At 34.3% G+C, this 139,051-nt stretch overlaps 10 protein-coding genes and 1 non-coding gene across 20 annotated transcripts; 6 read left to right on the forward strand and 5 right to left on the reverse strand.

Moving 5' to 3' along the window:
- Window positions 1-4,438: 4,438 nt before the first annotated feature.
- LOC122304578 lies at window positions 4,439-5,401 on the reverse strand. Its single transcript, XM_043116840.1, has one exon. It carries the CDS (start codon window positions 5,399-5,401, stop codon window positions 4,439-4,441), a length of 963 nt encoding a protein of 320 aa, XP_042972774.1.
- Window positions 5,402-8,655: 3,254 nt separating this feature from the next.
- On the forward strand, window positions 8,656-9,273 carry LOC122304579. The gene has a single exon (XM_043116841.1). It carries the CDS (start codon window positions 8,656-8,658, stop codon window positions 9,271-9,273), a length of 618 nt encoding a protein of 205 aa, XP_042972775.1.
- A 2,274-nt stretch (window positions 9,274-11,547) lies between these two features.
- LOC122303617 (annexin D2-like) lies at window positions 11,548-15,157 on the reverse strand. Its single transcript, XM_043115463.1, has 5 exons — window positions 14,887-15,157; window positions 14,185-14,330; window positions 13,781-13,999; window positions 12,663-12,875; window positions 11,548-12,108 (listed from the first exon to the last, which is right to left on the reverse strand). Exons 1-5 carry the CDS (start codon window positions 14,960-14,962, stop codon window positions 11,812-11,814), a joined length of 951 nt encoding a protein of 316 aa, XP_042971397.1. The 5' UTR covers window positions 14,963-15,157; the 3' UTR covers window positions 11,548-11,811.
- A 20,389-nt stretch (window positions 15,158-35,546) lies between these two features.
- On the forward strand, window positions 35,547-40,108 carry LOC122303618 (oxidation resistance protein 1-like). Of its 5 annotated transcripts, none has more exons than XM_043115464.1 (9): window positions 35,547-35,763; window positions 36,083-36,214; window positions 36,981-37,501; window positions 37,613-37,685; window positions 38,064-38,144; window positions 38,219-38,282; window positions 39,274-39,361; window positions 39,456-39,540; window positions 39,683-40,108. In XM_043115464.1, exons 1-9 carry the CDS (start codon window positions 35,662-35,664, stop codon window positions 39,764-39,766), a joined length of 1,230 nt encoding a protein of 409 aa, XP_042971398.1. In that variant the 5' UTR covers window positions 35,547-35,661; the 3' UTR covers window positions 39,767-40,108. The 5 variants fall into 5 exon arrangements, with proteins under 5 accessions (XP_042971398.1, XP_042971402.1, XP_042971399.1 ...); XM_043115468.1 differs by having other exon boundaries at window positions 39,482-39,540; XM_043115465.1 differs by having other exon boundaries at window positions 36,089-36,214.
- A 1,168-nt stretch (window positions 40,109-41,276) lies between these two features.
- Window positions 41,277-49,877, reverse strand: LOC122303619 (asparagine synthetase [glutamine-hydrolyzing] 3-like). Its single transcript, XM_043115469.1, has 14 exons — window positions 49,603-49,877; window positions 49,185-49,323; window positions 48,889-48,984; window positions 48,667-48,808; window positions 47,552-47,647; window positions 46,811-46,905; window positions 45,860-46,021; window positions 43,686-43,766; window positions 43,372-43,593; window positions 43,115-43,249; window positions 42,465-42,545; window positions 42,178-42,264; window positions 41,888-41,995; window positions 41,277-41,723 (listed from the first exon to the last, which is right to left on the reverse strand). Exons 1-14 carry the CDS (start codon window positions 49,680-49,682, stop codon window positions 41,493-41,495), a joined length of 1,755 nt encoding a protein of 584 aa, XP_042971403.1. The 5' UTR covers window positions 49,683-49,877; the 3' UTR covers window positions 41,277-41,492.
- A 9,911-nt stretch (window positions 49,878-59,788) lies between these two features.
- Window positions 59,789-59,894, forward strand: LOC122305870. Its single transcript, XR_006241297.1, has one exon. It is a non-coding gene; the product is annotated as a small nucleolar RNA R71 (small nucleolar RNA).
- Window positions 59,895-80,128: 20,234 nt separating this feature from the next.
- On the forward strand, window positions 80,129-80,990 carry LOC122303622. Its single transcript, XM_043115472.1, has one exon. It carries the CDS (start codon window positions 80,258-80,260, stop codon window positions 80,768-80,770), a length of 513 nt encoding a protein of 170 aa, XP_042971406.1. The 5' UTR covers window positions 80,129-80,257; the 3' UTR covers window positions 80,771-80,990.
- Window positions 80,991-81,137: 147 nt separating this feature from the next.
- On the reverse strand, window positions 81,138-85,251 carry LOC122303621 (BTB/POZ domain-containing protein DOT3-like). 2 transcript variants are annotated; one of them, XM_043115470.1, is made up of 6 exons: window positions 85,047-85,250; window positions 84,781-84,850; window positions 83,102-83,988; window positions 82,597-82,855; window positions 82,356-82,484; window positions 81,138-81,824 (listed from the first exon to the last, which is right to left on the reverse strand). In XM_043115470.1, exons 1-6 carry the CDS (start codon window positions 85,187-85,189, stop codon window positions 81,474-81,476), a joined length of 1,839 nt encoding a protein of 612 aa, XP_042971404.1. In that variant the 5' UTR covers window positions 85,190-85,250; the 3' UTR covers window positions 81,138-81,473. The 2 variants fall into 2 exon arrangements, with proteins under 2 accessions (XP_042971404.1, XP_042971405.1); XM_043115471.1 differs by having other exon boundaries at window positions 81,656-81,832; window positions 85,047-85,251.
- An 11,139-nt stretch (window positions 85,252-96,390) lies between these two features.
- LOC122303624 (ras-related protein RABH1e) lies at window positions 96,391-99,604 on the forward strand. The gene is made up of 6 exons (XM_043115480.1): window positions 96,391-96,679; window positions 97,393-97,463; window positions 97,912-98,000; window positions 98,365-98,476; window positions 98,860-98,950; window positions 99,158-99,604. The coding sequence occupies exons 1-6, from the start codon at window positions 96,563-96,565 to the stop codon at window positions 99,299-99,301; spliced, it is 624 nt and encodes a 207-aa protein (XP_042971414.1). The 5' UTR covers window positions 96,391-96,562; the 3' UTR covers window positions 99,302-99,604.
- A 195-nt stretch (window positions 99,605-99,799) lies between these two features.
- Window positions 99,800-105,896, reverse strand: LOC122303623. Of its 5 annotated transcripts, none has more exons than XM_043115476.1 (7): window positions 105,715-105,895; window positions 104,213-104,318; window positions 104,033-104,103; window positions 102,812-103,096; window positions 102,529-102,610; window positions 101,515-101,623; window positions 99,800-100,097 (listed from the first exon to the last, which is right to left on the reverse strand). In XM_043115476.1, the coding sequence occupies exons 1-7, from the start codon at window positions 105,784-105,786 to the stop codon at window positions 100,019-100,021; spliced, it is 804 nt and encodes a 267-aa protein (XP_042971410.1). In that variant the 5' UTR covers window positions 105,787-105,895; the 3' UTR covers window positions 99,800-100,018. The 5 variants fall into 5 exon arrangements, with proteins under 5 accessions (XP_042971410.1, XP_042971409.1, XP_042971408.1 ...); XM_043115475.1 differs by having other exon boundaries at window positions 102,529-102,601; window positions 104,213-104,327; XM_043115474.1 differs by having other exon boundaries at window positions 104,213-104,327; window positions 105,715-105,892.
- Window positions 105,897-130,994: 25,098 nt separating this feature from the next.
- On the forward strand, window positions 130,995-136,451 carry LOC122303625 (probable mitochondrial adenine nucleotide transporter BTL3). Its single transcript, XM_043115481.1, has 4 exons — window positions 130,995-131,821; window positions 132,278-132,581; window positions 134,021-134,488; window positions 136,135-136,451. Exons 1-4 carry the CDS (start codon window positions 131,355-131,357, stop codon window positions 136,207-136,209), a joined length of 1,314 nt encoding a protein of 437 aa, XP_042971415.1. The 5' UTR covers window positions 130,995-131,354; the 3' UTR covers window positions 136,210-136,451.
- The last annotated feature ends 2,600 nt before the right edge of the window (window positions 136,452-139,051 follow it).

Below are 139,051 nucleotides of genomic sequence, written 5' to 3' on the forward strand. Positions count from 1 at the left end.
TATTCGTAAATGTAGTTGGTAAATACATTTCTCTTGTTTTAAACTTAATTACTTTACATTTCTCTTGTTTTATATAAAAAATGAATAGAAATTTTAAATCACATGTATAAATTTATAATATGAAGTAGGTTTATCAATATTATAATGTTATATTATAATTTGCATGTTATATAATTTATTAATGAAGTAGTGCAAAGTTGCAAACCTTGATTGTGGAGAGGGTTTCCAAGACCAATATAGAGGATGGCTCGCCTACTTGATTGAAAGCTCCCTTAATTCTTTGAGATTTAAAGCAAGGTCCATAATAAAAATAAGGCCAGTTTAAAGTAAGTCCAGAAATTTAGCACATGTGAAAACACTATTCAAAACACACTTGGCAATACCTTGTATGCTAAAGGAAAAACTTGTAATGTCACTTAAAACTATGCCCTAGCAGTATGTTAAGAATTAAATAAACAGAAACAAAATGAGGAGGAATGGGAAGATGAGAGAAACTTTCTTTCTTATTGATTGAAAAAGTTCTTCCTTTACATATGCCTCTGCTTAGTCTTATATACACGACTCAATACAGCTTTAATAGCTGGAAAACAATGGAAAACTATTATCTGCTATCTATACAAAAATACAAAAACTAACTAACTCTGCTACACAGTCCTCATGAGGTACAACCAGCACACTCTATATCAGTCCTAGAGTGTCAGTCCTTAGTGTCCATTGCTGCCTGCAAGAGCAGTGTTGGTGGTGGCCTCTGACCCATGCATCTCCTTAGTACTTCAGTGTCTTGCAGGAGCAGTGTTGGTGGTGGCCTCTGACCCATGCATTTCTTTAGTGCTTTACTGTCCTTTTCTTCAGGGGAATCAGCGCATTCCTTTGATCCATTTGTGTGCAATTCTTGAGACTCCCCCTCAAGATGGGCACATATGTTAAGGATGCCCATCTTGGACAATAGTAGGTAGAAGGGTGGTGCTGTTAAGGCCTTAGTAAGTATGTCTGCTAGTTGAAATTTGGAAGACACATGAACTGGCTTAATCACACCTGCTAGTACCTTCTCTTGAATGAAATGACAGTCTAATTCCACATGTTTTGTTCTCTCATGGAATATGAGATTTTTGGTGAGGTGTATTGCAGATTGGTTGTCACAATACAATAGGGCAGGTTGTGGATGTTCAATGTTGAAATCCTCCAATAGAACTTTCAGCCAAATGATCTCACAGCTTGTTTGTGCCAAAGCCCTATATTCAGCTTCAGCAGATGACCTTGACACCACCATTTGTTTCTTTGATTTCCAACTAATCAAAGAGTCACCAATGAATATGCAAAAACCAATTATAGATCTTCTAGTTTCAGGACAAGCTGCCCAATCCGAGTCACTATACCCCTTAAGATGCAAGGAAGATTTTGAAGAGAAGAAGATTCCTTGACCAATCGAGCCTTTGAGATATTTAAGTATCCTGTGAGCTGTGAGAAGATGAGTTTGAGTTGGCTTGTCCATGAATTGACTAAGAATACCAACAGAGTATGTAATGTCAGGCCTTGTGGTGCTTAAATAGATCAATTTTCCTATCAAACTTCGATATCTAGTGACATCCGAGAGGCATTCACCTGAGGAATGTGTTAGCTTGTGATTTGGTTCCATTGGAGTGTTTACAACCTTACTTCCAAGCAGTCCAGCACTTTCAATGATCTCTAAAGCATATTTCCTTTGGCAAACATGTATACCATTCTTTGACCTTGCAACCTCTAATCCTAAGAAATACTTAAGTATTCCCAAGTCTCTGATCTTAAAATGATCATTCAGATAGGATTTCACAGAATTAATAGCAAGTAAGCTATTACTTCCCAAGATGATATCATCAACATAGACTAAGAGGGCAATGAAGCCATCCTTGTCACTTTTAGTAAATAAAGAGTAGTCTGATTTTGACTGATGAAAACCAGCAGCAAGGAGTGAGGCAGTGAACTTTCCATTCCATTGCCTTGATGCTTGTTTCAAACCATACAATGATTTGTGAAGCTTACATACCAATTTCTTCCCTTTAAATTTGGACTCCCCCTTAAGCTGAAACCCAGGTGGCAATTCCATGTAGATCTCTTCATCGAGATCACCATGTAGAAATGCATTATGAACATCTAATTGTTCTAAATGCCAATTATGAATTGAAGCAAGAGCAAGAAATAACCTGACAGTTGACATCTTTGCCACAGGGCTGAAAGTTTCTTGATAATCAAAGCCCTCTCGTTGAGTATATCCTTTTGCCACTAGTCTTGCCTTGTGTTTATCCACAGTGCCATCTGGCTTTAATTTCACTTTGAACACATATTTGCAGCCTATGGCCTTCTTGCCAACAGGAAGAGGAGTGACTGACCAAGTGCCATTTTCTTCCAGGGCAGCAAGTTCTTCATTGATGGCATTATGCCAATGATCATGCACAACAGCTTCCTCATAATTTGTTGGTTCAGAAATGAGAGCAAGAGATAAGGCATATTTTTGGTGAGATGGAGACAATTGGGAGTAGGAAAGTGAGTTTTGTAAGGGGTGTGCAGTGGAAAAATTAGAGAGGGAAGGACTTGAGGTGGAGGAGACCAGTTGGCAATGATAGTCATGTAGGTATGAGGGTTGATGTTTAACCCTTTCTGATCTTCTAAGCTGTTGAGGTGAGGTAGGAGACAAATGAGGTGGAGATTCAGGGCTGTTTGAGTCAGGAAGTGAAGTTTGAGAGGTAGGGGTTGATGGTGGTGTGGTGATGTTGGAAGGTGTAGGAGATGTGGAAGGAGAGGATTGAGGTTCAGTCCCATTTGAAGGAGAGGGTGAGGGGTAGGTAATGAGGTCAGGAAAGGCTGGTGGTAAGGTGAGATTTGAGTGGAGTGAAGAGGAAGGTTCAGAATTTGTTTTTGCAAATGGAAATTCAGATTCTATGAAGATGACATCTCGAGATATAAGGCTGGTATGTGTGGTGAGATCATAAAGTTTGTATCCTTTGATCCCAACAGGGTATCCAATGAAGATACACTTTTTGGACCTTGGATCAAGTTTTGTTCTATCCCTTTTGAGTGTGGATACAAAGCAAAGACAGTCAAAGATTCTGAGGTGTGTGTAGGATGGTTTGGAAGAGAAGAGCACTTCGTATGGTGATTTGTTTTCAAGAAGTGGGGAAGGAATTCGATTTATTAAATGTGCTGCTGTCAAAACAGCATCACCCCAGAATTTTGTTGGAAGATTTGCTTGAAGAAGAAGTGCTCTAGCTACATTTAGGATGTGTTGTTGCTTTGTTTCTACCACTCCATTTTGTTGGGGTGTGTAGACACAAGATGTTTGGTGGATTATTCCATGAGACTTGTAAAATTCAGACATATTGAATTCAAGGCCATTATCAGTTCTCACTTGCTTTACCTTTGATTCAAATTGTGTATTGATCATGAGAATGAAGGCTTGTAAAATTGATTTTGTTTCAGATTTGAATTTCATTAAGTATGTCCATGTGGCACGGCTATAGTCATCAACTATTGTTAAAAAATAGTGATGTCCATTTAATGAAGGCTGAGAATATGGGCCCCAAATATCAACATGAATGAGATCAAAAATAGAAGTTGTAGAAGTGACACTTGTATGGAATTTCAATCTCTTCTGTTTAGCCATGTAACAAACAGTACAATGAGTGTGGCTTGATGAAGGACCAATTACATCTGGGCAAGAAGAATGAATTAGGTTCATTCTTTGACTAGATAAATGACCAAGCCTAAGGTGCCACACATCAAGGTCTTGCCTATTCAAGGCATTACAAATATGATCTTTGGAGGAAAGGGAAAAATCTTGAGGAAGCTTGAGAAGATTGTTAGAAGTGATGGAGCTGGTGAGCAGATGGTATAGACCACGATGGACTTTAGCTAGCCCAATCGTCATCCATGAAGCAAGGTCCTGTATAAAACAGAAATTTTCCATGAAAATGAGGCAAAGAAGAGGGTTAAGGATGAGTTTGCTCACTGATAACAGATTGAAAGTGAATGAGGGAACACATAATACCCCTGTGAGTGTAATAGACTTAGAGAGTTGAACTGTTCCAATATGTGTGACTGCAACCCGAAATCCATTTGGCAATTGAACATATGCATGAGTGTTTGAAGTGATTGAGGTTAGAATAGTTGGGGAACAGACTATGTGGTCTGTAGCCCCTGTATCAATTATCCATTGTGTATGTGTTAGGCTGTGTGACTTGTGATGTAATAGAGAAGAGAGATGGTGTTGATGGGGCTGTGAAAAAATTGAAGTGTTGGAAATAGCAGATTTTGAGCATGTACCTGCCATATTCAACTGAGGAGCTGAGATGGATTCTGTGGAGGTATGAGCTGACTGTTGTGCTTGATCATTGACTAATTCCAGCAACTTTTGAACTTGGGACTGGGTGAGAGACAGTTGAGGCATTGTGACAGATCCCTTTTCCTAGTTTGTGGAGAACACTTGGTTGGCTGAGTGAGGAGGGTGGTTGTGAAACTGTCCCTGCTTGAGTTTGGTGAATTTGAAGTTGGGAGGAAATCCAATCAACCTATAACACTTGTCTCGAAGATGGCCAGATTTCCCACAATGACTGCATGTAAGATCTGGTTTGTCTTTCTTCTTGAAAGATGTGTTTTGAAACACTGCTAAGGCTGAGGATTCAGCAGAGGGAAGCAGCATGATTCGAGCTTGTCTTTGTCTTTCCTCTTGCAATATTAGAGAGAAAGTTTTATCAAGTGAGGGAATGGGGCTCATCAGAATGATTTGTCCTCGAATGCTTTCATAGGACTCATTGAGACCCATGAGGAACTTGAAGACATAGTCAGCTTGCTGAGTTTCACCAACTGCAGTGAGAGCTTTACATGTACAGAGACCACATAAACAACATGGTGGTGGCCTATAGTTGTTGAGCTCTTCCCAAATACCATTGAGATGAGTGAAGTACTCACTCACAGATTGTGTACCTTGCACAAGAGTGCCTAGTTGTTGCTGGAGTTGGTAAATTCTCACTGAATCAGGTTGAGAAAACCGAGTGTTGAGTTTATCCCATACAGTTTTTGCTGAACTTATATAGAATATATTGGAGGCAATTTCCTTGGTGATAGAGTTGAGAATCCAAGATAGGATGATGTTGTTGCAGCGCATCCATGGGATGTATAAAGGGTCATCATGTGCTGGAGTTGGAATTTTGCCATCAAGAAACTCAAGTTTATTTTTGATTGAGATTGTAAGAGTGAATGATCTCTTCCATGACAAGTAATTAGGACCTGAAAGGGGTGGAGAAATGACTACAGTGTGGGAGTTGTCACTGTGGTGTATATAGAAAGGATTATTTGGGTTCTCTAAGGGTGATGGAAGAAAAGGATTGTTTTGAAGAGGAGTGTGTTCATGAGCTTCATCATCTGACATTGTTAAGAGCTGAGTTGAAGAACTGAGTTATAAGTGAAAGAAAAAGAAATTACAGCGGTGTTGATGAGCCTATATCTCTGATACCATGTTAAGAATTAAATAAACAGAAACAAAATGAGGAGGAATGAGAAGATGAGAGAAACTTTCTTTCTTATTGATTGAAAAAGTTCTTCCTTTACATATGCCTCTGCTTAGTCTTATATACACGACTCAATACAGCTTTAATAGCTGGAAAACAATGGAAAACTATTATCTGCTATCTATACAAAAATACAAAAAATAACTAACTCTGCTACACAGTCCTCATGAGGTACAACCAGCACACTCTATATCAGTCCTAGAGTGTCAGTCCTTAGTGTCCATTGCTGCCTGCAGGAGCAGTGTTGGTGGTGGCCTCTGACCCATGCATCTCCTTAGTGCTTCAGTGTCCTGCAGGAGCAGTGTTGGTGGTGGCCTCTGACCCATGCATTTCTTTAGTGTTTTACTGTCCTTTTCTTCAGGGGAATCAGCGCATTCCTTTGATCCATTTGTGTGCAATTCTTGAGACAATACACGTACGCGGATAAAATTCAAAGAAGCAAATTCTTCTTCTTGTAGCCGACATTCCTTGAGGGACAAAGTTTCAGGTGCTTACGAAACAGAGGTCAACGAAAAATGGAGGCTGGGCTGAATCACAGTATAGGGACTCCCAAAGAAGGAAAATCAGAGACAGTAACACCATGGGATAGGTGCAATAAGCTGGGCCTGGTGACGTGGGTCAACTTGCCAAGAAGTCGCTTAACAGAAACAAGAAAAAAAAAAAAAAACTACTCTGCTTTTGTAGACAAAAACAGAGATAGCTTCACTCTCTAAGCAGGTGATGACGGCATTTCTGTGCAGGCGGCTTATCACGGTGTGGAGATGCAGTAGGCTAGGAGATGCGGTTGCAGCACTACGTGAAGGGGATTTTACTAAAGAGGGTTGCGGCCAATTCTTTTTGCAGGAGAGAACGTATTTAACTGCTTTAATAATTTCCGTTAAAAACAACAACTTCTGTTTAACATTTCTGTCAAAACAAGATTTTCCGTTTGATAGGCTCTTTATATATATAAAGATATCAACGCATTAGTACTAGCGGGATAAAATAAGTATCAGACACCAGAACTATGACTTTCTTATCAACTTTTGGATCACAATCTCCAACTTTATTATTTTCTTATAACTAGTGTGGATCTCTCTCTCTCTCTCTCTCTCTCTCTCTCTCTCTCTCTCTCTCTCTCTCTCTCTCTCTCTCTCTCTCTCTCTCTCTCTCTCTCTCTCTATAGTGGACTTTAACACATTTTGGAAGTAAAAAACTAATATCAACTCATTAATGTATATTACAAAAACAGAACCAAAGTGACATGATCTTCTGAGGATCTTGGTAAGTTTGTTTGGGTTTGGAGCTCAAATCTACTTCCTTTAAGATGCGAAATCTCCTCAATTTATCATTTCCACTTGTAGTATAAGACTGATTTTCTTCACAACTTGAGGTACGGTGATGATGAAGGGTGATATTAAGGAGACTCTGTTTGCCTGCTCGACAAAATTTGTCCAAACACGTACTGGTGAAGTATTTTACTAAATGCATGATGGGCATTTCATAGTACATTCATATGTATAAAGAAAATCTAAAGAAGAGATCATTAATACTCGTTGGACTTTTGTGGGTTTGTGTACTATACATATTTATATATATATATATATATATATATATATATATATATTTATATATGTATAGTACACAAATCGATCCATGAACATTGCATAGGAATTAAAATTGCATAATTTGACCGATTTAATTAAATTTCATGCTTATAGGTTCACTAATATCACAGAGTGGATAGAATATATAGTTAACCATAATAAAAGGCTTTATACACACACATACACAAACATGTTTTTGCGGCCTTTTTTAGAAAAAAAAAAAAGATTTCCCACATAATTAAGGGTTCGTTTGGATATTTAATATATCTCAAAATAGTTGTGAATAATTATAAAATAATTTGAGTAATTAGGATTTTTTTATTGAGTTTTGAGAAATGAGAGAGAAAATGTTGAATAAAAATATTATAAAATCAAAAAAATATTTTAATTTTATTTTTTTAATATTATTTTTGTGTTTGATCAGTGATATTTGGAAATAAAATATCTAAGAATATTTAAAAATAGGTCCTGTATTCCTAAACCAGCCCTAAATAGTTTCATATACGTAACATACGGATAGCGCAGTACCATTAATTTAAGATCGAGTTTAATTGTATTAGGATAAGTTTGTCATGCTTATACACGAATTACTAAGATTTAATTTCTTCTAAGATCGATAAAGTATACAAAAAGCATCACTTCAAATTAACTTTCTGTATTGCATGTTGACGAATTAACAAAATGAAAATGAATTGTTAGAGAAGAAAAAATGGATGCACGTATGAGCTGTGTGTACGTAGGTCATGACCAAGATGTTTTGCTGGAATTTCTTGCCTTTTCTTCTTTTTTTTTTGGTCATAATATATGTATATATAGGAATGTTTGAATGTAAGGATAACTACCACTATGGCACTACGTAATGATTTTGTATTAATAATTTTGTATCAGATTAATTTGTTTTCCAATTCTACAATATTTATATCACATAATACCACTAATGTTTACTGCGCTAATTGCCAGATACATATTGTATTAGCAACATCAGGATGTCATTTCATTAAAATACTCCGAACTTTAAATTAAAAACATGACAAAAGAAAAATAAAAGCATTGAAACGAGATAGTTCAGGTGATCATCTCAATACGTAGGTGATGAGCTAATCATGATAATGACATGGAGGCAGTTTATAAGGCAGCGAGAGATGAGGGCGGGGCATGCATGCATGAGCAGCATGAGATTGTAGTCCAACCCTTCAAGTTTCTGAAGAGGCATATTTTAATGGGATTTCTCTATTTTAATTTGACAATCTTTGAGTCAATCTCATAGGATCCACTTCCATCTTTTTTTATAAAGTTATAAAGCATGAAGATCAAAGTGGTACAAAAACGATCTAGCTGGCCACCTGAGGCTGAGATTGACATACATATAAATCCTCAAAAAAAAAAAAACCAAGATTATGATCACCCAGCTCCTTCCAATGTGCAAACACTATATATATACATCCCCCAAAGGCCGAAGTCTCCAACTCACAACACATAACTAGTTTCTTCACCAACGTCAAACAATTCATTTTCTCTGATCTCATGAAATGGGTGCTCCTGATCTGCAGTTTTCTTCTCTTAGCTGTAAATTAAGTATCATTCAAGCAAAACACGTGGAATTCAAGTCCACGGGTACCCTCTTTGTTAGATGCTATCTTTCTGCAGGAAACAACAAAAGAATTCGGCTTAACAGCCGAGAAATATCCTGCAGGTCCTTCCTCTCTTGGAACGAGTCCTTATTGTTGGATTGCGTTGGTTCCCAAGACTCCATCGGAGACCTAATGCAAGAAAACTTGGTTTTCGAGCTCCGGTGGAGGAACAAAGTGCCTGTTATTGGGAGAATCGTTAGATCCAAACTCTTGGGGAGGGGAGAGATTCCATGGAAAGAAGTCTTCGAGTCACCAAAGATGGAAATGGAGAAGTACTACTGGGTCACGATGATTCCCACGAGTGGAGAAGTGCTTGTTGAAGATGTCGAGCTACCTAAGCTGCAAGTGGGGATGAAAGTTCAAGTTCCTGCAATGGCGGAAAAGGATAGAAGGAGAAATATCAATGGGAAGGCTAAGAAATGGGACGATTGTGGGTGTGGGTGCAAAGATGGTCGTGGTTGCAGTTATCGAGATTACGATGTTTTTGCACTAGCGGCTGCTTTGGAGGCGTTTTAGCCTATAATTTTAGGCGCAGTGGAAGTTGACATGCAATAACAAATGTAAGGGATTGGTGTCGACATTTGCTTGGAATTTTGTACATAGAGATATACAGTCCCTCTTCGGGCAGGATAGTCCGATACATAAGAGTCAAATGGACACCATCCCTTCAACGGAAAACAAGTCCCAACCGCCGCACGCCGATGGAGAAGATCCATCCTAAACCGGTTCATGGAGGAGGGAGGGAGATAGCAAACCCTTCTGTTTTTTAGTACAGAAGGAAATTAGTAATTTCTAAGGCTCGTATCTTGTTTAAATTTGGTGAATTATTGTAAGATATGAAAGTTTGGAAACTATATATGGCTATGTTCATGTGTTTCTACGCACAGAGGATGATAAAGTGGTGCGGGTTGTCTCCATTCAGACCAAACCGGCAACATGAACTTGTGTGAAAATAACTGTTTGGGAATTCAAAATTTCAAATCATCCTAGCTTATGTGGATAAAGAATAAAAAGAAAACCTTGTTGATGTAAATGGTATTCGTTTCCTTTCTTAATCATCTCGTTCGCTAATTTAGGTAATTGCACTCTGGGCATCGCATTGGGTGGATAAAAAAAGGATTTGGCTTCGGATTATGTAGCATTTGATCATTTTCGGCAAGGTTTTAGGCATTGATGTACAGAAAGGGGAGCAACTGGGAGCTTTGACCAACACTTTCGACTCTCTGAACAAAGGTGGCATTTTCCGCCCACCATCTTGCGTATCTTGCATGTTCTTGTTTATGGGTGTCGGTTTCATGGAGGAGAGAGAGAGAGAGAGAGAGGCATTGCACGCCGTATGCAGAGAATCGGTGGGCAGCGGCGTTCGGTGGCCTGAACTGGTCTCGGTGGATGGACTTCGAAGAGGAGAGACAGAGAGATGGAGGAGGGCTCGGGGGTGGGGGGAGAACTTTTCTTTTGTTTGGAGGAGGGAGAGAGGGAGAGAGGAAGAAGGGTAGAACAACTTTTCCCATGTTTTTCTGTATTAAAGTGTATCTCTTTGAGTTTGTGGGCTCACATGGCAATGAGTTATTGGAGTCTGTTAGGTGGGGTTTAATGGATAAGCTCTCAGGGAGAGCAACATTGCCTTGGCCTAAATGATATCCGTACATGGTGCTTTCTTCTTCGTATCCCTTGTGAGTTTTTGGTTGACGGATAAAGCTAGCTGCATGGATGCTTGTTAGGACTATTAATTGAAGGCTCTGGAATGAATGAATACTGACGTTATGTCAATACATTGTTAGGGTTTAACATCTAGATAAATATGGGATCGCCGGATAATTTCAGTTATCTATGTTGTTTCAACGATCTGTTTACTTATGATTTAGGAACCTTACTTTTCCCATCAGTGTTGAAACCAAAGCTCAAAAAATGGGAAATGGATTCGGAATAAGTAATGACCAATTTATTGAATCGGGCAATTTAACATGTTGAATCAGACAATTCATGACAATTTTGAATCAAAATTTTTGAATGTTTAGTAAATAAATGAGTTTAAAATATAACTTCTCTGTCTAGTTTCACTAAAAATATAATGTGAAGCCAAGGCATTAATAAGAAAGCAATTCACATGTGATCTCAATAGAACATATTTTTGGCTAAAATATCCTCATTTACACACAAAATAAGTACTTTAAAATTATAAGGTTATTGTAATACATAACCATAACTTTAATTCGAACTTCTCATTTCTTTCGTAACTTTTCTCTTCAAGCAAATTTTTATTTGAACTTTAATGTGTATGCCGTACTTTCACTCCTTTGCTTGCTAACTGCAATAATGAACAAGATTGTGCCATGTCTTAGCTAATTGTTAAGTAATTTCAAAGCATGAATGAGATAATCCTATCATGCACACGGTAGTATTGTTAAACCTGTATGCCAGATTGCCAGTTACTTATGAGCATTATCCACACGTCAGCTGCACCGGCTTGGGCCATGCGAGTGATTATGTGAGCCACTCGGAGTTACAAAAACTATGTCATTTTGTCCAAGCTTCCCGAGCACTGCCCAACTTGTCGCTAGGGAGCATATCATTTCTCGACAACATAGATCCCAAGATAAAGATCATTACCCAAAAACAGCAATAGTTGACAATCCATTCTGATGCCCCAGCAGGCTTCAGTACATAAGTAAGCATATTATGGTTCGTCAGTCAACGGCATACATATCCTCAAAACACGAGGAGAGACGAGGGAATATAAAACAGAAACATAATGAATAGATCAATATTTCATCATCGAAACATAATGGATTAAGAGAAAACAAACACCATCATATAAAACAGAAATCCCAGTTTGTTTTGTTCACACGAAAACTCCAGTAATTAGTAAGAGAACAAGAGATCGCTCGGGTCCGAAATTTCGTCACGCATCCAAATCAAAGACAACTTATTGCACGCAACACAAACTACATTCACAGGGAACATAACAAAACACAACTAAAAGCAAATACACTCTCATCGCAAGAAATGAAGCATCATTCATTTCAGGCTTTCACTCGAACCAGCAGCCATTCCTCATGCATCCACATGTCCAATCAATGCCAGAAGCATCTTCTCATAGTCACCAGAAGCGTCTTTGGCAATTGCACGATCCAGAGGAATGCTATTCCTCCTGTAGTATTCTTCTTTGATCCGTTCCATGTCAACCTCCACTCGCGTGGCGACCACTCTTGTAAGAGCCCATTCATCTGTTCCCATCTTGTTTATTCCCAGCCTTAGAACCTCCTCAAAATATTTTGCTGAGTAGGTTAAGCACTGAATTGCTGCTTTCAGTAATTTCAGGTACTCATCTTCAGGATCAGCCTCCAAATCCTGCAAAATAGATGCCCATCATCAGTTTGAATAGCAGCAGATTAGCATTTGGCATCTTCACCAGCCTGATCCTTCTGCTTTATTTAAATTATCCCGCAACTTTTACCTTACCTATAATAGTTATAGACGAAACCATCACCCAAAATTTTGAAAGTCAAAAAGTCAGACTCACTCAAAAGTTTAATAGTACGCTGACCTGAACGATCTCTAGAGTCTAGAGTCTTTCTGTAAGCTATCACAATTAGCGACTTAAGCTTGTTTTATTTATTATTTATGAATTATAATTTTCTGTTCCGTAGGGGACAAAATTTTTATTTATTATCACAAAATGTTCCGTAGGGGACAAGTTGTCTACAAGCACACATCTAGGTAGTCAGAACGGAAAAGTACAGTTCAAAATTTTATCTCCAAAGATGTACATCACTAGGATGTGTCAAGTTTAAATGCAGTATTCTGATTTTAGTCTCCAATTCTTTGGAGACTAAAATCAGAATACTGCATTTAAACTTGACACATCCTAGTGATAGCACATGTATATAATAGATGTTAAATACCTTGGTGATAACATTTCCAAACTCATTGTTGTAGTGATTCAGTGTTGCATTCAGCTGTGCCTTACTTCTTGTAGTCAGAATTCTGATGAGCTCCTCATGACTGTAAGATTTCTCAGAGATCTTCTCATGAAGTATCTTTGCCTCCGATTTTGCCAATATCATGTTCACTTCATCCCCCTCATATCGGAATGAACTCACAAGGGGAACCAAAAGCTGTGATGGAAGCAGAAGTAATCTATCAGCCAATGCATATATTGTATACTGGATTTTTTAGGTTGGAATGAAGAAATGATACCAACAAAGCGAAATAAAGGGGTATAAAAAAGTAACATAATCACAATTTTTAGCTCCTTGTGATAACTTGCAGCTATACCGTCTCCATGGTTGATAACAAAGTTTCTGCCAGCATGCTTATGTGCTCAACACATTACACACACACACACACACACACACACATATATATATATATATATATTTTTATAAGTAAGAGATAAATATTATTGATCTGAATGAAATAGGTATAACCCATGTACACAGGAAGTATACATAAGAACACCTAAATACATTCTTCTAATACCATATATTAACACATTATACATATATTAACATTATGTGAGAGATTTTGCATGAGTTCTAAGCCTTTTAAGGATTCCAGTTGTAACCTTGACTAATCCTTCTAGAGTATAAGCCCAGATGTGATTTGAGTTCCCATTGAGTCATTACAAATGGTATTGACCTTGGGAGCTGTGGGTTATAAGCCCACATTATACTCCCAGTATAGAATAAACGAGGGATGTGAATGAGATTGCACATTACTTGGAAGGGAAAAGTTGTACCCTTTTATAATAATTCCAAGGAGCTCAAATTGACTAGTACTTCTGACATACAAGTCCAAATGTAGTTTGAAATCTTTTGGGGTCATTACAAAAGATGCATTAGTCCAGTGAGATTTTTCTTGTGCAAGTTTTAAACTAGAAAACTGGTGCATAAAGACGCTATGCACATGATATACAGAGATAAGCCTACTATATTAGGGGAACAAAATGAATAATACATAATCTGATTCAATGTCCAGCAACTTGAATTAAATTACTGATGACTACGGTTTAAGGATGTACCTTGCGAAAATCTCCAGATGTATGATATGCAACATCTTCTTCAAGAGATTTCTTAAAACGAGCATGATATGCCTGCCTTACCATAAAGAGGTCATGAGAAGACCTAGTACAAGCAATTTCCATGAGAACCCAATTGTTAGAAGTCAGCCTCTTAGTTGCTTCATTAGCCAAAAAAGCATCACGCTCTGCAGGATCCAGAGTCCATAGCAGTACAATCCTCTGCTTGATGCAAAGAAAATGAGCAAGAGAATGCGTTAGCCTAACAATTCCCCTTCTACTCAACTCAAGGGTACAATAGAAACTAGGCCAAGCCTCTCTTGGTACGATCATTTATTCTGCTGTATAAAACGACTGCTTAAATAACATTATCATTTGAACAGATGAAAGACACATCAAAACCTGACCTCAAAGTCACTAGTAAGTTCTTTGTTTAGTGCTTTCAGAAGATCTTCCCCATAAGTTTCAGCATAGACCTGCCTAATTAACTTCCTCTGAGCTGCATTCCTATGAGCCAAGATGGAAATGATCAAGCCCTCATTGGTTCCCCATCCTGCAACATATTATCAGGACAGCTTATTATAAATCTATCCAAGATATGGAGGAATTGCTTTCATTAACTAAGTGAACAATTAAACAAGGAGAAATTTATCATCGGAAAGATTAGAATTATTGACTCAAAGATTTAGAGTGAACCAGAAAATATTCCCTAAGTTGACAAGGGCACGATCATACATCTTGTACAACTAACCGATGCAAACAATGCCGTATCCAAACTATGTAGAACAGATATAAAGAACGGTTCCTTCCTTAGACGCGTCTGTTTGATTTACTTTCTAGCTTCTTCGGACCAACAAAAATTTGATGATGACCAAAAAGAAACAATGCATCACGATCATTACCGGATCGGATTTAGAAAACTAAAAGCAATTATATAACAAGAACAGAATTCAGCAAAGAGGAAAGATTTGAAAGCAGATCAGATGTAGATGATCAAGACGATATGGTAATAGGAAAAACTGATCAACAGCGACAATCACAGAGATAATCACTATCAGAATCACTAGCAAACACATGGATTGGACATGAAGTCCGATTGAACTGAGAACCTTCAAAAGCCTTTCGTAGCTGCTCGGCGTCCTCGGATGGTGAAGGAACCACTTCTGGTACTCTAAGGGTCGCCATTTTCTTCCTCTCCCTCTTCCTCTCCCTCTCTAAAGTGATGTCTTTGGTTTTTGTGTGAGCTTCGCCTAGACAACTTTATAGTGTGCAATGAATAAATATTTGACAAAGGCCAACAAAAATGGATAACTTTTAAACGGAGAAATCATGAAAATGTCCGTTACTCAATGAATTCTTAGCCCGTTTTCGGCCATGGATTGAGGCGTGACATTTTCTACCGTGCGTAGTTGGTGATCTACTATAGACCTTATACCATATGGCCACGTACTAGTAGTACTCCCAGAGCAAGACAACTCATGATATTAGCTACGTCACTATTTGTTTTTAATTAGAATAATATTAAACAAAAAATATTTTAGTTATAGAGAAATTATATAAAAACTATCTAACATACTGACGTGATTTCATGTGATTTATTAGATTATAAAATTAATTTTATTATAAAATAAACTTGACGAATCAAATAAAATTACGTCAATTTATATTATTACTTTTATATAATTTTTTTATGACTATAACAGTTCTCTTTTTTCACGTCATTTTCAAAATAATACAAATTTCACAATAAAGTGGAACGCACTCACCTTTACTCAATTTAATTTGCTTAGAAAGATAACCATCAAGATAGCTTTTATTTTGTACAGAATAGTGCATATTCACCAATTTTTTAGGTAAAATTGTAGAGTATGTTTTCAATTTGTAGATGAGTGCATTTATTGCTTCCTTACCAGTCCGTCGGTGATATTGAAATACTTAATAAATATTGAATGACATAAATTATCTACGTGTTTTTATTTTATTTTAGAAATTAAGAAATAAGTTTTAGAAATATTGATCCCTTATAGCAATAAGTTTATTTGAAATCCAAACCATTCTTTTCAAATTTAGTATACAGAGATTTTGTGGCATTAACATCAATTACTTTTCACTTGTGCTAAAGATGATAAATATTAGAAAAAGTCTAGTTGCAAACATACTTATGCATTAATATATGTATTAATTTATTGTGATTAGTCAAAAAGTAGATTTTATTGAGAACAGTGCTAATTTAACTTTTAAGTATAAAAGAATCAGTATTGGTATGCAGATTAATACGCGACTTTACTTGTATGTAGCAAAACTCTAAATATTAATATGATAAATAATTGGTTATTATATACATAGCTTATTCATTATAAAAAGAAATGGGATATCTTTCCTTTGTAGTAGTAAAGGAAAATGTTAAGTTGTGAATTTTAAGAGGAAGTTTAAATTGAAAAATACTTTCAACCAATTTCATCTCATCTCATTATTATAATCTTTTTAAATTCTCATATAAAATATAATTAATAATTCAAATTTTTCAAATTTCAATTTAACTTTTTTAAATCTTAAAATAATAATATTATTATTAAAAATTAATATTCTAATAATATTTTATTCAATTTTTATATAAAACCATCTCATTCTATATCACTATACTGAGTCACAGACAACCTCTAATTCCTACATGTGCATCTTTTCTTAGTAATAACAAAAAAATAGAATAAATTTGGAATCTAGTCACCACGATTATAGTCTAAGAAAATGGATGTAATATGAAAAGATAAAAGTTTGTGAAAAAAAGATATGTTTACCATTGTTATACAAATATACTAAAAAAGATGAGATTTGCATATGTTGAAGACTTGTGGCAAATTAAAGGAAAACAAAAATACAGAGAAACAAACTATAGGAAGAAAGATCATAATAATAAATACCCTATTTCTTCCTCTAGAGAAAAAAAAATGATTACCTTCTCTTTGAGACCCCTAGATTTTATTATTATTCTATTTCTCTCTAGCTTTTAACTACATCGTTAGATATTATATAATACTTTGCATTATATTTTTATGGCTCTACGAAATTATCATGTAACCGCTATTCTAAGTTGAAGAATGTTTTAGTTATAAAGAAATTATGTAAAAATAAACATACACGTTGATGTGGTGGTACATTAAATTATAACATTTTATTATAAAGTAAATTTAACATATTATATGAAGATATGTCAATTTTTATGATCTCATTATGAATGTAACACTTCTCTTATATTTTTCAATAATCTATCATTATAGTTACCTATTATGACGCCTCCAGATTTTTGCTTAGAATTTAATAGATATCTAAAGCGTCGGGACATGCAACACAAGATTACCTGCCCTCATTCATGACATATAAGATACAATATTTCTAACATACATATAGCGTTATACAATATTCGCAGCGGATAATTTTTTTTTTTAACAATACTATGTACTAAACTTATAATATCCCAAATAATTAAATAGTAATCTAAGCATATTTAACAAAAATAAACATCCACAATTTCAGTATGAGTCTCAGAAGACTATAATCTGAAAAACAAAGGAGACCAGACTCCATATTTACATTATCAAAATACACTATTGAGAAAGTTCCTTAAATAACTCGTGTAACTCGACTAACGAGGCTAGAATATTATCCAAAAACTAACTATGGAAGCTATAATATCTGCGTCGTGTTTACGATATCTAGTCAACCTCATTCAGTCTACTAACGTCTGCTTCCTGCTCAGATCCTGATACATCGCCTACCATTTGGAGGAATGGTAGTTGGGACTACCACGACGAGATTTGATTACAAATCTCAGTAAGTTAACAAGAAACTCTCATACAGGTTAATGATGCATGCATAGCAGTAAAAGCATGAATGCATAATTAAAGTCGTAAGTAAGCATAACATAACTTGACATATAGCATGACATAACTGACATAACCTGAACTTAAACGTGAACTGAACTTGACATGAACTTGAATTTAAAACATAACATGCACTAGCAACATAACATGAACATGAACTTGAAATATAGTATGAACGTGAACATACATAACATAAATATGAACTTGAACTTAACATAAACCTGAGCATAACATTACATAAACGTGAACTTGAGACATAATGTGAACGTGAACATAACATAACATGAGCGTGAACTTGAAAATAACATGTACGTGAATATAATATGACAAAAACGTGAACTTGAAACATAACGTAAACATGAACATAACATAACATGAACGTGAGCTTGAACATAACATAAACGTGAGCATAACATGATATGAATATGAGCTTGAAACTTCACATGAACATAACATGTATGTGAGCATAATATAACATAACATGAACTTGATATGAAACTTGACTTAACGTGGACTTGATCTTAAACTTATTCTTATCTCATGGGGTCACTATGATTGCTTATTCTTAACTTCTTGACATAAACTTAGACTTTAATTCTAATAATCAAAATGATTCCGCCAGTTGTTTCGTTAGGAATAGCGAACAATCAGAATGACTCCGTCCAAAATATGCCATCAGAGATATTTAGACAATCAGAATGATTTCATCATAAGTATTTTAAAACATGTACCCTAGCAATCAGAATGATTACACCAGGAGTATCTAGTAATACTCTAGTAATCAGAATTATTCCATCACGAATATTTTAAAACACATACCTAGGCAATCAAAATGATTACACCAGGAGTACCTAGTAATACTCTGACAATCAGAATGATTCCATCATCAGTATTTTAAATAAGATACCCTAACAATCAAAATGATTACACTAGGAGTATCTGCATAACTGAACTTGAACGACATTATGACAATCAAAATGATTTCGCCAAAAGTACCTCGTGTGAATTACAACTGGAGATGCTCGGACAATCATAATGATTACATCACGAGTATGCTAGACATAACTGACTTAAACGTAACTCGAAAGACATGACTTACTTGAGAAACATCGAACATGTAACAAATATCATACTTGATATGACATACTTGCAACAGTGAATATTAAATGATATGATATACATGTAACATATGGCATACTTAACTTGGTATACTTATAACATACAACAATACATGACAGAATAGATTGTATAACAGATAAATATTCATGACAGAATAAATCTTGTATAACAGATAAACATATAATGGCATAGCATGGCATGACATATATGATAACATACATACATATATTGTAGTTCTCTTATCTATCATACATACACAATAAACCGATAGTAAGTTAGAAGCTAATTTACCTCGTTTGTCGCGTTCAATGAAAATAAAGTACGAAACTCAAAAAACTGTAAAAGGATATTCTAAAAGTTAGAAATTTAATTACTAACAATTAAAAACGTGTAAATGAGACAACTTAGAGTAAAATTACCATTTTACCATTTACATGTGGAAAAATGACAATTTTACCCCTAACTTAAGGATTTCACATCCTAACTCTAAAAATTTTTAAAATTTACATTCTTCATTTAAATTTTGTCCTGAATTCAAATATCAACTCAAAAAAGTTTAAACAAATCAGAACTATGGAAAACACACTATGACCGAAACATCCATAGGTCATTTCTCTTTATTTTTGTTGCAATTTCTTCCGATTTCAAAACTCATACTTAAACCAAAATTTTGCAATAATGATCTTCTTATCCTCAGTTTAAAATCATACTTAAAACATTCATTTAGAAAAACCTAATAATCAATACCCAAACTTTTTTGTAAAAAGATTCAAACACTTGAATCGCATGCTTTGACCCTAAATCAAAACATTTATAAGAATTCCAAGAATCAAATCTTACTTAACATATTCATAACATCATCCTAAGATCAACCATGCTTTAAATTATCAAACTAAAGTCACCAAAATCATAAAATAATACTTGGAATTTTTGATTTTACACTTAGTCCAAAAACAAGAACTTTTTCCTCAACTAGCTTTGATAAGTCTCTTGATCAATGGATTAAGAATGTGAGATCTTCGAAATAAATCATCACATGGTTTAAAAATGTGTCGAAAAGAATATCCAACCATCAAACTTAAAATCACATAGCTAAAAATCAATAAAAACATGGATCTAATCCAAGAACATCAAATTTTAGGCTTAACCGAAATCCTTTTGTATAGAAAAATCATATTTTTGAAACTAATACTAAATATTTTTAAAATAACAAATTAACATGAAAATTAGGATCATCATATAAAAATATCAAAGCCTTTAGAGTAAGATCAAACCTTGAAATATTCAAACTTTCTCCAAATAAAAACTGTTCTGGCACTTCCAGTTTTCAAGTTTCTATATCTACAAAACTCTATTATCAAAAGCTTTATTCATGCAACAAAACCTTAAAGAACACTCTTAAACACATGCTAACAACACTCCATAAAATTTTCGGACCAAGATATGTCCATTAGTTTGGTCAAAAACTCCAAAACATAATATACTCTCCAGTTTCACACACAGAATGACCTTTATATGGTTAAAAATTCTTTTGACTGACCAAATTACCATAGAATGATACGAATAATATATATACAAAAACTGTACTCAAAGAGGAAAAACTTTTATGAAAGAGTCATCGTGTGAAAATATTTAAAAATTATCATAAATCTCCTCGTAAAAATACCCAGAAATCTGCCTGAGAGAGCTCTTTTGGGTTTCTCTCTAAAAATGGGGTGAATAAGTGATTAAATGGATAGAAGTGTGTCTTGCACGACTCTATACTTCTGGAGGGGGAAGATATGGACTTGAATGACTATTGATTAGAGGTGGCTATGTGACATAAAGTGGAGAATAGTGAGAGAAAATGACTGCCTGCAGAAACTGTGAGGTATGGAGGTTGATGGGTGGGTTTCTCCATCTCATCAAGGCACTATTGGATGTAGCCAAAGGTAATGGATGGTCTGACATGTGGGGGAGAAAAATTCTTCAATAAGCTTTGCCAAGGTGGCCAAATTCGTGGGCCTTGGTGGGCCTCAACCAAGTGGGCTTCAATTTGGGGTTTAAAGGAGGTTTAGTTAGGGTTTGAAATGCTATCAAGTCTAAATCTAATTGTTCTTGGCCCAAAAAAATTCCAAGGTTTAAAATGTTGGATAATGATGTCATAACAAGAATTTGAGAAATTAATATCATGTGGAAGTGATTTAATCAAGTGATTAAGCAGAATGATAGAAATTAGATCAAAAAGGGTTTGAAGGCCAATTTAGGGTTTGGGGAAACGGTTTAGGGTTTCGGTTTCAACCAAACTTTTGGGTTTCAATTGGATTCCAACCATTTAGAGTTTCATTAGAGTTGAAACCCTCTTTGATCTACCTCAATTTGGTTGATCAGATGAAAAAGATTTTGTTTAAGTGGCATGATCTTACACTTTGATTTCCTTCACAAATCCATCTAATGGTTCCTTGTTATACCAAGTGTCTAATACTATTCACTATGTGTGACTAAAATCTTGCCAATTGTTGCCCAGATGACTAACACAAGAGGGGGGGTGAATTGAGTTGTATTAAAAAAAATAACAATTATAAATCAAATATATAATATAAAATATAAACAAAATATAAAATAGCAATAAATATAAAGAGTAAGGGTAAGAGAGAAGCAAACTCAGTATGTTAACGAGGTTTGGCCCCACTGCCTACGTCCTCGCCTCAAGCTACCCCTTGAGGATTCCCAAATTCACTATTCAACCTCCTTCAGGTGGAGATAGAAACCTATTACACCTTTAAACAACACCGCTACAAAGGATCCGTGTAGAACACCCTCTCCACTTGCAATCACCTTACACGTGGTGATTCAACTATTCCCCATGTAGAACACTTTCTACACATACAAGGGTTATACACACCCTTTTTCTGATACAAGAGCTGATAGAAACCTATTACACCTTTAAACAACACCGCTACAAAGGATCCGTGTAGAACACCCTCTCCACTTGCAATCACCTTACACGTGGTGATTCAACTATTCTCCATGTAGAACACTTTCTACACATACAAGGGTTATACACACCCTTTTTCTGATACAAGAGCTGATAGTGGGTAGGTTATCAGAAAACACTCCTTAATGAGTGAAATAGAACAATATAGCACAAATTATATCTCTCAAAATGAACAATGATTAAGGCTCAATACTTAGAGAAGAGAGAATGAAAGTTTTGAATGAATGTTGTATGCTCTTGATGTTGTAAATGTGAAACTTTCAAATGATCTATTTATAGGCATATGAGACCTCATATTCAAATTTAAAAAGATTCACATGTTAAATACAACATCATTCACTTTTTCCAAAAAAATCAAACTCAGTCTTTTACTTTTAGTATATGACAAAAGGAGCACATTTTCCTTTTAAAAAAAAATTCAAATCTAATCTTTTACTTTTTGCATATGACAAAAGGAGCACACTTTCCTTTTCAAAAAATTCAAACCTAATCTTTTACTTTTTGTATATGACAAAAGGAGCACACTTTACTTTTCAAATTTTTCAAACAAAATCATCTACCTTTTGTATAAGTCTAAAAAAGCATCAATCATTTTTGAAAACATTCAAATAAAACATGCACATATAAAAGATGACAATTAATCATTTTTAATATTTTCAAAGTTCAACCGTTTAATCAAGGTATGCACGTGTGAAAGATGATAATCAATCATCTTTCAAAATTTTCAAATTTACTTTTCAAAATATTCATGCACATGTAGAAAATGTATTTTAATGCTTTATGATAAAATATTAATTTTGAGACTTAATCCTAATTTCGAATTTTTAAGAGATTTACAACATTACTCTATAGTTTTAATGTGAACTTGTTCCCTTCTTGCTCATGCTTGTTTCCTTGATGTGCTTGACTCCATTGTGTAGACAACTTGAACTTGAGACTTCTTTATTTTTTGAATTCATTTGTTATCATCAAAATCCATGTGTAGATATATAAATACACAAAACTTGAAACCTTGGGTTCAACACCAAGTGTCCAAATAAAACTTCTCTAACCTAATTTGGACATTTCACATTGTGATTTTGATAACACTGCACTTAAGACGCTTATCAAGGTTACTATTCACTCCATAAACAAAATGCATAATAAACTTAGTACTGAAAAAATCTTAAATATTCATATTAACCTATAGTGAAAATCGTTTACCAAGACTTAACCCCAAAGTGCCCCTAAAAATAAATTCATAGTTTCAAACAGGCATTTCGTCCGAAATTATGAAAATGAGTTATTACGCCATAAAATCATAAATATTCAACTTGAGTCTAGTGGTACAAACCATAACATATTCTGACACTTCTAACTACCTTAAACAATTAAAATCGCATTTCTAGCATCATAGTGAGTGATGATACTGATTATGTTGACAGACTAAAACCTTTGCGATTAGTCGATTCGTCGAAGCTTTCACGAGATTCCTAAAGTTTATAGAAATTCTACCATTAAATTTTTAACGGGCCGTTACACCTATTATTGCATATGTTGATGACATGTGGCAAATTAAAGAAAAAGAAAATAAAGAGAAACAAACTATAGGAAAAACAATAATGTTGAACCCAATGTTTTAAATTTCATGTAATTATATATCTACACATAAATTTTAATAATAACAAATGGATTAAAAGAATAAAAAAGTTTCAAACCCAAGTTGTCTATACAATGTAGTCAAGCACATCAAGAAACCAAGTATTAACAAAAAGAGAGCAAGTTCACATTAAAGTTCATAGAGTACTTTTGTACATCTCTTAAAAAATTTGAAATTAGGATTAAGGTTCAAAATTAATATTTTATCATAAAGTATTAAAATACATTTTTCAAATGTGCATGAATATTTTGAAAATTAAATTTGAAAATTTAAAAGATGATTAATCATCTTTCACATGTGCATGACATGATTAAAAGTTTAAATTTTGAAAATATTAAAAATGATTGATTGTCATCTTTTCAAATGTGTATGTTTTATTTGAATATTTTCAAAAGTGATTGATACTCTTTTTGACTTATGCAAAAGGTAAATGATTTTATTTGAAAATTTTGAAAAGTAAATAATACTCCTTTTGTCATATACGAAAAGTAAAAATATTAGGTTTGAAACTTTTGAAAAGTGAATGATGTTGTCTTTGATAATTGAAAAAGAAAAAAATTTTATTTGAATTTTTTGAAAAAGTGAATGATGTTGTTTTTCACATGTGAAACTTTTTAAATTTGAATATAAAGTCTCATATGCCTATAAATAGATCATTTGAGAGCTTCAAATTTACAACACTAAAATCATACGTATATCATTGCAAGTTTTGCAAAATTCATTCAAAACTTTTAATCTATCTTTTGTAAACATTGAGCCTTAATCCTTATTCATTTTGAGAGAGATATAGTCTGTATTGTATTGTTCTTATTTCACCAGTTGAAAAGTATTCTCTGATAACCTACCCTCTATTAACTCTTATATCAGTAAAATGGTGTGTATAACCCTTGTGCGTGTAAAAAGTATCTTACACAAGAAATAATTGAATCACTACGTGTAAGACGATTGCAAGTATAGAGAGCGTTCTACACAGACCCTTTGTAGCAGTGTTGTTCAAAGCTGTAATAGATTTATCTTTCCACTTGAATGAGGTTGAATAGTGAATTTGGGGATCATCAAGGAATAGCTTTAGACGAGGACATAGGCAGTGAGGCCGAATCTCATTAACATACTGAGTTTGCTTCTCTTTTATCCTTACTCTTTATATTTATTACTATTTCGTATTTTGTTTATATTTTATATTGTGTATTTGATTTATAATTATTAATTTTTAAATGCAACTCAATTCACCTTCTTTTTGTGTTAGTCGTCTGGGCAACATTTGGTATCAGAGTAAGGGTTCTGTTATAAGATTAACTATCTTTTGAGTTAAGATCTTTTGGCTAATATTGCAATTTCATTTGGTGAAGATCAGTCTAGCAGTCGACCTCCACTTTTTTGTGGAGACAATTACTTATTCTGAAAAGTCAGAATGAGAATATTCCTTCAGAATCAAATTCGAGAAATCTAGAAATACATTATAAATTAACCTTATATTCCAACAAAAGTGATTGATGGAGTAAAGGTAAAAAAGAAATGAGAAGCGTTTGATCGTAAAGATGATAGACTTTATATATTGAATTTAACTGCAATGAATTTATTATATAATATTCTCAATGAAAATAAGTTTAATAAAATAATGACTTGCGTTACAACAAAGGAAATTTGAGATAACTTGGAAGTTACTTATGAAGGAACTTCACAAGTCAAGAAATCAAAAATTTATATTCTTATTTATGAATATGAAATGTTTAAGATGAATGATGATTAATTTATTTATAATATATACACTTGTTTTACTTACATCATAAATAGTTTAATAGCTCTCGATAAAATTTATTCCAAGGTGGAGATAGTAAGAAAAATTCTAACTTTCTACCAAAACGTTAGAAATCAAAAGTGATAGCGATTTTTGAAATTAGAGACCTCAAGAAATTCGAAATGAATGAACTCATCGGTTCACTTACCACTCATGAGTACACATTGAAAAGAGGAGAAGAAGAAGGAAAGCTAAAGAAGAGTTTGACACTTAAAACTGTTCCTTGTGAAAGTGAAAGTGATGAAGATGAAGAAAGTGACCACAAAAATGAAGAAGTTGCGATGGTAACAAGAATAATTAAGAGGTTCTTAAAGAAAAATAAAACTTCTCCAAAAAAATCTTTCAAAAAATTTTGCAAGAAAGATTCAGATAAAATAACTCTTTAATTTGTTATAAATGCAATAAGTCTGGACATATCAAACCAGATTGTCATCCGCTAAAGAAAGATCGAAACAATGGTAAGAAAGCAATAAAAGTTACATGGCATGATGATTCAAGTATCTCAGATAGTGAAATAAGCAATGAAGAATTAGCAAATATTTGTCTTATGACTAAAAAAGAACTTGAGGTAACAATCTTGATAATATTGAAAATTCTTCATATGAAGAATTGTAAAATATTTTAGAAGAGGTATATGAGGAACTTGAAAAACTGGGTATCAAGTATACTACTTTGAAAAAGAAAAACTCTTTTTTAACAAATGAAATTGATATCTTAAGAAAAGAAAACATCGTTTTGAAAGATGAAAATCTTGAGTTGAAGAAGAAAATAACTGATTTAAAAAATATTGTTGAAAACTTTACGATTGGAAAAAGAAATTTTGAAAAACTTTTAGGCAGTCAAAAATGTATTTTTGACAATGCAGGTTTTGAATATATAACAAAACAAAAATATAAATCTTATAAAAATGTGACGCCCCCAAATCCCCACGCCCGAACACGGGGAAATCGAGACGTCCGGATGGTGACAACCCGGGTCACCATCCCATCGACGGGTGCCAAGTGTGTGCAAAGGCAACAAATGTGCAAAAGGAAACGCAGCGGATAACGAAAGTCATATAACTAAGTACCAGAATTTTTTTCTTAATGTAATACAAGCTGTTTAAAACATACGTAAATAAAATATTACAAAAACCCAAATACAGTTTTAAACAAATATAAAACATATCATCAGCAACCCGGCGGAGCCGCATCCTCGGGCTCAGCCTCCTCCTCCTCATCCTCATCACCTGCACCAAAAGCTACGGAACCACAAATGGTTCCGCAGGTAAGTAAACCCAAACGCTACCAGATAAAAACACATAAGACTCAAACAGTATGCATGAAACATGCCCAATGCACAAAGCCCATAAAACATAATTTTTTTCCACACACGCCAAAAATCCCATTTGGCCCAAAAACATATCCTTTCCGAAAAACATGTCAAAAGTCACATTTGGCCGCCAAAAGTCCATTTGGTCCAATATCTCGCCAAAAGTCCATCCGGCCCAATATCTCGCCTGAAGTCCATCTGGCCCACGCCAAAAGTCCCATTTGGCCTCACAAACCATTATCCAATTTTAACCGTATACACCATGACCTCCCCTAGGGGTCATCCGCACACCCTGGCTCCAGTGTCACACCGTAGAGTACCACCACGCATGTGACACCTAACGAGCGATGCCCAGTTCCGCGCCCCGCGCGTTCGTAGCCAAGCATCCTCTAGCCCTCGCCAGCGAAGGGCCACGGAGTCGGTGAGTAGGGCGATGCCCGGTTCCGCGCCCGGCGCGTTGGTAGCCAAGCATCCCCTAGCCCCGCTCCCGTCATCGCTCTCGACAACTCAGGGGATGTCACTCAGTTTATTCCGTTCCCGAGTGACCAGAGGAGCTCCACCGAGATAATAACCCATCCCGGCTTGGGCTCGTGATACACACGCACCCGCAATACACTTACGCCAATACACAGGCTTTTCACATAAATCCACAAACACACGTGCATGCACCATGTAATGCCATAACAATGCATAATAAAATAATCCAACAATCATAAATCAAATAAACAGGCAACTCCGTCCTCCATCCATCCGACCCCCGAAACTCCTCGGACTCAGTCCGGAATCAACAACCAACAACAGTAAATAATTGAATGAGCAATATATATTAAAATCTGAAAATAGGGTTTGGAAAATACTTACAGCGCTATATGGAAATTTTAGAAAACAAGCGGCGTTGCAAACGGCGGAGGAAAAGCAACGTAACAGTGTAATTTACACTGTTGCCGTGGGTAATAAATTACCCACTTTCGAACGAGGACAAACCAAAGCTCGGGATTGATAGGGAAGGGTCTTGAGATATTTATGAAGTTAAAGGAAACGAGTTTTGGCCGTGGGTGGTGGTGGAAACGGCGGTCGAAGGCCAAAAAGGGGCTGAACGGAGATGAGCTCGTGGGAGCTACTCCGGCAACGGATCGGGGCCGAAATTAGGTGGGTTAGGTCGGCAAGAGGTAGGGGAAGAAGCTGTGAAGAGATGGTGGCCGGAGGTGGTGTGACGGCGCCGGAATCGGTGAAAAACCGTGTGGCTTCAAAGGGCTTTTCCGGCCAAACGGCCGGCCGGATGGGGGAGATATTTGGTGGGAAGGTGCGCCGGAGGGAGGGGGTTCGAACGAGACTAGCGGCGAGCCAAACGGTGGCTGGACGGCGGCGGTCTGGGCTGAAGAAGATTTCGGCGACAAGGGCAAAAACAGAGCAGGTGCAGCGACTTCCGGCGGCTCTCGAAAGCTAACGGCTGGTCCAATGGCTCTGAAAATTGGTGAGGATGATCTATGGTGGAAGGGGAAGAGAATGGTGGTGACGGTACATCAAACGGTGGCCGGACGGCTGAGAACCGGCCGGTCAAAGGGGCAGCGACGGGATGGATAAATGAGAGAAAAACGCACGGGGGGAGGGGTCGACGCACGGGAAGAAAAGTAGGAGAAGAAAAAGAAAAAAGAAAAAAAAGAAAGAAGAAGAAAAAGGAAAGAGAAAAAGGAAAAAGGAAAAAGATGTGAAAAGAAATGAGGTCCAATCCTCACTCCGGGAAAACAAAACAAACCGCCGAAAAGAGATTAAAAACCACAAAACAACTAAAAGAAATAAAACACAACATCAAGTAAATTAAAAACCAATTTTAAAACGCATGTAAATTAAAATAATAAACTAATATATTAATTAAAATAAAAACAACCATTTCAGCGAAAATACACTCAAAAGCGGGTCGTCACAAAAAACTTCTTCGATAATCCTTTTACATCAAAGTTCAGTATTCAAAATTTTTTCATAAAAATAATTTTATCAAAAAAAGATACTATTACAATCACTCAAGTTCTTCATATATATCACATATTATTTATAATTTTTATAATAGAAATGATCATAATTATTATGTTTGTCCTATTAAAAGAAAACATACAATGACTATTAGGGTCATATAGGTACCTAAAAATTTTATTTCTTCTAATACTAATAAATGAATGACTCAAAAAATTTGGATAAGAAAAATCATTTTAATTGTTTTTATAGGTATGCATGAAGTTCTCCATAAGCAAAAATAAAATAGTTTTTAGATAGTGGATGTTCAAGATACATGACAAGAGACAAGATTGAGTTCTTTGATCTTAGATCTGAATAAGAAAGACATGTGACATTTGAAGACAATTCAAAAGGGAAGATCGTGGGAATAGGTAAAATTGAAATTCGTTGATAAAAATACAAAATGTATAAATAACACGAAAAATCTTAATCTCAACAAATAGAATACAATAGAGGAAGTCCAACATGGAAACATCATGAAAAATCATCAAAATTTAATATATGATGCAATCAAATTGTAAAAATTTGTGAAAGATCATTCAGTGGAACAAATTCTTGGAGAACCTTCACGAGGTGTAAGTACTCGATCATCTCTTAGAAATATTTACAATCATACTGCTTTTCTATCTCAGATTGAATCCAAAAATATTGATGAAACACTCATTGATGAATCTTGGATTCTAACTATGCAAGAAGAGCTGAATCAATTTTAAAAAATGATATTTGGACATTTGTTCCTGTACTCAAAAATTATACTATTATTAAAACAAATGAGTTTTTAGCAACAAAAAAGATGAGTCCGTAGTCATTACTAAAAATAAGGCTTAACTTTTATTTCAAGATTTCGATCAAGAAGAATGAATTGATTATGATAAGACATATGCATCAGTCGCAAGATTAGAAGCTATTCTAATGCTACTTGCATATGCTCATTATAAAGATTTTTAAACTTTTTTAAATAGATGTTAAAAGTGTTTTCTTAAATGGTTTTATAAATGAAGAGGTATATGTTGAACAACTTCCAGGTTTTGAAAATCATAATTCTCCAAATCATGTTTTCAAATTTACAAAAGCAGTATATGGACTCAAACAGGCTCTTAGAGTTTGGTACGAGAGATTTAGTGGTTTCTTGATTGAAAAATATTTTTTAAGAAGAAAAATCGACACAACTTTTTTCATTATACATGAAAATAATGATATTCTTTTTATTCAAATTTATATTGATGATATAATATTTGGTACTACTAATAAAAATATGTGCTAAAGTTTTGCTAAGAGTATGTAGGAAGAATTTGAAATGAGCATGATGAGAGAACTTACATTTTTTCTCGGATTGCAAATCAAGTAAGAAAAAAGTGAAATATTCATCAATCAGTCAAAAATATATTAAAGAATTACTCAAAAAGTTTGGGATGAAATGTGCTAAGGAAATTGGAACACCAATGAACCCATCCACTAAACTTGATAAGGATTAAACGGGTAAGCCAGTTGACTCGAAAGTATATTGAGGTATGATTGGTAACCTATTATATTTGACAACTAGTATACCAGATATTATGTTCAGTGTGTGTTTATGTGCACGCTTTGAATCATCTCCAAAAGAATCTCATTTAATTGCAGTTAAGCACATTCTTAGATATCTTAGTGGTACAATTGACTTAGGATTATGGTATTCTAAGCATAAATTTTTCGATCTAATCAGCTACACAGATGCAGATTATGCTGGTTGTAAAATTGATCGAAAAAATACTAGTGAAACATGTCATTTCTTAGGTCATGCACTAATTTCATGGTTTAGTAAAAAGTAAAATTCTGTTATATTATCTACTACTGAGGCAGAATATATTATTGTGAGTAGTTATTGTACTCAAGTTCTTTACATGAAGCAACAACTTGAAAATTTTAAACTCATCTATAATCATATTCCAATCAAATGCGATAATACAAGTGTTATAAATCTTTCAAAGAATCAATACAACATTCTAGAATTAAGCATATTAAAATTATATATCATTTTCTTCGAAATCATGAGCAAAAAGGTGATATAGTACTAGAGTTCACAAACACACACGATGAGTTAGCAGACATTTTTACAAAATCTTTGCCAGAAGATAGACTATGTATGATTAGAAGAGAAATATGTATGATCCATGCTCTGAATATCTCTTAAAAGATAGATCAGAGTTAATAAAAATAGAGAGAAAATTTTTATAAATATTTTTACATAAACTTGAGGTTCTTAGCCTCATGTTTGAGACGCTCATTCTCTTCATACAATATCATGTCATCCTTATACATAGGAACTGGCAAGCAATATAAAGAATCTATAAGAATTTCAACTGTTTATTTTTCTGCTGAAAGATTCCTTCCATTGTGTGAGACTCTTAAACAATTCGCTGAAATACAACAACTTGTTATTTAAACTTTTCAACCTCATGGTTTCTGACTTGTAGCCGATAAGAAAAAGTAACTATAGGAGAGAAGTAGCGAGTCTAGAGACTCACCAAGTCATAGATAGTATCGAAATCTGACTTATTAGCCAAATTATTATTCTTTTGCTACAACATGACAGTAATGGCAGCTGCAGAAAGAATAGGAGATTGAGGTGTAGAATACTTCATGGATGGATCTAGAGGAATGTTAGAAGAATGAGCCATTGAAAAAATAATTGAAAGCTTAAAGCAAGAATGTTGAAATAATGCAGATGAGTTATAGAAATGAAAATAAGATTTGATGCGAATTGGATGAAATTTAATATTGATTTTATAGAGATTGCATAAAGAACAAGACAAGCTATCATCTCTTCAAATCTTATTTAGTCAAAAAATACAAGATATGCTATACACATATTGTCAAAATTTTTCTTGTTAAACCAACGAGATTAACAGCAGGCTGTCTCTATTTTTCTTGTAAACAATGAATCTTTGTTGTTATTTATTGTTGTTAACCTTGTATTTGAACTCTCTCTCGTTCCAGCTTCTTTATTTGTGGTTGCAAATCATGATCATACCAGCTTGTAAATTTTTTCAACTCTTTATTTTCTTGCTTTAGCATTTTATTCTCTCTATCCTTATTAGCAAGCTTCTGTCATAACTCAGATATTTGGATGTTAAGATGATCAATCTCACTCACCCTTGCCATTAACTTCCGAGACATGGTTGTAACAGATGCAGCATATTGACTACTGAGCATTCTTGATTTTGCAACAATCTCAGAATTAGCCCTACTAGAAAAATGGATCTCTGCTTCTATCATGGTATTGACTGTCTCAGGAGACAGGATTGGTGGTTGACGCATAAAGGGTTCCTGATTCAAGTCTGAAACATTAATGGAAGAGAATTGCTCAGCCATACTATCGTTATGAAAAAACAAAGCCCAAGTCAATGAGTAATGTGATTTTTTTTTTTTTTTTGTATTCGATGGATGAAAATGATCATTTTTTTTTATAGAAACTCAAAATCCTCAATCTTGTTTGTCAATAACATCAGTCAATTTTTTAAATTTTCAACCACACTAAATTCATAGATTTAGGCCTCAAGGCTTTGCAGCACTTGTCGGGTCACAGGCGATTTTAATTTTTTAACTATCTACATTTTTTTTTACTAACACACCATTTTTTTCTTCAAACTATTTACTTGTTTCGGATCCTTTTTAATGATGCCAAATGGGGTAGAAGTTTTAGATTAGAACATTAATTGTCTGAATTGCTAAACTTGTTATGTATGCTTTGAATTATATTTATATGTTTGCTTGAAAAATTAATGCACATTTTCAGGAGGAGCTTAAGTATTAATACAAGATTCAGATTCTATTAAATATTTGCCATCATCAAAAAAGGAGAAATTGTTGAACACAAAGTTTCAAGTTTCGTGTAATTATATATTTACACATGGATTTTGATAATAACAAATGAATTCAAAGAATAAGGAAGTTTCAAGTCGAGTCTCAAGTCCAAGTTGTCTACACAATGGAGTCAAGCACATAAAGAAACCAATCATGAGCAAGAATGGAATAAGTTCACATTAAAACTCATAGAATAATTTTGTACATCTCTTGAAAAATTTAAAATTAGTATTAAGGTTCAAAATTAATATTTTATCATAAAGCATTACAATACATTTTCTACATGTGCATGAATATTTTGAAAATGAAATTTAAAAATTTGAAAGATAATTGATTGTTATCTTTCACATTTGCATGACATGATTAAAAATTTAAATTTTGAAAATATTAAAGATGATTGATTGTCATCTTTCACATGTGCATGCTTTATTTAAATATTTTCAAAACTGATTGATACTCTTTTTGACTTATGTAAAAGGTAGATGATTTTGTTTAAAAAATTTGAAAAGTAAATATACTCATTTTGTCATATGTAAAAAGTGAAAAGATTAGGTTTGAAATTTTTGAAAAGTGAATGATGTTATCTTTGACATGTGAATCTTTTTAAATTTGAATATGAAGTCTCATATGTCTATAAATAGATCATTTGAGAACTTCAAATTTACAACACCAAGAGCATATGCAAATCATTGCAAGTTTTGCAACATTCATTCAAAATTTTCAATCTGTCTTCTATAAGCATTGAGCCTTAATCATTGTTTATTTTGAGAGAGATATAGTTTGTACTGTATTGTTTTTATTTCACTCATTGAGGAGTGTTCTCTGATAACCTACCTACTATCAGCTCTTCTATCAGTAAAAGGGTCTGTATAACCCTTGTGCGTGTAAAAAGTGTTCTACACATGAAATAGTTGAATCACCACGTATAAGGTGATTGAAAGTGTAGAGAGTGTTCTACACAAATAATTTTTGCAGTGTTATTCAAATGTGTAATAGGTTTCTATCTCTATCTGAAGGAGGTTGAATAGTAAATTTGGGAATCCTCAAGGAGTAGCTTGAGGCAATGACGTAGGTAGTGGGGCCGAACCTCATTAACATACTGAATTTCCTTCTCTCTTACCCTTACTCTTTATATTTATTGCTACTTCGTATTTTGTTTATATTTTATATTGTGTATTTTATTTATAATTGTTAATTTTGAAATACAACCCAATTCACCCCCTCTTATGTTAGTCATCTGAGCAACAGATAATAATAAAAACGAGTCTCGTGATGCCGATGCTTGCAGTAGGCGTGCCGTCTAGGTCCATGTCTGTGCTTGGGGTCATGTTGTTTTTGTTGTGTATTGTATTGTAATTTTTATTGTTTAGTTATTAATAAAGAATCAATAGGCTATTAGACTTAATGTCTATAACAGCAGTGCTCAGTTCTCCTCCTCCATGGGAGAACGGAGGGAACTATTCAATTCTATTTTTACAGAGCACTTTCTTTTTTATGAGAGAGTTATTGAGAAGTTAATATAATATTTACCACAATGTGTAAGAAGATGCCCCAAAGCAGATGCATAGTTTGGCTTATAGTTTAGATTTTTCTTATATTGATAAATCACAGTTATAATTTCGATTCATTGAATGAAATAAAGTCTATTTTCATTAAAAAAAAAAAAAATTATCTTCTCTTTGAGGCCTCTAGATTTTATTATTATTATTATTATTATTATTCTATTTCTCACATTTTAACTACATCGTCAAATATTAGTACTTTGCATTGTATTTTATGCTTCTACACAACTGTCATTAACTTTAGTTGACCGCTATTCTAAGTTGAAAAATGCATTAATTATAAAGAAATTTCATATAAATAAATTCATAAATTGATATAGTTTGATGTGATATATTAGATTATAAATATTATTACAGAGTAAATCTTACGTATTATATGAAGACATATCAATTTATAGAATCCACCTATGATTATAACACTTATATTCCAATTTTTAATATCCTATCATTGCAATAACCTGTCATTGCATATATTGATGACTTGTGGCAAATTAGAGGAAAAGAAAATAGGGAGAAACAAATTATAGGAAAATCGATAACAATAAATACCCTTTTCTTCTGTCCAAAAAATATATATATATATATATATATAATAATAATTATTATTATTATTATGCTATTTCTCTCTCGTTTTTAACTACATCTTTAGATAACAATACTTTGCATTGTATTTTTATGCTTCTACACAACTATCATTAAGTTTAGTTCACCACTATTCTAAGTTAAAAAATGCTTTACTCGTAACAAAGTTTCGCAAACCTAAATTCACAAATTAATATAACTTGACGTGGTATATTAAATTATAAAATTTTATTATAAAGTAAATCTAACCTATCATATTAAGAGATGTCAATGCGTAGGATTTCTTTGTGATTATAATACTTCTCTTCTAATTTTCAATAACCTATTATTAACCTATAATTGCAATCACTAGATATATATTATTCTAAGATTTATATTTTAAATTATTTTTCTAATATATATTTGTTTATTCTAAACGCTTATGACGGAAAATATAGTTTTAAAAATAAATTAATAATAACTGTACTTATGATTAATTGTGTCACAAACAAATTATATAAGTAACAACATTAACAATTAGAAATAATATGATAACAAAAACCATTACAAAAAGTTTTATTTATTATTTGGCCTTATTTAGTTACACAAATAATATAAGATAAAAATTAAAGAAAATATTATTATAATATAATTTTTATTTTAACATTTAAAAAAAAATAAATTAATTTTTATATTTTATTTAAAATTTTAAAAAACTATAATAATTAAATTAGATGAGATATATATAAAAAGATAGTCACCATCTTAGGTTTGGATAATAAGATAAGATAAGATGATTTTAAATTAAAGTTAAAAATTAAATAAATATTGTTAGAATATTATTTTTTTAATATTATTATTGTTTTAAAATTTTTAAAAAATAAATTATTTATTATATTTTATATAAAAATTAAGAATATTTTAATAATGAAATGAAGTGAAGTGAATTGAAACTGTTTTCAATTTAAATTAATATTATTTTTAATAATTTTTTTTTAATTAATTATATTAAATTAATGTATATATTAATAGTTAGTTGTGGTCGCAACTAAAATTTTAAATTACCTTTCTAGTTCTCATCAGCACAAAATTGTAGGTTGAACCACCCCGAGTCTTCGTGATCCGCACTCTGGTGCAGAGATTTTTATATTCAATTCTTATAGAAATGAAATGATGACTGATGAGAAAACTTGGAAGCAGTCTAGACCGCCAACAGAGAAAACCCGCCATTGACGTCCGTTACAAGACCTCCCTCCCGAGTCCATCACTCACCCACCGAGTTGTAAGTTATGCCAAAGTTGAGGTTTGGTGGCAACAAATTCAATCACTTTGAAAAGTACCCTCTGCTGAAAAGAAAAATGTTTCTTTGAGCATACTCTTTCTTCTCCGGTCATTTCCTCATCACGCATGGTAGGAAAGACTTTATGAGATAAAGAGGTTATAATGGCATCCTAGAGCTCGTGGCGAACTTCTAGTTTACAGAAGCGGAAGCCAAAAAGAAAGGGAAAAAAAGTGGGAATACAGATTCCCCGATTATATATAAACGTGTTGAAGATTGAGAGTAGAAATCCTAATCCTAATCCTTCTTCTTTTCTTTGAAGTATCAGAAGATGGGTAGACAACAGTACTCGCTGCGGAAAAAAGCAGTTCACTTTGTGACCGATGTCGCCACCGTCTTCCTCAACCCCATCTCTGATAAGCCCTCCAAACCTCAACCTCCTCCTCCAGCCGCTGTAAGTTTCTCTCCCTCTACTTTGCCTTGAAAAGGCTTGGTTCTTTTTTTATTTTTCTTCTTTTCTTGGTTATTTATTTTTTCACTTCTTCCCCTCTTTCTTTATTTGATGGAACACTGATAGCGTCTAAGAATTTATGGGTTTTCTGAGTATTCCTCGATAGGGGCCAGAGTTATGGCATTTTTACTTGCGATCAACAGAAAATGGGAGGAATTTTGTTATAAACAAAACAAATGGTTAGGGTCCATAATGGGAGTCTAGCCTACGATGGATTTATATGATTGACGAAAGTGATCTGTGCGTTGAAGCAAGCTGGATCGAATGGCTGGGAAGTGTGGCTTGAGCGTGGATTTGAAGCAATCTTGAAGATACGAACATAGTCAAATTGATAGTGGTCCGAAATCCAAGTATTGTGTATTCAATGGAGAAATTGAGCTAGGTCCCAGGCCTACTGAACTAGTAAATCTTTGACAGACCAAGCCCCAGGGAGCATTAGCCCTAATGTCCTTTGGCTCTGATTGGCATACAATGTGTCGGGCCTAAAGCCAGGGAGCATACTGACATAATGATTTCTCATGTAATAATAACTTGGTAATCCATGATTAGCTAAGAAATATTCAAGATTTTGATTTTTCAAGTTTTAAGTTATAACCAAAGATGCACGTACAAACAAAACCATTTATGCAGAAAAAAACATTAATTTTGTTTGCACGGTGAACTATAATAAGGTTAACTTCAGACTCATCATTAGTCTTTGTTTTGATAGGAAGATGCTAGCGAGACGGAAAGAAGTCAACAAGAGTCAACTAGTGAAGAGAGTTCTGGGGACATATTTGATGGGCCGGATACTTCGTCTTTTACAGCATTTCTTTACTCTCTGTTGTCATCCTCTGAGTCTGGAGATAATAAAAAGTCAGATGAACAGAATGACGAAGTAGAATCAGACGACATACAATCTGACACTGTAATGAAAGAAAGCAGTGGGAAGAGAAGCTTATTTTATAGGGGGAAACATTCGCTCAGTAGAGCTATTTACAAGGCTGTCAGGATCAGTGGCTACCGAAATCGAGATCACAAGGATGGCTCCAACGTGAATGTTGATGGGAATGATGCTGAATTTGCTGGAGTTGAGATGAGACATGTGGAAAATGAGAAAGAGTCTGTGGACTTGGTCAAAGTCCCAGACATCTCTGAACCTTCGTTGCTTTTTTCAGAGAAAAGTAGAAGTGTGCTTTATGCTTCGCTTCCAGCACTTGTTCAGGGGAGGCAATGGTTATTGCTCTATAGGTGTGAAATTTCATTTGCATGTATGAAATTGGATCTTGCTAAAGTTGTACAGTCTTGCTATCACTAAACAATTATGATACTTTTGTCTAATATATCTTTTGTCCTCGGTAGTACATGGAGGCATGGCAAATCACTTTCAACCCTATACAGAAGGAGTATGCTTTGGCCTGGACTCAGCTTGCTGGTAAGTAGATTTTTGCTTTCGTAGAGATTAACTTGAAAGTTAGACTTTTTTGTCTGCAATTTTGTAAATAAAAGAATCGGGAAGATTTCATTTAGAAGTTCAGAGCACTGGGGAGATGTTTTCCTTGTAATAGAATTCATAGGCAAAATCTAATTTTACTAAATCCAAAAGTTTTGACTCCTCAGGTACAGCTGTACATACCATTTTGCAAATAAGTAGAGGCTTGTAGTTTTGAAACAGCTATTCATTTGAAAAAGATGACCTCTTTATTAAGCTAAATCCATAATGTGTTTGTATAAATCTTTTGGGTGTCATTATACACATTTAAATTGAGGATAAAGCTTCTGCACTTATCACATGATCTTAATATTCTTAAAGGTGGTTGGGGACCGTAAAGGTGCAGTATTTGGTGGCTTGGTTGAGGCACCCCTAAGACCAACCAGTGAGAGAAAATATCAGGTTGCTGCAACACATAATTATTTTGATTTCATTAACTATCTTACTCTACACATGTTGACCCTGGACATGAACAGGGAAGCAATAGTACATTTGTTTTCACAACTAGATCCGGTGATCCTGTTATTTTCCGCCCCACAGGTACTTGCTACTGCATTTTAGCTTTTCCCAGCATCAATTCTCTGATTTCTTTTTCAGATAGTTATATTTTCCAATTTAAAATTTCTTAAATCCATGATAAGAATATGAATAGTTATTTTCAGAATTGAAGGAAAAGATTTCAAATTTGGTTTTTCTTGCTTGCTTTGTAAATGAAGTTAACATGTTATCGTAAAGAGTAATGTGTTGTATTAATTTCTTACTTACAAAAGAATAGAGTAATGTGTTGTACAAAATTTACGCTTTCTACCAACTTGGTTCTGAAATGAAAAGAGAAATCATCACAAGTGCATTGTTAAAAGGTATATATAACTATTCTTTTAATGGTTGGATGTAAGAAGTTACGGTACTTTTCTGCCTCTGCCTTGGTTAATTCTGCATGGCGGTATAAAGACACTGGATTTCAGTCACTGTTGATGGAAACCAAGCTTTTATCAACTATATGCAATTGGACCGATCCTCTTCATTTGATGACATGCTGGATGTTTATTTTCTTTATACTGCTCAAATATGTCATTTCTGTGTAGGTTCTTTTCTAATGCTTGCTTCGAAGTGTATTAATCTTATATTTTCAAAAAATGTGTGGTTGTCATATACAAAGTAAGGTCCATGTTGACGCAGAGGGTATCATTTATTTGTAATGATTTTCTGAAACATGTCAATTCCATATTGCTATTCAAAGTTTAAATTTGATGAGTTCATGGTGTACGAGATTTCTTGAAATTCTCCCAAGTTGGTAGCTGTAGAATCCATTATGATCATGTTCAATGTGTATAAATGTGGAAAACAATGGAAGATTCCAGAGAAAATGTTACATATATACATAGACATGCACTCAGCAATACAGTCCTTAACCTAAAGCCACCCTAAAAGCGACCGTGTCCTCATTAGGGTGTTGTCTTGTGATTCAACCTTTTGGTTTGGCTTGGTTTGCAAGACTAGATTGGCATAATAACATTTTGCCTATGAGCAGGTTTAAATCGCTATTTCACTCTTTGCTCCAATGAATTTCTGGCATTGGGTGGAGGTGGACACTTTGCACTGTATTTGGATGGTGATCTGTAAGAATTCTGCCCCATTTGTTCCTTTTTTTTTTTAAAGGAATCTGTGCGATCTATCAGTTTTGTAACAGTTTCAATTCCTTCTTTTTTGAAGATTAAATGGATCAAGTTCTGTTTCAGAAACATATGGTAATCCTTGTCTTGCACAGTCTGAAGACTTTGAAGTGAAGGAAGTTGAGGTATGCTGAAATGTACCATCTCTCTCTCTCTCTCTCTCTCTCTCTCTCTCTCTCTCTCCAAATAGGGTCCGTTTATAATTTTGACACAATGTCTCGTCTATAATGAAAGAAACAAAATCCATAATTTCTTTGTGTAATGCAGTTGTGGGGCTTTGTATATGCTTCAAAGCTTGAGGAAATACTTTCTTTAAGCCGAATGGAGGCTCCTGGGATTTGCCGATGGTAAATGCTCTGCAAGCTCTTTGTAATGGTTGTTAATCAGGTGGCGGCAGCCCGGTACTCTTGCAATAGCGCTTGTTATTTTCAAGTTTAACCGAGAGTAGGTCTTTTGTATATGCGATGATATGCTCCAAATTCTAGTTGTGCATACATGTCCACCCCTGTATAGACAAAGTGTCATACATTGAATTGCCAGTTTTTTTTCCCGGGTAAATGGCAGATTTTGATGGCATACTGATTGATAAGACAAGGATTTACAAGACTCAGACCGGTTGTTCTGGGTATGTCATTGTCAGGTGCTCATGTTTTTTTCTTCTTTAATACTATAAAGTCCTCGGCTTATAAGGAAGAGAGTTTAATGAGTGGGTAGAAACAGTAGGTTTGATTTCTCGTTATTCTCGCACGTTAACATCATTATCAAAGGAGGTTTTTTTTCCTTTCAAGTATCATCTATGTTCCATTTCTCTGTCAGTGACATCCTGGGGAATTTTCACGTGTTCCAAGCAAAATGTGGGGGGGGGGGGGGGGGGGGGGGGGGGGGGGGGGGGGGGGGGGGGGGGAGGGAGAGGGGTGGCGGCGCTGTACTAGCAACATGTTGTGTAGTTTATATGGACTGGACTGGAAACACGAACATGTAATCTAGAAAGCTGGCGTTTTCCAAAAGCTGATAGTATGTAGTATTATAACATCTATATTATATCTGTTAGGTCAACATTTACTTCCATGCTATGGATGATCTGTCAGTTTCTGAAGACAGGAATATAAGGTTTATCTGTGATTCTGTCTATGTCCTTCCCTCATTCTGGGCTGGGCTGCGTGAATGAAAAGAAGTGGTGAGTCTTCAAGCTCCAATATCCAGAAATGGAATTCTGTGGAGCGGTTGTCCATTGATTTCCTAGAGGTTGGAGAAGTGTCCTAATGGCTTCTTGAACGGTGTTTTTTGTTGAGGAGGAAAAAACTTTAGAAAAAAGGGTGAGCTGGTCCCCCAATTTTCTTTGAGTTCAACCTTTCAGAAAAAGAAAGAAAAAAGCAAATCCGAATCCAAAATGTTGCGAATGCTTCAATTGCAAAAGATAGAGATACAACGAGGGAGAAAAAGATAAAACAAAAAATAGAAAGGCTTTGAACATTACAATCAAAATGGTATTCGCCCTACAGGGATCACTTTTGAAGAATATTAAAGAACAAAGACCAAGAGTTTGTTTGGATCTCAAAGTCAACGCAATTGTAAGTGGACGAGGAACGAGAATATGTTTGTAGTAGTTTGGATCAGCCATGATCACTCACTGCTAGAATCATAAAAGTATCTCCACCAATCCTAGAAAATAAAAATCCATTCATAGTTTTCGAAGGTACAACAGGAAACTTGTTACCCTTAAAATGTTAGATGCTACAGGAAAAAGCAGGGAAGGATAAGCACAGGACTCTAGGCTAGCAACAAACCGCAGCGAAGCCAAGTTAACAAATAAACAAACAGTTCAGCGAGAACTGCACTGCTACAAGCCTCGGTTGGAAAATTTATCACAACACCAGAAAAGAGATGTGCTATTAACTAAATAATCTTAATGCAAAACTCTCCATTGGTACAATATACTGTATAGTTCTTAAACGGGGAAAAGAAAGCCAGGTTGATTTAGTGCATATTTCTATGAATCGAAGAGCAACCAAGAAATGGGGTACCTATCCCATCCAGAAAAAAATATTCATCCAGCGGTGTGCAAGTACGTCCTCAATTAAACAACTGTTGTAGCTTTGTCTACAAACCCTTCAAGTTTTTGTGGGGAGCCATTTATCGGATTGGCATTCTTGACATCTACTTCCTCCTCGTATGCAGCTGCATGAACACCAAGTGCTGCACGACCAGATGGATCAAGATGTTTTGACCATGAGGCATCCCATTCCACAGCTTTTGCAGTACTGCATGCTACACTTGGACCTCCAGGAACCGTTGACCTAGCAGCATTCTGTTCAGCAATTGCAGATAAAAAATGAAAAACATTTACCATCAAAATAGACGGACACTTAAAGCTAGCCAACTTCTGACAGATACTGTAAAATATTGATCAAAAGGGGCAAACATGTGAATCTACCCAACACTTGCATTCAATTAAAACATGAAAAGTCCCACCTTAGGAAAGAACTTCTCAAATATAGCTCGGTAGTAGTATGCTTCCTTTGTCACAGGAGTGTTTTCAGGGTAAATAAAGTTTGCATGCATCAACATTGCATCAGTTACCTGGCCAATACCATAGAAAAATGAGAAATAGCCATTTTAACCAACACAAAAGCATCTCTTATGTTTCATGAGCAGCACCACCAGACAGTTAAATACAGTTTTGGTTCCAAACTGAAACACAGAAACATGGCCTGATAAAGAAATGTCATATCACAAATCTCAGAAGTTCAAATAGCACATACTTGATTATTTGCATGATCCTTCAAGCCGTCAATCCAACTGTACCCAACACCATCACTAAACTGTTCCTTCTGCCTGTACAATATGTGCTATAACCAAAAAAAGAATAATTTTAACAATTCTTCCTTGGATACGCAATATAAGTATTTAGGGTACTCATGTCAAATGTGAGAAGCCATACCAAACGCTATATAGGGGAAAGGAAACAAACAAAACATGTAACAAGGTAGTCTGTGTTAGGCTTGACTGCACAATGGATACAAATGTAGAAAAAGCACAGTATCCAAACCTTTGGCAAATATGGGTTCTGTTCATCATCAAATGCATTGCGTAGGATCCACTTCTCAATTCTTCCAAGATCAGGTCTAACCTGTCATTACACATGTGGAGGTAACTAACATATCTATATTCAAAGAAGGTGAAAAATGTTCAAACCTAAAAAATTCAGAACAACATTTCATTTTGATATCATATAGGGACAATTAGTTCATAGCAACCAAAGTTCTATAAACACAATTAGATTTTCTAGAGACCTCTTATACTCTATTCAATGCATCAGATGCCAACACTGAATCAACCACCAATACGAGGATATTCTTAGATCTAGAAGTAAAGACCAAAACACATTAATGAAGGGAGCTACTGATGCATATCCAAACATGATGGCCCAGAATAATGACAAAAGAAGGCAAAGAAAGCACCCGGGTAAATCCAACATTGTACCAAGTTACCATACGCACTAAGGCTCAAGATATAATTTGCAATCGCAAAGGCCACTATCAGGTAGTAGGTTTCTATTTAGTGATGACGAGAAAATTCCATTTAACCTTGTTTTGTAGGTAGGAAGCCACTATCCTTAAAAAATAGACATTAGACTCTGATCAGTTAGTATCCTTAAACTGAGTTGAAAGCTGAGTGCAGAACCAGAAAGTTTTATACCATTTTCCACTCAGGATCAATGCTCATAGCAATGTTGATGAATTCTTTATCTAAAAAGGGTACTCGAGCTTCAACACCCCAAGCTGAAGTTGATTTATTGGCCCTCAGGCAGTCATAGAGATGAAGAGCTTTAATCTGTAGAAATATCATAAGCCATAAAAAAACTCAGCATAATGACATGATAGTTAACATAATCCAGCAATGTACACAAAATAATACGATACAAAAGGCTGAAAAAGATTCAGAGCATGAGATACCTTTTGACATGTTTCTCGGTGAAACTCCTCTTTGTTAGGTGCCTTGTGGAAGTACAAGTAACCACCAAAAATTTCATCTGATCCTTCTCCAGAAAGAACCATTTTCACTCCCAAAGACTTAATTTTCCGAGACATAAGAAACATTGGTGTGCTGGCTCTGACTGTGGTCACATCATATGTCTCAATATGGTAAATAACTTCCTCAAGTGCATCTATGCCTTCCTGATATGCCAAAGAGAAAAGGCACTTGAACTTTAAATACTCGAATGTTCTTGATAGATCTGTCTTCTACAGAGGAAAATATAAGGGATTACCTGAACAGTGAAGTAAAATTCATGATGACGAGTTCCAAGATAATCTGCCACCTCTCTGGCAGCTTTCAGGTCTGGAGAACCCTGAATTTTAGAATGTGGAAAACTAGCATTTAATTAAATAGGAGAATCCATAAATACAAACCTAATAAAAACTCAATTACAGTAACACAGACTATTGGCACATAACAAAAACACTCATAAACCAGCAACTTTGTGCATCAGACACGAAAATTTTCATGACAAACAAACAATTAAGGCACCAATAACCAGGTCAGTTCACTCTGTCATACATAGGCCACACACCAAATACAAATCACACTCTCTTCAGAGGTATAGCTATAGATAGCACTAGAAGCACCTAGACACCAGTTTTTTGGTCAAAACATTTTGGAAGCCATAAGGCATGAGCCAGAAAATAACCACCTTTATCAAAATTCATTAACAAGCTTATGAACATTCAAATGTGAAACCCATAATGCTCGTAAGTACACAACTCGACACAGAACAATTAGCCAGAGGGATGAATTTGGGTGACTTACAATTTAAGCAGTGTAAACAAATCAGTTTTTTTTTTTTTTAAATAATTAATAAGAGTTTTATTACCAAGAATAAGCAAAGCCTAAGTACACAGGAAGTATACAAGAGGAAATACCTACATTCACACTAGAAACAGAAAAAGACTAAAGCAAAACAAGAAAATTATCTCCATTCAATACCAGAGCCTTAGCCCAACAACTCAAGGTACTAAAGAAAATCTCCCTAAGTTCTCCCATTGAGCATTCTCTATCTTCAATGCACCTACCATTCCTCTCCAACCATAAGCGCCACATCAAGCACAAAGGAATCATTTTCCATATGGCAGCAATACATTGTTTTCCCTCAAAACCTTTCCGACATGCAAGAAGATCCACCATTTGCGTAGGCATCACCCAATCAATACCCGTCCTACCAAAAATCTCATTCCACAAAGTCTTGGCCATCACAATGAAGAAAAAGATGGTTAATAGATTCACCATCTTTCTTGCACATGAAGCACCAATCTACTACACACATTCCATGCTTTCTTAAGTTATCTGTGGTCAGTATTTTACCAAGAGACACCAACCAACAGAAAAAATGCCACCTTACTAGGAACCTTAACTCTCCAAATGCTTTTCCAGGGGTAGTCATAGACATGATGACAAGTTAGCACCTTATAAAAGCAGCTAACCGAAAATCTGGAATTTCCTGCATGAACCCACAGTAAACTATCCTCCCTTTACTGGACTATCTTCAAATTGTATAAACTTTCAAAAAAATCAGAGACTACATTCACTTCCCAAGCATGCACATCTCTAACAAAATCAACATTCCATTGAAAATGATTATTCAAAAAAGAAAACGAATCAGCCACTGCAGCATTTTGATCCCTAGCAATCCTGAAAAGGGAAGGGTAAGCAATCTTGACAGCTGAATCCCCACACCAAGTAGCCTGCCAGAAATGTATCCTTGTCCCATCCCCCACCTTAAATTTAACATGATTGACAAACTTCCCCCAACCCATCCAAATGAAGTTTTAATCGGTCCTTTATTGTGGTGCCAGATTTATCACATTCAGTATACTGACACCAGGCACCCTCTCCCCTCAATGTTTTCTTCAAAAACATTAATGCCACTTCATAACTTGTATAAATTAGGTAGGGCAGAAACCTCTAAGGAACAAAAGAAAATTCTTGTTCTTTCTCAGCAATTTTGATCTCTAGTAGACCTCTTACAAGGATTCGAACCCAGGTCTGTGACAATTCCCCTCAAACAATCAAAAACTACATGTCATGGTGAAAGGTACAGCTCAGGATCAAAGTAAATCAGCATTCATATATGACCCAAGATTAACGATTTAATTTTGCAAGTATGATGAAATCGCCTAGAAGTTATCGTAGTGATGACAGCCTATCACATTAGGAGATTTTCCAATCAGTCTGTATACATTACCAAAAGGAAAAAATACAAAAACAAAAATTGGAATGCAAGATAACAGCAATGCATACTGTCCTCTTAAATGAATTTCATTTTTTTTTTTTCTCGCCTACAGATTTTTGTAGTTAGAATCAACAAAGCTTGTCCTGGGAGAATGGAAAAATGCAAAGAAAAGGGAAGGACCAGACATGGTTATCTAATATGAGAAGTATTAGCACCTTCAAACCAATGCAAAACGTATGTAACTGTGATCCCCACTGACAAGCAGCTTCTGATTCTGCCATATGGCGGCTAGCCACAGAAGCAACAAGAGAGGAGTCCAGTCCTCCAGATAAAAGTACACCAAATGGTACATCAGTCATAAGTCTCTTTGTCACAGCCTGCATGATTTGAGAGTGAACAAGAAGGAATGAAGTTAGAAATATTAAAAACCCAATGGGTACAACAACAGAGGTGCACAGCAGCCGGTTGAAACAGACAATCAGTAACATACACAATTGCCAGGAAGAGAGAACTGTCAAACTTAGATAGTAGTGCACAAAAAGACAGAAGAACTATCTGATCAGTAACTCCATATGGACAATTGGAAGTGTTCTCCTTTGAGATTCATATATGGCCCACCCTCCGAAACAACTAAAACTTGTGATAAAGAACTTGATATTAGCTTCAAAGGCTCTTCTTTCTTTTTCTTCTTCTTTTTTTCCTTTTTCCCCCTTTCTATATTCTATTGCATGATAACCATATAGCTTTCTTGAAAGAGCTTCAATTCATAGGAATACAGTAATGCGCTTAAGAATCAGGATTTGCATGCATGAAAGCAATGCCAAAAAGAATATCTTATACCAAACGAAGTTTTTTCTATATAGATGTTATACTGAATGAAGAAGTTATTATGTGATACTTAAAAGCTACAAATAAATGCATAAATATATAAAAACCCACATACATTTACGCATGTATATCCAAAGAATCCAATCCAATCCAACCCGTCCCAACCCACCTTTTATTCATATTAAAGGCTAAGTATAAAATAATGTTTACTCAATCAAAAGGAAAGACTTCTATGCCAGATTTATACATCTAAGAACCATGAAAACAAAAAAGGATATTAATTACCACAAACAAAAACAAAGGATCTAGAGTTTAGCAAGAACAAGTGTGGACCTTGCCTTCTCAAAGGCCTCACGTAGAAGTATGGGATCATATGGAGTTGAGGGTACGTTCTCCAAATACCATGGTGGGTTATACCATCTTTTAAGGCCTCCTGTAAACATGTTGCAGTATATACAATAAGCAGTTTGTCCAACATCACAAAGAACTTAATGCATGAAAAGGTTAAAATTTCTAAGATTTATCTTAAAAAATCTAAAAAGACAATAATTTAAAAGTGTTTTTATTTTTACAGCCCAAACCAAAAAAGACAAAGTACAATATATTTTCAACACATAGCCACCAATCCTTTAAAAGCTTTGCCCGATTTTGATTTTGAGTAATGTTTTGAGTTCCCCATGTGAAACTAAAACATGATCATACCCTTCCTCTCTACTTTCAGTTTCTATCAGGGTGCAAATGACATCTCTATGCAGAAAATAAATAAATAAATAATAATGAAGTTATATTAAAGCCCTTGCAGAAGAAAACACATTACAATTTTACAATTCACGGCAGAAATGTTTATTTTTCTTGCTCAGAACAATCAGTCACAGATATTAATAAACTCTTTGTCAACATGAAAATTTTGGAGCTGACATCTGTCTTCAAAAATCCAAGACACGATTGAGAATTTAGGCCCTACCCAAAACAAAATGGCTAATCCATCAACTTTGAGAATGCATACCCCATGCTTTGTTTACCATCAGAAAGACAAGATAAGAAAAACTTTTCTATTCATTAACTTCATAGATACATACCCTGTTTGCTAGAATATATATGCCCGGGAAGAAATGACATGAATCTTTCACAATCATCACTCAAAGCCTTCATTTCTGATGCAAACCATACTGACCCTGAAATGAAAGGCAATACATTAATTCCGTATGCATTCCTTAATTATATTTAAAATATATATATATATAAAAACGAAATGGAAAGCTAATTCAGATATTTAAAAGAACATATAACAGGATACAAAATAAATTAGAGCATCAATTATACCATAATGAGTTAGACTTTTAATTACAGCTGAATAAGATATCACTGAATCGAAGGAAACAAAAAATCTGTATGTGTATAAGCATTGTGCCTTTTCCCAATCATGTATGTCCCATAACCATTCATTCGCAAGGATCAAAGTTAACATAGATTGTGACTAACCACTCAATTGCAACTTATACCAAAAACAATAAAGCTAATAGACAAAAAAATAGTCGATCAAGAACAGGAACAAATGTGGGTCAAAGTATAGCTCATAAAAAATGTCATTCACACTAGTAGAAGAATAAAAAGAAAGCTCCATTCTACCCCTTATTGAGATTAACAAAGTACAGTCTTCTAAAATCAACAAGGCTTCACCAATATAAGTAAATCATAGAGGGATATAAATGGAATGGTAATAAACATACTATATAGATCTTATATGATCCAAATTGACTAGAATAAAAGAAACTAGCATTACCATGCAACCAGTCTAACACCAGATTATTTAATTTATTTACTATAATTGGTGTAAGTCTGTATCAACAATAAAACTTAGCAATAAAGAAAATATTTCTAAGCACCTTAAGCTTGGGAGGTAAGCAAGATCATATAATGCTTTGAAAATTCCTTATACCAGCTTCATAAAGAAATCGTAAGGGAATTAAAAAGTCCATTTCCCAAGATATTTCTACAAGATTCTAGAATGTTACATGTTAAATGTTTTTTTGATTCCCTCACATGTAACGTGTTGAAAGAAAAAATAACAATACATAAATACCAAAAGGACGCTGGCTGATGTATGATAGCAGAAAATTCAATAATTCACAATGTGTGGATGCCAATCTCAAGAGAAAAATAATATCCTGCATACCAGGATGAAGTTACATACCATCAAGACCCCAACCCATGTAAAGAGGGGTAATTCCAATAGCATCACGTGCTGCAATAAAACTTTTGTCTCGAGTGTCAAGAAGGACAAAGGAGAACATACCATCCAACATGTCCACAAAATTTTCCCCATACTCTTCATACTGAAAAAGATAAGCAGCTAAGTTCTCGATTGCTTACAAGATGGCCAAGTACTGAGGGCACAAGATTCTCAATTACTTACAAGATGGGCAATCACTTCACAGTCGCTTCCAGTTCGAAACTGATGAGACTTCAACTTTTCTCGTAATTGTTTGTGGTTGTATATCTCACCATTAACCTAAGAACAAAGTTCCAAAACTCTAAACTGAGGTTTTCTGAAAACTAAGTGAAGATTTCCACCAACTCTATAAAACAGTATACTGAAATTTTCAAAGAGAATAAGAGCTTAAACTATATTCGAGAAACATGAACACTACCCACTTAGGTTGAAACCTAGTGCTTGCAATCTACATAGCAATACTCTTAAAGAAGATTTACCGTGACAATTACTGTCTTGTCTTCATTGTAAAGTGGCTGATCTCCCGAAGTTGGGTCTACAATAGCCAATCGTTGATGAGCAAGATAACAATCGCCATGACAGTGCAGTCCGCTCCAGTCAGGACCTCTATGGCGCAACCTACACTTTTAAATAATTCTATTAGGCATTTCATTCTCTCATACAACAATAAAAAAACCATATACTCTGCATCCCAAAAAAATAAATAAATAAATACATGCAGTAATAGAAATGGCGGGGCTTCAATTAGCAAGAGTCAGCTAATTACGACTCAAAACACTGGGATAATTGAAACATGTCTTAGTTAATAGAATCAAACATCAAAATCGTGTACATTTTGAACCAGACAAGAATCATCCACATTCGAAATAAATAAGCTTGCAAATAAAAAAATAAAACCTCCTAGACAATTCGATGATCCGGGAGCGTTTGGCCTGAGAGTTTTCAGCGCAACCAAAGACGGCGAGTATTCCACACATGGCTGGCTGCCTGCGGCGGCTTCTATCTCTCTCTGAGTGGGAGACTCGGAGCGAGAGACAGAAAGATATGCAGAGAGCAAATGACGATGAATTTTTTGTTTTATATTTGATCGCGGCCGTTGATTCTGTCCAGTTTTCAAAAGATTCATAGTATTCTTTTTCTGAATATAATAATATATTGAAATGTAGGGTTTCTGGCCTGTGATGGGAATCTAGTCTTCGGATTCCAGCCGCCAATGCAAAGTAAAAAGATCCGGAGTATCCTTCCTTCTTTCGCTGCACCAGAGATGTCATTTCAAACCCAAAAAAAACCTGGTTCTCCTCAAACTAAAAAAAATATTATTTTTATTTTTATTTTTAGTGATTAAAAAAATATTTTTTAATAATATTAAAAATATTTTTTTAAATTTTTTTATTTTTTTAAAAATATTTAAAAAAATGAATTAAAAAAATTTTAAAAAAAATAAAAGAAAATTTTGTACTTAGAATAATGCTAGATCCCTACTGGGAGATCTTGATGGAAGCGGTAACTCCTAGCTTTTTTTTTTTTTTTAATGATTAAGAAAAAATTATTTAATATTATTGTAAATTTTTTATATTTTTTTAAATATTTAAAAATATTAAAAAATGATGTAAAAAATAAAAAAATTGACCTAATGGGAGCCCCCAACGGTGGTCCTAGCATGCTCCTTTGTCCTTATTAGGAGATATTCGGGTTACACTACTTTTGCTATTCCTTCACTACATCTGATTACGAGACTCTAAAAAGAAAATTATATTTATAATTATAGAGTACGTAAATGTTATGTATTCTATTTTAAAAAAGTGAGTAAATATAAGATTTATATATAAAAAAATTAAATTTTTAATAATAAATTTTACTTTTTTTTTAAATAAGTATGCAGTATTTATACAATTTATGACTATATCGAATATTACTCTTTAAAAAAATCATGATCTATTTTAATAAGATAACAAACATACTTTGCAATAAGAAAATCATATAAGATAAACATATTTTGTAATATAAATCTTACTAAAAATAATAAGTTTACTTTCGATTTTAGACTTTTCTTGCATACATATCTGAAGATTCAACTTGTATTCCTGCTAACAGAGATACATGAGAAAATAAAATAAAATCTCTCTCTAATTTTCTCTTTTTACGATCTACTTTGGGTTACTAATATTTTTCTTCTTTCTCTTTTTGTTTATTGATTCCTTGTTTTATAGAATTGTGGGCGCTCAATTCTTCCATGCGTGGTTTTTAACTTTTTCCTTTTTTTTATCTTTATCAAATTATTTCTCCTTTTGACCTTCGCAACATCGAAAGCTACTTCTTTCATTTTTACTTGTCGAGGTTAAAGGCATCGAAAATTTCTTGTTTTTAGCAATTATCTCTAATACCAAAATTTTATAATACTTGAAGCGAGTTTGGTTATGGTATGATGTACTCTTCATAAATAGTATTTTTTTAAAATTTTATTATTCTATAAATAGTATCGGTGACTTAATTTTTTATTATATAATAAATTACATTAATTTATAAATTTTTTTTATAAAATTTATTTAATAAAATCTTTTTTGTGGCCAAAAACTCTCTTCTTTATTAAATTCTTGGTGGCCTAGTTACAAGATGGTTAAGAAGTCTGATTGCTAATAATGAAGTGATAATTAGCGTAAAGACTATTGATATTAGTACAATTTTTTGTTTTTACAATCTTTTATATAATCATGTTTTTAAATGAGGAGATTTAAGTAAAATGATAATTTTACGATTTATTTCATAAAAAATGCTCTTCATTTTTAAAACATGATTGGACAAAAGGATTGTGTGAAAATTGTATATATATCTTGCATAAAATTTGCAATTATAAAATAAATGCTAGATATAATTTTAAGGTGTGCAAGTCTCATGCTCATTTAAAAAAAAAAAGTAGATTTTATTATTAAAAAATAATTTTTTCATAAAAAATCCAGATTAATTAATTTCTTCAAATGTAGAGTGGGCCAGTGATCGGTGCAAAATTATAAGTGCACAATATCATAATTTTATAATAAAATGATGAGAAGAGTATCGTCTTCAGATATTGGTAAATTACTTTTGACAAATACTAAAATTATACTAATCTCAACTTTATATAGAGAAGTCACTAAAATTTTTATAATTGCAATTTAAAACAAAATCAATTCAAAGAAAAATACGCAAAGGAAAAAAATGATTTTCTATGATCAAATTAATGAGAAGGAAAGTCTTAGGAAATCGATTTCACATAATTTTTCACTGTGATTTACTTATCTAACTAACTGAGTTTAATTCTCTCTATTTGTTAGCAAATCTCTAAATTCATCCAAAAGCATCTTTCGACAGTCAATTGAAAATATTCTTATTCATCATTTTACACAAAAGTGTGCAAATTAATAAAGCAAGAAAGTAATAAGATCAATGATTTTAATATTACATAAGTTCATACAAGTCTTTCGATTTCTATATTTACCTATATTGAAATATCCAAGATCTATCTTATAATTCCCTCTTTCGATAGCAAATCATAAAATCAAAATTATCTAATTAATGGTCAATTAATTAGAAGCAATAAGTTCAGAATAAATCAGACAAACATGAAAGAGAATTACTTCAAATTAGTATAAAAAATTAAGCATAGTTTGGAACTAGATTACTTCATTTTTCTAGAATAAAGAAAATTTAGTTCATGCTAAAAATTAAATTCAATATAAACGAATTCACCATAAACTTTTTTTTTGAAAATAATGGAAGGAAAATAAACACAGAAAAATGCTCCTCGTAGTTGCACAACGTCATTCTTCAATATTTCTTCAATGTTCCTTTCTGTCAACTGCCTCTCAAAGTCTTCCAAGTCACAAACCGATAAATCTCTCTTGTGTATATCCGTAACTTATGCCAGTGTCCAAAATTTAAATTTTCTTGCTGGGTTGCGTCCATTAGCTTGTGTGTTTGCTTGAGCGTCCAAAATTTAAATTTTTTGTCCTGCATGTTAATTGCTAGCCCAACGTATATGAGTCCAGCTTCTACATCCTTCCAACGTCCAATAGTCTAGCTTGCACACAATAAAAAAAATATTCCTAAGGACCAAGTCAAACTAAAGAAGGATGCCCCATCTTTTCTTTTTCATCCTTTTTGTTTTTTTTTTTTTCTTGTTAATTGCACATACACATCCTACATAGTAGTAGGTAGAATAATTGCTTCAGTCCCACTTACTCTACTTTCCTATTTTGAATTTCAATCTTCACTTTCATCCGTGTATTTGTCTCCCATCCAAAAGCTTTCCGTCCATACGACATCTTGCCTTTTATCAAGTCAAATCTTCAACTTCAAATCTCACTCAAGCGTAAGTTTAGTATCCAATTCTCTCTTGACTTTTATTTTTCAAAGTTTCCAACTCTTTGTTAAATGAGAAAAAGTCTTTAGACGATGGACTGCTAAAATTAAGATATTCAATTTCTTCAAATCTGAAATAAAATTAAAATGACAATAATGAAGTCTAAAATCGCAAAAATAAAAAATAAAAATTAAATTAAAGTTTAAAGTTAAGAGTGATAAAATATATTGAATTATGCAAGTCATCAAACACCTCCAAACTTACAACTTTATTTGTCCTCAAACAAAAATAAAATAAAATAAAATAAAAGACCACTATAGGCAATATCAACTAGACTCCGTAGAAAAGTATCATCACTCACCAAGTCATGATCTGAAATTAGACTTCATCACTAATATCTTACTCTTTTAACATCAAAGATAGCAGAAAAATCAATCAAAAATTTAGCAAATTGTCAAACAAGAATTAAGCGTTTACTTCAACCTAAAGCTAAGACCTTGAATATGTGTGTAATATAATCAATTTAACTCCAAACCACTTGCAAATTCAGATAAAAGTAAAACAACTAAAATCAGAAGAATTCTCTCAAAACTTAACCTTATAAGTCCATTTTCATAAATCATCTCTACTGATGTAGTCAACACCAAAATCAGATATCAAAAAGTCTTTAATCAACTTGTAATGACAGACCATAGGGCGAGAGCTAAGAAAGAAATAGATATGGAAAATTAAAGCAAACTGAAAAAATGCTTAATGGAGAAAACAATAAAAGAGCATTCCACAAGATTCAAACCATAACTCTTTCTCCACTATATGCTTGTACTGGTGACATTATTGTTGTTGTAATCAATGAAGTAATATCAACTACTATTTTAACAAAATCTAAAGGATACACACTCCACTTATTGAGTTTTCTTTTTTCAGCCTCTTTTTTTTTTTTTTTTCAACCACCTCAATTTTCATAGCCTTTTTAAATTTTCAACTATTTCAGCATTTTCTTTTTACCGTTCACTTTCTTTTTTGTCACACTTTGATCAAACAGAGCAAACATAATATCGATAATTTTCTTTGAACTAACTTTCTCTTTAAATGTAAATTTTCACCAAAGTATTTTCTCAAACTATAAAATGTAGATTTATGATTTTTCAAACTTAGAACGGGAATGGTTTATATAGTTAAAAAAAAAAGGTTTATGTAAAATAAGATTGAATGGGGTTGACTAAGGACATACACTATACAATGATGGTATGATACTTAGGACGGCTGAAAATACTTTTTAGTTATGATAAAAAAAAAAAAAAAATTGCCTAGATCATTTCTCTAATATTTGGTATCAACTAGGATTTTGCCTCAATGATCCATCAGCGGATACTAGAGCAAAGCAAGATTGAACTTCCCCGACTCAATTAATTTAACTTCTTCTCTTTATAAGTAAAATGGAATAAAAGAAAAAGACTATATGCTCAATTATGTTCAAGGTCAAAGATTTAAATCAAAGTACTCACAAAACTCCACCTGATATAAAAGAAATTTTTGAATTTTTTTCTCAAAACTATCCTCAATCACAAATTTCAAAGTAATAGAGAATTCAATCATATTCAAATACATGCTTGGTAAGAGAATAAAAAACTCAAGACTTATAAAATCATAATTAAAATAAAATAAATAACAAACAAGAAGACCAAATGATTATAGGAGTTTACGCCCCCAAACTTAAATTAAACAATATCCTCATTGTAATGCAAAAGTGAAAATGATTGAAGAAATGAAATGAACTTCATTGGTTTCATGGTGGATCAGCTGTAGTTTATAATTTTCAATTCTTTATTCATGCTAAATAAACCTGCATTAAAATCTAAATTACTAAAAAAAATAAAGATAATAAAAAATAAAAGAATAAAAGAAAGTTCTATGGGTTGCCTCCCATAAGCACTTGTTTTAAAATCGACAGCCAGATTTTTCAATTTTCGTCAATTAGAATCTCCAATAGGAATAAATGCATAGTTCCTCTCCACTTGTTCTCCATATTAATGTATCAATCTCTGACCATTAACTCTAAATATATTTTCTGTCTTGTCCTTCAAGTCTATTGCTCCAAAAGAGGAAACTTTGTCAATTGTATAAGGATCTGTCCATCTTAATTTTAACTTATCCGGGAAGAGTTTGAGTCGTGAATTGAAAAATAAAACCTGCTATCCTAGAGCAAACTCACACCTACGAATATGTTTGTCATGCCACTTCTTTGTCCGTTTTTTGTAGATCTTTATATTTTTATATGCATCATTCCAAAACTTATTCATCTCATTTAGTTGAAAAAGTCGCTTTTCCCCTTCTGCCTTCAAATCAAAATTAATCTTTTTTACAGCCCAATAGGCTCTATGCTCCAACTCAACAAGAAGATGACATGTTTTTCCAAACAACTAATCGGTAAGGAGACATTGTCATAGGTGTTTTAAAAGTTATACGGTATGCCCACAAAATATCATCAAGCTTCTTTGCCCAATCATTTCTATTGGCGTTGATCATCTTCTCAAGGATATTCTTGATTTTTTGATTTGAAATTTCAATTGGCCATTAATTTGAAAATGGTAGGCAAGTGCTATCTCGTGCTTCATACCATATTTAGAAATAAGATTTTCTAACAAGTTATTACAAAAGTGGGTTCCTTCGTCATTAATAATAGCTCATGGAGTGTCAAATCTTGTGAATATATTCTTATACAAACATTTGAGCACTACCTTTGCATCATTTGTTGTTGTAACAATTGTTTCCACCTATTTTGACACATAATCAAATGCTAACAAGATATAAATAAAACCAAAAGAAGGATGAAAATGACCCATAAAATCAATTCCCCAACTATCAAATAACTCAACCAATAAGATATTTTTTAATGGTAGCTCCTGACGCCTTGAAATATTTCTTATACGTTGGCACTGGTTACAAGATTTCATCAAAGTATAACTATCACGAAAAATAGAAGGTCAAAAGAAACCACTTTGAAGTAATTTAGCTGTTGTTCATGTTGCTCCAAAGTGTCCTCCATATGATAAGAAATGGCAATGATGGAGAATAGCTTGTATCTCTTCTTCTGGCACAAATCTTCGAATGATTTGATCAGGGCATATTTTGAACATCAAAGGTTCATCCTAAAGATAATATTTCACATCATGCAAAAATTTCTCACATTGATGGTGAGTAAGATCTAGTGGCAGTACTTTAGAAGCTATGTAGCTTATAATATCAGCATACCAAGGAAGCTTGATCTCACATGCAAACAACTGCTCATCAGGAAATGCTTCTTGGATCACTGAATCTAGTGTTTCTTCCTCTTCCTCCAGCAGAGAGAGATAATTAATAACTGAATTTTTGTTGCATTTCTTATCTCGAACCTCCAAATCAAATTCTTAAAAAAGTAGGATCCAACGAATTAGCCTAGACTTAACATCCTTCTTGCCAAACAAATAGTGAAGTGCTGCATAATTAGTGAACACTATCACATTTGTACCAATGACGTAAGACCGAAATTTGTCACAAGCAAACACCATAGCAAACATCTCCTTCTCAGTTGTTGTACAATTTAATTGAGTTTCATTCAATGTTCGGCTTGCACAATAGATGACCCTAAACAATTTGTCCCGCCTTTGTCCTAACACGACTCCAATTACAAAGTCACTTGCATCACACATGATTTCAAAAGGTTGACTCCAATCAGATACAATCATAATTAGTGCTGAAACTAGTTTCTCCTTAATTGCATTAAAGGCCTACAAATAAATATCATCAAAATCAAATGCAGAATTTTTTTTCAAGAAGATTACATAAAAGTTTAGAGAATTTAGAAAAATCCTTTATAAACCTTCTATAAAATCATGCATATCCCAAAAAGTTTTTTATTCCATTCACATTCTTTGGAGGTGGTAGTTTTTCTATGTTTACAATTTTAGCTCGATCAACTTCAATTCCTTTAGATGACACTCTATGGCCAAGCACGATCACTTCTTGAATCATGAAATGACACTTCTCCCAATTTAAGACTAGATTTTTATCTTCACATCTCTGCAAAATAAGAGTTAAATTATGCAAATAATGATTAAAAGATGTATTAAAAACTGAAAAATCATCCAAGAAAATTTCCATTATATCTTCCGCCATATCAGAAAAAATAGCCATCATGCAACGTTAAAATATCGTTGGGGCGTTGCACAATCTAAAGGGCATCTTCCTAAAAGCAAATGTTTCATAGAGGCATGTGAATATAGTTTTCTCCTGATCTTCAGGGGCTATGGCAATCTGGTTATACCCCGAATAACCATCTAAGAAACAATAATAGGAATACCTAGCCAATCGATCCGACATTTGATCAATGAATATAAGTGGAAAATGATCTTTCCTTGTTTCTTTGTTCAACTTGCGGTAATCCATGCATACACGCCAGCCCTTAATTGTTCTTGTAGGAATAAACTCATAATTATCATTTTTCACCACCGTCATTCCACCATTTTTTTGTACAACCTCCATTGGACTTACCCATAAATTGTCTGAAATAGCATAGATAATTTCAACATTGAGGAGTTTCAAAATTTCAGCTCTCACAACTTCCTTCATTGCTGGATTTAATCTTCTTTGGTACTCGATCATCGGTTTGTAAAGTTTCTCTATTAAAATCTTGTATATGCAAATGGAAGGATTTATACATTTTATGTCAAAAATAGTCTATCCCAAGGCTATTCTATGCTCCCTTAACACACGCAGCAACTTTTCCTCTTCTTTTGTTTCGAGTAATGCAACAACAATCATTAGAAATATATAATTATCACCCAAGAATGCATAACGAAGATGCTCAGGTAATTGTTTCAACTCCTGAGTTATAATTTGCTGCATTTTTTCTTTAAAAATCACAAAATCCATCTTTGCTACCATCGACTCTAGTCTCCCCACTTTATTACTAAGTGATGCAACTTACTGTAATGCTCCCAAGGCAAACATATAGTGAAGAAATTCTTTATTAACAAAAGGTAAATCAAATTCACAAATAACAAAATTACTAAAATCATAAGCTTGAGATGAAGTGGTGATACATCGTTCTAAGTGATCGGCTGGCATATCTTCTTGAAAGGCTTCTTCTACACGTTACTTAATGACATTTATCCGAAAGTAAGTACTTGGATCTTTTAGAAATTTCATGGCTTGGTAAATGTTGAACATAACCTATTCTTTATTAACTCTCAATATTAATTCACAATTTTGAATATCAATTAAAACCCCGTAGCCAAGAATGGTTAGTTAAGAATTAGTGGGATTTCTTCACTTCCTCCATATCTAACGCCACAAAATCAGCTGGAAAAATAAATTTATCCACATTTACCAATACATCTTCTATGATTTCATGTGGATACTTAATGGATCGATCTGCTAGTTGCAAAAAAATGTTGTTTGTTTTATTTCTCTAAGTCTTAATTTTCTATAAACAGAAAGTGCCATAAGATTAATGCTAGTACCAAGATCACATAAAACTTTATCAAAAAATGAATTTTCAATAGTGCAAGGTAAAGTGAAACTACATGAATTTTTTAATTTTGAGGCATTTTCTTTTGAAGAATGGTACTGCATTCTTCATAAAGTTTCACTGTTTCGAACTCCTCCAACCTTCTCTTCTTGAAAATGATGTCTTTCAAAAATTTGACATAATTTGACATTTATTCCAAGACATCTGTAAAAGGAATGTTTATGTAAATTTTCTTTAAAATATCCAAAAACTTAAAAAATTGTTTATTTAATTTTTGTTTTGAAAACGTTGAGGATAAAGAAGTGGAGTAGAGAGAATAGGAGGATTGTCAGGAAATGAAATTGATGGAGGTATGTCAGTCTCTCTTAGTGTATCATCAACAATCTCCTCTTCTTTTACTTTATTCTTTCTTTGGCCCTTATTTGCAGCTGTAGAGGTGGACTTGCTTTTCTTTGATTGTGACCTCTTAATTTTTCTTCCACTCCTAAGTGTGATGGCCTTATATTATTCTTTTTTATTTAGTTCTATGTTGCTAGGAAAAGCTCTTTTTTGTTGGGCATTGATGGTCGTGACCAATTGCCTGATGTCAACTTTAAGATTCTTTATAATGGCTCCCATATTGCTACAACTAGTCTAAATGTTATCCAACCATGAATCAATTTTTTTAAACCTTGCATTTGTCTCTTGAATAAAGGAAACCATGGCATCCTCAAGTGACATATTCTTCTCGCTTGGTTGACTATCAAATCCTGTAGGAGGTTGAAGTTGCAAAACATTCTTTGTATTTTCATATGATAAATTCTCATGATTTCAAAGCCCTAGATGGTAGTAATTTGGCATAGGATTATCACGATAATTGTAGTTCTGGTTATTGATGTATTGAACTTGTTCTTGACTGGCTTCATTGCTCATAACTATCATGCTTATAGCTGCAACATATTCTGCACTTTGTGGTATCCTTTAGGTTGTCAAAAATGAAATTTGATAAGATAGAATAGTAACTTAAGCTGAAAGGATTGCTAATGGCTCCAATTCATGAATTCTTGCAACTTTCTTAGCCATAGTTCTTTCAATTGGCTATTGATAGTTGTTTGAGGTCATTTCTTCCAAAAAAGAAGTAGCACTCTCTCTTAGTTGTCTTTGACATCAAAGTTCCACCAGAAGCAGCGTCAACTATAGTTCAAGTTTTTCCATTTAACCCATTATAGAACATCTGACTTTGCAACTAATCCGGTAATTCATGTTGAGGGTAGCATCGAATCAAATCTTTATTCATTTCCCATGCTTCATAGAGTGACTCAATATCATTTTGCTTGAATTGACCAATCTCACTCCTGAACTGGACTGTTTTTGTAAGTAGAAAGAATTTAACAATAAACTTTTCAGCCATATCCTGCCAACTAATGATGCTTTCCAGTTGTAGAGATTGTAGCCAACCTCTACGCTTGTCCCTCAAAGAAAAATGAAATAATCTCAGTCTAATGGTGTCTTCAGTAACACCATTAATCTGTACAGTATCGCAAATCTCTAAAAATATCACTAAATGAATATTAGGATCATCAAGTAGTGATCTGTTAAATTGGACTTGCTACACCATGCTAATTAAGGCTGGTTTGAGCTCAAAGTTGTTGGCATTAATGGGTTGTACATAATCCTTCAAGGTGCGTACCAGTGCATCATATTGCCCGTCAGTCATGACTAGTATTTTATTTTTTCTTCGTAATTTAAGATTTTTTTCAATCTCCGGATCAAAAGGAGTAATATTACGAGTTTTAGCACGGCGCATCCAACGTAAAAAAACACACGCAAAGCAAAAAATAAAATATAATAATAAAATAAAATATAATTCTAAATTAAAATCAAGATTACTTTGTATCAATATTGACAAAAATAAGAAAAATTCAATCCTCGGCAATGGCGCCAAAAACTTAATCGGTGCAAAAATGTAAATGCGCAGTATCGTAATTTTATAGTAAAGTCATGAGAAGAGTATCGTTCTCAAGAATTAATAATTTACTTTTGACAAATATCAAAATTATACTAATCTCGACTTTATCTACAGAAGTCACTAAGATTTTTGTAATTCCAATATAAAATAAAATCAATTCAAAGAAAAATACATAAAGGAAAAGAAAAATGATGTTCGAAGATCAAATTAATGAGAATGAAAGTTCTAGGAAATCGATTTCACCTAATCTTTCACTGTACTTTACTCATCTAACTAATTGAATTTAATTTTTTTTGTTTGTTAGCAAATCTCCAAATTCATCCAAAATTTTCTCTCGACAATCAATTAGAAATATTATTGTTCATCATTTTACACAAGAGTGTGCAAATTAATAAAGTAAGAAAACAATAAGACCAATGATTTTAATATAACATAGGTTTGTACTTTCGATCTCTATATTTACCTATGTCGAAATATTCAAGATCTATCCTATAATTTCCTCTTTTGATAGCAAATCATAAGATCAAAATTATCTAATTAATGACTAGTTAATTAGAAGCAATAAGTTCAAAATAAATCAGACAAATATGAAAGAGAATTACTTCAAATTAGTATAGAAAATTAAGTATAGTTCGAAACTAGATTACATCATTTTCCTAGAATAAAGAAAATTTAGTTCATGCTAAAAATTAAATTCAACATAAATGAATTCACCATAATTTTTTTTCTGAGGATAATGGAAGGAAAATGAACACTGAAAAATACTCCTCACAGTCGCACAATATCGTTCTTCAATGTTTCTTCATTGTTCCTTTCCGTCGGCTGCCTCTCAGAGTCCTCCAAGTCACAAACTGATAAATCTCTCTTGTGTATATCCATAACTCATGCTAGCGTCCAAAATTCAAATTTTCCTACTGGGTTGCGTCCGTCAGCTTGCGTGTTGCTTGAATAAGTTTTTTGTCCCGCATGTCACTTGTTACCCCAGTTTACATGAGTCTATCTTCTACATCCTTCTAGCATCCAAGAGTCCAGCTTGCACACGATAAAGAAAATATTCCTAAGGACCAAGTCAAGCTAAAGAAGGCTGCCCCTTCTTTTCTTTTTCATCATTTTTATTTATTTTTTCTTGTTAATTGCACCTGCACGTCCTACATGGTAGTAGGTAAAATAATTGCTTCAGCCCTCACTCATTTCACTTTCCTATTTTGAATTTCAATCTTCAATTTCGTCCGTGTATGCATTTCACATCCAAAAGTCTTCCGTCCATGTAATATCTCGCCTTTTATCAAGTCAAACCTTCAACTTCAAATCTCACTCAAGCATACTTTTGGTGTGCAACTCTCTTTTGACTTTTATTTTTCAAAGTTTCTAACTCTTCGTTAAATGAGAGAAAGTCTCTAGACGATGGACTGCTAAAATTAAGATATTCAATTTCTTCAAATCTAGAATAAAATTAAATGACAATAATGAAGTCTAAAATTATAAAAATAAATAAAATTAAATTAAAGTTTAAAGTAAAAAGTGATAAAATATATAGAATTATGCAAGTCATCAGTGAGAATTATACATCCTAATACTGTAAATATTATTTTTTATTGTAAAAAGTAGTGATTATATAGCCTCATGCACCATTAGCTATGTAATTCCTTGTTACAGGTTGATTGGTTAATTGAGAAGGATTTTTTTCCCTATCTTGAATCCATACAAACTTATTAGCTCGATAATATGATTCGTTCCTTTAAGAATTGTCTTAAGGCAATAAATAGTTGGCACAAAGATCTATCTAATTGGTAGACATTTTTGTGGGAATGACTTGGGAAAGATCATTCTTCTCAAATTTCTTATTTATCAAGAAAACTATTACCATTATGAAGGTACTCTACCATAGAAAAATATGCTCACCATGATTGTAGGGGTTTATCTTTATTGATGCACTTCTTGCAATGGCTTTATGTTAGGGTTCCTGGAGACAAGAGGAAGAATAGAGGAAAATCCCTAGAAGAGATATAAGATGTCAAAGGGAACTAAAGTGGTGTTTAGTTATGCAACTCAAAATGATGTATGCAAATCAAAGAAGTAAAATGGTGCGCCTTGAGATGATAAAGCTAGAACCCATGGTCCTGAACAAGTTGTTTTATTTGTTTTAGTTATAAACATCGTGTTTCAATTATTGAAACCATGCATTTGGAGTCTAGTGACATGAGTCTATTTCTTTTATCATTTTAATTCCTACTTTAGTTTGTTATGAATATGTTAGTGTCAGAGAGAATATAAGGTAGTGGAGAGCAGAGAAATTATTATTGATGAATCTGTAATTTATGGACTTTCATGGAGGTTGGAATGTCTTAAACATTCCAGTATAATTTGAATGAATGTATAACAGTATTTTCCCTCATTTTCATCTCCATTCCTTCTCTTCGTAATTGGTTATTTTCAATAGCAAGAATCATATTTAGCTCTAGTGAGGTAGCTAACATCTGGTATCAAGAGCCTACATCTTGATGGCAAACGACACACGTTCAAGGCTCCAACAGGACACGCTCTAGCACCAAGTTGACTCCCATGAAGAAAGCTTGCAAGGCAATAATGAAAGGTTAGATCAACTTACCTACATGATAAGAACCATAACGGCTTATCAAAATAATAACATTAATAGAGAAATAAAAGTCGGATTAGGTGTTGAACAAACACACAATAGAGGGGGCTTCATTAGAGGTGTTCATTTAGAGTTCCCTCATTTTGATGGGGATAACCCATCAAGGTGGATTTTCAAAGCGTCATAGTATTTTGATTTTCACTAAACAAACCTTGCACAAATATTACTAATAGCTTCCTAGCACATGGAGGGTGAGGCCTTAGTTTGGTACCAAAATGTCATAGATTTGGGCCAATTTACAAGCTGGAAAACATTTGTAAGAGCCTTATTGTTGCTTTTTGGCCCTATAGCCTATGATGACTTTATGGAAGCTCTCACATGACTTAAACAAACATCAACAATTCCAGCCTATAAAGCACAGCTTGAGTCATTGTCTAATCGTGCAAGGGGTTTATCCGACTATTACAAATTTAGTTATTTTCTTAGCGGGCTGAAAGATGAAATCCGCTTATCTATTCATATGCTAAACCCTATCAACTTAGGCACTATATTTAGGTTAGCTAAAATACAAAAGGAATACTTACTAACCACAAAAATGCCTTTTTTAAAAATTATCCCAGATAAGAGATTTTTCCCTGCTACAATTATTACAAATACTATTTGTCAGTCTAGTAAGGTTACGGCTAAAGAGGAAAAATATTTACTTCTTAATAGGTGAATCTATTCCACTACTATGGACGAGAAGGGTCGCAAAAGTCTTTGTTACCATTGTGATGAAAAGTGGAGCTCGGTACATTATTGTAAAGCCCCTAAAATTTACTTAAGAAAACACAAGGTTGTTGTCTAATGGTGGTGATATGGCTGAACCTGAGGGTGAAGTGTCCAAAGAGGAAACACAACAACCTGTTGTGGAGAAAACTGAGTTAGAAATTTCATTAAATGCAATTACCGGTACCCGTACTTCCAACACTAAGAGATTCCTTGGGAGTGTATGTGGAGAGCAAGTCGTGGTGCTAATGGATTCTAGGAGCAAACATAATTTCATTAACCCTTGGATTGCAAAGAAGACAAAACTCAATGTGGAAAAATCAAGGCCCATTTCGGTCAAGATTGCAAATATATATCATTCATCGTGAAGGCCAGTGCCACAATGTGAGCATTAAAATCAAAGGTACACATCGTAAGTCTTTCTTTTATTTATTGAAATTAGGGGGTGTGATGTTGTTTTGGGGGTAAGCTGGTTACAAATATTAGGCTCAATCACGTGGAACTTTTCAAAGTTAACTATGGAGTTTGGGGAAGGGAACAAAAAATTATTTTCAAAGGCCTCAATCTTGAAGGAATGATAGTACAGGGCAGTAGTAAATCACTGCTCATATCCCTTAGTTGTGGGAAGGGACTTTTGTTTCACCTACTTGAGAAGGAACCCACTGAAATAGCCATAAACAGCTAACCACCAACCCACCCAAAGATCCAAACCATATTCAAAACCTTCTAATAGATTTTTGGCACACCTAAAGGCTCACCCCCTCCTCGTTCCCATGGCCATAAAGTTACCCTCAAGGAGGGCACATGGCCAATTTCCACACGTCCTTATCATTATCCTTATTAGCAAAAGATCAAAATTGAGAAAATAGTAAATGAGTTATTACAGTCAAGGGTGATCTGCTCTAGTTCAAGTCCCTTTTCACCTCCCGTATTGTTGGTGCATAAAGCAGTTGGTAGTTCGAGACTATGTGTTAGGGGTGCTACCCGCACCATACGGTGCGGGGTAGCCCCCCCCCGCCCCCTGCCCTCGCATGGGGCGGATGGGAAAAATCCACTCCGTCCCCCGCCTCCGGTGTGCGGGGGCGGGGTACCCCGTCCCGCATGACGGGGTACGGGTGGGGGGCCAGTCCGTCCAGCCCCCCGCACCCCCCTTCTGGGCCTTGGGCCCAGAGGCAATTTCTGGGCCGAAAATGGCCCAGACGCAATTTCTAGGCCATTTTGGGCCCAGAAGCAATTTCTGGGCCATTTTGGGCCCAGAAATCTCAGCAATGGGCCATTTTGGGCCCATAAAATTATAAGTAAAAAAAAAAAAAAAAATTTCCGAAATTTAAAAGAAAAAAAAAATGTTATGTCTAAGAGTTTAATACGTAATAAACTAATAATAATAACTAAGCTATTACAAAATTGAAAGGCTAAACAATTACAAAATTACAAACATAAAAGTGTCCAAAGGACATTGTATCAACATTACAAATTATTGAATACAAAATTTTTACAAATCATTAAAAATTGATCATTCTAAAGAGGCTTGTCAGCTGTGGCTTGTCTTTGAGTCAAGAGGTGTGACAATTGGGGCGGCCCGAGCTTGAACACATTTTTATGTTGCAGAGGTGCTAGACGTCTCATGTGTTACTACAAAAATTAATATTAAAATTAATAACGATGAAATGGAAATGAATATAAAAAAATTAAAATAATAAAATAAAAAATAATTACCAGGTGGTCCAAATCCAGACTGATCACCACCCTCATCGGTCTCCTTAAAATCTAAAATATCCGGAACATGAATATCCTTTCCTATCGTCCAACTCTGTGTGCATATCAATACCTCTACAGTTGTAGGAGACAATGAACTACGGAAAGGATCCAATATACGACCTCCGGTACTAAAGGCTGACTCTGAGGCAACGGTGCTAATAGGGATGGCCAAAATACAGCGGGCAATCTCAGAAATGATGGGATATTTCTTTGAGGCATTCTTCCACCATCCTAATATATCCCAATGATCATCATCATCTTGGACCATATCCGCTGACAAATAGTTGTCTAACTCAGAAACAACCTCCGTAGATTGTTGGACTAGTGTGGGATTCTGTGCGAGGGTCTTCGGAGCAGGGCAAGGTGTACTCGTTATAGGGGTAGGAGTAGGGTTAGTTTCTGGGGTAGGGGTGTTGGCTGGGGAAGGCGAGCTATCACTGAAATCCGAAGACATTCCTGATTTTCCAACAAAAAAAAAAAAAAATTCAAAGTACAATTCAACACAATCAGCAAAAACTACATTCATAACTATTATTGATGTATTAAGTACTTTTTATATATAATGATGATAATATGAATGGCTACACTATAATAAGTTTTTACACCTCATATAAGCAATTCCAAATAATTTGATTAGGAAGAGTCGAAGAGAGATGCTTCATATTTTTAATAGGCATTATTTTAATAGGCCATGTTAATAGGCATTATTTTAATAGGCCACTTTAAAATAGGCATTATTTTAATAGGCCACTTTAAAATACATTTTTTAATAGGCATTATATTATTTAGGGTATCTCATTTTTACTTTTCATATATTTAATTTTATAAAATTCATTTCTTAATAGTTACTGACATTAATATTAGTATATTGGTATATCTTTTAATTTTTTAAAATCTTGAAAGATGTTTAAAAAATTTGAAAATGAGATATATGTTAAAAAAAATAGTTTATTTACCACATGACAAAAGAAATAATAATTTATGACAGAAAAATATATATTTTTTCGAAATTTACTATCTTACTAAAAAAACTATCTTATTAAATTTTCACTTTAATAAGAAAATTTATTTTAAATATTATAATATTTTCATCTCTTAATTTTTGTCCAATCATTTATCTCCATTCCAACGTCTAAAAAATATAAAAATAAAAGCAACATTCATAACAAGTAACAACTCAAATTAGGTATGGGAGACAGAGACAAGCATCCAAAACGTGATGATTTAGGGGTTTCAACCCCTAAATCAAATTAGGGTTTCGGATTTGAACCCTAATCCGAAACCCTAAATTGATTTAGGTTTCAACCCCTAAATCAAATTAGGGTTTCGGATTTGAACCCCAATCCGAAACCCTAAATTGATAGGGGTTTCAACCCCTAATTCAAAATTAGGGTTTCGGATTTGGGATAGAATTTTTAAAATTAGAGACATTTAATTAGGGTTTCGGATTTGGGATACATTTAATTAGAGACAAGTAACAACTTTAAAATACATTTAAAACTTTTCAAATCTGATAAAAATGCAACTCTGATAGAATTTTTGTCCAATAATTTTGATTTAGGGGTTGAAACCCCTAAATCAAATTAGGGTTTCGGATTGGAACCCCAATCCGAAACCCTAAATTGATTTAGGTTTCAACCCCTAAATCAAATTAGGGTTTCGGATTGGGGTTCCAATCCGAAACCCTAAATTGATAGGGGTTTCAACCCCTAATTCAATTTAGGGGTTAGGGTTTCGGATTGGAACCCCAATCCGAAACCCTAACCCCTAAATTGATTTAGGGGTTTCAATCATGAAACCCCTAAATCAATTTAGGGGTCCGAATCACAATGCAATTAACAAAAACAAAAAAAATAACAGAGCATTCAATCGGGAATCCAAACAATCACACAATCCGAAGACATCCACAGCACACAATCCAAACAATCCCATCCTCCATCTCCGATTCAACCCCATCCTACCTCCAATCTCCGATCAAAACTAAAAAAAAAATAAAAAATAATAACCAAACGGAGAAAATCAAAAGGGGAGGAGAAATGTTACCGTGCGGCGTGCGGCTTGTGTCCGGCCTCGTGCGTCGTGCGAGAGAGAGGGATGATGGAATACGTGCGGCGGCCGGACTGGTTGCCGGTGGGAGGAGGGAACACCGAATGGAACGCCGAAGGGGGTGAAGCCGTGAAGGGACTCGGGAGGGGAGGGGAGGGGAGGGCCCGAGGGGAGGGGAGGGGAGGGGAATCAGGGGATCGGGGGGGGGGGGTTGGGTTATGGGTTAGGGTATTTAGAGAAACGGCGCCGTTTTGTGGTGGACAAAACGACGCCGTTTCAATTAGTGGGTTATATTATTAACCCACTAATTGAAACGGCGCCGTTTTGTCCACCACAAAACGGCGCCGTTTCTCTTATATAACTTATATATATATAATATATATAATATATTATATATTTATATTATATATATATATATAGATGCGGGGCGGGGGAAACACGGACCGGGGGGGGTCCGTTTCCGTCCCCCGCCTCCGCTGGGGGTTGGGATACGGGCCGGGGCCCCCCGCCCCGGCCCTAACGGTGCGGGGCGCCCCGCCCGCCCTATGCGGGGGCGGGGCGAACGGGGCGGGGCAGCGGGTTCCGGGGCCCCGCTGCCCACCCCTACTATGTGTCGACTACTAGGCACTAAGCAAGGAAATTGTGAAAGATAAGTTCCACATTCCCGTGATTGACAAGTTACTTGATGAACTACATGGGTCTATAATATTTTCTAAATTGAATTTATGATTTGACTATCACCAAATTGGAGTGGTTCCTAAAGATATCCCGAAAACAGCCTTTAGGACACATGAAAGTCACTATGAATTCCTCGTTATGCCATTTGGTCTCACAAATGCCCTTCCACCTTCTAATTGCTTATGAATGAGGCCTTTAGACCATATTTAAGAAAGTTTGTTCTTATATATTTTTATGACATCTTAATTTATAGTATGTTTTTGACTGACCATTTGGTTCACATACAGATGGTGTTGACCACAAGTTATATGCAAAGCTTTCAAAGTGTAGGTTTGGGGTTCTGAAGATTAAATGTCATTATGGTTGAAGGGATAAAAGGGATCCTTCAAAGGTGCTTGCTATGATAGAGTGGCCAAGACCAAAGAGTGTGAAGTCATTATGGGAATTTATTGATCTTACGGTATACTATCGAAAGTTCATCAAGAATTATAGTGCGATTGCAGCACCTCTTACACAGCTATTGTCTTTTGTTTGGACAAATGAAGTTGAAAAGACATTTTATGACTTAAAGAAAGTGGTGACATAGCCACCAATTCTAAAATTGTCAGATTTTTGATAGCCTTTTACAGTGGAATGAGACACTAGTGGGAAGGGTATCAAGGTTGTTTTGATGTAGACACAACAACCCATTGCTTTTTTCAACAAGGCACTGGAGGGAAATGCTTTATTACTCTCTACATATGAAAAAAAACTGCTAGCCCTAGTGACAGGAGTACGGAAATGGAGATCGTACTTATTGGGAAGGTTCTTTATCATCAAAACAGACCAATAGGCCCTGAAATTTCTGTTGGAACAAAGAGTAGGTACTATGGTCCAACAAAAATGGTTAAGCAAACTTTTGGGATATGATTTCATCATTGTTTAAAAAAGGAGAAGGAAAAGACAGTGGCCGATTCATTATACAAAAAAATGGAGGAGGAATTTTCTTAAGAGCCCTCATTGGTTATGATCTCATCTCCCATACCGGATTTGGTAAATGAGTTGAACATTAGTTATAAAGACTCTGACGAGGCTCAGCATCTAATTTCTAAACTAACCAACAATTCAGACCCACCTAAATATTATCGGCTTCAGCAGGGTTTAATTCTTAAAAAGGGCAGAATTTTCAATTGTGCCAAAACTAACATTCAAATCCAAGTTCTCCATTTTATTCATGAAGATCCAGTAGCGGGCCACTTGGGGTACTTGAAAACCTACCAAAGGGCAAATAAAATATTTCTTTTGGAATGATATGAAGCAAGATATTAATCAATTGTTCAGGGAATATGAGACTTGTCAGCAAGTCAAATATGAGATCACACTGTCAGCAAGGTTGTTGCAACCCCTACCTCTCCCACAACAAGCTTGGACTGATCTGTCCATGGATATTATCAAGGGTCTACCTAAATCTACGGGGTTCGATGTTATTATGGTTGTGGTAGATTGTTTCACCAAATTTGGCCACTTTATTGCTTGGTCACACCTGTATACGACCTCTACAGTAGTAGAATTATTTATGAACAACATTTTTAAGTTACATGGATTGCCCAAGTCAATAGTCTCCAACAAAGATCTTATTTTTGTCAGCTCATTTTGGAAGACATTGTTCACTCTACAAGGGTCAACCTTACAGTGCAGCTCAACCACCTACCACTTATAGAATGATGGCCAAACTAAGGCTTTTAGCAAATGCCTCAAAAGCTATCTCAGGTCCTACACTAGTATTAAACCAAACCAGTGGAGCCAATGGCTAACCCTAATTGAATGTTGGTATAACACTCCATACCACACAACAACCAAACTCACCCCATTTCATGCCCTCTACAGCTACCCCACAACACCACTTATTTCCTATGTACCAGGCACCTCACCAAACCATGCAGTGGACTAGTCACTCAAGGATAGGCAACAAATTCTCAAATTAGTCAAAGAAAATTTATAGGATTCAAAGAATATAATGAAGTTATATGCTGAAAAAAACTGTAGTGAAAGAGAATTTCAAGTGGGAGACTGGATCTACTTACGTCTGCAACCCTAATGCCAAAAGTCATTGATGAGCCACAGGAATCTCAAACTCTCTCCAAATTCTCAAGGCTCCACCCAATTTTTCACATCTCAGTCCTCAAGAAAACAAAATTGGGACTCAGACCCAACCCCTTGCTGCTAGGGGTATAACCAGTCCAGTTTTGGATAAAATTTATGATCGAACCGGTATGTACTAGTTTTGCATTTTTTAAAACCAATTACATACTAGTTACCCTTCTAAACTAGTACTCTGGTTTTATCGATTTTTGATCCAGTTTGATCTGATTTTTTTATTTTAATATACTATTTATATAATAGTACATTATATTATATAATACTATAGTGATAATACATTGTAGTATATTATAATTATATTATAGACTATAGTGATATATTATAATATATAATATAGTGATGTATTATAGTATATTATAATATATAGTGATATAGTATTAGTATAACTATTAATATGCACTATATAATATTAGTATAACTATTAATACAATAAACAAAATGATATAAGATTTTAAAATTTCATAGTATATTAATTAGTAATTTATAATATAATACAAAACTATTTTGTATATAATTATATATTATATATAAAAATTATATGCAACAAAAAAAAATCAAAAAATATATATAAACCGATCTGGTCTAGTTTAAAAAAAAAAAAAAGAACCAGACAAATTTTAACCAGTTTTAAGAAAAATAAAATTGGTACCGAACCAAATCAAACTCAGGACTGGGTTTGGTCCGATCAGGTTTGGTTTATCAGTTCATCAAATTTTTTTTTACACCCTTACTTGCTACTCCCCCACCAGTGGACTTACATGGCAAAATACTCCCTAAGCCTAAGTTGATCGTTGACGAGTGCATGAAACGACAAGGGAATCGGGCAATTGCAAAGGTCTTGGTTTAGTGGTCTAAAGCTATCAATGATTATAATAGTTGGGAGCTCTTATGGCTTTTGTAGCAACTCTATTTGCATATTGTGGGCAAGGTGCTCTAGTGGAGAGGGGGATTATTAGGTTTCTTGAAGGCAAGAGGAAGAACCCTAGAAGAGATTTGAGATGTCGAAGGGAATTAAAGCGTTTAATTGAAGTGGTCTTTAGTTATGTCACTCAAAACGGTGTGTGCAAGTCATAGAAGTAAAATGGTGGGCCTTGAGATAATAAAGCTAGAACCGATAGCACTTAACAAGTCATTTTATTTATTTTCCTTGTTTTAGTTAAATGCTGCATTTCAATTAGTGAAATCGTGTGTTTTGAGTCCTGTGACACATGAGTCTATTTATGCTATCATATAAATTCCTGCTTTAGTTTGTTATGAATATGTCAGTGTCAGAAGAAGTATAAGGTAGCGGAGAGTAGATAAAGATTTATTGATGAATTTGTAATTTATGGACTTTCATGGAGGTTGGAATGCCTTGAACATTCTAGTAAAATTCAATGAACGTATGACATTTTTTTTCCTTGATTTTCATCTTCATTCCCTCTCTTTGTAATTTTTAGTTATTTTCCATATCAAGAATCCTCTTTAGCTCTAGTGAGGTAGCTGACACTTTGCTGTAGTTCATTTTTGAAGGTATATTGCCTTCATTGTACTTTCTTTTTTGGCTCTGCCACTATCCTTTGTAGCAATTCAGTGAGAAATAATATTTGTAGTTTTATTGACTGACCCCACTGTCTCTAAAAAAATTGCACGAGACTTACACCTGTCAAGTTAAAATGAAAGAATCTTGAATTGTCAACATTAAAATAGGAGGGAAGCTATTGGCAATTTAGAAGATTTATGATTTACTTTAATTTGTAAATTTATTTTTATGAATTGCTAAAAACATTTCTATTGATAAATATTAGAAATTATCTTTATATATTAAAATTAAGGGAGTTCTCCAAGGAGTCCAGATTAGATTGCAGCCTACAAGAACAAAATCCTACAAAGGTGCCCTAGTACAGGTTGCAAATCCACTATAGCCAAGGCCCGACCCAATCCCCTCCGTCCTTAGGTACAACGAAGCAAACGAAGTACTTGATAGAGCTCTTCCTCACTCTGCCACTGCTCTACCCCCCAATCTTCAGCTTATAACCAGTAACCAATGCCTCACGAAAACCCGTATTCGCGGCAAAATGAAGAAAATAGCTAGAAAACATGGGAAGCAAATTGGGAAGATGAGTGGTCCACATGGCCAACCTACCAATCAAGCTGCTAATGCCCAGCACCTTCACCAACATCCAAGAGATCGCCCTCAAGACCATCCCTTTAGCCTCCAAAATCGAAATCAAGCGCGTCCTCGAGTCTCTTTACGACTTCGAGGTCGAGAAGGTCCGAACCCTTAACGTGGAGGGAAAGAAGAAGAAGAAATTGGTACCGAACCGAATCAAACTCAGGACTGGGTTTGGTCCGATCAGGTTCTGTTTATCAGTTCATCAAATTTTTTTTTACACCCTTACTTGCTACTCCCCCACCAGTGGACTTACATGGCAAAATACTCCCTAAGCCTAAGTTGATCGTTGATGAGTGCATGAAACGACAAGGGAATCGGGCAATTGCAAAGGTCTTGGTTTAGTGGTCTAAGGCTATCAATGATTATAATAGTTGGGAGCTCTTATGGCTTTTGTAGCAACTCTATTTGCATATTGTGGGCAAGGTGCTCTAGTGGAGAGGGGGATTATTAGGTTTCTTGACGGCAAGAGGAAGAACCCTAGAAGAGATTTGAGATGTCGAAGGGAATTAAAGTGTTTAATTGAAGTGGTCTTTAGTTATGTCACTCAAAACGGTGTGTGCAAGTCATAGAAGTAAAACGGTGTGCCTTAACAAGTCATTTTATTTGTTTTCCTTGTTTTAGTTAAATGCCACGTTTCAATTAGTGAAATCGTGTGTTTTGAGTCCTGTGACACATGAGTCTATTTATGCTCTCATATTAATTCCTGCTTTAGTTTGACATGAGTCTATTTATGCTCTCATATTAATTCCTGCTTTAGTTTGTTATGAATATGTCAGTGTCAGAAGAAGTATAAGGTAGTGGAGAGTAGATAAAGAATTATTGATGAATTTGTAATTTATGGACTTTCATGGAGGTTGGAATGCCTTGAACATTCTAGTAAAATTTAATGAACGTATTGTTGTAAAATAACATTGTTGTAAAATAAATTGTATGACCACCTTGAGCTAGCCGACATATGCACAGTGCATAGTGCCAGCATAGTAACTGGCATAGTGAATGGTCGACATATGCACAGTACATAGTGCCAGCATAGTATTACATAGTAACTAGCATAGTGAATGGTCGACATATGCACAGTGCATAGTGCCAGCATAGTACTGCATAGTAACTGGCATAGTGAATAGCCGACATATGCATAGTGTATAGTGCTAGCATAGTACTGCATAGTAACTGGCATAGTGAATAGCCGACATATGCACAGTGCATAGTGCTAGCATAGTACTGCATAGTAAGCTAGCATAGTCCCCTTTGTACGCCTATATATATCGTTGAATTCTTTAAAAAATTCATAAGTTTCATAACTTCTCTGAACTCTATTTCTCTCTCTCCTTTTAGAAAGTTTTATAATAAATCTATCTCTCTTTCCTTTTTGATTGTTTTATAACACGTTATTAGCACGAAAGTTCTGACGATCTTGAAGCTAATAGTCCTCTACTTCAAGTAAGTTTTTCAATATATTTTTGTAATTTTCAAAATAAATATGAAATGTTAAACATACTTATGTTCCTGATTTATATATGTAGAAAATGTCAAATCTTACAAAATTGAAATTCGTTGCTTTTGGCATTTCTGGAAAAAATTATTTATCTTGGATCTTTGATGCTGAGATCCATCTGGATGCAATGAACCTGAGAGATACAATTAAAGAAGGAAATCAAGGGTCCCTGCAGGACCGTGCTAAGGCAATGATTTTCCTTCAGTACCATCTTCATGAAAAATTAAAAACTGAGTATCTAACGGTGAAAGATCCACTTATTTTGTAGAATGATTTAAGGGAGAGATATGAACACCAGAAAACTGTAATCCTCCCAAAAGCTCGTCATGATTGGATACACCTGAGGTTGCAAGACTTCAAGAGTGTTAGTGAGTATAACTCTGCACTCTTTAAAATTAGCTCGCTATTGAAATTATGTAGTGAAAAAGTCACTGATGATGACTTGTTAGAGAAGACATATACTACTTTTCATGCCTCGAATGTGCTCCTGCAGCAGCAGTATCGAGAGCGAAAGTTCAAGAAATATTCTGAACTTATATCTTGTCTTCTATTAGCTGAGCAAAATAATGAGCTTTTATTAAGAAATCACCAGTCACGTCCTACTGGTTCTATATCATTCCCTGAAATGAATGGTACTAGATTTACATCATTCTCAGAAGCGAATGGTGCATCTTTTCAAAGAAAAAGAGGGCGTGGACGTGGTAAGAAAAACTATAGAAGTGGAGGTCCTAGAAGTGACCACACTAAAAGGGAAAATAATAGATATACACCGTACTACCAGAAGTGGTTCAACTCAGAGAAGGGCAAAAGTCCTCAAAATAAATTTGTAAAGAAATATGAAGATGAATGCCATAGATGTGGTATGACTGGACATTGGTCTCGTACCTGTCGTACAGCTAAGCACTTGGTTGACTTATACCAATCTTCTATAAAAGAAAAAACAAAGAAATTTGAAACAAATTTTGCTGAACCATCATATGCTTTAAATTCTATAGATGGAGAAAATATTACAAGCCTTGATGTTTCTGATTTTTTTGAGGATTCTAGTGGTAGAGTTGATCGTGGAAGTGTTCCTTTTTTATTAATGTATTTCCTTTATATTATTGTAAAATATTTTTATTCTGCAATATTTTTTTTTAGTAATGAAAGTTTTATATATTTTGTAGAATCATGAGTCTTATTGATGAACTTTCTATCTCCGAAATGAATAATAAAAATGTATGTCTGGCTGACAATGCTACAACTCACACAATTCTTAAGGATAAAAAATATTTTCAAAATCTAACATTGAGTAAAGCCTATATTCATACCATTTCCGGTTCATCGAATCTAATTGAAGGCTCCGGAAAAGCTTATATTGTGTTGCCTAATGGCACCAAATTTTGTATTAATGATGTTCTATTTTCTTCACAATTCAGAAGAAATTTATTAAGTTTTAAAGATATACGTCGTAATGGTTGTCATATTGAAACCATTAACAAAGACGATAAAGAACATCTTCTCATTACTAAAATAATTTCGAGCCAAGAAGCTCGTATTAGAAAAACTGTCTGCCCTCTCATTTGGATTGTATTATACAAAAATGAGAACAATTGAATCACATGTTGTAATGCACCATAAGTGCATTGATCCCAAAATATTTATGACTTGGCATGATCGCCTTGGACATCCAGGATCAATAATGATGAGACGAATAATTGATAATTCGTATGAGTATCCCCTAAAGAATCAGAAGATTATCTTACCCAATGAATATCCATGCTCTGCATGTTCTCAAGGTAAATTAATTATCAAACCATCTATCTCAAAGGTTGTTTTTTAATCTCCATCTTTTTTACAAAGGATTCATGGGGATATATGTGGGCCTATTCAACCATCAAGTGGACCGTTCAGATATTTTATGGTTTTAATTGATACATCAAGTCGATGGTCACATATTTGTCTACTTTCCACTAGAAATGCTGCATTTGCTAAACTTCTTGCACAAATAATTAAGCTACGAGTACAATTCCCTGACTATCCAATTAAAACTATTCGATTGGATAATGCAGGAGAATTTACATCTCAAGCTTTTGGTAATTATTGCATGTCAATAGGAATAGATGTTGAACATCATGTTGCCCACACACACACTCAAAATGGTTTAGCTGAATCATTGATTAAAAGGCTTCAACTAATCACTAGACCTTTACTCATGAAATCAAATCTTCCTATTTCTGCTTGGGGACATGCTATAATTCATGCAGCATCATTAATTCGAGTTAGACCATCAGCATATCACAAATATTCACCATTACAACTTGCATTTGGTCAGCAACCAAATATTTCTCATCTTCGTATTTTTGGATGTACTGTATATGTTCCAATTGCACCTCCACAACGTACAAAGATGGGCCCTCAATATAGACTTGGGATATATGTTGGGTTTGATTCTCCATCTATTATTAGATACCTTGAGCCTCTTACAGGGGATATGTTTAAGGCACGTTTTGAGGATTGTCATTTTGACGAATCCATTTTTCCAACATTGGGTAATGAGAAGTCGGTGCCTGAAGCACGACAGGAACTTACTTGGGAAAATAAAGCTCTTTCCTAATTTGATCCTCGTACAAAAGAATGTAATCTAGAGGTTCAAAAGATTATTCATTTGCAAAGTGTTGCAAACCAATTACCGGATGTATTTACTGACACTAAAGGTGTGGTAAAATTATATATTCCTGCTGTTAATGTTCCAGCAAGGATTGCAGTTCCTGAAGGACAAGCTGCCCAAATAACAATAGGCGAATCTAAGATACGCCTGAAACGTGGACGGCCTATTGGTGCTAAGGACAAAATTCCTCGGAAGAGGAAAATACAAAATAAATTTGGTACTCCTGAACAGTCCATACCATCACAGGCCATAAGAGTAATTGATACTCCTGAAGAGAGTAAATCTCCTGAGAAAGAACCTCCTGAAGAGGTATTTCATGAAATGTCTTCCCTTGAAGAGGGACAGGTACCTGAAAATAACGAGATCTCGATACATTTCATGAGTACAGGAGAAATTTTGAATAGAAATAAAACTGTTGTCGACAACATATTTTCATATAAAATGGCTCTTGACATTACCAGAAGTAATGAAGAAATTGAGCCAAAAACTGTCGAAAAATGTCGACGTAGAGATGACTGGCCAAAATGGAAATCAGCTATTGAAGCTGAATTAAACTCGCTAGCAAAGCGAGAGGTCTTTGGACCAATTATACAAACACCAAAGGGTGTAATGCCCGTTGGATATAAATGGGTATTTATACGTAAAAGTAATGAAAGTAATGAAATTGTGCGATATAAAACACGACTTGTTGCACAAGGTTTCCTGCAGAAACCGGGGATTGATTATGAGGAAACATACTCTCCTGTTATGGATGCAATCACATTCAGATATTTGATCAGTTTGGCAGTTATAAAAAGATTGAATATGCAATTGATGGATGTGGTCACTGCATATTTATATGGATCATTAGATCATGACATATATATGAAAATCCCTGAAGGATATAAAATGCCTAAAGCTTCTAATCTGAGTACATCCAGAAGTATGTATTCTATTAAGATTCAAAGATCTTTATATGGGTTAAAACAATCCGGACGCATGTGGTATAAACGCCTTAGCGAATATCTATTGAAAGAAGGATTTGAGAATAATCCAATATGCCCATGTGTTTTTATTAAGAAATCAGACTCCGGATTTGTTATTATTGCAGTTTATGTTGATGATCTAAATCTTGCTGGAACTCCTGAGGAGATTAGAAGAACCGCTACATATTTAAAGAATGAATTTGAAATGAAGGATCTTGGCAAAACGAAATTTTGTCTCGGCCTGCAGCTCGAGCATTTGTCAAATGGAATTCTCATTCATCAGTAAAATTATACAGAGAAAGTCTTGAAACACTTTTACATGGACAAAGCTCATCCCCTGAGTAATCCAATGGTTGTTCGATCACTTAATGTGCAGAAGGATCCATTTCGTCCTTGTGAAGATAATGAAGAAATTCTTGGTCCTGAAATACCTTATCTCAGTGCAATTGGAGCCCTGATGTATCTTGCAAATTGCACTCGGCCTGATATTGCATTTTCAGTTAATTTACTTGCAAGATATAGTTCCGCACCAACTTGAAGACATTGGAATGACATTAAACATATACTTCGATACCTTCGAGGTACGGTTGACATGAGATTATTTTATCAACATGGTTCAAATCCACAATTAGTTGGATATGCAGATGCAGGTTATCTTTCAAATCCACACAGAGGTAGATCTCAAACTGGATATGTATTTACTTATGGAAATTCTGCTATATCATGGAGATCTGTCAAACAAACATTATCTGCTACCTCTTCAAATCATTCAGAGATCATTGCAATTCATGAAGCAAGTCGAGAATGTATTTGGCTAAGATCAATGATCCAACATATTCAAGAAAAGTGTGGTCTTCCAGTGATTAATGATAGCCCAATAACTTTATACGAAGATAATGCTGCTTGTATTACTCAAATTAGAGGAGGATATATCAAAGGTGATAGAACCAAACATATTTCACCTAAATTCTTTTATACTCATGAACTTCAAGAGAAAGGTGAAATTAAAATCAAGCAGATACGATCAAGTGATAATCTGGCAGATTTATTCACAAAAGCATTACCAACTGCAACATTTAGGAAGATTGTGCAGAACATTGGAATGCGGAAACTTGAAGACCTTTTATCATGCACTTTTCAGGGGGAGTAATGTCCTGAAGACTTATACTGATTGTACTCTTTTTCCTTCGCTAAGGTTTTATCCCACTGGGTTTTCCTTTGCAAGGTTTTAATGAGGCAATCTTAAAGCATTTTACGGTACACATGAATATTGTACTCTTTTTCCTTCGCCATTAGTTTTTTTCCCACAGGGTTTTTCCTTGGCAAGGTTTTAACGAGACATATTCATTATATGTGGTCATCCAAAGGGGGAGTGTTGTAAAATAACATTGTTGTAAAATAAATTGTATGACCACCTTGAGCTAGCCGACATATACACAGTGCATAGTGCCAGCATAGTAATTGGCATAGTGAATAGTCGACATATGCACAGTGCATAGTGCCAGCATAGTATTGCATAGTAACTAGCATAGTGAATAGCCGACATATGCACAGTGCATAGTGCCAGTATAGTACTGCATAATAACTGGCATAGTGAATGGCCGACATATGCACAGTGTATAATACCAGCATAGTACTGCATAGTAAACTAGCATAGTCCCCTTTGTACGCCTATATATATCGTTGAATTCTTTAAGAAATTCATAAGTTTCATAACTTCTCTGAGCTCTATCTCTCTCTCTCCTTTTAGAAAGTTTTATAATAAATCTATCTCTCTTTCCTTTTCGATTGTTTTATAACACGTATGACATTTTTTTTCCTTGATTTTCATCTTCATTCTCTCTCTTTGTAATTTTTAGTTATTCTCCATATCAAGAATCCTCTTTAGCTCTAGTGAGGTAGCTGACACTTTGCTGTAGTTCATTTTTGAAGGTATATTGCCTTCATTGTACTTTCTTTTTTGGCTCTGCCACTATCCTTTGTAGCACTTTAGTAAGAAATAATATTTGTAGTTTTATTGACTGACCCCACTGTCTCTAAAAAAATTGCACGAGACTTACACCTGTCAAGTTAAAATGAAAAAATCTTGAATTGTTAACATTAAAATAGGAGAGAAGCAACTGGCAATTTAGAAAATTTATGATTTAGTTTAATTTATAAATTTACTTTTATGAATTGCTAAAAATATTTCTGTTGATAAATATTGAAAATTATGTTTATATATTAAAATTAAGGGAGTTCTTCAAAGAGTCAAGATTAGATTGCAGCCTACGAGAACAAAATCTTACAAAGGTGCCCTAGTACAGGTTGCAAATCCACTGTAGCCAAGGCCCGGCCCAATCCCCTCCGTCCTTAAGTACAACGAAGCAAACGAAGTACTTGATAGAGCGCTTCCTCACTCTGCCACTGCCACTGCTCTACCCCCCCAATCTTCAGCCTATAACCAGTAACCAGCGCCTCACGAAAACCCGTATTCGCAGCAAAACGAACAAGAGAGCTAGAAAACATGGGAAGCAGATTGGGAAGACGAGTGGTCCACATGGCCAACCTACCAATCAAGCTGCTAATGCCCAGCACCTTCACCAACATCCAAGAGATCGCCCTCAAGACCATCCCTTCAGCCTCCAAAATCGAAATCAAGCGCGTCCTCGAGTCTCTTTACGGCTTCGAGGTCGAGAAGGTCCGAACCCTTAACATGGAGGGAAAGAAGAAGAAACGTGGCGGCCTGTTGATCGCAAAGCCTGACTACAAAAAGGCATACGTGACTCTGAGAAACCCGCTCTCCATCTCGCCGGAGATGTACCCGATTCGGATAATCGAGGAGGATAAGCGGCAGATGAACAAGCAGTCCAAGTCGAGCGTCGTCGAGGAAAGCGAGGGGAAGAGACACTGGCTCGATGAGAAGGCTAGGGCCGTGAAAGCTGGTGATAGATTTGGCAATCGAGGTCGTATCGGCCAGCGGGGCGACGTGGCCAAGTTTCCGTGGAGTAGTATGAGGTCTGCTGCTAGTGCGAGGTAGAATGTTGTGAAATGTTATATTTTGTATGTTTTTATGGTTCTGTTGAGGTTAATGGTCAATGTGATGGTGGTCGTTTAATGGTTTTTAATTCGCGAACCTTTTTATGGATTAGAATAATAAACTTATTTAAGGCTAAAGAAGAGTTAGAAAAGCCTTTAAATGGGTCGTGGAGCATTGAGATTTTGATGAAGAGAAATTTGCTTTTGATATTGATGCTAAATTGTTGAAGCATGCGTGATTGGTGCTTCTCTCAGTTTTTGCTAACGGAATATGCATGCTTGTGTAGTATATATTAAAAGTGGATGATATTGGACATTGAAGAGTGTAAGCCATTTGCAATTCCTATCAGGAGATAAGCTCGTAGGTATGATGAAAACAGAAAACTACATAATTTAAACTTAATTTTGAAATTTACTCTTCAACAGATCAAACATTTTGCTTGATATGGAACCAATGTAGCATTAAATCTGGAAATAGTATATGACCAAAATTACGATCTTCTTTTATTTATTGTCGATCCGATATTATGCGCATCTGCTATATTCTTTGTGACTGGGCAAGCATTACATAAGGCAGATAGTCGTCTTTCTCTGCGCCTTGCATAAAGAAACCCACTGAATCTGGAATTGGGTATGCATAATCCTCACAAGGCTTTTTGATGGACTTGAGCATCTATGGTACAGGATGTTTGATGGTAGACAATTTATGAGAGGGATAGCCTTCTTCTGAAGGCTTTGGGTCTCTGCTGTTCATCTCTAGTTTCATCCTCATCCACTTTTGCTTGGAAAGAGTTTTTTATCTTCCTCCAACTGAAACTCCAACCTGATACTCTCTTTTGCTTGTGGCTCCGCTTTTCATACTCCCGTTGTAGATCAGAGTAGTCACTCTGCAACTCTGCCATTGTCATCTTTACAATTTCAAGCTCTGCCTTGAGAGTCTTTATCTCTGTGTCTGTAGATGACTGGTTTCCTGCCTGTTCGGTGATATTGCCACTTGGTACTGGCTCCTTCTCTACCATTGCTGCCCTCATCTTTACTTGCTCTGAAAAGAGCACCTGCATGGCTAATCTTTCTTCCTCGTATGAGACATGTTAAGTTTGATACGTTGAGCTCATGTGCTTTATATATGTTAAGTGCCTATATGACTGAACCCTTTTTTTTTTGGATTGCATCTTTTATATGTAATATGTCTGCAGGGTCTGTGCTTTTGGCATGCATTCTTGTAACAGCTATAGATTGTTGTATAGCAGAACTAGAGAACCGAAATGATCACCTTTTTATGAGGTTTTGAAATTCATCTTAGGATTTTGTAATTATGCCATTTATCAGACACCGTCTTCTATACTACATATCTCTGAAGGATTGTTGGCATTACTTTGTAGGAGTGATGATGTTAGGCCTGATGATCATTTTTTATCTAACACTAGTTCTTAGCATCTAGTCTGCTCCTATTGTCAATTGATGAAAGAGCTTATTTCAAAACCAAGTAATCAAGATTTTGGGGGATGGAAAAGATTAACTATTATGAATTAATGAGATACACGAGTGTTATGCAAGTAAAGATCTAGAATTCATAAAAACTATACCTGGACAACAGTTCGTAGAGGCAATCGGTCATTTTGTGCAGCATGCATGCATGCGTCAAGAGACAATTTCTCGCAGTTCATTATTTTGCACAGTCTTCTCCGGTCATGCTCAGATAGTAAAGGATGAGTCTGAAATGTATATTATATAGTAGAGTTCCAAAAGAAAAAATACTTTAACCTCCTCCCCCAGAAGGAAGAAGATATAAGAGAACAAGAATGAGAAAAAGTTAAAAGGTAAAACCTTGAGATAGGTGTCGATGGCTCTGTAGAGACCATCGTCGCATGTTCGAGCATTTTCTGGCAATGCTTCAGCTAAAACTTGAAATTTAGTGATGGAGAGATTTTGGTCTCTTGCAATTTCTGCTAGGTAATTGTCTAGGAGCTTACTAATATTACATTTGCCAGACTTCTGCTGCTGCTGCTGCTGTTCATGCATCAAAAAATATTCCACTATTCTTTGCACAACATCTGTATCATGCATTGCGCATTGTTCTGGTGAACTGCACCAACCATATGGAAAATTAACAAGGAAGTATTGCTAACTTGATGGAGGAAAAATATTAGGTAGTCCTGGAGTATAGATGATGTGGTACTCTCATTCTATCCTCGGATGCCTTGTCATTAAAATTACTTTTATGAGTCCTAATTTTTAATGATGTCATTCTGTGATAGGATAAAAGTACCATTTTTACAAGACTCTAATGCCACATTATTCAAAATGAGAGAGAGGAAGTAAATATACTCACTTCACCAGTTTGGCATTTCTATAATTAGGAATCAGAAGATCATTGACATTGGCATCTTCTAACATAATCCCAACTCTCTTCTCAAGATCTGAAATCAGAGCTGGTGTTGCCGAACATACCATTGCCATCCTTAACATCTTGAACAAGAACTTACATGAAACAGCTTCTTGTTGAGGAGGAAGCATACTTATTAGGCTTTCAATGATTGTTTTTTGCTCTTTGCTGTGTCCGATGCCCCCTCCCTCCTTCCCACCATAAACACTGACCTGCAGCTCATTCTTTCCATACCCATAACCTTGTAGTCCTCCTAACTCGATGTCCATACCTGGAAACCATCTATCTGCATAGTGCATGATACATTTACCTATGATCTTTGGTTTTGTTACTCTTGCTTTTATTGCAGCTATAATTCTAATGAAATGTTCAATTCCAAGGGTAGCCACATCATCAAACCACCAGCCTTCTTCGTTAGCTGCATCTCCAGATGTTGAGATTTCTCTAGAAGCCTTCCAAGCTATTGAGTCACAACATCTCCTCACGATTTGGAGATTTTCAGCCCATGGAGATAAAGTTTCACAGGATTTTATAACAGTAATGGTGTCTTTCCATGAGGAAAGTACTACAAATGTGAGGAAAGCCTCTGTTTTGGCAATGAGATTTCCATCTTCAAATTCTTCGGTCATCTCTAGAAATTCTGATGCACACCTTAGCGGGGCTATGTTGTTAGAGTTAAAGTCTACTGGGAGACCACAACAGAATCTTAGAACAACTGCGAATGTTTCTGATCCTCCTGGGAAGTTTTCAAGCTTGAGGTCATACCCCATATTTGAGATCGAAGGCTGAAGTTCTAATCGTTGTATGTAGCCACATTTTGACACCAAGGGATACTGTTTCAGAAGAAATAGATTAGTTTATACTTCTGGATATTTATATCTTCCCTTTAGGCATCTAGATTGATACGAAAAAGTCTTATCCAAACCCCGATGAAGAAAAACTAGTATTGAGGAAAAAGTATGGTATTGTATAAGGTTCACAGGCAGTCCCATTGAAAGGGGAAGAGGGACTTGTTTATTACCTTACACCAGGCAAACTGTTGCCTTAAAAAAATTTAAGCGGGTAGAGGATTCTTTTTTTTATTTTTTATTTTTATTTTTACTTTCTAGAAATGAAAGATAGTGTTAAATTTAGAGTTTTACAAAGAGAAAAGGTTTTACATCAGGATCAATAAGTAAGTTTTTGATTTTTTTTTAAAATCTTGGTGGATGTACCAGTTGTGACAAGAACATTCACCATCACAATAGTTTAAAAAAGAAAAATGAAAGGAGACAAGCGATTCCTTTTTTTTTTTTTTTTGGCTCTTTTGGCCTTAAAATTGTGAAAAAATAGCATTAATGTTCCATGAAATTTAACAACAAAAATAATTGTGCAACTTGTATACATCCATTTGTGTATAATATGCTTCATATCACAGTTAAGGTAGTCAAATCCTCTAATTAACAAATTAGACTGAGTGAAATTGGTATCCCAACGTGCATGAGGATGGCATGTATTTATGCTTAATATATTTTTGTTTTTTAAAGGTATGGATTGTAGCTTTCGTTTAGCTTGTTGGAAATGAGTTTCGAGAGTTTTGTGAATTTTGAAAATCGAGTTGTATCTTTTGTGTTGTTGGTAGTTACCTTGTGAACATTAAAGGTGATTCCTTGAACTTGGATTGATAAATCTGTAGGCGTTAGAGAAGTGACAGACCTGCAAGGAAGATAACATTAGACGCAGAGATGAGAAGCAGTTGAAAACAAAAAAGGATTGGAGGAAAAATGTGCAAAAACCAAATACTATACCAGAGAACTCATATTAGCTTAGCATTTCTCTAGAAACAACATGCTGTGCATATCTAATGGGAAAATGGTGTTTATTGCCAATTGTAAACTAGCTTTTCTATTACCATGAGTGTTCTTTCTCTTCAAAGCTATCAGCTGGAGCGGCGAGTTTGCCAGGGATCACGATGCTTTGGTCATGAACTTGGTCATTGCCATCGGAATCACTTCCAAGGCTTCTTGGTGGACTCTCTTGAAGTGACTTCTTCATGGTGATTCTCTGGCTCGAGAGTGGAGATATGTCATGAGTGACAATAATAATAAGACATTGGGTAGTTGGATATGGTCTAAATAAATGCCTGAAAAGTGAGTATGTGGTTGGACTCGGAGTGCCTTTATGAGGGTTGGTGGATTGTTCATTTTGTTCCTCTCTTTTCCCGAAATTCGATTGTGACACTGGGAGAATTAGGTCAGTGTAATGTTAGCCATGTTCATTTTGAACCACATAATTAAGCATGGACTGATACCAATAAATGGTTGTGGCTCAGACTAAGCTTGATTTTTTCTGGCAATTAAAGCACCTAGATATGATCTCTTAATTGTGGATCTCATTAAATAGAAAAATGCACAAACATTGATGTTACGTCCGTTTGAGATTTTAGAGATTGAATGCATATGATAATTGTATTTAGTGATCACTTTCCACTTCTTCCAGTTCCTGCATGAAATAGACAGGATGCTATCTGTTTTTCCTTTTTTTCCCCAAAGGTTGAGATATAAATGGATCCATCCAGGAACACCCTCTGGAATATGAATGGGCAGCATTAAAAATGCTCATTGTGTAACTGCTTTCAACAATATGTGCTTTTGCTGTGTGGTAAAAGAGTGTACGTTCATGCTTGTACAAATTAGTAATAAATGTGTGGCTGTTAAGGCAAATAAGACCCTTTTTTTTTTCTCTTTTGGGAGAATGTTACATACAATGGGAGAAAGAGAGAACCCTGAATCAGTCAGCAACCGAGGCAGAGATGGACGAGGAGGAAAACATGGGGGAATTGGGGTTCAAGCAAGTAGCTCGAACATGGGTTCCTTCTGCTGAGAATTCCAAATTGTAAAGACTAGTTTGTCATTTGTTTTAAGAGAAATGTTAATTCTACTTAAAAAATTTATAAATATTTATTTTTATATATGTCAATTATTGATGTGTCAAAGATTTCAAAATCTTGTAGGTTTTTTATAAATAAAATTACAAATACACGTCGCACTACTCTTATTTTAACAATATTTGGTGGAGGCCTTTCAAGTGCGGTGTTGATTTTTACGTTTCATTGGACATGGGCCAACCTTTGCGTATGGAATGGATAAATTGTCTAAGCTAATTTGTCTTTGGGGTCCTTCTATCAGTACCAATAAATCGACCAATAAATATGAAAAAAATTCTTATTTTTTTCTTTTTGTTTACATATATATTTTTTTAATTTTTAAATATATATTTTTTTAAAATTACTAATTACATTTTCTTGGCCATAAAGTGTTTTTTATTTTATTTTATTTTTTATTATTAAGTATCGGTCAAATTAGAGTCCAATCCATCAGATCCCAGAATTTTCCTTTGTGTGTGAGTGCAGCAGCCAGCAAGCACTGTTCTTCAGGTTCGGCCTAAGGTATCGGCTGGGCTTCACCCGAAATTTTAAAGGATTTTGTTATGTACAAGTAAAGTTATGTATTAATCTATATATTAATACTGATATTTTCATATTTAAAATTTAAATTTAAATTATTTTTAATAAAATTTATTTTTTGACCAATTATATTAGATTGATATACATATTAATACATATTTATACTTGTAATTAAATTTTTGCATATCTAAATCCTGGAGTCCTTTCATTGGAATGGTTTGTTCGTTTCACCGAGATGTTCGATAATTGTAAAGTGCTTTTTTTTTTTTTTTTTTTTAAATTTTTATCTTGTATACGTCTTTTTAAGTATTTTTGAAATCACTTTAAATATTTTAAAAAATTCATAAACTCATTTAAAAATATTTCCTTTAACAATTAATTTAAAAAAAGGGAATCTATAGCTTTTATCTGACATCATTCCCCTTTTTCATTTGCAGATTCGAGGAATTTTTTTTCCTTGATTAATATTAGATATGTTATGAGTAGTGTAAGTGTCGCGTATTCTTTTAAAAAAGAGTATGATCTATTATTAAAAGATTAATTTTTTATATTGATTCAATATTTGTTAGTGAAATTACACATTAATAAAATAAAAATTACAATAAAATTAAAATTAAGAAGAAACTAATTTAGATTGAGACATGAAAATCTAGTTTTCTTTTAAGGAGATTCGAGTCCTCTGTGCTATTCTAAGTTTCAATTTAACTGGTACAATAAAATTTTTCTTGATTTGACTTTTCTAAAATATAACAATTCAACTGATCATTATATGACCCGAATTAACTCTGTATAAGTGGTTGAACTCAAAACTCTAACAAAAAAATACATTTATTTTATTTAGAAATAGTCTCAAAATTATCCATGTACAATCCTCTATTTTTTTGTCTTTTTTTTTTTTTTTTTTTTTCTCTACCAATTTTTCTATATGTTGTATAGATAGACAACACAAAATAGAAAATTGACACTGGACGTACGCACCCTGACTTTTTTCAAAAAGTTCAACCATACAAATAAAAAAGGAGTAGCAGACTTTCATCCGGCAACTGGACAATAAAGAGAATAAAGACACCCGAATTAATATAAGAAACGTCTTCTAGGCCCATTAACGCATGAGGCATTAAAGGTGGAAGGCCCTGAAGTCTCGCATATTGCCGTAGTTACAATAACATGTTGGCAGGCTACGTCAAACAGCAGGGTTGAAAAACGGACAATAAGGACGATAATGAACAATTAAAATTTATTAACAAATGAATTAATCTCATTTCTACCGAATTAACCTTCAATTCCATGGAGGAATTCTTTGATATTTTTAAAAGCATTACTTTTATTATTTTAATAAACGTACTTGTATTTTGAAAAAATATCCAAAAGTTGATAAAATATCTATTTCTTTCATCTATTTCTTTGACGAGTTAAAATTCATTCAAATTCACAATAAATAGTGGGAATTAAATCTAACAATTTGGTATTTCTTAACATTTTTATGAGACCATTTTGTAATTTTTGCTTACCTATAAACTTCATATTTTTTATAAAACAAAAAATCATTTGTTAGTTTGGGAATTAATCTTAAACTACTCAATTGCAACATATCTTCTATTGATATGGCATAAGTGTGCATGCCAAAATTTAACGAAGAAAGCATATAAAGAGAAACATCTTATGCTTTATTTACAATATTCAATTTAAACATTTCATCACAAGCATAACTATTGCCCACAAAAGCTCCATTTTTTGTAATTACATATTGATGAAATTCTATAGTTTGTTTGAAGTCGGCTTTATTAAGTAAAAAATTTGACATCAAATTTTTCCTCATAGATAGTGTAAAGAGTACATCTTTGATCTACATACGTCCAAAGATGAATTTTAGCTCAACCTCACTACTCCCTACAACTTTGATTTTACTTAAATCACCAAGCGTAATTGTTTTCTCTTCTATAAATGGAGTATAATTTTTGAACCAATTTTTATTACAGCAGACATACTTATTGGCACTGGAATCTACCCATGGCCACCACCCTTCAATATATTTATGAAGCAAGTTAGTGTCTGTAATCATTGCTACAAATGGTTCTTCAATTACGTTAACTTGATGATTATTTTTTAGCTTCAAAAATTTATAAGTTCGAGCAAATTGTCCACTTTTGCCAAACAAAATAGGATTAAATTTGTAAAGGGGGTCTTTGGTTCTTACTCTATTGGTTTGGAAAACCTTTTTTGTGAGGTCTACTAATTTTATTTTATTTTTTTAAAATTCCGGATTCAAACAATTGTTTCTTGAATTCCAACTTCTGGGCAAGACATAATTTTCATAAAATAAATTTGCCTTTGTCGTGAAAACGTACGAGACATTCAAAAGGTTTAAGTAGAAGAGCACATTATACTTCCATCTCTTAAACTAAGCTTCATTGAAACTTAATGGCTTGTTGAGAACTCCAAAGTTTTTCATACATTTTTCAACTGTAGGTTTCATATAAATTTCCTTAAACTTGTTTGTGAAATTACACATTAATAAAATAAAAATTACAATGAAATAAAATAAAAAAGAAACCAATTTGAACTGATACACGAAAATTTTGCTCTCTTTAAGGAGATTCAAACCCTTTGCAATATACTAAGTTTCAATTTAATCAGTGCAGCAGAACTACTATTGACTTGACTTCTCTAGGATACAACAGCTCAATTGATCATTTTATAACTCGAGTCAACTCTGCACAAGTAGTTGAGCTCAAAACTCTACTAAAAGAACACATTTTTTTTAATCCTGAGGGATAGATCAGTTGATCAGGCCTTAAGTTTGCTATCCGATGGTTACCAATTCGAATCCTCTCAGGTCACTGGAGGTTTACCTCACAGTTAACTTTAGGGTTCTATGAGATCAGTTAAGGTGCACACAAGTTAGCCCGAACATCTATGAATATCCAAAAAAAAACACACACACACACATTTATTTTATCTAAAAATACTCTCAAAATTATATACGTTCAATCCTCTTTGTTTCTCTCTATCAGTTTTTCTATATATTGTATAGATAGACCAGACCACACCACACTGAGAATAGAAAATTGACACTAAACGGACGCACCCTGACTTTTTACAAATAGCTCAACCATCCAAATAAAAAATAAAAATAAAAAGTAGCAGACTTTCATCCTGCAACTGGGCAATAAATAGAATAAAGACACCAAAATTAATATAAGAAACGTCTTCCAGGACCATTAACACATGAGGCATTAAAGGTAGAAGGCCCTGAAGTCTCCCCATATTGCCGCAGTTACAATAACACGTTGGCTGGCTACGTCAAACAGCATGGTTGAAAAACGGACGATAAGGACTATAATCAACAGTTAAAACTTAACAACGTTCACCCAATTTAATAGAGTTATAAACGTATAATAACGGTGAACCATTAACAGCTGAAGAATAAAACCACATTAATGACTATCCTCAATATCAAATGGCACCGTACTATCACTTAAACAAATTTCAAAAACTATATTTATTAAAAAAATACCAACGATATTTATTTATTTAAAAAAATAATAATATACAGCATTTATGTACTCTATAACTATAAATATTATTTTTATTTTTCCTTTTAACACGTTTACCTTTCTCATGCACGCATCCATTTACAAATTCATGCATGCATTACTGGTCTAAAACTTGCACTTTTTTAAAAAATTATTATTCCGGTGTGCGATTATAAGAGCATTGATATTGGTTTGATTAAATTCATTTTCAAATTTGACCAATATCAATATTTTTTTATATTTGCATATTCCATCTAAATTCAATGCCCACATTGAATTAGCCATTCATTCTCTATATAATAATAAACTATTATTAAATTAATAATTTTTTTAATTTAATTTATTTGATCACATTTTGTAATTCTACCAATTAAATATTAATAATAATTATATTCTAATTAAATTAATATTAAAAAAGTATTATTAAATGTTAATAATAATTATATTCTAATTAAATTAATATTAGAAAAAGTATTATTAAATGTTAATAATAATTATATTATATTAAATTGATATTACTAAAAAGTATTATTAAATGTTAATAGTAATTATATTCTAATTAAATTAATATTAAAAAAAGTATTATTAAATGTTAATAATAATTATATTCTAATTAAATTAATATTAAAAAATTATTATTAAATGTTAATAATAATAATTATATTATATTAAATTAATATTACAAAAAAGTATTATTAAATGTTAATAGTAATTATATTCTAATTAAATTAATATTAAAAAAGCTATTGTTAAATGTTAATAATAATTATATTATATTCAATTAATATTAAAAAATATTATTAAATGTTAATAATAATTATATTTTAAATGTTAAATGTTAATTATATTCTAATTAATTTAATTTATTTGTTTGGAATGAGAAATTAATATTTTAATATTTGATGAATGAATAGTGGTCTTCCATCTTTAGCAATCACTGTAGCAAAAATCTAAATTATTTTAGATTTGTCCAATCTAATATGAAGGATTTTTGAGCCAAATTATGTAAAATTTGACAAAACATCTTATTTGGCTAAGCCAATGTGGATGTCCTAAGAGTGCTCACAATGGTTCCTATATCTTATTTTTTTTAAATACATCATTAAAAATTATTTTTTCTATTTTATATACTAACTTTTATAATAGACCATATATATATATTATATATATATATCAGTTTATCTATTTTTTATATATATATAATTTAAATATTTTTTTTTTAATTTTTTTTATTCATTTTTAATAGAATAAGCAATTGATGTCATTTTGTTTTTAGCACTGTGTGCAGTGCACGAGCAAATGTTACCAGACATACGCACCTAATTTCCTTCGTAGCCCAAACAACTATTGGTGGCTGAATGTATGATAAAAAAGAGGTTTTTAATTCTGAGATATTTTCTATAATTTTTCAAAGATACCGAACAGAGTGATCTATAAAAGTTTGAGCAATCTACAAATTCTTACTATTTCTTATTTTATTGGCAGGTTCACCTACAATGGAGAAGTCCTTGTTCTTGTCCCTGGGTATTTGACTAGAAGCACACCTAAAATGTAAACGATCAAAGCCATTAGAAGAGAGGAAATAATTAAAAATATTTTAGAGGTGTGAACAGTATTCTATACATCTAGAGGATTACTATAGTAAAATGTAAATAAAGATGAAAATACAAATCCATTGGAAGGTACTTTTGACCAATTTCTTTATATTATACAAAAAAACTGTGTTTTATGATAACCATTAGGAGTGCTCTTATATTATGTCCCATTTGAAACTTGACAACTCAGTTCAATTTAATTTTCTAACATCCAAATATCAAATTCTCAAATTATTAAATTTATTTCAACTCAAAATCTCTATATACATAGGATCCACAACTTTTTTCAACTCAACACTTATTTACACGTGGAACCCACAACTTTTTTCAATTTCTCATAAATATATCTAAATTCATTTTAATATCAAAGCCCAACTAAACTCATATTAAGGTCCTACAAAACTTAATCTATTATCTCAATTCATTACTATTCATAAGGAAGTCAATTCATTTCAATTCAGCTCAACATCCAAAAGAGACATATGCCCAATGATTCTTTTCCTGAATTTAGAGCTGAGTATCATCTCATGCAGGTAAGCCTTACTTTGACTCCATGTTTCCTTTCAGGGTCCCTGGGGGGGATTCAACATTTTATTTTTCAAAAAATGATATATATACAAGTCACCAACGCACAAATCTCGCACAAATTCTTTATAAAACAAAAGTGAACCCCATTGTAGAAAAACATGAAAATTTTACTTTTTCTTAATGAGAATCATGTTTTTACAAAAAGCTTATACAAGATTTTACATTTAGAACTTATAGCTGCATTACTCTTGCTTTTCAGTTCGAGGGCTAAAGTCTACTGACACGGCGACACTCCATTGTGGTCGGACGAGAATCTCACTCCTTTTTATTCGTAACACGCCCTTCAACCAAAGTGTCAAAATCTCCAAAAAGAAAATGCAGAAGACTTCTTCTTTTCCTACATTCTCCTCTTCACCAAACACAAATCAAAACCAGAAGATCAAGAGAAGAACCATAAGTCAACCAAAAACAATAAAAATAAGCAAATCAACGTAATTAACTAATAATCCAAAGTAATCCACACAAATGCAACAAAAGATTATCTTTTGCCATATCTTATTGTGAAAAAGAAGAAGCGGTTGGAATGAAATGATAAGAGGAAATCGAAACTCTATGTCGTTTATATAATTTTTTTTTTCTTAATTCTCCTTTCCATTATTTTCTAAAATGACTGCACAATGGTTATTTAGAGTCATAATAAAAAGAAAAAGAAAGAAAAAAAAAAAAAAAAACGACTCTATTCCAAATAATGTGGGTTTTATTTAACACATGCTCACTCAACATGGAGTTATAAAAAACAGGATAAGATCATCCACTAGATAAATTAGTTAGTTCTGAGTAAAACAAAAGGGGTTAGAGGATTGGGTTTTAGAGATTTAGAATGTTTTATTAAGGCCCTCCTAGCTAAACAAGGATGAAGATTATTTTAGAATTTGACTTCTCTTGTTGCAAAATTTATGCAGATGAATTATTACATACATAAAGACTTCCTACAATCTAGTTTGGGATGTCAGCCTTCATATGCTTGGAGATAAATTTAGGGGCTAAGAGTTTATTACAAAAAGGGTTGATTTGGAGAATTGGAAATGAAAAGTCAGTGTCTATATGTTAGGATAGACGGGTTCCTAAACCTTAAACTTTTAAAATTTAGACTCCTCCTACTGAGTTGCCCATGTTAGCAAAAGTTCATGAATTGATTGATATTAATAACTGGAGGTGGAATGAGTGTTTGGGGTATGGATTTTCTATCCTTAAGGAATCATATGTATGAGCTGTTAGATCAACAAGAGTTTTCTTAAATGGTTGTGATATTGAGAAAGTTATGGCTAAGGAGAAATGCTATAATATATAAGTAATCTTTCATTCATCCTACAAGTCCAGTTTCCCAAGCTAGGGAGTAATTACAGGAGTACCAGAGAGCCAAGATAGAAAGAGTAACCCACAATAGTTGTAGACAAGCTGCACAACAAGGTTGGTTACCACCTAACAGGTTATAATGGGTTAAGGCAAATTGGAATATTGTAGTTGACAAAGTACATTCTCGAACAGGTATTAGGGTAATAGTAAGGGATCTAAACGGGAAGGTCTTGGTTGTCTTGCGTGAATCTATTGTCTTTGGTGCTAATTCTACCTTAGCAGAGGTTGGAGCTGCTTTGAGTGCAAGTGTGTTTTGTTGTGAGATGTAATTTGATCAAGTGTTATTAGAAGGAAATACTAAGTGGTTGGTTGATGCAGTAAGGAGATTAGAAGAACTTCACCAAGTTTGGGCACATTGTGGAGGAAATCAAGCAAGTCCTAAATGGGTTAGATGATTGACAGATTTGTTATGTAAAGAGGAATTTAAATCACATAGCTCATATTTGCTGAAAATGCTTTACTTTGTATGTCCAAATGTGTAAATTTGGGGTCTGTATTAGAGTGCATTGGTGGACTTGTGATGTCGTATTTACTATTAAGTTAATGAATGTTGATGTAGTTTTCACTATTAAAAAAAAAAATGGAGTATCGCAACTCGCAACTTTTAGTTCACATGCTTGGGCTATATGTTTAAGATAGGTTGGGATTATAGCATTCACATAAGATTGGTCAAATGTATATTTAAATTTTTGCTAATATCACATGAATTTACTTTTGTATATTTTATTTAAATTCAATCATCACATTGGATTATTCATGTACTCTTTCTATAATAAAAAAAATATTATTAATGTAATAATTTTTTATTTAATTTATTTTTATTACATGTTGTAGTTTTATCGATTAAATTTTAATAATAATTAAATTTTAATTAAATTAATGTTTGTTTGGTATTATTTTAATGTTTGTTGGGGGTGAGAAAGTATTAAATTTATTTGAATTATATTCTAATTAAATTGGGAGTGATAAGGTATTATTTTAATATTTATTGAAATTACTATAATCTTTCATATTTGGTGAATAACTATAGCTAACATCCAAATTCTTTTAGCAATGCCCAATTCAATGTGAATATTTTTTGGTACATATTAACTAAATTTTAGTCATCCTTAACCTTTGGCCAAGCCGACGAGACTGTTCTCACATTAGCTTTCACTCTGTATAAATTTAAAATACTTTAATAGTTTGAATTTTAGTAGCCTAATTCAGGGTCATCTAGTTTTTTCTTTTTTCTTTTTTTTGTTGCAAAAATCGTAGTTTTGAAATTTATATAATCCCAAAATTTTTTCTTGTATACAGTATTCAATACCGTCTCTCTACTTTAAAAAAAAAAAAAATTGTTAGGATCTTAAGCCGAGAAATATAAATTTAAGTTTCTTTGATTATAGGCACTTGGTTTAAAGGTTGTTTATTCCGATTGTATAACGTTAACCCATCCATACGTATTACAAATACGAGTAATATTACATATAATTATAAAGTATTTAAGTGTCGTACAATTATTTTGTAAAAAAGTATGATTCAATTAATCTATATTTCACGAATTGACATATAACTGTAGAAGTGCTATAGCTACTAAAAATTTATAAGAGTAGGTTTATAAACTATCAATAAATTCATGTATTTGTTAGATTTAGTTTATTATAAAAATAATTTTACAAGTTGATGTTTAATATTAAATTACGTTAGTTTGTGAGTCTATTTTGTTTAATGACTAAAGTATTTTTCAATGAATAATTATTATAATATTATGTTATAAAAAATTAAAAAAATAGATAAATGATATTTGTAGTCGTGATTATATAAGTACTTATAATCATTTTGAAAATGTGAATAAATACAGGATTCGCATAAAAAGAAAATTATTTTTTAATTATAGATTTCACTTTTTTTAAAGCAAGTGCATAATATTTATATATTTCACAACTATACTTAGAGCCTATTTGAGATTGCATTATGAGTCTTAAAAAGTGATTAAATATTCTTAAAAACTTTTTAATGAAAAAATTAGGCCGTTTTGATGTTACATATTAAAACACTTTTAATCTCAAATAAGCTAAAAAGTATGTTTGAGGAAAAACATCATTTTGATGTTTCTCAAACACGTTTTTCCAAATAATACGGAACGCAATTCAAATTTTAAAAAGTCTGTCAAGAGACGAATATATCTTTACAATTTTAAGATAATTACAACTTTCAAATTTTCAAAGATATGATTTTAATCTTTACAAATTTAAATAATCCTCATTTCTATTTCAGAAAGTACTTTTTTTAATTTGTTACCAAACAAATATAATATATTTGAAGGTGCTTTAAATACATGGTTACCAAACAGTAAATAACTTTTTAATAGTAGAACTTATTATTTAAATTCTAAGTTATAAATTCTAAAATTATAAATTATATTTTTCTGCTTGGCCACTGAGATTTTTCATATGAAAACTTTGAGTTTTAAGATTAAATATTAAAATATTATATTTTAATATTATTATTATTTTAAAATTTGAAAAAATAGAAAAAAAATTAAATTATTTATTATATTTTATATAAAAATTTAAAAAAATTATAATAATAAGATAAAAATTTTATGCTTAAAATAAAAATTTATAGCCAAACATTAGCTCACAATAATCTCAAACATGCGCTTAGTATTACTCAAAAAAAGTAGAGGGGCAAATTTGGACACGAGGAGATTTGACCTTTTGCCGTCTTCGACGCTTCGTCGTGGTTGGCGGTTTCTCCTCCCGAGTATGCATATAAATACCTTAAACTCAAAACTCCAAACATTCTTCGTTTCTTCTCTCTCCAAATTTTCACAGAATTTCTGAGATTCAGATCTGAGCAATCTTTCCATCGCCTTCACTTTTCTCACAATTAGAGCTGAGAAATGGCGACGGTGTCCCCTCTCGCCAAATACAAGCTCGTTTTTTTGGGCGATCAATCCGTCGGCAAAACCAGCATCATCACCCGCTTCATGTACGACAAATTCGATACGACCTATCAGGTTCCGATCATACCTCTTCCTCTCTATTTTCCTCTCTTTTCCGTTCAAGTCCCCTATGCTTTCATTTGATGGTCTATATAGTTGGAAGGATGAATTCATTCGGTTCTTGATCTTTTGTTCTCTGTTTTCAACGCTGTTTATCAAATTCTCAGTCATGTTAGAAATTGCGGCTTATTGTGATTGATTAGTTTGAGATTAATGGCGTTTTGAGATTGGTCCTGCATGCTAGCAATGATTGTGATTGATTAGTTTGAGATTAATGGCGTTTTGAGATTGGTCCTGCATGCTAGCAATGATTTGTTCTTGTCGTACTAGTTCTGAATAAAAGTTAATGCGATTGAATAAAAACTATCTTTGGCTGTTTTTTTTTTAATGTCTTGACAAATTTTCTGTCCTTTGACGGATTTATTATAGTTGTTGCCTTCTTCCATTTTTTTTTTCCCTTCAAAAGGTATTTATGCTGAGTTTAGTTGAACCAAAGTATACTGATTTATGTTCTCGTTGGATTAATATAAATCTTATTTAGTGCCACTGCTAAAAAGATAAAAGACAACCGAGCACAAAGTTTTGCATTGGTGAAAAAATCTAAACGAGGCTTCAGCCAATGTTTCCCCTAGTGTAGAGCTGATTACTCACAATTAGCTACTAGGGAGCATGTTAAACTTCCATAGTAACAAGCTTTTGCCTAATGTTCGGCTATATATAAATTGCAGGCCACCATTGGAATTGATTTTTTGTCGAAAACAATGTACCTTGAAGATAGGACGGTTCGTTTGCAGCTTTGGTAGGATGTATCCCCAGTTCTTCTAGTTTTTATAAGCAAGTTGATTTTTATGCTGGCCCGTGTAGTATAGCCACTTGTTATAATTATATCTTGATCCTTCAAACCCTTATAAAAACCATCATTTATAAAAATATTCTCTCTCATTTTTACTATACGATGATGGTGATACCAAGATTATTTTTACCATCATTTATGAATATTCTCTCTCAATAATTTTCAGTTTTTTTTTTTTAAAATTCCAATTTAAAGGTTTTCGTTGGCATAATAAACATGTTGGTCAGAGACTCAAGAATTGCCAAGGAAAGTTCATTATGCTTTATACATTTGTTTGTAGACTGTCTAATAGCTGATTATGGTATCGCAGTATTATTGTTTTTCCTATCTTTCTATGTATGCGTTATGTATCTACAAATATTTTATCAGTGTAATATTATATTCAACTGCACAGGGATACTGCTGGGCAAGAAAGATTCAGGAGTCTCATTCCAAGCTACATCAGAGATTCCTCCGTTGCTGTAATTGTCTATGATGTAGCAAGTGAGTAGTTGGTCCAGCTCAAAAGAAGTTTGCTGATTTTTTTAGGTTTCCTTCTTAATACTCCTTGCAAGTTTCCTGTGTCAATTTGAATTCATTTCACGAGGATAAGTAGAAACTTTTTTCTCCACGACTTGGACTTTTTGGTGGTAAACAAATATTTTTGTCCATGTTTTGTAAAATGTTGACATTTTATGGAGAAGATTTTTATGCGCCTATATCTCGTCTATGTCTAGGAAGGTCGATCTTGTCTCGTTACGTAACTTACCCTGCATGAAACACCATGTCAAGTGATTGTGTTTCTAATCTTCTCCCAAACATGCTATGCATTGTGTTTCTAATTCCTGACTTAGCCATCATCATGCAGATAGGCAATCATTCCTGAATACTAGTAAGTGGATTGAAGAGGTACGTACAGAACGGGGTAGTGATGTCATCATTGTCCTTGTTGGGAACAAGACCGATCTTGTTGATAAAAGGTGAGCAATTAACAAATTTAATATCTTTTTCTGATCTTCATGACTCAATTTCTATCATAGTAGGTGACATTGACCTATTTCTCCACTTGGTTCTCTAATTCTATTAGACTTCAAAAAATTTTCTTTGCAAGATGGTATCCGGTTATCTTCTGTATGTCGTGCTTTAGCATTTATCATATAGAGCTTAATAAACCCAATTTTGGTATCATTAGTACATTTCCCTTTGTGTTATGTTGGAACTTTTTAGGAAGATAATCTGGTTATTAACTTATTTGCTATTAAAAATAAGTCACTTATTTTCTAATGTTTGAAAGTTACTTTCGCCATGGTTATTCTTTTCCAAAATAATTGTTCCGATTATGTTGTTCTGGTGATTCAAACAGGCAAGTTTCAATAGAGGAAGGAGATGCCAAGTCTCGGGAGTTTGGAGTCATTTTTATAGAAACCAGTGCAAAAGCAGGATTCAACATCAAGGTGAAAGATTAAGGGGAAAAGATCCTTAATTACTCCATATCTATTTCCTAGTGGGAAATTTTTAAGTCCGTATGGACTAATATATCGACTATATCCTTTCAACTATACATTATCTCTGTTTTTGTTCAGCGATGTTTTAGGTTTTTTTTTTTGTCTTTTTTTTTTTCCCCCCACCCTTTTCATAACTTCAGTAATTTATTACTGCAGCCTCTCTTCCGTAAAATTGCTGCTGCCTTGCCAGGGATGGAAACCCTTTCTTCCACAAAACAGGAAGACATGGTCGACGTAAATCTGAAGCCCACTGTTAATTCATACCAAACAGAGCAGCAAGGGGGAGGTTGCTCATGCTAGAGAAATGCATTTGTCTAAGATAAAGACAGAGAGAGGCAATTACATGGAAATTCAAAGAGAGAAGTACATCTACGGTAAGATAAAGTAGCAGCAGCAGATATGATGCTTTGTGTTCGATGTACCATCAGGTTGTTTCTTAGTGTTCAGGGAACAAAAGGTAGAAAAGGCTCTGTTCTAAATTACCAGATTTGATCATTTTGAGAATCTTCGTTACCATTACCATTTTGTTTCTGCAGTAATCATGTTGTTAGTGGCTGTAAACTGTATTCAGAGTTTCATTTATTACAGAAGATTTTCTTTTCATCACTTATCCTAGGACTGGCTCGAGAACAATGATTTTTCTTTTTAGAGATCACCTTATAGATATATGAAGGTTTCTGTTGAAACTGGCAACACTAACACTAGATATGAAGATTGAGAATGACTATTAGCTGGAGTTAACTGGTTAGCACATGAAATTGGTAAGATTAGGAAGAAGGGAGCTCCAAAGATACAAAATTACAAAAATATGAAGATTGCCATGAGCCCGTAAATAGTCAGATATCACAAAAAATCTATTAGAAATGTGAATGATACTATGTACAGAGAACAGTGAACACTCAAAAACATGTTTATATGAACAGTAGGAGAAAGGGAACTCCAATGATGCTTCTCAAGAGAAGTTTATAAAGAAGAGCAAGATGAAGCATGAATTGGAAGCAAAGGAAGGCCAGACCTTCAGACACGAGCATAAGCATCACCATTCTGCCTAACTCTCAACGTGAGATATATCAGCACCAATGTTCCCAAACTTGATCTAGGAAAAAAAAAAAAAAAAAGCACACAGTTGAGTCAAATGGTCAGTACAAGAAAAAACAGAGAGAGGATAAATATAGACCAGGCATTTAGAGTAATTGACAGCCTTTACAGTGACAGCTAAATTGTTAGTATTTAGTTCAAAGAATGCATCAAGTTACTTGGAAAGTGCTCCATCCATCAACCAAAAAAACTTCTGTTCAAAGAACATCTCAACCTTTTTTTTTTTTTTTGATATCCTTGGGTGTCCAGGCCAGCTTACGCGCACCTCGACTAATTCCACGGGGCCCTGAAGTTAACGGTCAGGTAAACCTCCAGTGGCCTTGAGGGGACTCGAACTAGTGACCATTGGGGAGCAAACCCAAGGCCTGACCAATTGAGCTACCCCTCAGGGTTCAAAGAACATCTCAACCTTAAACCAAAGAAGTTCAAGTTTGTCTTCTCGTTTTGTAAGCATGTATGTCCTTTAGTTACAGAATGTGTGATCGAGTGTAATGTTTCCAACCATAGAGTTGCTGGTGATGACAGAATGTGGTCCTATAATTTCTCGGTGATGAGTCATTCGCATGTTCTAAGTCGCAAGTGTTCACTGGAATATGATCCTATTAGTTAGTTACTATAATTTAAACAATATGATGATAACTCAACAAAGCGGAGAATGGAAGGTAATATAAAACAAAAGGGAGAGAAAGAAAAGGTTGAGTTGCTCTCAACTCGACTAATAAGCCTGGCCCCAATAACTAAAGGCTGCAGCACAGTATTTTTAAAAAAGAACTTTAGATTTTCATGTCTTCCTTGCAGCCTATTCTTCTTCACCTTACAGGAATCCACATTCTATTTTACATACAGTGTCCTCTAATATTATGCTCCTTGATGATCAATCCATAATAAAATCTGGTCACTGTTTGCTTACTCAGTAACTCTTGTAAAATTTCAGCAGCAGGCCACCGATCCATGCACATCTAAAACTACAATTTATGCTTTAGTCTTAATTTTAAGACAAACATCTCTTAAGAGTTTAAAGTTCAGAAGGCATCATCATGATTATTCTGGAATATAAAAGGTTGATTATTAACATTAAAATGAAATGCTGGGGTCTCAAACCAGATCTTAGTGGAAAACACTACTGTCGCTACTAAATGTCATGTTAATTACAGTTCCACCAATGCATTTTTTTGATCAAGTCAATTATTGATTTAATACTGCCATATATTTATAGTACCAGTAATATTGTGAACAGAACATGAAAATCCAGATTATTCTATAACTGGTGGGATCTATTAAGATGTTAGCAGGATTTTTATTTTTTTTATTTGGAAATGTTGTCATGAAGCTAATATTACTCATATTAGGGAGATTACTTGAGGCATGAGACAAACTTTTAACTACATTCAATTCCTTGTGGATCTGGAGCTTACAAGATTGAAAATAGGAGAACGATCTTTCTTGAATCAAATGAGGTGGCACGTTTATATTTCCTCCATCGATTATTTGAAGTATCATAGGTCCTTTCATTCCCTGATTTATCTGTTAGAGATGACAGTTGAGAGACAAATTAAGTACCTAGATGTAAGCCAGTTAAAGAATTCGGTAAGTGTTTGAGAAATCATGTGAGAAGTTAAATATATGTGTATTAAAAACTAAAATAATTAGCAAATGCTTCGGAGTAGCGATGTAAGAGAAATTGTAGAGAAAATCAATAGAATATGAAATATATGTGCCCTACAAGGAAGTCGACTTAATTTTTAGATGAGAAACAATGAAAGATTCAATACATCCAAAATACTACAATCCGAGGAATATGATATGAAAGACTCCTGATAGAAGTTGATGAGCTATATTAGTAAGAAGGGTTCCAATCTGATTAGTGATACAAAGCAAAGGGATCATGACCAATAATTCTATCTTCGAGTTCAGGTCAATATTGGAATTTTTAGAGCGTCTCAGTGCTATTATGTTCATCTTTGCGCACTACCAGCCACCATTCCGCAGGATATAAACCTAATATGAAGTTATCTTCTTTTGAAAAAGGTGGTCAATCAAATCTCATGGAGTTTTTAGTATGTCTCAGTGGTCTGTTCATGTTTGTGCACAACCAGCTCATTATTCTGTGGAAAATGAACCTAATATGAAGTTATCTTCTTCTTTTCTTTTTTTTTTTTTTTTTTTTTTTTTTTGATAAGTAAGAAATAAATATTATCGATATGAATGAGATAGGCATAAGCCATGTACACCGGAAGTATACAGAAAAACACCTAAATACATTCTAACTGCGATGAATGAAGTTATCTTCTTTTAAGAAAGGTTTTTATCATTCTTTGTTTTAAACATGTACAGATTTAGTTAGGCACCACATAAGTGGTTAAAAGATAAATACGATGAAAAATATCACAAATAAGAGAGTAAATGAATGGTCATAAATGCTCATATACCTCTTGAAGTGTTTGTCAAAAGTTGCACAATTTTTCCACCTATCTTAAGGCTTGCCTGTCTCCACAACACCCTCTGCAAATGCTTTAAGCCATTAAGTACAAACATTAGAGACAGGGAAACAGTTGTCCAAAAATGAAAGAGAAATTAACTAATTAAAAATCAAATGCTTTTACGGTCTGAAATTTCTTTACATCTGCTATTGTTGGTCCGATATTACTTTACATGCGCTATTTTACATCATCTAAAGGCTATACGATGAGCAGATGAGCAGATAAAACTTACAGTCAGCACACCCTCACTTTTCAAACTTTCAACAGTTTCATCAGTAGATTTGGGTGTTTTTGAACTTTCCTTTCCAATATTTATGTCAACAATGCAGGGGGGAATAGCATCAGCACTTTTCATTTGAAAGTCAATGCAATTCTGGCAATTCAATTGTGCATCCAAGCACATCTGATCATTCGATGGGTTAGCAACTTCCAAGAAGCTTAGAAATGCCAACTCCGAAGCACATTGTGGATCATTGCCTTCATTGGACAACACCGAAATGCTGTAGACGTCTTGGCCCTGCAAGTACGAGGGACTCAAAAATCTAAACAGCATATCTTAAATCACTTCCAAATGCTCATTTTGGTTTAAAAGTAAACATACAAGTGGCAAGAACAAAAGAAATGGAACCAAGGGGGGCTCATGGGCTGTGTCCACAAACTCTTTGGCTAGAAAGATAACAAAATTAAGGTCATGTTTGGAAAGTGAGATGAGTTGAGAACATCTCATCTCATCTCAAAACTTCTCATAATTTCCTTCACAAACATCACTCAAATACAAAACACTTTTCATTTTAAATCTTCAACTTTTTCATCTAATCATTACAACTTTCTCAAATTTCCAAACAAAACACAAAAACCAATACAACTTTTTCAAATTTCAAAACAAAAATAATATTCAAACATTTTTTTAACTCTATAATATTTTTATTCAACTTTTTCTCTCTCCGTTCCCAAAACCAAATAAAACATCTTAACTCAAACCATTTCACTACTATACACAAAATTCTCATCTCATCTCATTATCCAAACATGCCTCCTAGAGTAAAAAGTGATAACAACTGAAAATCTACAATCAAGAAAGATGACTGTAGCAGAAGTAACTATAGCATAATCCATGTAAAATTTCATTGCCCATGAGGGTCTTCTTATCATCCCTTACTAAAAGCAAAAGAATAAACTCAAACACATTATTCAGGATTCACTAAAATGTTATAACAGCTTGTCTAGCATCCTTCAAAAACCTTCTTGCATACAATGTTTGAGTGAAATGCCAAATTAATTTTATTTTTTTTATTTTTTAATATGTGAAACACCAAATCAAACATACTCAGTTTTCAGAGTACAAATTTGCTATAAGAAGCAATGCATTCATAAAAATGTGCTTCTGAATGAATATTCAATCATTTTTAAGCACCAAACTCCCAGTACCACAACATTGATGTGGAAAACTTACATGTGAACTGTGAAAGGGGCAATTTAATCTTTCTGGAAATGAAGGCCTCTCAAGAAGAATTGGCAGAATGTCTGCAATGAATTGTTAAGATAACCATTAAAGATACATATAAAAACAAAAACAGTAAAGATGCTAACACAAATAAGGTACTTCACTGGGAAACTGATTACGTGCAATTACCTATAGAACAGTGCTGGCTGATCTCATCAAAACTTGGCTCTAGTAGTTTGATACATGGACAGCTTACAGGTGGGCTGCAACTTCCATCCAGGATGCCCTTGATGTTCTGTTGGCACTGCAAGTAAGTACGCCTCAGAGTCATGCATGAAAAAAAAAAAAAAAAAACTCTAATTAAAATACATGACCTTTATATGGTACCACAATCATTAAAATTAAAATGCCATCATCACAGTGGGAAGTTAGTTTTGGCTAAGAGTTTAGACAATCATTCCATCTTATTACAGATACAAAGGTTGTGGTCCCAATGGGGGTGGGACATTTCGGTATCCAAAGAAAGCACCATAAAATTGGACTTCCTCTATATTTGTGACAGCACAAAGGAACAAGTTTCCTACAAAGTTAGATAATAACCAGAGCACTGTCATGCCAATAGGAAAAGCCTAAGAGACATCTGGAAAATCCTCCGAATTAACAGAATTCTCAATGCAAAATAGAAAACTTCAGGCAATCATTAGCGGTTTCGAGTCGAAATTCTCATTCTTGCACCACTTGAAGAGAAGATGAAGTCCATTGAATCAGCAAGCCTTAGTAGATCTAAGTTTAGAGCGTTTTGGCTACACAATAGTGATCAAGTTTCAGTGACAATAACTATTAATCTACAGTTTCCCCTATATATAGAGGACACATGAAAGCATCGGATTGCAAAAGCTTGACATTAGTTCAATTATTTTTTTATTGGCATAGGGTGTTCTAAACAAAGTCCTGGCTAATTTGGGGGTCTTAAAACCCTTGACAAGGAGTTTCTCGCAAGTACACTTCGATAATTTAAGAGAATATTCTCTCATTCCGATGACCTCAAGAGTGTGAATGCTGAGTTTCAAACCCATAACGTCTAATTTATACAGCTCGCCCTAGATCACACGCCACCCCTTGGGGTTGACATTAGTTCAATATGAACAAACGGAAGCCTTTGGAACAGAAAATTCGAAGTTTAACGTGCCGATTCAAGTCCAGAAGAAAAACTACTTATGAATGCACTGGATTAGAGCATAATTGGAGAAGTAGACCATGTCAATTCCGCATTTTAATTTGACAAAATTAAAAGAGAAATGCGTCCATAACAAGCAGTCACAAAATTCAGCTCTTAGTACAAAAAATAAATAATAAAGTCTAGCCAATTAATTTTTAGATATATGCTACTGGTAGCTGTGGAAAATGAGTGACTATTTTTCTTTTCTCTCCAAATTTCAGTAATGAAGAAGCCAAATGAATCAAACTCAAAATTCTGATTTCGTTTTGGTTTAACTTTTCCTTTTTCAAGGTCTTGGCAAATAAACCTTGCAGTGTAGTTTGGACAGCGAGCAGCTGAATTCGGAATGAATAGAGAAAATAGAGAAAGTAAACTGGAAATGTAGCTGAAATTAGAGATCCAAAGGTCGAAATGGTTGGGAATTGTGACTCACAAGTAGCTTAAATTTCGAAACGCGAATAACAAACTTTACCTCATCGAACGGAATCGCAGCCATTGCGTGGAAATCTGCAGGGAGACTGTGTGTAGCCGTGGGTTCGGTCATTGGAGACAGCCTTTTATTTCAGATTAAGATGTGAGAGAGAGAGAGAGACGAACGTTACGTGCAAGAGGGGCTTTTTCTTTTTCCTTTTTTATTAGGCAAGAAAAGCTGCCGATTAGGAATTTAGGACATAGACGACGTGACAAAATAGTAAAATACTTCCATCTCGCTGTGACCAAATTGACCTCCCCTTCCCATACAATGACTCCTTTACCTCTTCCTATCCTATCCTCCCCTTCGTTATCACGAATAAAATATTACCTTTTATTTTTGCTTTCCTCTCGAATCATCAATTATTTGGTATCTATATCATAAGATAATAACAATATTAAAAGTATAATATTATTTACTATACTTTTAATTATTATAATTTTTATTGTATCTTTATATAATATTTAAAAATAATTTATCATTCCACTCAGATCACACTCAGACAAGAATTTTGATTTGAAATGGTGAGATACTGTCAATAAATTTTCCTTGCTTTTAGGAAGTGTTAGAGCATTGGCAATATCCTATACATCTTTATATTCATTTTTATATTTATATAATATCTCTCTAAATTAGTTTATATTAAATTATGCATCTTCAAAATTTTGTATAATTATAAATAATATTTATTCAAGTTTGAAGAAGCACAATTCACTCTTTAAATATTATTATACTATTTTTTCTCTCTCCTACCCATTAAAATCAATTTTGTGAAATTTATATTAAGATGATTTTGATATATTAAATTTATATTAAGTTGATGATACAAAATATTTTTTTAGTATATATTAATATGTATTGATAAAAGTGGTCATTTTGATATATAAAATTAGTAATATTTAGATATATGGAATTTATATTTTTGAGCGCATTGTATTAATTATATAATATATAAAAATAATAATTTTAAGAAAAAAATAAAAATATAAAAATATTTTTTTATTATTTAGTTAAAAAATACATAATCCAATGTGGGAGTTCTTCTTTATATGTAAAATCAATTTTTAAAAGGTGTGATTTTGAAAATGCATATAGAGAAACCAATGTTAGTGCTCTTAGGTACTCATTATCAGTAGAGTATGAGATATCTTTGCAAGAAAAATGATATTTGTAGTTATGGTTGTGCAAGCGTCGCGTAGTCTCTTTAAAAAAAGTGAATTAATACGAAATTCATATGAAAAAAATTAACTTTTTAATTGTAAATTCTATTCTTTTTTAAAATAATTGTACGGTATTTACATACTTCATAACTATACGTAGCATTATTCTATTTACAATGATCTCCAAGAGTTTAATGTTATAGCAACATTTTTAAGTATTGGTAGGCGGTAGGGTAGTTCGGCCACCATAGATTGAGAGACGCATATACTAGTAGAATCGATCATGTAATAACTTCGTGACAATGCACTCGGGCCGTGCAAACCAATGTGGGGGCATCACCAAAATTGAGAAGGGCAAAACCAGTCCAATAGGAGAATGCTAGTCCTCCGTTGGGTTTTTATTTTTAATTATTAAAGATATATTTTTTAATAATTTTATGAATTTCTTTTAAATATTTAAAAATGTTAAAAAATTATATATATATATATATATATAAATGAAATGTACTAACAAGAACCCCAACGTGGCTGTAGAGCCACCCCAGTCCAATAATGTTGCGTGAAATATTTATGGTACGTACGAGATTTGTCTGGAGATTTGTCTGGGTTGGATTAGCTGTAACAAAGACAAAACAACGTTAAAACGGAGACAACGGAGAGGAAAAAAGCCAATCCAAAGCAGAGCATGGAGTCACCGGATCACGGGTTGTTTAGTATTAGAAAGGTAGAGGAGCAGGAAGAGATCCCTCTCTCTATTTAGAGTTCCGCTTTGGAACGGTCCGGCTAGTTTTGGGCATTTAACAGCCCTCAATCAAAGGGCAACACGTCAGTAAGTTTATACTAAAGAAGATAAAATCAAAGCACTCGATAATTCCTTATTTCACTATCTCTATTCATCCTCCATTGCCCATTCATCAAATCAACTAAAAGAAATTAGATTTTCATACAAAGCAACTCAAATCACAGACCCAAACATGCATCAAATAATCACAAAATCAATTAAAATTACCATTTGTTTTAAACAAAAAACTAGAGCATCAAAACAATGATGCAACCTCACTGGAGTCTGAAGCCATTCAAGAACAACCACAGCATCACTACTTCTCTCTCTCTCTCTCTCTCACACACACACACACACACACCTCGAACCGATTCTATCTGGGCTTTTTTGAACACGATGCTACTTCCCATTACTCGGCACCATTGATGGCAAGTCGCGGTTCACCACTTTGCACAGAACCCTCCAATTTTTTAAAGCAAACTAAGAGTCAATTCAATACAAATTGTGTATGAAAATTTGACACAAATACGATAAATAATAGGTGAAAATCATTAGAAGATATCAGAACAAAACTCGATGAGAAAAATGCAATTGAAAATCGACATCTTTAGAATCAAAAGGCTACTCTTCGTGTAATTGTAGAATCATTTTTGTAGTGTGGTGGAATATGTATAAACGGAGATGGTGGCTGACGAAACTGTTGGCGTCGAAACTAGTGGCTGATGAAAGTGGCGGTGACGGATCTGAAATTTGTGAGGAGTCGTTAGACTGGGTTGAGTTTCTGAAAGAGATCTACTTCGTAGGGTGTGATCGACTGGAGTGCCATCAATGGGCTTAGCTCCACATGCATCACCTACCTCAATTTTTCAGTCGACGTCGGGGCTGCGAAAGGGGAGAGGTTTGAGGAGCATATTATACTGGAAGAGGGGGCTGGTGGGATGGGTTCGCCTCAAGGAGGTTCCGTGGGTGAGGGGTTCCGAGAGAGGGAGGGGCAGGGCTCGACGCCGACACGAGGTGATGGAGGGAGAGCCCAACGCCGGTGCTAGGTGGTTGCGAGAGGGGGCGGAGGCGGAGAAGCATTTCGCTTGGAGAAGGGAAGAAGATTTCTGATGGGATAAAATTAGTCTGTGGTGCGGTTACAATGTTGATAAAATGGGACTCATACATGTCATTTTTTCATTGAATGGATGTTTTTTAAAGAAAAATAGATGGACCGGTTCAAAGTTTTTCTCCTCTATTTATGTTGGTAATGATATACTTATTATCTCTTATATCTATTTATTATTTATTATTTATTTATTATTTTATTTAATAATTAAAGAAGTGGCTATTCGTAAAATTATATTTTTTTAAATTTTTTCTTAATAATTAAGTATGTTAAAAAAATATTTAAAAATAATAATAAAATAAATAAAAATTTCAAATATACTATAAAGTAGTATAGTAATAAGCTTATCATTATCCATGTTTAAGAATATAATTATTCTAAAATATTCTCAACAATTTCACTATTTTTTATATCCAAATTTACCTTTCTTTTGTACGGGGGACTGGGTTGCTTGCTATAAGAGCATCCTCATTCGGGTCTGCATCCTTCCTCTATTCTCATAATTTAGGAAAACTTATAGGATTTTTCACAAAAATCCCTCCATCCGGATCCCTATTTTGTGGTTAGGGTTTACGATATGTACAGTGATTCTCCATTTTTGCAGATCTATTGTACATCTCCATTGGTGCCAAACCCCAATCGGTTTTCCCTTCCTCCCGCATATTCTTGTCTCTCGCGTTGAACGGTTGGCCCCTCCCTCGGTTCTTGATCATCACCATTGATTGCAGCTCTCCATTGACATTTTTATAAGTAAAAATGCGAAATCGTATGTTTCTCTCTTTCCTCATTTTCTTCTATTTTTCTTTTTCTTTCTCTCTCCTTCTTTGTTTCTCTCTTCCCCTTTTTCTTCCTCCCGACACCATGAGAGATCTCTTCCCATGGCCAACGAGATTAATGTTTGAGCACATAAAAAACGAGATTGTTTATTTTTGAGGATTTGGTGCGTTGAGTTTTTAGTTTTGAAGAGAATTTTGTGGATTTGGTGCGTTGGGCTTTTGGCCTTCACATGGATATTTCTCTCGATTACGTTGATGATTTTGAACATTTTTTCGATTTGTTGGTTTTGCTCAATCCTTACTCTGATATTCAGTTGGATAAGAAATTGTGGAATCAATTTTTTGCTTATTTTTGCGTCTCAATCCTTGCTCTGATATTGGCCAGTTGCTGGTATTTTTTTGTGCATTTTCGAATGGTACATCTCGTAGCTTCTTGTGGGATTTAGTTTTCTTTTAATTGCAGTTGGTTTATGCCTTTTATTTGCTTCTGCTTATTGATATTTTGAAAGCACAAATCAGCTGATGAACTTGTGTAAATATTCACATATTCATTTGAGAGCATTTTGAAAGATGAAGCAATTTTTCGTGTTAATAGTTTGGTTCTAGGGAGAATTTAATTGTTTGAGAGAAAAATTGTATGCGTGCAAGTTTGTGTAAATTGCTGTTTGCATTTCATTTGAGAGCCTCTTGAAAGATGAACTTGTTGTTTGCAAAAATTGCATCTTGATCATGCTTAATGCATTTTGCATTTCACTAAATTGTTGTTTCTTATCTCTACTCCATACTATTTTTAAAACTGTTTGAATGTTTGAGAATTGGGATCTATGGTTAAACTTTATCAACACCTTGATGATAAGGAGAATTTTGGGACCTTAATCTTTTTATTTGTGTATCGTGTTGGTCCTCATGCCTCACCAGCCCATTAGTTATGCTAAAGATGTTTTACTCACACAATTGATTATGGTTTTTTTTTAATTTTTTCTTACATGCCGTGAGACCAAAATGTCATTTCTATAGTATTAGATTATCAACTTCTATCTGGAAATGCTAATTCATCAATACTTTCTTTGTTGGTGTTGCCCAGATGACTAACACAAGAGGGAGGTGAATTGAGTTGTATTAAAAAAATAACAATTATAAATCAAATATATAATATAAAATATAAACAAAATATGAAATAACAATAAATATAAAGAGTAAGGGTAAGAGAGAAGCAAACTCAGTATGTTAACGAGGTTTGGCCCCACTGCCTACGTCCTCGCCTCAAGCTATCCCTTGAGGATTCTCAAATTCACTATTCAACCTCCTTCAGGTGGAGATAGAAACTTATTACACCTTTGAACAACACCGATACAAAGGATCCGTGTAGAACACCCTCTACACTTGCAATCACCTTATACGTGGTGATTCAACTATTCCCAGTGTAGAATATTTTCTACACGCACAAGGGTTATACACACAATTTTCTTATACAAAAGCTGATAGTGGGTAGGTTATCAGAAAAAACTCATCAATGAGTGAAATAAGAATAATACAGCGCAAACTATATCTCTCAAAATGAACAATGATTAAGGCTCAATGCTTAGAGAAGAGAGAATGAAAGTTTTGAATGAATGTTGTATGCTTTTGGTATTGTAAATGTGAAGCTCTCAAATGATCTATTTATAGGCATATGAGACTTCATATTCAAATTTAAAAAGATTCACATGTCAAAGACAATATCATTCACTTTTTCTAAAAAATTAAACCTAATCTTTTACTTTTGGCATATGACAAAAGGAACACACTTTCTTTTTCAAAAAATTCAAACCTAATCTTTTACTTTTTTCATCTGACAAAAGGAGCACACTTTCCTTTTCAAAAAAATTCAAACCTAATCTTTTACTTTTTGCATATGACAAAAGGAGCACACTTTTCTTTTCAAAAAATTCAAACCTAATCTTGTACTTTTTGCATATGACAAAAGCAGCACACTTTCCTTTTCAAAAAATTCAAACCTAATCTTTTACTTTTTGTATATAACAAAAGGAGCACACTTTACTTTTCAAATTTTTCAAACAAAATCATCTACCTTTTGTATAAGTCTAAAAAAGCATCAATCACTTTTGAAAATATTCAAATAAAACATGCACATGTGAAAGATGACAATCAATCATCTTTAATATTTTCAAAGTTCAACCCTTTAATCAAGGCATGCACATGGAAAAGATGACAATCAATTATCTTTCAAAATTTTCAAATTTAATTTTCAAAAATATTCATGCACATGTGGAAAATATATTTTAATGCTTTATGATAAAATATTAATTTTGAACATTAATCCTAATTTCAAATTTTGAAGAGATTTACAACATTACTCTATAACTTTAATGTAAACTTGTTCCCTTCTTTCTCATGCTTGTTTCCTTGATGTGCTTGACTCCATTGTGTAGACAACTTGAGTTTGAGACTTCTTTATTCTTTGAATTTATTTGTTATCATCAAAATTCATGTGTAGATATATAATTACACAAAACTTGAAACCTTGGGTTCAACAGTTGGATAGCTTCAATAGACTTTAATGGGCTTAACTTTCATGATTTTGTTTGTATCTTTATCCCCTTCTTGTGTTGTCGTGAATTGTAAACTTAAGGGAATGCTGCTGAAAAATAGTTGTTTTACTGCTAATTTCCTATCCCAAGTTCATGTTTGGATTTTGACTGGGTTTGGTTTGGTTTGCATGTTTCATGTAGAACAACTAGTTAAATCAATGCGAGCAATGTATATTTGTTAGAGTGCATCAGATTTGATCATAGAATTGTTTTGTAACTTTCCATTCATTTGTTATATTTTGAGTTTCTTTAGACTATTTTTAAAGCGTTTAACTTTACGAATTACCTAGTTTAAACACCACCATCTTGAAAATGTAAGAAAGTGCTTTGTTGTTTCAGATAATGTTAATTTTAGTAGTGACTAAGTTCCCTTGAGTTTTTTTATAGTTTTGTGAGTAAAAAATAAAGACTTGGATCTTTGCTTCCGTATCTTTAGTAAAAAATCATTTGATGAAGGATTATTTAATTATTTGTTTGTGTAGGGTTAATATAATTCAGTGGCTTGGAATTAAATAAAGTAGTATGTTTTACTTGAATTGGTGTAATTAGATGAAATAATTTAATTATAAATTAAGATATGAACGGTCAAACCGCAAAATATGATAAAAAAAAATAAAAATAATAATAATATTTGCAGTTAATTAATATTTGTTCAATTTTGTTGGGTCCTTTACAGTGTTTCGTATATCTCGAGGGAGAGGAGCTGTTATTAGGCTGTGATGATGATGTTATAGTGCAGGTTAATTTACAAGTATTAATAGAACCCATCAATATGGCAGTTAATCCTCATCCGAATGACCATATTACAATTTGTGGTACTTTCCACAAAAGGCAATCGGAGTTAGGGTGATGGTTTTGCAACCATTCAATGTTAGGCTCCTTGTTTACACATGATGTTAATATTTACATCATTCTGAGCCCCATTTATTTATACATTCGATATAAATATCCCGGATGCGAATGCTCTTATTAATATTATTGTGATTTGTATTTTGTTTGGTTGTTTATTTGTGTGAATATGTGAATTGGTTAATTCTGTTTCATTGTTAAGTATTGTGTCATTACTGAGAAGTAATTTGTAAGTTAAACCCCCTCGGCTGTGATGATGACAAAGCCTGTTGAGGATAGAAGAAATTTATCGACATTTCCTCAATATCTAGGTAACCCCAACAAGTATGTGGCAATCGGTTGTTGCAACCATGAGTGGGTGGCCAAATTTTCAAGATGTCATCATTCAGTTCCTGAGCTGGCAATGGATAAACCCCAAACTTTATTTAGAACGTGTCTAACATGTCAATGCTTTTTTAGAGATGGATTCACAGGACCCTAGAAATATGTACTTCACCAATCTCCTAAGTCAATATCCTCAACTTGACCAAATTTATGGTGATTAAAGTAGAAACTCTCCTATGACTATTAAGGACTCTCCACCCTTACCTCCTAACGATCCTATCGGCGTTAGGAAATCAATCAAGGGAGCGAACTTTACCTCCGAAGAAGACAAGTTACTTATCTCTGCATGGCTGAATTGTAGCCTTGATACCATCTAGGGAACAGACCAAAAACACTCCCAACTTTGGGAAAAAATATTTGAGTACTTCTACCAATTTAAAGAAACCAAAATGAGCGGGCCATAGAATTTTTAATACATCGATGGTCAGTTATTCAAAATGTGAGAAATAAATTTTGTGCGAAACTAACCTAAGTTAAAAGGTTAAATCAAAGTGGCATGACCGAGTAAGACAGTGTAGAATTTCCATACTCTTACTTGTTTTACAAATAATTTATTTTTTCCTACATTGGTTTAACATAAAATTTTTTGTTTACATGCAAGTTTGACAAGGCCAAGGTTATGTACCAATTGCTAGAGAAATGTTCATTCTAGTTCGAGCATTGTTGGCACCCGTTGAAGGATCAACCTAAGTGGATTTGACGTTCCACAAAGGAGGATCCAAAACAAAGAAAGATGATATCCCCGTCCCCGACCCCAACTCGATGTTCGGGTGCTGTAGTAGATTTAATATTTGATCTTGAGGCGGATAATGTGATGGAGAATGAGGTGATCAAATTGGACCGACCAATGGGAATGAAAACTAAGAAAGGAAAATGAAAGGCTCAAGGCAGGCAGGCAGGTAAGCAAAGGAAAATTTTGAACTCAGAATGATGAAGTATACGCTTTTAGAGGAGTCACGCACTCAAGAGAAAGAGTTTTATCGTCTTAAGGCCGAAAATATGGAGTATGACAAGGAAAAAAAGGAAAAAAAATTGCATCTCGAGGTTGGAGGCCGAAAAGAGGTAATTGATCGGGAAAAAAAAAACTAAATAAAATCCGTCAAGAGGACGAAAGACTAAGGTTGGGGGCACAAAAAGTAGAGCTTGCATTGAAGGAAGCATATCAGCTCATTATGATGATGAATGTGAGTGCCATGCCAGAAATGCAACAGTTATATTTCCAGCAACTGCAGAGGAAAATCATGGCGAGACGCAATGCTGCAGCAGATTTGGATTGATTGACTATATTTTGTAAAAAGTTTATTTCTTATTTTATGTTCCGGACAATGATAGATGAGTACAAAGTTGAGACTAAACTTTTGTATTTTTGTTGTTGTGTAAATTGATATTTTTAAGCAATGAAATTGGCCATTACAATTTTAGAAACAATTACAAATTACCTCAAATATAGTCACTATTAACATGAAAGAAATATGAACATAAATTCTATTACCATTAATATAGTCACTACTAACATGAAGGAAGTACAAATGCAAAACAGATTAACGCAAATATAATCACTAAGAACATGAAGGAAATACCATACTATAATGCGACATGCCTAATATAATAGCCATTGATGTTCAATTAGATCTTCTTGGAACTGATAATGTGTCAAGCTGTCTCTAATGTGATGATGAATCTGAATGAAGTCCATAAGCTCAGTTGTATAATTGCACGACAGTTCCGGGATTTCATCATCAAGTTGATAATACTCAATATTCGGACCCTCACTATCATCACGCTCATCTTCAATGATCATATTATGTAGAATAACACATGCTTTCATTATATTTGTTAGTTCCCTCACTTCGAACATTAGGGAAGGCCACGAATGATCACAAATCATTGTTGAAGTATCCCGAATACACGTTCGACATCTTTTCTTGCGGATTATTGTGCTTTCACAAAAAAAAAAAAAAAATTCTTATTCCCTCGTGGTGATGAAATCGTCTTCACAAAAGTTTGTCACTTGGGATAAATACCGTCCACAAGGTAATATCCCATAGTGTAGTCGTTGCCATTGATTGTGTAATTAATTGGAGGAGCACGTTCTTGGGCAAGTTTCGTGAAAATAAAAGATCTCTCTAACACATTAATGTCGTTATGTGAATCGGGTATACAAAAAAATGCATGCCATATCCAGATAACATATGAAGCAACTGCTTCTAAGATAATAGTTGGTTCACAGATGTAGTCAGAATACATACGTTTCCAGGCTGTGGGACAATTTTTTCACTTCCAATGCATACAGTCAATGCTTCCCAGCATTCCTGTGAATCGTTGTTGTTCAACAATAGCAAGCAATCGGGCAATATTATTGGTATTTGGAGATTGCAAATATTCATATGAAAAAATACTTACTTTTGTCTCAGAGAATTTTTTGAGGCTCTCTATTGCGGTGCTTTCACTAATACGTTTGTATTCATCCATAAAATATCCAGTAACCCCATATGCCAGCATTGTAAGTGTTACGGTTATCTTTTGCATAGAAGATAAACCAAGTCTTCCGGCATTATCTCTTCTTTAGACAAAGTACGGCTCGTAAGACTCTACCTCATTTAGAATATGGAGAAATAAGGGGCGGCTTATCCGAAATCTCATTCGAAATATATTCGAGGAATATACTGGATTTTCTGCGAAATAATTGCGAAATAGACGCTCGTGCCGCTGAATATGATCGTGCCCAATAAACTTACGACGTTGACGATTGCTATGATGCCTCGATGATTGTCCATTGGCATCGTCATTAAGAAGAAAATCACTATCATCTTCAGAGGATATGTATGTTAGCAATTTGTGAAAGAATGTACGAGTCATTTGATGAAGGGAGTGAGAGATTATGGGAGACTATTGAATTTTGGTTCTATAGATCAAATGAGACTTGAATTTGTGAGAATGTGAATGCTAGCAAATATGCGTATTTATAGAAAAAAAATTATTGTTACATATATGACAAAAAATGTTACTGTTTGAGAGAAGACAAAAAAAGTTACTGTTGGAGAAAAGACAACAAATGTTACCATTAGAGAAATGATAAAAAATACTACCGTTATAGAAATGACAAAACAAGTTATCATCAATACATGGCTAGGTATTACCATTAGAGAAACTGAGAAAGAGTACTAAATAAAAATTACCATTAGAAAATGCACATATTAGAAAATAAAATTACTATTTTTATAATAGTGATGGAGGTTTTTAGAAGATAAATAAAATTTAGAGATAAATTTGAGAGAATGTGATTTTGAGTTAATTATAAGAAATTTTATAGAGATTCGGATGAGGATGCTCTAAGCCACTTTGATGTGTCCCACATTGTGTTGTGGACTTGGCTTCAATTCGCTCTACATACTGAGTAAGTATACTTGATGAGCAGTATACTTGGTTGGGTTTGGATTGTCTGTGTCACAAACAACAGTTTCACTTTGCAACGGTCTATCCATTGCTCTAATGGAAGTCCACCAATCAACAATCCCCCACAAAAATTATAAAGGTCAACACACTGGATGAAATCACAATTATCGAACACATACGATGCAGAATAAGGGAGAAAGAGTGTGTGCGAAGATGAAGAAAGAGGACACGGTGAAGTTGATCAGCGTCGAGGGTTTTTGAATTCGTGATCGCTAAGAAGTCGCCATGGTTTCCCCAACCATCTACAATATGCTTACCTCTCTCTCTCTCTCTCTCTCTCTCTCTCTCTCTCTCTCTCTCTCTCTCTCTCTCTCTCTCTCTCTCTCTCTCTCTCTCTCTCCAAATACAATTAGGGCTGCCTTGGGTTGAGCTAGACAATTCATTATCTTGCATTATATGATTAAAGTTCAAAATTTTGGAGAAAACAATTCCTATTGCTTCGCATACTCTCTGTGATTCGTGCCTGGTGAAGAGAGTCTATTCTCTAATTTCTAATAGGGAGCTTTGCAGAAATGCAGCTAAGGGAGTGACTCTCCTTGAGATAAGCACAACGATTTTAGAGAAGATCCGCAAGTATTTCTATTAGCATCTTCAATTCACGAGGTTGTTATCTTTCCCTTCATTTATTTCTTTATTTGTGTCTTTTTTTTTTGGCTTTCTTGTTCAATAATTGGCTTTGGTTTTCGTGCAAGATGTTATTGAGAAGGGAGAGAGAGGAAGAGTTTCACTATAGAGGTTTTCGTGTGAGAGGAAGGGCTTTAGAGACAAGGGAGAGGGAAGGGTTATGCTAGCTGGAGTGGGGATGTTTTGTTTTCATACATTATCATATGATATGTGGGAACATGAAAGCTAAAATGGGAAGCTATTTGTCATTCACTTATTGGAGAGTTATTATTTGAAATTTAATGGAAGGACCGACTAGAAGATTTACTATTCATCATTCTGTTTCATCCCGACCCTTTAGGAGACAACAAATACTTGAGCATCTAAACTATTTTTTATTGTTAAGATATAAAATAAATAATAAAATCTACATCTTTTCATCAATTTAAGTTTTTTAGATAAGTGATGATTTCATATGGTATCGGAACAAAGGTCTTGAGTTCGAATCCTGACTTTACACTTTACCACATTTAATTAAATATTTCACGTGTTGGGCCACTCATTGAGGGAGAGTATGGCCCACACTTGAGAGGGGGAATGTTAAAATATAAAATAATAAACTTTACCTATTCCTATCAATTTAAGCTTTTAAGATAAGTGATGATTTCAAATTCATATATCTCCTATATATATATATGCCTTATTTTTTGAATGAAATGAGTGAATACTATTTTTTCTATATAGAAAAAAAAATTGAAGAAATTAGAAGAACTTTTATTTTGTGAAGATGAGAAATTGGGAATAGTGATGGAGTCTGAGTAAATTGGAGTGCGGGGAGGCTGCGAGAGGAGTATGAGAAAATAATATTTGCACAGCTTCACATTTCTTTTAAAAAACTAAATATATTTTTATATGTGATTTATTAAAAAAAATTAATGATAAATTTTATTTTTTAAAATAAAAATCTGCAACATTTATATAATCTACTATTATATTTAACATTACTCATAGAATTTTACCCTTAGAGCATTCTCATCCCATTTTTTTATAAAATTTCCTATAATTTAACAAAAAATTACATTCCCTAAAGTTTTTTCCTAAATTTTACTTATCTTTTAAAAACTCCATACATCACATTCCTCATATCTATCTCTATTCTATTAAAATAATATTTCTTTATTACTTTTTTTTTCTCACTTTCATTTACAATCTTAACTACTAACTCTTTTATCTTATTATATTCTTTTCAAATATCAAATTCTACTAAATACTTATACGATTTTAACTATCGGATATAGTATTATTTTTCAAACAAAAATTCGTATTATAAAAATACTAATTTTTTTAATATGTGCATTTTTCAATGTGATGGTATTTTTTAATATCTAGTCTTTATCAGTTTCTCTAACAGTAATACATATTCGGGTATTGATGATAAAAAAAAAAATTATCATTTATCTAACGATAACATTTTTTGTCATTTCTCTAATTTTGAAGATTTTCTCCAACAATAACATTTTGAACTCTTACCTTCAGCGATAATATTTTTTGTCTTTTCTCGAACAGTAATTTTTTTGTCTTCTCTCCAACTGTAATTTTTTTTTATCCTATATGTAATGATAACTTTTTCCTCTATAAATATGCATTCTGCTTGCATTTACATTCTCACAAACGTAAGTCTTATTTGATCTAAAAAACTGATATACAGTCCCCCTGGATCTCCCACTTTCTTCATCAAATGACTTGTACTTTTTTTTGCAAATTGCTCACATACTTATCCTCTAAAGATGAGTTGAATGTTGTTCTTAATAACGAAACCGATGGATAGTCATCGAGGTATCATGTCAATTGCCTATTTCGTAATTATTTTGCAAAAAATCTAGTATATCTCTCAAATTTATTTCAAATGAGATTTCGGATAAGCCGTCTCCTATTTCTCTGTATTTTAAATGAGGTAAAGGTTTATGAGTCGTATTTCGTCTAGAGAATAGATCATGTCAGAAGACTCAGTTTATGCAAAAGATAATTGTAGTACTTATAGAATGCTAGCGTATGGAGTTACTGGAGATCTTATGGATGAATACATACGTATTGGTGAAAGTATTGTAATAGAGCTTCAAAAAATTCGTGAAGATAATAGTAAGTGTTTTTTTATATGAATATTTACAGTCTCTAAATGCAAATGATATTGCTCGATTGCTTGCGGTTGGTGAACAATGGGAATTCCCAAGAATACTGTGAAGCATTGACTGCATACATTGGAAGTGAAAAAATTGTCCAACTGCCTAGAAAGGTATATACCCTGGTCACATTTGTGAACTAACTATTATTTTAGAAGCAATTGTTTCATATGATCTCTAGATATGTCATGCATTTTTTGGTATGTATGATTCACATAGCGACATTAATGTGCTAAAAAGATCTTCTATTTTTACGAAACTTGCCCAAGGGCGTGCTCCTCCAATCAATTTCACAATCAATTATAATGACTACACTATAGGGTATTACCTTGTGGATGGTATTTATCCCAAGTGATCAACCTTTGTGAAGATGATTCCATCACCACAAGGAAATAAGAAGAAAAATGTTGTCATAGCATAAGAATCCGCAAGAAAAGATGTCGAGCGTGCATTCAGGATACTTGAACAACAATTTGTAATCATTTTTGGACCTTCTAGAATATTCAAAGTCAATGAGCTAACAAATATAATGAAAGCATGTATTATTTTATATAATATAATCATTGAAGATGAGTGTGATGATAGTCAGGTCTCAACATTGAGTATGATCAACTTGATGATGAAGTCTTAGAACTGTTGCGTAATCATACAACTGAGCTTACCGACTTCATCCAGCATCATCATCATATTAGAAACAGCTCAGCACATCATTGACTTCAAGTAGATCTAATTAAAAATCAATGGCTATTATTTTCCCAACAGTAGACATGTAGCATAATCGATTAGTATTTCATTCATGTTAGTAGTGACTATATTTGAATTAATCAAATTTCTATTCCCTAGACATGTGTCATCAACAAAAAATGCAAATTATGAGATGTATTATTTGAGAGTAATTTGTAATAGTTTCTCAAATTATAATGGCCAATTTCCTTGTTTTGAAATATCAATGCACACAATCCAAAACAAAATTAAATTGTTTTAGTATCAATAATGTTGTCATCCATTATTGTCTGATATGAAAAATAAAGAAATAAACTTTTACAGAAAAACCTAATTAATCCAAATCTGCTGCAGCATTGCGTCTTGTCATGATTTTCCTCTATAGTTCCTAGAAATATAGCTGTCGCAGTCCTGGCAGGGCACTCACGTCCATCATCCTAATGCACTGATCTGCTTCCTTTTTGGTGAGCTTTAGTTTCTCTGCCTCTAACCTCAGTTCTTCATCCTCTTGACGAATTTTATTTACCTCTTTTTTTTTGGTCATATTCCATCTTCTCGGCCTTAAGAAGAAAAAACTCTTTTTCCTGAGCACATAACTCCTCAAGAAGCGTATACTTCAACTTGCTGAGCACAACAATTTCCTTTGCTGGCCTACCTTAGGACTTTTGTTTTCCTTGGTTGGCTAGAGTTGGATGATTTGGAAATAGATATGGAAGGTTTGCAAGATAGAGGGAATCTTTGAGAGAAGAAGGAAATTCAAATTTGGACTAGGATGACAAGTCAATAGTTGAGTAGAGAGATTTTAGAAAGAGTGATTTAAGAGATTGAATGTGATTGTCAATTCCTTAAATGAAGTGATTTGAAATGGGAGGGTGTCAAGACTCCTAGAATGAAAGAATTACCTCATAGGGGCTTGAGGTGGGCGGCTAGGGTTTTGTGGACGGAAGGATTTATGGGCAAGCCACTTATGGTAAGTGAGACTCACGGCTAAGGCAAAATGGAATGAGGAAATATTATGGTGGCCGAATATAGATGGAAGCCAAGTATGAGAAGTGGACTTCGGCTAGGGCAAGTTGGATGATGAGAAGAATTTATGAAAGTGGCAAACACTTTAGTGGTCGAGAATGAGGGTATGGAAGAATGAATACTAAGAACAAAATAATGAACACTCAAAAACAAAGTAAAATACTTAAGAACTTGAATGGACAAAAGGTAACAAATCAACTAATGATTCACAGATTGCACAATAGTTGAAATAAATCTCATGAATTGATAACTTGATAAAAACAATGATAACAACAACTTGGATTCATGAATTGCATTAAGTTGCAAAATCAAGATAAATGAATTACACCTATTCACGAATTGTAAGGTGTGATCCTCTCTTTAGGATTCATGAATTGCAGCCAAAAAGTCCAAGTGCCTAGCACCAATTGTTGATCTCCTAAACAAAATAATCCTCCTCTAGGAAATTTGCCAAAAGATGTAAATGCAAAGACTAAGGGTCCTATTTATAAGAATTACAATTTGGAAACCCCCAATAGGTCCCTTGAAAAATAAATAATTAAATTAAAATAAATAATAAGCAATAACATAGTTGGCATGTGCCAAGTTGACCCATGGCATGTATGAGCCCATGGGTGGGCATGGATGACATTGCTGGCAAGGTTGCTTGCATGTGGCTGACATGACCCAGGCATGGCCTGTGCTGGGCTGGGTGCACGCTGGGCTATTGCACGTTGTGCGCGCTAGGCAAGCTGAGCACGTTGGCCCAGTCACCAGCCTCATTGGTGTTGGGAGCTGTTCTGACACAGAGACGATTCTAAATAAAGGAGGGACGAAATTTAACGTGGTTCGGCAATTGCCTACGTCCACAGCTGCTGTAATTTCACTATGAAAATAAATTTTACAGAAAAATTTTCTCTCTGCTCACCCACTCTCTTCCTCTCTTCTTTCTCTCTTCTGCGCTCCTTTGCTGCACACTCCACATACTTAAGCTCTCCTATTTATAGGAGAGCAGATCAGTACTATGCAGCAATTTGCTGCATGATTTTAGGGAGGTGGGGAGGTGCCTAACAAAAGCACCGAACGGTGCCTTCGGTGCCTAATATGCCAAAATAGTAAACGGTGAGCCATGCACCGTTTACTTCTTTGTCTCCATCTGCAACAATCTCCCACTTGGAGACAAATGAGTCTACATATCTTCATAGCAATTATCACAGCAACTTCAAATCATGCCTTTAAGTACGGAGGCCAACTGAAGCTATACACAGCTTCAGTTTATCAGCAGTAACTACTTTTGTAAACATGTCTGCTGGGTTTTCTGCTCCTCGAATCTTCTCAAGTATCAGCTATCCACTATCGAGAAGAGATCGGATAAAATGGTATCGCAACTGTATGTGTTTTGTTCTGGAATGAAAGGCTGGATTCTTTGCAAGAAAAATAGCACTCTGACTATCACTGTGCAGAATGCCTTTTTCATTCTTCTTTCCCAATTCCTCCAAGAATGACTGCAACCAAACCATTTCCTTCCCTGCTTCAGTTATAGCAACGTATTCAGCTTCTGTAGTTGAGAGAGCAACTATCTTCTATAACTTAGAAGCCCACGATACAGCTGTACCACCCAGCGTATACACAAATCTAGTAGTACTTTTTCTGCTGTCAACGTCACCTGCTAAATCAGCATCTACATATCCCTGTAGTTTTAAACCTGCTTTTGTAAAGCATAGTGACGTATCTGAAGAGCCTTGTAGATATCTCAAAATCCACTTAACTGCTTCCCAATACTGCTTTCCTAGATTACTCATGTACCTGCTCACAGCTCCCACTGCTTGTGCAATATCTGGCCTTGTACAGACCATGGCGTACATAAGACTACCAATAGCAGATGCATAGGGTATTCTGTTCATGCATTCTTGCTCTTCCTCCGTCTTTGGCGACTGATCCTTAGTTAGTCGAAAGTGACTAGCTAAGGGTGTGCTCACTGGTTTCGCCTTGTCCATGTTAAACCTTTTGAGCACCTTCTTTACATACTCCTCCTGGGAGAGCTTGAGAGTATCATTAGACCTGTCTCTAATAATTCTCATACCAAGGATTTGTTTTGCAGTACCCAAATCCTTCATCTCAAATCGCTTTGACAACTGCTTCTTCAGTTTATTGATCTCCTCGATGCTTGACCCTGCAACGAGCATATCATCCACATACAACACTAGGATAATATAAGAGTTGTCAAAGTTCTTCATATAGCAACAATGGTCAGCCTGCAGTCTTGTAAATCCATTACTGCACATGAAGTTGTCAAACTTCTGGTACCATTGTCGTGGAGCTTGTTTTAGGCCATACAAGCTCTTCTTCAGTTTGCAAACTAGATTCTCTTTTCCCTTCACTGAGAATCCTTGTGGCTGGTGCATATAAATGTCTTCCTCCAAATCACCATGAAGGAATGCAGTCTTCACATCTAACTGCTCAAGATGTAGATTCTCTGCAGCCACAATTGCCAACACTAGTCTGATCGTTGTTAATTTTACAACTAGGGAGAAAATGTCTATGTAGTCGACACCTTCTTTTTGTTGAAACCCCTTCACGACCATTCTGGCTTTGTAGCGTTTGCTACCATTGTGCTCTTCTTTAATTCTGTACACCCATTTATTGTGCAAAGCCTTCTTGCCTTTTGGAAGCTTAGTTAGCTCCCATGTCTGATTTGACATCAGTGACTCCATCTCATCTTGCATGGCTTTCTCCCACTTGATCGAATCTTCAATTCGTAGAGCTTCATCATAACTTTCCGGTTCACCACTATCTGTTAGCAAGATGTAGTATAGAGATGGTGAGAACCGCTGTGGTGGCCTGATTGTCCTTGAAGATCTTCGAATAACAGTGAGTGGTGTACGTTGTTCGATCTGTGGATCATCATTCTCTTGATCCTCGTTCTGATCAGTGTTGACTCGAGTAACATCAAAGTCAACAACCTCAGGTTTCTTTGGCTGCTCCTCAGGTTCAGCTTGTGACCTAGCTTTGTACAGAATCTGCTCATTGAAAATCACATTTCTACTTCTGATGATTTTGCGATTTTTATCATCCCAAAATCGATAGCCAAATTCTTCATCACCATAACCGATGAAAAAACATTTTCTAGATTTGGCTTCTAACTTGTTACGATTAGTAGAATCTATGTGAACATATGATACACAGCCAAAAACTTTCAAATGGGAAAGATTTACCTTCTTTCCGCTCCAAACTTCCTCTGGTAGATCGAACTTTAAGGGAACTGAAGGTCCCCAATTAATCAAATAGGCTGCAGTGTTAACTGCATCAGCCCAAAAACATTCAGGCAATCCTGAATTCAGCCTCATGCTTCTGGCACGTTCGTTGAGAGTTCTGTTCATGCGTTCAGCTACGCCATTCTGCTGCGGTGTCCCGGGAATAGTCTTCTGAAATCTAATCCCATTTGCAGCACAGAATTCTTTGAACCCTCCGTCGATGTACTCTCCTCCATTATCTGACCTTAGACATTTTAACTTCAAGCCTGTTTCATTTTCAACCATGGCTTTCCATTTCTTGAAAGTATCAAATGTATCAGATTTATTTTTCAAAAAATAAACCCATACTTTCCTACTTGAGTCATCAATAAATGAAACATAGTACCGCGATCCTCCAAGAGAAGCGACTGGGATGGCCCCCACAAATCTGTGTGCACCAACTCCAACTTTGTAGATTTTGGAGTTCTACCATTTTTCAGGAAACTAACTTTTTTCTGTTTTCCAAAAATGCAACCTTCACACATGTCGAAATCAGTTGATTCCAACTTTGGTAACTTCCCCTTGGATAATAGTATTTTCATTCCTTTCTCACTCATGTGACCAAGCCTTTGATGCTATAGGTTGGCATTTGCATCAGCAATTGCAATAGTATCTCTAATGCTTGAAGTCATATATAGAGTACTTGTTTTTGTGCCTCGAGCTACTACCATAGCTCCTTTTGTTATCTTCCACGTGCCATCGGTAAATAGTATCGAATGCCCATCAGCATCAAGTTGTCCTACAGAAATCAGGTTCCTCATGAGCTTAGGAACATGTCGCACCTTCTGTAGCAACCATGCACTTCCATTGGGTAGATTGATTGGTACATCTCCCATGCCTTCGATTTCCAACGCTTCACCATCTGCTAAGTACACCTTCCCGAAATCACCAGTGACATAATTCTGCATGATTTCTCGGTGTGCTGTAGTGTGGAACGAGGCTCCTGAATCTAACACCCAAGATTCAATTTGATTGTCGACTGAAAGAAGTAAGGCATCTTGGAGATCTTCTGTTGTGGCATTAACAGAGTCATGCTCATTCTTCTCTTTGCTTCCTTGCAATTATTTTTGTAGTGGCCAGTCTTGCCACAATTCCAGCACTGTACTTGTTTTCCGGACCTAGATTTACTTCTGCCTCTTCGGGACTTTGATCTGCCCCGATTTGAACTTCTACTAGCTCCTCCACCTCTCGTCTCGAGGTTTAAGGCAGAACTGGAAGTTGATGCTTCTCCTGTATCTCTTCTGCGAACTTCCTCGCTAAGAATATGGTCTCGGATTTCTTGATACTTCATCTTTGTTTTGCCATAAGAATTGCTAATAGCTGTTCTCATGGCCTCCCAGCTTTTTGACAATTGAGCCAGAGCAATCAGTGCACGTACTTCATCATCAAATTCAATCCCCACTGAAGCTAATTGATTGATGATGGTGTTGAACTCATTTAGATGCTGAATAACTGGAGTTCCTTCTGCCATTCTCAAGTACCCAAAGTCTGTACCGTCAAATTTCTCGATACCAGCACCTTTAGCTTCTTCTCCAGCCATAACTTTACAAATGAGTTCAAATTTAAACAAATAAAGATCACCGCTGCGTCCGAAACACTCGAATTAACTGGAAACGAGTCCGGAATGATCCAAATAGTTTGTAAGCACTATTTGATCTTCGCGATAGAACTCCAATTGGCGTGATCTAGCCCAAAATGATCTGCAACACGTGGATGGTTCAGATCCAATGTACTGATGCCGAATCTCAAATTTTCGACCGTACGGATGAGTCCAAAATGATCCAAATAGTTGGAAACCACTATTTGATCGTCGAAATCGGACTCCGAATGGCTTAGATCTAGCCAAAAACATATCTGAAAAAAGGGACGGTTCTGATCTGTCTGGCGCGTGAGATACACGCGCTGTACAGTGCGCGTGGGCAAGCGCGTGGCGCGTGAGATACACGCGCCTACAGTCTGTGCGCATGGGGGAGCGTGAGGCGCGTGTGTTACACGCGCCGAACCTCTCTAGGGCGCGCGTGGGGCACGTGAGCACGTGTGGTGCATGCGTCTTCAACCTCTGGAGAGCGTGGGTTGCAGCAGATGCACGCGCCGATCTTCTAGGGGCGCGTGTAGCCTCGTCCGACCTCCGTTTTCGATTCCGTTTGCGGCAACGGATTCGTCTCGACGCGAGGAACACCGTGGAGTTGTCAAAAATTGATTTTGAACAACTTGAATTTTTGGACAGCTCGAACCGGTGCTCTGATACCAGTTGTTGGGAGCTGTTCTGACACAGAGACGATTCTAAATAAAGGAGGGACGAAATTTAACTTGGTTCGACAATTGCCTACGTCCACAGCTGCTGTAATTTCACTATGAAAATAAATTTTACAGAAAAATTTTCTCTCTGCTCACCCACTCTCTTCCTCTCTTCTTTCTCTCTTCTGCGCTCCTTTGCTGCACACTCCACATACTTAAGCTCTCCTATTTATAGGAGAGCAGATCAGTACTATGCGGCAATTTGCTGCATGATTTTAGGGAGGTGGGGAGGTGCCTAACAAAAGCACCGAACAGTGCCTTCGGTGCCTAATATGCCAAAATAGTAAACGGTGAGCCATGCACCGTTTACTTCTTTGTCTCCATCTGCAACAATTGGGCATCCTGAGCATGTTAAGGCAGGGCCCATGGCATGCCCGTGGGGCTGCTGTGGGGCTGTCAAGTCTTGTCTCGACATGGCTGGTGGCTTGGTCATGGGCCACAAAACATGGAGTCCTACCAGAGAGGCAATGGACGAGGGCACACAACTGTCCAGAGCAAAGAAATGCAGGAAAGAAAAAAGAAAAGTGTTTTGGAGATATACAATTGTTCCCAAATATAGGAAATTTCTGTACACACCGTAAACTCTTATCTACATTTTAGAGATTGGGATGAAGTGAGATTTTTATTAAAAATCTTAAAACTTTCTTCAAATTATAGGGATAATTGAGAGATGCAGATGCGAATATGAATGCTCTTGCAGATATGGAGTTGATGGACTTCCAAATTCCAATGCCGAATGAGGAAATATAACACCACCGTAAAACTTGAGCTTTGGGCCTATGTCATAGGCTCCAAACTCCTTTATTTCTTTTTCGTTGTTTTGTCAGTGGTCTCATCCAATCTTCATGTAAGGTAGAGCCTAGAAGACGAACTCTTTTAAAAAAAAAAAAAAAACTATGGAATCTTATAATGTGATATTAGTTTTGAATTATTATATTTATTGTTTTTTAAAAAATAAAAGTCACAATTGATAGACGAGATGAAAATGAGATAGAGACAATAGCATATAACATATCTCTTAAAATATTTCTATAATGTGGATGCTTAGAATCTTGGACTGTCATGGGCATGACAAAGATAAGATCGTCATGTGTCCATTTGCCAACTGAAGTCTAGGCGAAAGCAATTGAAGGAGGGAACATATTCTAGGAACAAATCGACTGACTTTATTTATATGTAAAAATGTTTGGATTGCATGTTATATATATATTTGCCCTTTTTCCATTTTTTAAGCGCGGGAAATTGACTTCTCTCTTTTTAACTTTTGAATGGAACCACGACATTATATTTAGGATTATGCTAATTTGACCGTTACTCATTTCTCTTTCTTAAACATTTTCAAATATTAAAAAAATTATATACAAATTCATTAGTAATACTTTTTTAAAATATTTATTTAAAAAACAAAGAAAAATTAAAATATACTAACCGTCAAACCTAAGAGACAAACTAACATTTTTCTTATATTTCTAATTTATATATGTGAAATGTGCAAAAAGAAAATGGATATGCTAGGGTGACGCTTTTCTTTTTATTTCATGTAATGTATTTGCATGTTGAGAAAGAATCTATTTCTTTTGTACTCGAAGTTATTGCTTAATTCCCAAAATATTTAAATTTTCACGTTACCCCTAAACTATCACCTATTTTGCAATTTGTTCCGTTCATACATAGTATCAATGTGATTTATGGATGAATGTTCAAGCCACATATTTAAACGTGGTCTATCATAATATGCTAGACTACTATTAGCGACACTCTTTGCAGTCGCAGGATATGGAACCGGTACATAACCTTTCACACATAGTTAAAGGTTGTGCGCTAGTAAGATAAATATGTTAAGTTAGGTAATTCAAAACAAGTAATGCATGGTATAACATACGTATGAATGATCATGATTTTAAATTCTTAGCATGAAATATTTTATGATGAGTTTTTTACTTAATTTTTGACTCATTTTAGTTTGTTTTTATGATTTCAAAATCACCTCAAGTTAGAATATTTATGAAAGTAGAACTACAGTGCATGACTTAATCTAGGGAGGTGTGACAGTGGCCTATATAATATATAAATATTTTAAGTTATGATTTTTTATAACACAGAATTCAAGAAATTTTAATAAATATTTCCACACACTCTCATTTATGATTTTAGTATTTTAATATAAAATGATTTCATTTATTTTAAGAAATCTTTGTATTTGGCGCTTCCTTCAAAATAATATAATATATTTTAAGCCAAGTTCAATAATAGCACTCAGGCTTCCAAAAAATTTCAAAAGTAATTTTATTCTTAACCAGAAAAGTAAGGTGTTACGTTACATTTGTATATTGTGAAATAAGTTATAAAATAATCATAAAAGAGTTGTAGTAAATTAATTACATTACTTAAAATATATTAAACAAAGTATTATCATAAAATACAAGGTAAGAAACAAAGTATTTGACAAAAATAAAATATATAAATGCCTCTCAAAGAAATTCTTTGATATATAAATCTGATAATTTTTAGAGAAGCTGAGTCTACGCATAAATATTATAAAAAAAAAGTAACAAATTCATGTGGTAACGTGGTGTGATACAATATGTAGGACCTAATTTATGCCACCTATATATCAGAGAGAATTATTAAAAATATAAAGAGATTACGTAAAAATAAATTTAAAAATTAATATAACTTTATATGATTTATTAGATCTATTTTATTATATAAATAATTTTATAATCTGATGTATTATATTAAGAGTTTTGCTACACACAAATAAAATCGCGTATTAACCTGCATATCAATACTGATGATTTCATATTCAAAATTTAAATTAGTACTGTTTTTAATAAAATTTATTTTTTGACCAATCACATTAGATTAGTGTATAGATTAATGCACGATTGTACTTACAACTAGACTTTTTCTTATATTAAATCATATTATTTTATGGGTTTAATTTTATATAATTATTTTGAAGAAGTGCAAAGCCACAAAAGGGAGTCTATAAAAGTATCTCACATAGGGGTGCTCTTGCCTTCCCCACACCAATGCCGGGGGGTGGGGGCGAATATCTCATCCACCCTGCCCTTGCTCACTTCAAGAGTACTGATGCTCCATTAAACCTAAAAATTATTTATTTTTGGGTCTAAAAATATCTTTTTAGATCCAAATTATTATATAATTTAAATCTTAAATTAAAATTTATATATATAACAACAATTTAATAACTGATAACATAAAAACTATGTTATCAATTTTTAAATTTATTAGATTTGTTCACAAAAGTGTGAGAATTGTTCAGAAGATTGCACATTGGATTGACCTCCTAGGCTAACTTTATATAGAATCCCAAAGTCATACAAGAATCATACTTGAGCAATAAGCCTTAGAGGCCAATACAATGTAAAATCTTCTAAACAAGTCTTACACTCTTATGAATAACTCTAACAAATTATAATATACATTTATATATATATATAATTTGTAAAATATAAATATATAAATATAAATATATATTTATAAATGTAAAAAGTGGGTGGCGGTGGGGTGGGGCGGGGCATCTAGCAGACGAGGGCGCCCACCCCTAATCTCACAAACTAACTTAGATTCATATGATCCGTTAGATTTATTTTATATTAAAAGTAAATTTATAATCTGACAAACTAAATTAAAACACATTAGTTTGTAAGATTATTTTTTAACAAGATCTAAAGTTTTTCATTATTTTGTATAGTATTTATTAGTTTATAACAAGTAGCTAGACGGTCTCGTCACTATAGATGAGCATTCCCCATATGTTTAAATCACTTCACCATCACTTTAAAACCTATTAAAATGAGATTAAATAGAAATTGAAAGTTGAATAAATAATTTTTTTAATATTATTTTTAATTTAAAATTTAGAAAAATTAAATTATTTATAAAATTTTGTATGAAAATCTAAAATTAAAAAATATGCTAAGCATACTTATCTTAAAATTGTACGTAGTATTATTTATAATAATTATAGAAGATAAATAAGATAATTTTAACTGTGTGACCAAAATCAGACCTTACTTCTATCCAATTGCAAAGCGAAAACACTTTAAAGTGCACTCGTACTCTTAAACCCAGGTCAAAAAATTGCGAGTGAAGCAAAGGGCGGCACCACCTACTCCCCAACCACAACCCGATGAAAAACTCCAGGCGACCGTGAGGCCATGGAATTGGAAACCAATCACTATCGATTCCATTCTAATTCCTGCTGTCCCTCTCTCTTCCCAAATCTGGTTCCATTCTCTCGTGCTCTTCAAGCTTTTCTTCCCATTCCTCCTTTTTCTTCCTCCTCCACTCTCTCCAACTACCCCTTAAATACCCGATGCTGCTGCTGAAATCCAAACACCATTTCTATCTGCTCAACCAAATCCCGAAACCTCTGTCTGTACCGCCGCTTTCACCGCTTTGCAATGCACGGTTCCGACCGCTGGCTCACCCACCTGATCAAATCCGAGCCTTCCGATTCGTTCCTCCTCCACGGACTCGGAGGATTGTTCCTTGACCACGGCACCATTCCTCCTTCGTTTGTGTCGCTGATTCCGCCTAAGAGTTGCTCGGATTCTGTTTCGGGTTTGATCTCGGTTCCTCGGAGTCGCCGGAAGGTGGTCAGGTTTGAGGCTTCGCGGCGGGGAAAGAGAATCTCCGGCCATTTCTTGTCGGTGAGCTTGTCAATAAATGGAGACGGTAATGGGGACGATGGGTATGTTCAAGAATCAGGGGAAGTCCTGGGGCAAAATGGGAATAAAAGCCTGGAGGAAGAGGAGGCAATGTCGTATAAGGAGGAAGAGAAGATACGAACGGTTAAAGCTGGGGGATCAAATGCTATGAACGTGACCAAGCATCTCTGGGCTGGAGCTGTCTCTGCTATGGTTTCAAGGTTCCTTTTTTTTTTTTTCTTTTTTTTTTTAAATATTTGATTATCTCAATGCTACTGGAAACTGGTTGTGAATTTGTGCTCTTTTCGTTAGTAAACAGCACTTCCGATTAATGATAATTGGGATATGAATGTTTCTCTGTGTTCGCTGCATGCAAAACCTTACTCTCAGTTGAATGGCCATAAACTTCGGCTGATCTACAGCTGCAGCAACAATGTATCTTCTTCATAAAGGAAAACGATTTGGTTTGTAGGAAATTGTTGCGCAAAAAAGCGAAGAAAATGAATAATTAAAAATTTCAATTCTACGTTTCCGTCGGACCAGGACTTGTAATAGTAGGATCCTAATGCACTACTCCATAAGAATTTTAGTATTTTGTAAATCTGCCTTTTTAATTCCATCTGTATAATAATTCTGATGGTTTAAATTTTGTTGGTGCTCGCGTTATGCTGTATCAGGACCTTTGTTGCTCCCCTTGAGAGATTAAAGCTGGAATATATAGTTCGTGGTGAACAGAAGAACCTTTTTGAACTGATCACTAAAATTGCGGCTACTCAAGGGCTTCAAGGTTTCTGGAAAGGAAATTTTGTCAATATTCTTCGTACGGCACCCTTTAAGGCTATCCATTTCTATGCTTATGATACATATAGAAATCATCTGATGAAGTTGACTGGAAATGAGGAAACCACAAATTTTGAGAGGTTCATTGCCGGTGCTGCATCTGGAATTACTGCTACCTTGCTCTGCATACCAATGGATACTGTATGTGGCCATTGATCACTTATGTTTTTTGTTTTGTTAGCCTTGGCGTGACATGCTATTGTGACTTTACTTTTTGCCTAGAGAAAGTTTCCAACTCTCATACATATAAACCTTCACGTATCTGTATGTCTCTATTATGTAAATTCATGTGGGTTAAGACAGAATTGAAATAACCAAAATTTACTCAATTTGTGTTGTTTTTGTGTTGTGTAAAGAAGGATTAAACTCCACTTTTTTATTGCCCCGCCTGGATAGGCTCCATGGCCTAAATGCCACTGCATTATTGCAATCCTTTAAACCCCCCCTCCTGGGAAATCTTGTCATTTAGGTGGTTACTTGATACTAAACAGGGTTTGTTCTTCTACCAAATTTTTTTTTGGGTCGCATATCTATAAAACGACTTTATACATTGAGTGTTTTCGTGGCACGTCTAACTTTGATGCTGAGTACTGATGTATGATTGCGTTTGGTACCTAAAACCTGCACTTCATTCTGGCTTTTGAAAAATCTGTAATCTCCAGCCATTTTAAACCCTATAGTGTAGTTTTATTGCTCTCTTATTTTAAGATGGAGCACTGGACTTGCACCTTTGTTGTTCTTTATCCTCTAGTGCTTTAAAAGGGCCAGGGTACCTAACTTGGGGCAAGAGTAAGAACCACCGCAAATAGGTTTCTATCTAACACTGTTTCTTTGGTACTACGTTGTAACATAGCACTGGAATGAGGGGCTGGAGAGCGATGTGGACATTGCAGCTCCCTTAACTAATCTTAGTGGAATACTCTTGCTTGCAAGGGGTATAACTTTAGCCTATGAATGGAGTCATCAACTTACTTGCCAATAGACCCTAAGCCACTAATACTTTGGTGAATAATAGTTAAAATTTGATATAGTATGACCATTTCTAGCATTTCCTTGAGGTTTATTCTGACATCCATTTTTTTCATGGCCCATGATGAGTCTATCTGTCTATGAGATAATTGTAGCATTTCAATTGAGGATCTTATTTTTGTTTCATATTCATTTTAGTGGTTCACTATGTCATACATGACAAAGTTTTGATTTAATATTGTAATCTTAGGTTCTAGATTTGTTACAGCTAAATGGATTCAACTCAAATGCACATATAAATTATATTGAAATAAAATCAAGTATGCCATCTGGCATACAAATAAATATTACGCATGTTCATACAAGTCGATATAAAATGATATTTGGTTCTGACACGGGCATGTCTGTGAGTACCTCCACAAGATTTTGAGATATTGTTATGTAACCGATAGGTGTAGCTTTACATATTGATAATGCCGTCATAAATAATTAGCCTTCACTCTCTACACTGTTTTCAGTTTTAACCAATTTAGAATAATAATGCATGTGTAGGAATTACTTTCAGAGAGAGATAATTCATAGATCAAATCCTAAAATTTGAAATATTTCAGATCAGAACAAAGATGATAGCACCTGGTGGAGAAGCCTTGGGAGGTGTTATTGGTACTTTCCGCCACATGCTTTATACAGAAGGCTTCTTTTCTCTTTACAAGGGCTTAGTACCCTCCATTATAAGCATGGCCCCTTCAGGTGCAGTGTTCTATGGTGTTTATGACATGTTGAAATCAGCATATCTGCATTCACCAGAAGGGAGAAAAAGAATCCAAAACATGAAACAAGAAGGCGGGGAACTTAACGCTTTGGAACAGCTGGAGTTGGGTCCGACTAGAACATTATTGTATGGGGCAATTGCTGGTGCTTGTGCTGAAGCTGCTACTTATCCTTTTGAAGTTGTGAGGAGACAGCTTCAAATGCAAGTGCCGGAAACAAGGTTAAATGCCCTGGCAACTTGTGTAAAGATTGTTGAGAAAGGGGGTGTTCCTGCTCTTTATGCAGGATTGATTCCCAGCTTATTGCAGGTAATTTTTGAGTATTAGATGTCCTTAAATTGATAACTTGTTGTATGAATGCATTAGTAGACCATAAAGTTGAAGTAGATGCCCAGGTTTTCATTTGTTGTTCTGCATTTACATATTAGCGGTCAGCATATGGCACAACTTTCTTTTTTGATGATGGGGCAACCACCCCATGGCAGAGCTCTTAGGACTCACCTATGGAACCTAAACCCCCTGGAGACTAGCACAACAACCCATTGCCATGGCCTCCCACTTGAATCGCAGTTTGATCCCAAGGGGTATCGAACCTGTGACATGGCATGCACACAAGCTCGCCCTTACCACTTGGGCTATCCACGGATGGGTCAATGGCACAAATTGAAAGATGAAGTTTAAGGTAGTTTATACTGGTAAAAAAATAAAAATAAAAATAATAAATTAAAAAATTAAAAAAAAAAAAAACGAGAAAAAAGATGGTGACAGTTTATGATCCCCCTTCCCATCTGCTGTGTAATTTTTCTTTCCCAAGATTAAAGACTTGCTCGAAAAAATTTAGTATTTACATGGTCTGCATGTCACTTGACAAAAAGGTGAGCTTGCTAGTTTGTTCAGCTGGTTTAGCATTTATTTTCAGTATGTTGCAACTAGTTGATCTGCAACCGCTTCTATTTCCTAGGCAAGTTAATATAATATATACGGAAAAGTTTTACTTTAGTTTGAGATAGAGGTGTGGTGAGAAAAAAATAGAATTGAAGAAACTGAATTTATAATTCAATACCAATTTGAGTTATAGAGCCTATCACTGGTCCTGCCCCTCCAAGTAGAGCCATCATGTGGCTTGTCATTGGTCTTACAAAAAGGCCATTCATCTTGTTTGTGTGGCTGGCCATCGGTCTTACAAAAAGGTCTTTCATCCCGTTCATTTTTATTTTTCGGTTGGGTGACCTTCTCTGCCATTGGGCAAAAATACAGGGACCTCTTTTGTATAACGATCTCATCTTAACTGATTGTTTGCTGAACAGTCAACCAAGTAGGCCATCTCCGGTTGTGCCCCTCCAAGTAGAGCCATCATGTGGCTGGCCATCGGTCTTACAAAATGGACTTTTCATCTTTATTTTTCGTTGGGGCTACCTTCTCTGCCATTAGGCAAAAATACAGGGACCTCTTGTATAATGCTCTCTTCTAACCAATTGTTTGCCCTACAGTCACCTTCACGGTCAACACCTTTGTTTTTTCCTTCCACTCTCCTATATCCTCAAGTCAAAAACTTCACGAAGAGTTCAACATTACCAAGATTATGAAATTCTTCCTAACAAATAATAAAAAACTATACTCCATTCATCTGATATAAATCCACTCTGGGCTCAAACCCCAGAATTTAAAACCCTATCTACAACCGAACTTATTGTAGAAAACCCTGTGTCCTCTTTTTTTAATAGAAAACAACACATCCTACGGAACCAATATGTGAAACACTACCTCCAACCCCATAACCATGGGATATGATATAATTTGTCTCTTTATGCTTGTTTGTGGGCCTTTTAGTACTCTTCTTTTCTCCACAAAGATGTAAAAGTTTGATTTACTACTTTTTTGTGAAGCATATGATGAACTCAGTTTGTGATTTCAAGTTGCTAACACAATCTCATACTTCCGTCTTTGATTTTCAGGTTTTACCATCAGCTGCCATAAGCTATTTTGTCTACGAGTTCATGAAGATAGTTCTAAATGTCGAGTCCACTTAGACTGATAGAATTGCAAGCTTGCTCAAGTCCGTTGCAGAGCGCTTTGATAGATTTTGTTTTTCCTTTTTTAAAAAAAAAAAAGTGGGGAGGGGGTTGATGTTCAGAAAAAATGGGATTAATTTGGAGGAAAAGCGCTGATGTTTTCAGTTATGCCAGACGATGAGAATCTTTTAAATTTTCTATAGAAAAAATTTCGAACTGATGTTTTTTTGGGGGATAAAATTCAAATGTCTTCTGCTAAATTTTTGATCGTTAGCAAAGTATGTTGGACAGACCGAGCACAATCCGTTTTGCAACTTCTCCGATCCTCGTTTGTAATATGTGTGCATGCACTAAAAATGCAACTATGATTCAGTCTAAATTTCCAGTCTCGTTAGCTACCGCCATGCAGGTAACGTTTAGATAGATAAGGTAGTAGTTACGCTTAATTTTTCTAGATGGGAAACGATGGAGGCTGGAGGGTGCACCAATTACATTTTTCAGCGCTGGCCAAGCTTATACAACAGCAAAAGGTTGGCTTAGAGCATTCCCACCCGATGCCCTAAACCACTATTATTTCCAATTTTGAGGGAAAATTTAAGAAGAATTTGAAAACTCCTCTCTCATCTCATTTCCTAAATTAAGGTTTTGATTTAGGGGAGTTACAGTGGTTCATATTTGAAAAATCACTATACATCTCCAATCTCCCCTCCCATTCCTTTCGGGCTATTGGTTGTACGTGTTCCCCTCTCTCCACTCTTAGTTGCCCTCTCTCGCACCGTTTGCCACCATTGACGGTGGTTTCTCTTTATCGGCCCGCATATATAAAAGTTAACTCATCTCTTGCACAATTTTACACACTGAAGCCCCCCCTCCCATGGCTGGACTCTATCCTCTCTCGCACGATTTTAAACACTGCTCCTCTCCCATGGCTGAATTTGATAGATTTTTGAGTATAATTTTTCCTTATCTTTCTAACTTTGGCCACTGGAATATTAATGTGAACCCTTGAACTTATGACAATGTTCTAGGGTTTGAATAATGTTGGATATGTCCTTGACATTTTCACGGCAACTTTCTTGCTAAATTTGCCATGGCTTGTGCTCTATGTTACCTTTTTGACTTCTTAGAGCTATGCATCTTGATCTGCTTTGCTTTTTCAATCCGAGTGCTTGGTATTTTATTTTTCACTGCTTTAGGGTTTGAATGTTGGCTTAAGGAATCCCATATTTGATTTGATGCTATGAGACATTTTTTTTTTTTTTTTTTTTTTTTAATGTTTGAGGAAATTGTTTGTTCTTTGAGCTGCTGTGCTGTGAGCAATTTCAAAAAATTGTTTATTGTTGGGGCATGAACTTGTGCTGAGTTTGGAATTCTTGTTTGTGGTCTTCTATCAATAACTAACATATAGAGGTTTCCATGTTGTTGCAAGTTGTGCTTGCAGAATGTTTGAAACATATTGCATCAGTTAAACAAAATCACCGCTTTGTATGTTTTTCTAATTATAGCTTGCTTGAAATTCTCCAGTTCTGTTTGAAACTTTAAGAGGATATAATATTATTATGCATATTGTTCTAATCTTCATAAGATTCGTTCTTTTTCTCCCCATGTTAACCTATACATAGCCTTTGTACTAAACTGATTGAATGAATTTAATTCTACTAATTTAAATCTTTTTGAGTGGAATTAGAAAGATGGTTTTTTCTTTTTTTCTTTTTTGCTTAGTCGATTAATTTTCTTTGAATGGTATTGGAAATGGTGTTGGCAGAAATTATAATGTGTTTGAGTTGAGATTCATGGTTTGTTTTGCAACTATTTAGTTGGGTCGTGTTATTTTCTCAGGACTTGTGATCAATTTGTGCATTGACTTGTGATCAGTTTGTGCATGATTATTAGTTATAATGACATTGTGAGCTGGACTTACTTGTTTGAGCATGGACTTATTAATGATAAGTTTGTGAATTAGTTTGTTTGTGGTATCATTAATTATGATTACTCATTATTAATTATCATTATTAGTTGTATTGGTGGTATCTCTTCTATTGTTACCATGGACTTACTTGCTGTTGGTTTCAATTATCTAATTTGGACTAAATCAGTTGTTGTTATATTATATTCTACCTAATGTCTTTATATGCATTCATACACTGTTTGGTATTGATTTAGGCCTATTCTCTTGGGCATGTCTAGGGTAAAGATTGTGATGATGGTTCAAATTACTCTATGAGAAAGGGTTAATTCACAAGTATTTTTAATGGGGTTTCATTGATATGGCAAGGTAATCTAAACCCGAATGGCCACCAACTATTTTGTGATCGTTTTCACAAAAGGCTACTAGGGTTTTTCAGTTTTGTAGTCATTTTTTTAGTTGGGCTTCTGTCTCATACATAATGTAAATAATACAACCATTATGAACCCCATTGAACACACATTCTTTGGCCATTTCAATGCATTCATAGACTATTTTTTTTTTCTTTGCATTAAGCATTGTTCTTGTTGGTGTTTCCTTCTCTAACAATATCGGCTGTGATAATAACAAAACAAGTGGTGACACAGGAAATTTGTCACACACCTTATGGCATGGTAACCAGGACGACCAATAAGTAGTGGCAATCGGTTGTTGCAGCCATTTGAGGGAGGGTGCCAAATTTTCTGTATGTTACCATTCGGTTCTTGAGCTGACTACCAAAATAATTAGACAAACTTGAATAGAAATATTCACTGTTTATCTACAAACTTGAAGCAAAACAAAAAATACTACCCAATGCCTGGCTTAAGTAGTAGCACTACCAATATCTCATGGTTAACAAACAAACGTCGCAATAAATACCCAATATGTTATTGTGGTATTAAAATATGTCGA

Source organism: Carya illinoinensis, chromosome 3 (assembly GCF_018687715.1).
Source record: "Carya illinoinensis cultivar Pawnee chromosome 3, C.illinoinensisPawnee_v1, whole genome shotgun sequence".
NCBI lineage: Eukaryota > Viridiplantae > Streptophyta > Magnoliopsida > Fagales > Juglandaceae > Carya > Carya illinoinensis.

Bases quoted from the DNA above. Each gene is read 5' to 3' on its own strand.
- LOC122304579 (XM_043116841.1), top strand. From the start codon at position 8,656: ATGGGTGCTCCTGATCTGCAGTTTTCTTCTCTTAGCTGTAAATTAAGT.
- LOC122303624 (XM_043115480.1), top strand. From the start codon at position 96,563: ATGGCGACGGTGTCCCCTCTCGCCAAATACAAGCTCGTTTTTTTGGGC. The intron at 97,464-97,911 runs GTAGGATGTATC...TCAACTGCACAG, and splicing joins ACGGTTCGTTTGCAGCTTTG to GGATACTGCTGGGCAAGAAA. The intron at 98,951-99,157 runs GTGAAAGATTAA...TTATTACTGCAG, and splicing joins AAGCAGGATTCAACATCAAG to CCTCTCTTCCGTAAAATTGC.
- LOC122303617 (XM_043115463.1), bottom strand. From the start codon at position 14,962: ATGGCGACCCTTAGAGTACCAGAAGTGGTTCCTTCACCATCCGAGGAC. The intron at 14,331-14,886 runs GTTCTCAGTTCA...AATATGTTGCAG, and splicing joins GCTACGAAAGGCTTTTGAAG to GATGGGGAACCAATGAGGGC. The intron at 12,109-12,662 runs GTATTTAACATC...TCTATTTTGCAG, and splicing joins TTGGAAATGTTATCACCAAG to GATTTGGAGGCTGATCCTGA.
- LOC122303622 (XM_043115472.1), top strand. From the start codon at position 80,258: ATGGGAAGCAGATTGGGAAGACGAGTGGTCCACATGGCCAACCTACCA.
- LOC122304578 (XM_043116840.1), bottom strand. From the start codon at position 5,401: ATGTCAGATGATGAAGCTCATGAACACACTCCTCTTCAAAACAATCCT.
- LOC122303625 (XM_043115481.1), top strand. From the start codon at position 131,355: ATGCACGGTTCCGACCGCTGGCTCACCCACCTGATCAAATCCGAGCCT. The intron at 131,822-132,277 runs GTTCCTTTTTTT...ATGCTGTATCAG, and splicing joins GTCTCTGCTATGGTTTCAAG to GACCTTTGTTGCTCCCCTTG. The intron at 132,582-134,020 runs GTATGTGGCCAT...GAAATATTTCAG, and splicing joins TCTGCATACCAATGGATACT to ATCAGAACAAAGATGATAGC.
- LOC122303623 (XM_043115474.1), bottom strand. From the start codon at position 105,786: ATGACCGAACCCACGGCTACACACAGTCTCCCTGCAGATTTCCACGCA. The intron at 104,328-105,714 runs GTAAAGTTTGTT...ACTTACTTGCAG, and splicing joins CTGCGATTCCGTTCGATGAG to TGCCAACAGAACATCAAGGG. The intron at 103,097-104,032 runs GTAAGTTTTCCA...TCGTACTTGCAG, and splicing joins GCCCCTTTCACAGTTCACAT to GGCCAAGACGTCTACAGCAT.
- LOC122303619 (XM_043115469.1), bottom strand. From the start codon at position 49,682: ATGTGTGGAATACTCGCCGTCTTTGGTTGCGCTGAAAACTCTCAGGCC. The intron at 46,022-46,810 runs GCAAGGTCCACA...CAAATCATGCAG, and splicing joins TACGTGAGGCCTTTGAGAAG to GCTGTGACAAAGAGACTTAT. The intron at 43,767-45,859 runs GTGCTAATACTT...TCTAAAATTCAG, and splicing joins CGTTTTGCATTGGTTTGAAG to GGTTCTCCAGACCTGAAAGC.
- LOC122303618 (XM_043115464.1), top strand. From the start codon at position 35,662: ATGAGAAAACTTGGAAGCAGTCTAGACCGCCAACAGAGAAAACCCGCC. The intron at 37,502-37,612 runs GTGTGAAATTTC...TGTCCTCGGTAG, and splicing joins CAATGGTTATTGCTCTATAG to TACATGGAGGCATGGCAAAT. The intron at 39,362-39,455 runs GTAAGAATTCTG...TCTTTTTTGAAG, and splicing joins CTGTATTTGGATGGTGATCT to ATTAAATGGATCAAGTTCTG.
- LOC122303621 (XM_043115470.1), bottom strand. From the start codon at position 85,189: ATGAAGAAGTCACTTCAAGAGAGTCCACCAAGAAGCCTTGGAAGTGAT. The intron at 84,851-85,046 runs GTAATAGAAAAG...TCTTCCTTGCAG, and splicing joins GAAGAGAAAGAACACTCATG to GTCTGTCACTTCTCTAACGC. The intron at 82,856-83,101 runs GTGAGTATATTT...TGGTTGGTGCAG, and splicing joins AGAAATGCCAAACTGGTGAA to TTCACCAGAACAATGCGCAA.